Here is a 144,179-nt window from a genome sequence, read left to right as displayed (position 1 = left end):
CCTCTTTATCGACATCGGCGCGCAGGCCGACATTTAGCGCACTGCATACTCCTTCGAAGAGACTTAATAACAATAATAATTGGTTTTGGGGGAAAGGAAATGGCGCAGTATCTGTCTCATATATCGTTGGACACCTGAACCGCGCCGTAAGGGAATGGATAACGGAGGGAGTGAAAGAGGAAAGGAAGAAGGAGGTGCTGTAGTGGAGGGCTCCGGAATAATTTCGACCACCTGGGGATCTTTAACGCGCACTGACATCGCACAGCACACGGGCGCCTTAGCGTTTTTCCTCCATAAAAACGCAGCCGCCGCGGTCGGGTTCGAACCCGGGAACTCCGGATCAGTAGTCGAGCGCACTAACCACTGAGCCACCGCGGCGGGTCGAAGAGACTTAATAATAATAATAATAATTGGTTTTTGGTGGAATGGAAATGGCGCAGTATCTGTCTCATATATCGTTGGACACCTGAACCGCGCCGTAAGGGAAGGGATAAAGGAGGGAGTGAAAGAGGAAAGGAAGAAAGGGGTGCCGTAGTGGAGGGCTCCGGAATAATTTCGACCACCTGGGGATCTTTAACGTGCACTGACATCGCACAGCACACGGGCGCCTGAGCGTTTTTCCTCCATAAAAACGCCGCCGCCGCGGTCGGGTTCGAACCCGGGAACTCCGGATCAGTAGCCGAGCGCCCTAACCACTGAGCCACCGCGGCGGGTCGAAGAGACTTCCGTGTTCAGCTTTTACGGGCAAAACTTCGAGAACTGAAAATTTGTAAGAAACTGTTACGAAAATATTGAAGGTAATGATCTGTTATTCTGATATGTTTCAAAATATTTCTTTTAAAGTGTTTCCATCGATCGCATCGCACATTTAAGACTGCCATTGAAAACCAATGGGGAACGCTTTTGACGATACAGTAACGTGAACAGAAAAAAAATAAATACAAGAAAGCCGTCGGGTGATCTGCGGATATATTGATTCTTATAGTGAAGTCTTACATTATATGAAAAAAATTGCGTTTATAAAAGGTTTCCCGCTCAAAAATGCTTCTGTCCAGAATTGCTGGGTCTGCCCGCGCAAGGTAGTTTTACCAGTTTTAAGCTTGATGCTGAAGAAGCACTCTAAAGCGCCTGCATTATGAGCTCGTTGCATGAGATTGCTGTGCTTCTAGCATTATAGAAATCTTAGTTCGTATCTAGGCAGTAAAAAGCTAAAAGATGTTTGGATTTATTGATAAATCTAAAGTACTAAGTGATCAAAATGAGCTGATTAGAGTAATTTTAAGGACACTTGCATTAAATACTGCAATCTTCTCGTGACAACAAGCTTAATTAGCTGCACGCCGAGTGCCGTTTAAGTTGCATGACGCTAAAAAAGTACCGAGTAAATTGATTCAGAAATCGAAATGGTTATGTGATTAAAAATGAGCTCTATAATTTCATTTCTGGAGCAGCCCCCGTGGAGGCTCAGTGGTTGTGACGCTCGGCTGCTGACCCGAAAGACGCGGGTTCGATTCCGGCCGCGGAGGCCGCATTAATAATAATTGGTTTTTTGGGGAGAGGAAATGGCGCAGTATCTGTCTCATATATCTTTGGACACCTGAACCGCGCCGTAAGGGAAGGGATAAAGGAGGGAGTGAAAGAAGAAAGGAAGGAGGAGGGCCGTAGTGGAGGGCTCCGGAATAATTTCGACCACCTGGGGATCTTTAACGTGCACTGACATCGCACAGCACACGGGCGCCTTAGCGTTTTTCCTCCATAAAAACGCAGCCGCCGCGGTCGGGTTCGAACCCGGGAACTCCGGATCAGTAGTCGAGCGCCCTAACCACTGAGCCACCGCGGCGGGGCGCGGCCGCATTTCATAATGTCATTTCTGGAAGAGTCCCCGTGGAGGCTCAGCGGTTGTGATGCTCGGCTACTGACCCGGAAGACGCGGGTTCGATTCCGGCCGCGGCGGCCGCATTTCGATGGGGGTAAAATGCTAGAGGCCCATGTGCTGTGCGATGCCAGTGCCAGTTAAAGAATACCAGTTGGTCGAAATTTCCGGAGCCCTTCACTATGGCGTCCCTTATAGCCTGTGTCGCTTTGAGACGATAAACCCATACAAACGAAACCAAATAATTTTTGGAGGCCGTTTAAACACGAGGATCTTTTCGCATCATGCTGCTTTAACAGCACGACCGCTGGGAATGCGCTAAGATACGGCGCCACAGCGCCGAAGGTAATAATAATAATAATAATAATTATAATAATAATAATAATAATAATAATAATAATAATAATAATAATAATAATAATAATAATAATAATAATTGGTTTTTGGGGAAAGGAAATGGCGCAGTATCTGTCTCATATATCGTTGGACACCTGAACCGCGCCGTAAGGGAAAGGATAAGGGAGGGAGTGAAAGAAGAAAGGAAGAATGAGGTGCCGTAGTGGAGGGCTCCGGAATAATTTCGACCACCTGGAGATCTTTAACGTGCACTGACATCGCACAGCACACGGGCGCCTTAGCGTTTTTCCGAAGGTAACCGCATTTTCGAAATTCTAAAAACTGATATAGATATTACTTACGGTGGGCTACGCGCCTGTGTATAATTAAGGAGCCTAACGGTAGTAGTTAAAATGTTGACTACTCAATATTAGTTAACCAGCCTGCTAGTTCTCACGTTTTAGCTGTATTCTTATGTACTAAACTGCTGACAATGTTATACCTAAAGAAGCACTTTCTAGCTCAAAAAGCCTATTTTTAAAAATTGTGTAGTCTTAGGTGAAGCACCCTGTGTAATAACGTAATGGTGCTACCATGGCCTTGGCGGCAGTTTTCAGTCACAGTTATCCAGGATGAGGAATCCAGGTACCAATACCATGCTAATGCCGGAGCATGCTCTCGGTTACTCCAGAGGGTAAAATATAGAGTTTCTTAATATAACTAGAGGGAAGTCTGGCTTCGCTACACTTCACCCACCATGGAGGTGAGAAGGAATGCCGGGAAGACGAGGCTTGTTACTTGGCTTGTATATTGTTAATAATAATAATAATAATTGGTTTTTGGGGAAAGGAAATGGCGCAGTATCTGTCTCATATATCGTCGGACACCTGAACCGCGCCGTAAAGGAAGGGATAAGGGAGGGAGTGAAATACTAGAGGAAGAAGAGGTGCCGTAGTGGAGGGCTCCGGAATAATTTCGACCACCTGGGGATCTTTAACGTGCACTGACATCGCACAGCACACGGGCGCCTTAGCGTTTTTCCTCCATAAAAACGCAGCCGCCGCGGTCGGGTTCGAACGCGGGAACTCCGGATCAGCAGTCGAGCGCCCTAACCACTGAGCCACCGCGGCGGGTATATTGTTAGGCGCAAAACTTGGATTCAGCTGCAAAAATACGACTCTTCTCGAGGAAAACTTCGAAGAAATGCTGTGAAAGTTTCCATTCCAGCCTAACACGGAACTTGCGTGAAATGTCGCGCTTAACCCTCTTGCGTCTGCTAGTTACCTGCGACGTCATGACACGCTTTCCTCTGTAGCGACGGCCCCCATAATATTTTTTACGCGACAGCTTTAAGCTTTAGCTATTCAGCCGAAAAACCGCAGTTGTTGGCGTTGGGCTGTCGAGAAAATCACGAGTGCTTTAGAGGGCCGTGACGTCACACGTCAAGCTGTGGAATCAAGATGATTAAAACTTGAGTTAAATCGTCATTATGAGGTCATAGCACCACCGAAATGTTATTATGACATTAATTACTTTGAAAACGAAATTGGGATAATTAGTTGGCCGGGAGCAGAACCGATGACCCCTCGCCTGCGAGAAAGACACGCAACGCCTAGGCCATTTAGGCAAGCTTGTTAAACTTAAGGGAGACCTTGCTTGTCTTCGTGTCTTCTGGTACATCACTTAGTCTAGTATGCCTAGTGATGTATGCTAATGAGTGTTTGTAATTATAAAGATGTACAGTCATGGACAAAAGTTTTCGGGATGCGGATTCGCGGAAAAAAAATTATTTCTGCATTGCCTCGCTAGTCAGTCAGATGGTATTCTTCTAGCAGATGTAGACTGCCTGTCTCGTCACTCTTCTAAGCATTTCATTCTCCTGCTCTGCCTCTACCATTAGCGGCTGTCGCATCAAATCCTTATGGCCGAGCTTAAGTGTCCTCCTAATTTTTTTTTTATTCAGGTACATTCAAATTGTTGGGGGTAAACTAAATGTTCCCTTTAATGCTAGCGCTACCGGCACCTTGTGGCTATGCATCACCTGCATTCACTGACTTTTCCGCTAGGGGGGGGCGCCGTGGATGCAGCGTCTGCTGTTTTGTTTTCCACTTCCGCAGGCTCATCTGGCCACCTTTGCATTAACCCCGGCGCATTCAGTGTCAGGGACAACCACACGCACGAACCGCCACCCTCTACCCCCACAACCTCTTCCCCTCCATTACCCAGGCGTGATCTTCGGGAGGCCGCGCAGAAGGCCCCCCGCATCATTACTCACGCACACGAGTCCGTGGCTTCTGCCGCTGCAAAGCCGTCACGCTGAAAGGCGTCTAGGAAGAGGGGCGATGGGGGAGGGCAGAGAGCGAGGGAAGTTACTTGGATGCGGTCTGCGCCCCGTCTCGTTAAAAGCGTTCAGCGCCGTGAAACCCACGGAGCCCACGGCAGTTCGACAGCGGTTGCTGATTCCCGAAGCCGTTTTCGCTTAAGAACGGTTCATTATTCATGGCTCATATGATTCGCCAGCGAGCGTCTCTATTACCAATCACGACATCCAAAAAGAGGACAGTCAAAGTGGCACCGGCCTGAATCGGGAACCCTTCTCAAGTACGACAACACGTGACGAACTGACAGGGCTCAAAGTTGACGGAGGCATAGCGAGATGACACATACGACTATAGTCGGATACAAACAACTCAAGAGCGAAGCGGCTTTTTCCGTGCCAAAGGACCCCCTTCCAGCCGATGATGTGGGCTATTCTTACCAGTCTGCTAGTGCGGCAATGCCGGGATTGGCAGATGAAAAGGCATAGTTCCCTCCCTGCATTGTCACGCTAGGAGGTTCGTGAGAATCGGTCGACGCCATTGGCTGGAAGGCGGTCTTTTGTCGGGGAAAAGCCACTTCGTTCTTGAGTTGCATACGACAGTTGCATCCGACAGTTGCTCTTGTCATGACTGCATTTCATGAGGTAGGGCAATCCAGATGCAGCACGGTTTATCCGACAAGCTTTCACCAACTTGCTGAACAGTCCGCACTCATACCCAGCAATTCTGGACAAAACCATTTTTGAGCGGGAAACCTTTTATGAACGCAATTTTTTCATATAATGCAAGATTTCACTGTAACAATCAATATATCCGCAGATCACCCGACGGCAGCCTTCAATTTTTTCTATTAACGTTCTTGACATCGTCAAAAGCGTTCCACATTGGTTTTCTATGGCAATCTTAAACTTTTTTCAATGCCATCAATGGAAACACTTTAAAAGAAAGATTTCGCTACATATCAGAAGAATGGGCCATTACCTTCAGTATTTCTGTAAAATTATCTTGCACTTTTTCAATTTTTCAAAGTTTTTGTGCGAAATTTTTGAGAATGATACTCAAGTTCCACAACCGGCATCCGCTGATGAGCCGTAGCTCCATCTCCGGCTTCTCCAATGCTGCACACTTTTATGGCGGCCCTTCGAGTAAGCGCGGGAGGGTTAAGGCCGTGCCAACAGCAACACACGCGGTCGGCGAGCGCCGTCGAAAGCGGCTCAGAACGCCCCCTCGAATAGCCTAATTGGTGCGTGTTCGCTGGGCTTCTTCTATACCCCTCTTCTGCACCCAAACGCGTCGACGGGCTTGTCGTTTTCTTTTGGTTTTCACTTTTAGCTCTCTCTGTTTTTCTTGTTCTTGTTTTTACGAACCTTCGGCGCTCGCCGCGGCCTCTGGAAGGCCTGCCTGGCTCGCCTGCATACTCACAAAGGGCGCCTTTTGTTACGCGAAAGGCGTCACGGGGAGACGGCCAAGGTCGGGAAACGTGCGCTCGCCGCTGCGTCGGCTGCGTACACAGCAGACGGAATGCTCCGCCTGAGCAGACGTCGTCTGTAGTGCGAAGCTATCGATCTAATCGCAGCGCACCACCTGAACTGACGTTGCGGTCACTTCCTATTGCGGCCCGTGCTTCTAAAAACGTTGGTGCTGGAGTGGGCGTATGACGTCATAGCAGAGTTGGTAAGCATTTCGTACCACCTTGCCAGAGAAAACACGTGCTGCACAATAGGTCCAAACGGGGTGCGCAATGTGAGGTCCAAAACGCTGAAAGAACAAGCCATCGCCGATTAGCAAATAGAGTGGATTAGATTTCACGGGGCGCGGCTATATTGGGATATATAATGTAACATTTCAGCAGATATCTGCCTGTTTGGGAGGCGAATTACAGAGAAAAGAACTACAACCTACAGGGTCTCTTCAACTGAATACATTGTTTATAAAATTAAGGGGGTTATGCCGGGATCAGTTTTGTTTATAACGGAATCAGTATACTAAAGGGTCTTGAGGGTATGGGGTGCGGTATGTGAAGTTTAACAGCGCATGAAATATGAGAGAAGCTGTAATGGAGGGCTTGTCTGTCCCAGCACCCGCCGTGGTGACTTGGTGCACCATGATGATGATAATATGCTGTACTTCAGGTTTAGGTTTTCTGGTGTTTAACGTCCCAATTAAAGTTAGTTACGCTGTGAGGGACGCCGTAGTGGAGGGTTCCGGATAGTTTCGGCCGCCTGGGGTTCTTTAACGTGCACTGTACTGTTTTAGCGCTTTGTGTCTCAGTGCTTTGTGTTCTTTGCACAAGCATAGGTGTGCTCACTTTGCAATCACGTCTGTCGCCGCTGCAGAAAAGAAAATGATAGGTGTGACACTAAGAGACAGGAATAGGGCTGAGTGCGTTAGGAAACGAATGGGAGTTCGTGATATCCTAGCTGAAATCGAGAAGAATAATTGCGGATGTGCGGGACACTCAGTGCGAAGGAAAGATGGCACCTTAGGGTAGCGGAGTGTGAATTCCAAGGCAAAGCAAACGTGGCAGGGGAAGGCGTAGAGACACATAGGGTGTTGAGATTAGAAGGTTTGCGGGGATAAGGAGGCCGCAGCTAGCACAGTACGGAATTATTTGAAGCCTGGAGGTCAAAGAGCCTAAAGCGACAACTCCATGGATACACCCTCGCGTATGTGCGCAGTGCCTGCGCGCCCAGCGCCGCACCGCGACGGGCGTCGGAAAAAGGCAGCCACCTCCATGCTCCTGGGGCTGACTCGTTCTCCCTGCCGAGCCGACGGAAAGAATTTCAAGGCGTTAAGAAAAGGGGATTTTGGGGGGCGCTGAAAGGACAACTTAAACCGCGAAGAAAAGTGGGGGGAACGTGAAAGAGCCTCAAGACATGAAAAAAAAAAAGTCCCCCGGATCCCCGCGGTCCTCCTATTGTTGTAAACTGGACCCCGCTTTTAGACGCGGGCGCAAGCGCGGATATCTGACATGTACAGATATCTGCGCCCTGCTCGCGCCTGCGCGAGCGTCGCGCTTTGCGCATGCGCAGACAGGATCCAGCATACGCCCGTGCGCGTAGGCTCTCCGCCGGTACGCGTACGATGTGGCCATCGAGTTGGGGCTTAAGCCTATTTATAGGTCCTGCCGTGGACGTAGCTGGGATGATGGCGACGACAATGACGATAACGATGTATCGCACAAAGTAAGGCCCCTTGAATAAGCTTCAAAGCTAGACATAGTGCTTGGAACCACCGCAAATAATACACAGCCCCTTTCGGAGGAGGTTACGTGTGTCGTCTTGCGCAATGCTGACAGCAGACGACATCGGCTGGGAGAAAAGGTCCTTTCTGACAAACTCCATGAATGAGTAGCGAGAGACGCCATGGGAGTGTGAAAGGCGCCTACATGGCGTCATCGCTTGCGGCGTGAAGGGTACGCGCATAGAAGTACGCACGGAGGGATCTGACGCAATCGCAGTATCAGCGTCTTTCTCGCCGTCTGGCCGTCGACTGCGGCCCGATGCTCTTGGTCGGGAACCGGATGGAAGATACTACGGGGGCCACTTACAATAGCATGTCTCTCTCGCCAACTGAGCGTGATCTGCCGTCAATACATAACTCCGTTCGTCTTACACTTGCGTTGGGAACCGTGGTTGACGTGTGGTGTTGTACGTTTTGCGTCATCGCAGTTAATAGCATTCTGGCGTAATTTAGGCTTACGAAACAAACCGGTGATATTCGTGGGCGTAGCCTGTCTTCACCGTAACAACGCGTCTTTTCTCTGTAGGTGTAACAGCAAACACGCAAAGCGGATCGCAAAATTGTTATCAATCATTGGCCCGGAATCCCAGAAAAACACGGTCTTTTCGAAAACCGTGCACCGCTCACATGCCAAACATTGTGGGACAAAATTTTTGAAAATTGGAGGATTGTTAAGATACTGTTATGGAAATATTGAAGGTAATGGTCCATTCTTATGATATGTAGCAAAATCTTTCTTTTAAAGTATTTCCATCAATCGCATCGAGCAATTAAGACCGCCATACAAAACCAATGGGGAAAGCTATTCACGATAGCAAAAACATAAACTAGAAAAAAATGCAAAACTGCCTTCGGGTGACTGCCGGATATATTGATTGTTATAGTGAATATTCCATTACATGAGAAAATTGCGTTCATGAATGGTTTCCTGCTCAAAAGTCCTTTTGTCAAGAATTGCTGGGTATGACATGGAGTGACGCCGTCCTGGAGACAGGAATAGACATGACTACTTAACCGAATGTTTTAACTTAGCCTAATTTAGTCAGTGATTTCATTAAGCAAGAAGCTTGTCATAATATTGAGCATCTCGCCGCAGTTGCGTTTACGTGATCTGTCGAGTGTTGCTGAAGGCAACTGATCGCATTCGTCAGCTTGGCTTTTGTATGCATCTAATTAGGCCATTATGGTTAACGCGAGCTGTCGCTCAGCTTACGTCTGTCTAAAGTAATTTGAAATCAGCTACTGGTCAGTTGTTGATTTCAGCGAAAATCAACAACTGACCGGAATGTTGCGGTTGTAGGGTTGTTTTAAAAACTGTGCTACCGAATGTTTTCGTGTCAGGTAATCGCAGTGATCAGAAATTCATTCAGAGTTATCGCACATCGTGCACATGTAAATGTGCAGTTGCTGTAGAAGTACTTTTAACATGAGAAGAGCGCAGCTTGAGTCATATGCAGTCCAATTAAGCGTTGTGTTTTTGTACATAGCTATATGTAAAAAAAAACACGTTAACATTTGCGCCTAATTCCTATGCCGTTGCCGGCGCAATCTTAGTCGTCACCGGAACATCTTTTCCTTCCAATGTTATTCTTATTCTTATTAATGGATAGCCACTAGCAACATAAGAACAACATTCATAAGTAAATTCTGGCCTACACGAAAAATATATTCAGGACGGCAGTATTATCAATACACACCCATCATTAAATCAAGAACTATCTGCAAAAATGAGATGCAGAAGATATTGAGCCATAGATGTTCATTTGAGTATCCGCAGAGTAGTAGGGGCCCGACTCAAATATTCCATATGAGCCGTCGTATAGAATTATAGGGATACGAAGTCTATGTGACATGAAAAAAACGAATGGAAATCCACAGATTTCCTTATGTTTTCCGCATGGTTTCAATAATGATTAATCATAAGATGTGCATGACGTCAAACGCAGTAAGAGTGAATTTCGACTTTTCCTTATGCGTTGTCCGTATACAGTAGACATATGCCACGCTTGCGAAATCATGGGCACTGTCGTGCGGGGTGCTTCTCTAGGATGCCTGGTGGCAGCCACATCGGCGCAGCTGTGGGAGCAAAAAAAAAATGGCAGTGGCTTAACATGGCTAACCCTGGAATTCAGCTAAAAGAAAGCACGCTTGCTAAGCGTCTGAGGCCCATCAATGGCAGCTCCACTACACGCTAGCGACACCTGCTCTATATATACCTACACGATTACGTGGCTATGACGTGGTATCACGTGGTCTTGCGGCACCCCCATCGGATGTCATCACGTGGCTTCACACCACCCCGTCGGATGTTCGTAAGGTCAAAGGTCAACCCAAAGGTCACCCAATGTCAAAGGTCAACTAAAGATCATGGGTCAAGGTCAAAGGTCAACTAAAGGTTCGACACCATAACTGTACCACATATGGTCATGCACGGCTAACGTGGTTGGTCTGAAGGTCGTTCAAGGCCATTTTCCGGCCTACGCGACGACCGATGGCGTAGGCATTCCATAAACTCTTTATGTTATGGTGGCACCACCTCCCATCTTACCACTCTTCACTCTTTCCTTCTTACTTATCCCCCATGTAGGGTAGCGGGAAATCACCCGCCGCGGTGGCTCAGTGGTTAGGGCGCTCGGCTACTGATCCGGAGTTCCTGGGTTCGAACCCGGCTGCGACAGCCTCGTTTCGATGGAGGCGAAACGCAAAAGGCGGCCACGTGTTGTGCGATGGCAGGGCACATTAAAGATCCCCATGTGGTCGAAATTATTCCGGAGCCCTCCACTACGGCTCCTCTTTCTTCCTTTCTTCTTTCACTCCCTCCTTTATCCCTTCCCTTGCGGCGCGGTTCGGGTGTCCGCCGAGATACGTGAGACAGTTACTGCGTCATTTCCTTTCCCCAAAAACCAGCTTTCAATTCGCAACCAATTTTCAGGAAACAAACATGTTTCTCCGACAGGCTTGTTGCATGAGGATTGCGTCGTTCGCACTAAGTGATCTTATCACATAACCATCTCTAGTGACATCATCATCGGTCATATGTCAGTGCACTTTTTTCTTTTGCAGCTTCAGGTAACACACAAATAGCTGCAGGGTAAAAAATAAACACACTAAGGAAAATATTGGTCACACGACTTTTGATCACGTCATTGATCGGAGAGCGGGTCCGTTGGTCATTTGAGTAATCGGTCACACCACCGAGGGTCACATGACCTTCACGTCTCCTAATTTGCACTTTGACGTCTTTCTTGGTCACGTGCACAGTGGACTAAGGGCAGGATATGAACGCATCCACAAGTACCAATAAGCTTTCGCGGACAAAGCTGCTTAGGTACAATGCTAGCGATGACCTTGGCGCCAAGCTGTGCATTAATTCACTTTTCCATGAACGCCTGGAATACGTAGCGGTTTTTCATATGAGAACAGGCTTATAAGACCCGAATACCGCATTTGCGCCTGGATCGCTGATCAAACATCGAAGGGGATTTATGCGCGCAATAGCAAATACAACTCTCAGCCCTTTCTGAGAGGCGCATCGAAACAGTGGGTCATTATTTTCGAATTCTGCCACAGGCCGAAGATAGCTGATACACCACAGTACACTTGCGATGGGCAAAACGAAACAAATTTTGATTCCACCTTAACAAATGGATATCCAATTCTTCCTATAAGTTTTTTTTTTAAACAGAGATGCTGCGCTGAGTGGAAACAGGCCGTCCGCGGCGTTTAGAACACGACGACAAAATCGCACTTTCTTAAAATGTGCGGCACACTATGAATGTCAGCAATTACAGTCCGTTTGCTTTTCTCTGGTCCTTGAACCGTCCTTTGCAGTTGCTTTTATATCTAATTGGTTCAATTTTTCACAACTTCTAGAGAGATTAATTCTGTCAGAATAGCCAGTCTCTAATAAGCTCTCTCTTCGTGCGGCAGCACCAAGGCTTCCAACCGCGAGAAAATTCATCGTCTGTTTGTCTTAAGCCAGGTTTTGCTTTTGTAAAGAATTGTTGGGTATGTCTTATGAAAAAATTCTACTGCGAAGACTCCTAATAAGGGTGAACACTAGGCCATTTTCAAGGGCCTGAATGAATTCAGGACCAGAGGTGGGCAAATGCCCTCATTTTTACTTTTCCTCCCTCACCCTCACTTTTGAATCCATGGCCCTCCGTCACCCTCACCCTCTCTTCGAAAGATCTGCCACCCCTCTCTCACCCTAGCCCTCAAATCGTCGGCCCTCCCTCACCCTCACTACCAGTCGTGTTAAGACTCTTATTTTTTTTTTTTTTGCAGTCGGCAACTTCTGGCGATTTTACTGTGTAATACATTTAAAACAAGCCTTCAAGGCACTATTGTACGGGAGGCTAGATGCTTATGGTGTCTTCACTGGTCGCTTTAGATCGCTCTAGAGCGCTCTGAGAGGCGACCGCACATTCGGCTGGTCGAATCCGGCCGCTCTGACTACATTCGGCTGGTTCTTTCTGAGCGCTCGCCTCCAGCTCAGAGCGCTCTGAGGCGCTCCGAGAAAAAAGTCGGAGAGTATCCGAGATGAGTCCACGTGACAGAGCCACTTCCGCCATTTCGCGAAAGCGGTGCGAGGCCTCGGCGTCTCCTGCGCGTAGGAAGAAGCAAGTGTAGGCTTTTGACGCAGTAGTAGCGTCCTTGCTGTGTTGTGTTTTGCGGGTGCAGCGCTGTGTGAGGCAAAATGTCCAAAAGACGCCGGATAACTAGGCTAGGAACGCTGTCTGTGTTGCTGTCGCATGACAACCGCGATTCCAGCAGCAGCTCAGACGAAGACGACAGTGCTATCCACAAGGCGATGTGCGAAAAATGAGCGTCCCGTGGGACGGAAACCAAGGGTAGCCATCGGTACAGGCTACGCGGCGACCGCGATGCAAACTGTGTGCGACCACGTGCGGCTAAAGGTAATCAAGGGACCTTACGTCCGGCTACTGTTGACATCAGCAGCGATGCCGCGTCATGGTTCCGGAAGTTACGTCCCCCTTCTGCCTCCTGCGCTTCCGCTCTAAAAACTCGCTGACCATTCGGCTTGACTAGTCTCGGTATGCGCTCGGAGCGAGAGCGGCTCCCACTCTGCGAAATCCTAACCGGATCGTGGGAGCGACCAGCCGAAGACACCATTATATTGTTGTGTGTGAGCGTGTACGTGTGTATGTGTTGTTTGAGATAATTAATACGTGAAACAAAACGGAGACATTTACGAGTTGAGCCCCAGAATATCATTTTGCATTTACTTCTGGTAATAGTTTGTAAATATTACTTCTCCCCCTAACCTCTCTTCTTGTCCCCTCACCTCTTTCATTTCATTTCTCAATTCTGCCTGCTGTCCTTTATTTCCGCTGCCCCAGCTCAGGTGCTTCAGTATCGATGGCAGATGCCGGGCTAGCAAAAATCTTTTCCTTCCTTTTTACTATTATTTTTAATAAAACCACTACCACCACCACCACCACTTCTGGCACGTATTGCATGCATATATGTGCACTGCACTTGCAACATTTTATTGTTATCTATATGCACTGCTAAAATGCGTCAGCGCGTTGTTGTCTCTGCGTAAAACAAACTTATGTACGCCGAGATTATTTAGAAAACAGTGCAGTAGCGTTTACCACGACAATTACAATAAGTGATAAGCACAGAATAGACGCAGAACAAGAAATGTTTGTAGGTCACTTACTTACCATTACCCGATGACATTGCGGTAGCGCTGGGTCTTCTGAATTTCACTGCTTCTAATCTCCGGCCATTTCGCACGGTTTGCTGCTTGCTCGTCTGACGACGCTTCCACGCGCACGGATGGAAGATGATGAAGACCACATTTTCAAACAACAGCGTGAGAGTGGCAGTTTAACACGCCTGAACGCGGGTAGGTGCCGAAGACGACTACATTGTAAGCACAGCTCTAGAACTTGGCAGTTATTACAAGCAGGATGTTAAGATTTCTGCCAACTGACTGTTCATCTTTGGGAAGTGTATGAACCGACCGACATTAAATTGGAGTGGCAGTCCCTCTCGGTTATGTGCTCAGTCTTACCTCGCGTCTCTAGGTGCTTTAGCTCTGTCTTTTTTGCGATGTTTTGTGGCCTTTCCTAGAAGGTTTGTAAATAATTTAGTTAATGCAAATAGAATATATTTTCAATGTAATAAATACCATGCTTAAAACGAGCTGTGGTGATGACGTAGCAGTCCGATGCAGCGGCTAGCGGAACTGATTTTTTAGCGCCGCCGCGGGTTCGGATGCCTCTGCCCCAGCTGTCAATTTTCTTTATTTCTTTAGTGTCTTCCCTCAGCGCGATGCCGGCTTTTCGCTGCAATGAGGCGCTTATGCTGTCCATTAAAATAAATAATTTTCAGTGTCATCCATATGTTTCAAACCATTATCCAAAACATCACTTGCAGCAACAAGAAAACCAAACGGGTCGCTAAAATGCAGCATTTGGGCTCAATAATGGTAATCACTAACTACCGAGTCTAGAGTGAACGATTCCTGTGGCCGCCATTAAAGCCCCTCTATTGTCGCAGGCGCTTTTTTACGCCAAACTTTGAAGTGCACCGCTGCCTTTCTTTCCGTATCCGCATATGATTTTTCCGGCTTTGCGCCGGAAGTCGGCGACCATTTTTTTATCTGCTTCCATGGACATCGGGCCCCGTCAAGTCGTTATGCGTCGCACAGGTTAATCACGGTCGCACACATCGTTTTGACAAGACGTTGATCTACCGAATACAAGTCTGTGATGCAAGCACATAATTCTAGAGCGCCGGTGTTATCAACAAGCAGGCAGCAACAAGCACGGGCTCATATCCCTGTCCCTCGGCGCCGGTCAACTTCGTGGCTTGAAGGCTCAGAAATTTCGACGCTTTTCACACGGTGTAATCATCGCGTGTGGACACGAATCACTAGCGCGATATGCTTCTTTTTCCGACACTGTTTGAATAAAACCCGAACAGCAATACGACCCGCCGCGGTGGCTCAGTGGTCAGGGCGCTCGGCTACTGATCCGGAGTTCCCGGGTTCGAACCCGACCGCGGCGACTGCGTTTTTATGGAGGCAAAACGCTAAGGCGCACGTGTGCTGTGCGATGTCAGTGCACGTTAAAAGAACCCCAGGTGGTCGAAATTATCCCGGTGCCCTCCACTACGGCACCTATTTCTTCCTTTCTTCTTTCACTCCCTCCTTTATCCCTTCCCTTACGGCGCGGTTCAGGTGTCCAACGATATATGAGACAGATACTGCGACATTTCCTTTCCCCCAAAACCAATTATTATTATTCTATAAGGCGAAGGATGAAAACAACAGGATGCAACGCAGCCAGACTCGCCCCGAGAATCTAGAAACAAAATGGCAGCGCTTCCGGTCAAACCGGAAGTCTGAAAGGAAGAGCTGCTTGTAGGGGAGGTCACGGAGGGGCTTTAGTTGCCATTTTAGTGCCCTAGTGATTTCACTCCGCCGAAAAGCGGTTGTCTGTCTGTCCGAAGCCTGCTTCAGCACGTGGGCCACCTTGGTCACGTAACGTTGTGACGTCATTACAAGATGCCCACCTGATTGTGAGCAAAGAAAGGACCGACATAGGTTTCACAATTAAGCCCCATCGATGGCAGCACCTGGTATCGCAGGGCAGTGGCGCGTAGCTTAACCGCTGCACGCCTGTACGCCAGGAGCGGAATCAGTACTGTGAATGTAGAGAATGACCAAATATACCGCAGTACAAATATAAAGTGATGCAATATTACGCAATCTTACATCATATGAAAGATCAACCAAAGTAAGCCAGGTCAGGCCAAGCAAAAGCATAGAGAGTCAAGATAAACCATGTCAGGGCTAATTGTGCCATAGCATACGATAATTCGCGGTTAACCCCAAGCTAAACCGCCCGTAATTTTTTGCTTGCACTTTTACGCACGACCCAAATGATGGGTGCCAATTTCTTACCATGCCTGCAAGAAATCTAGCTCATAAAATCAGGCGCGCGATTAAGTGGCCACACGTCCCGCCAGCGACAGAAATAAACCAAGAGATGTTTCTGTTATTTGGAGAGCAGTACAACTATTTCTTTCTAAGCACATCGTACAATGCAAGGCGGAGCGAGCTATGATTGAAGGTTGTTAAGCTGCTGCTTTATTTCCATCGTAAGACTACAGCGGTTGGCTTTGCCCACCACATTGCTGCACCGCTTTCCTATACGGCAATTACAGGTAAAATAGAAAATAGAAAGAAGATAAGACTGTACTGAACTACTCACAGTGTGAATGAAAAAAACTCCACACCAACGCCGCCAACAGGCTTTGATTTGGCAGTGGAATTTCGCAGAAGCATTTTTTGCACAACAGCCAGCTCTTGGAAACCTCACTGACCTGAAATCAGACTTCGTTGTGGTACAGAAGGCTTAGAACTTTTGAATTCAACAGCTTTACTAGGTATAATTTCTACGTGTTTTACTATACACTCATCCGACAGACTCGGGGCTGATGATGAAAATGTCGACTGCAGTATACCACGGTTCCCGTTGGACCGGCGGCCACCCGCACAGCCCGACCAGTGTCCTCTTGTTAGCGCACTATATGCAGGTTGTTTCACCAAAGACTTTACACAATTTTTAAAAATAGGATTTTCCAGTTAGAACAGCGCTTTGTTGAGCATATCATTGTCAGCGGGTTAGTATATCCTGGTGACGGAGAAGGTGTGCGGCACCCGCGTTTCGTGTTCGCCTCGTGTACCTCCAGACTGCGTAAACTATATAACTACTTCTTACCCGGGAATCTTCACCTTAAGAAGTGACTATTTAAAACGGGAATTCATAACAGTCTGCACAGAAAAAAAAAAAAAAACGTTAGCACGGTGCATGGCTCGGGCCACTACCCTCGCCCTCAGACAGTGCATCTTGCCCTCCCTCAACCTCACCTCATCATGACTTTCCTCCCTCGCCCTCACCTCACCTTGTCTTTCCTCCCTCGCCCTCGTCCTCACGAATTTTCATGCGCCCATCCTCCCACACCCTCATCTGACCAAGCGAAATCCTCACGAGGTGAGGGTGAGGACGCCCTCATGAGGGCTCGCCCTCGTGAGGATGCCCATCTCTGTTCAGGACATTATGGATTTTATGCCAGACATTGCGCATATCGTTATGCAAGCCATAACTCAATGCAATACATTTCTCGTGGTGGGAACATCGGCTTTGTAACGAAGGACGACGTCTGAAATTAGTGAGATTAAAATGACAATTAAGCTGTAGTCAAAGGTCATGGGTCTAAATTCGGAATTATCGGCATGAAGAAGGAAAATACCCTTTGGGTCCGTCTCCTTCTGCCTGCTATACTTGGCGACAACTTTTCCTGGCAATGCTGCAGAGGCTGCACTCGAAATAGAAAGGAGTAAAGAAGGGTGTAAGCTGGCAGCTTTCTCCCTTTTTACTCCCATTAAGGTTTTTTTTAATTGGTTTTTTGGGGAAAGGAAATGGCGCAGTATCTGTCGCATATATCGTTGGACACCTGAACCGCGCCGTAAGGGAAGGGATAAGAGAGGGAGTGAAAGAAGAAAGGAAGAATTAGGTGCCGTAGTGGAGGACTCCGGAATAATTTCGACCACCTGGGGATCTTTAACGTGCACTGACATCGCACAGCACACGGGCGACTTAGCGTTTTGCGTTCATAAAGACGCAGCCGCCGCGGTCGGGTTCGAACCCGGGAACTCCGGATCAGCAGCCGAGCGCCCTAACCACTGAGCCACCGCGGCGGGGCCTGTCATTTACTGCAAATTATGCTTTAATTATGCCTGCGCAATTCAAAACGAAGCAAGCATTTTCATGAATGGGGTCATTGGTGATCGTCGCTATCTCCTAATTAGCTACCTTTGCATACTTTCAAGGGGCCTTTCAAGAGTGTAGGCAGGAAAGGGGAGGATACAGGCTTTTGTCCCGTCTAGTTCCCTCTCCTTCTTAGCCTCTACTGCATTGCCAAGAAAATTTGTCCCAGAGTATAGTTTAGTTGGACACGGCGATCTCAACAACCGAATAAATGAGCATCCCAGCGTCCTCTCATTTTGTTCTCGCACATTAATCATTCGCTTAATACCCTACAAACGAACCAAATCCCTATGACGCAAGCTGTCCGCAAGCTCACTTTCTAAGAAATAGCAAGGAGACGCCTGCTTCTTGCATTACTGCATTTTTAATGACGAGTTCTTGGCGTATGTGTCTCTTTTTTTTGCATTTGGATACAGTGACTGTTACCCAATTATACAAAAAATAATTGTTCAAGCACCTAATTATTGCCCGAATAGACTTTTGTTCACCCTTGGCGCATATTCCTTGACGTCATGCCTGTTATGAATGTGTGTTCATTGACATTTCTGAGGCGCGAATCATGCTTGCTTAATGATGACATTTTCCATCGTGGTGGATCAGTCTGATCTGTACGAGATTTAAAGCTGTGAGCGCAGTTGCCGCAGTTGGAGCTCTTTGTGGACGCGGCCAGAAAGTTTTGCATATGAAATTACTTTGCTTTTTCACTGTACTATGTTTGATTCTCGCCACCACAGAAGCGGTTGGCCCCAGGTAAGCACAGACCTCGGTAGAAACAGGATATCATGCGATTCTCGAAAGTAATTCGCCTGAGCTGCCGATACATTTTTTTCTAATTTTTAAATCATGATAGTTGCAGTTTGGTGGTCTCAGATAGTGCCGTATCTGTTATTACTTCTTTAACGTGTGTGCTTTGCTCTAACGGTGCTTGACCTTTATTTTATTATGTTTGATTTTCGAAGGAATGGTTGCCCTCAAAAAATTCCATTAAAATGAGGATAAACTTGTGTGCTCTGTACCAAGCTTGGTGAGGGGCAAAGATTTCGATGAGTTGACCTTTCGGAAGGCCTGTTCGGGACGGCGCTGCGATCAACGGCAATTGCTACGAGTACTATGACAGTTCAGTTTATGTATAATTCCGAACCCATCCTTATTTGGCCGGGCGTTTTGTTTGCCTGGGGGCTGTGGGAGAGCCTCTGAAGGAAATACCGGAAATTATTTATTCGCTTCAGTATCCTTAACGAAGACGGTATTAGGCCTGAATACCTGAAGACGTGTATTTTGATAGATAGCAAGATGCGAACAGTCACCGGCATCGTGTCGCAAAAGACACGAGTGCTCGGGTTATCGACCTAATTAAAAATAAGCAAGTTTGTATTGATTTGTTGTTGCAACAAGGCGCAATTGGTGAATAAAACTGACAAAGGTCATAGGCAAGGCTGTGCTGAACTTCAATGAACAGTTTCGTGGAATTTACTGACATATTTTTCATGCAGCATCTTAAACTGATTGTCCACCCGACCTTGAGCCTCTGAAACAAAGTAGAGCATTTTAAATTGTAATTATCGCTATGGGGACGCCGCTTTATGGTGGAGGTCGGCGTTTGCCGTGCTAACCGTCTGCTAACCTCTGCCCCAGCGTCTGCCACCCTGCCACGGCCCTCCGCCTTTTAAATGAGATGCACAGGTTTAATAAAAAGCATACATAAAAGCGCTAAGGGAGCCTTGGAGAGCTATCATTAAAGCAAGACTGGTGATATCCATCACAGATAACTGCAGATAACAGCAAGAGCGACGCTGCCTATAGCAGCGCCACTGTCACGTGTAGGGGCAGCCTGCATTTTCCACACATTTTGAGAGATAATGAAAAGGGAGAATTAAAGCGTACAAAAAACAGTGACTAGTTCCAAGTGAGAGAAAAAAAAATGGTTTCTCAAGTATTTTCAAGCAAAAATATCCGTCTGCATTTCACTTTTTACTATTCAAGAAAAAAAGTCTAGTGTAGCCACTTCAAACGACTTAGAGTTATGGGCGGCGAACACAGCATGGCACGACGGTCGGCTCTAGTCGGGTTTCCTTTGCCTATTAACAATATAAATTCCTGCCAGAACCAAAATTTATGCCCTCATTATTGTCATTGTTAGGAAAGGTGTACAAGAATAAGCAAATAATTTTATGCTGGTATCCGACATTAGGCTATCCCTTTAAAAGACACCGCCTCCAGCCTTTCTTCGTCCTGTGTTGTTTGGGCGTTATACCTGGGTTGTGCGCTAAAGAGTTAGTGGTCTTTGTGTTTTGTTCACTTCATTTCCGTTGCATGGGTCCATTTAGCTGTCTCTGGAAGCACCCATTTTTATTATTATTTCAATCATTTGTTCATTCACATACATTTCATCCTGAGATCATTATTTTTGAGAGGGGACGGGGTTTTGTAGTACATAAATAATGCATTAATACTTGGTAAAAAAACAGTTGCGCAAAACAGAGTATGAAGAAAATAAACACCAGCTTCACAAGACAGCAGAAACAATGATATAGGCGATCGGAAAGTAGCGAATCAATACTCGAGTCCTTCAAAGTCAACTCTGCTTTGTCCGTGCGCCCGTCCCTCTGCAAAGTACACCTATGCAAAGTTCAATCTCCTCCTGCTCTGCACCTGCTCTTAACACCTGCTCCCTTACACAGCTGTAGAGCTGCCATGCATGTACTTCAGGAGGAGCCAACATCCTCAGTACAAATACAACCTTCGGCTTCGGTTGTATTTGTACAGATGATAGCTACAGATGATATCTACGAAGAATTTATTGCCCTCTATGGAAGCTCCGTTAAGAGGACATTGAGGCCAAAGGCCAAATTAATCCAATTTTTGTTCTCAATGAAATTCTCTTTCGTGTCTCTTTCTTGGTATGTTGATGTTTGCCCGGCAAGAAAACACTTATTGCTAGGAAAATTAGATTTAAAATTTTTTTTTCCGTCATCTGATTCAAACTTATGACGCCTACAAAGAAAAGGATTTCGTGATCAGCGTTTTGAAGTGAATACCGGTGTAGCATAGGCCCGTAGATACACACAAAAAAAAAAACAGTGTCGAAGCACTGCTGTTTATTAGCAAAAAGCCATAAGGCATTTTCGCATGCATTGTATTACTGCTTCCATCCGGATGCGCTCGCGAATTATTTGTTCGTGAAAAGACGCCGAAACCTTGCCGATCAATCTGCAAGGGCACAACAAAAAGAACTTGCCTATCGTAGTCCTGTCTTAAAAAAAGAAGAAAACTTCAAAAGCCAGGTGAAAACTGTACACTGTCCAAGAAAAGCGTTAGGAAAGACGTCGGGGAGAACAGCATTGAGAAACAACATAACGGTAAATGGTATGTATGAAGCAGCTCCTAATGGCCTCAGGTTCAAACTCCTGTTCCAAAGACGCCGATACGAAGGCGTCGCAATTTCTGGAGTGGTTTGAACACCCGGCAGACCGTGCAATAAAATTTTTTCGTACCAAAAAATACATGTTTGTGTTCCGACGCAAGATGTTTTGAACTTGGCCTGACTTATTTGTATCCCTATCGTGTGGTTGCTTTTTTTTTTGCGCTCTTGATTTTACTGCAGAATGGGTCTTAAAGTACGTGGACGCATACCACCGTGGTAGTTTATTTGCAAAATTCATTTCGAATTCCTTGCAGGAAGTATCCTTGGCCCTTACCCGCCGAAATTCAAAAGCAAATAAATCAGTGTGCCTTGATGAGGGTAAGTTTTTCATAAATTGTTTAATTATACTTGAATATTATCCATGAAATGCTTTCAGCTCCTACCCTCGGTAGGCTCAGGTGAACATCGCTTCGAAACCGCAGTGAAGCCGGTGCCGAAAGTTGCGCCCTGTCTGTTATAGCGCTGTTCATTCGGTTTCCATCCATGGACCAACCAGCCCGACTAAGCCCTCTTCAGGAATGAGAATACAGGTCATACCCCAGCTGTCACACGGGCACTTCCAAGGGCTATCGAGTCGAAAGCCTTCGAGATTCTCAATCACTATCGAGAAATAGGGGAGTTGTTCCGTTGCTACACGGCTAACTCGATCACTGCAGAAAGCTCCCGTCATCTCACACCGCGGTGTTCCGGCGCCACCGTCGCCACCAATAAGTTTTCAGGCATGACAGCAATGGCTAGTAATCAGCTTACAACTCTGACTTGGAAAGGTTAAAAACAAAAAGTTTTAGAGTAATAATAATCACTCATGAAATGAATATCGTTGTCTTGGAGGACCTGTAGTAGCATGCATGCATTTGATAAAAAGCTGGCGTCATAGCCTCCTGAGGTTATTCTGGTGTTTGCTGTTTTTCTCTCACTGGCAACAATGGTATTAAGCTTGCTGCATAATACCGCCGCTACCATCACTACCACCATGATCAGTGTTCCTACCGACAGCCTTGGCCAAAATCATCTTGTACGCACAGTGGGGGTACAATACATCCAAAAGTACACAAGCTACGGCGGACGAAGCTGTGTGTGACCTGCGCTAGCATTAACCATGAGGACAGCTGGGCTTTCTGCGGGTTACCGTCTGCTTGGTGTAGCGCTTGCAAGCACGGCGCATTGGCTCTTTGGGTTCACAGGTAAAAATAAGGCGCCTTCAGCGCATGCGCGACAGCTTGGGCCTCGATCGCTGCTCGTGAATGCGGGCGGTTTCTGTGCGCAATAGTAAATCCGTTTTTCATATTATTCCGAGAGCAGTGTAAAAACAACCGTTCTTTGTTCTTTTTTTTCAGTGTGATCCAAAACGCGGGAATTATGCATGCCCGCATGACTGCCGATGCGCGACCCACCCGCACCGGAAGTCATTGCATTTCTGCGCTATTCGAGGAGTGCCGTTGCCCAGAGGCATGCTGGGGCAGTACAAGCACCTAATTATGTGACCAGATGGGCCTGCACTACTTACCGGGCATATAAGTTGTCATGAAGCGTTAAATAAACCGTTTAAAAATCGAGCATATCTGATTTAAAAAAAAATGGCTGATTAAAAAGAACTTTAGCGCAGCAAAAACGAGAGACAAAGTAACCGACACGAAAAGAACAAGGAAACAGAACTTAGAATTTTTTTCTCGAAACAGCTTGCTTTTCACATACCGCGTACCGCTACTGCTTACCGCGTACCGCGACCCACAGCTACGCACACGCTGATTGGTCCCGACGCTCAAGGCGCGTGCTGTTTATGGGAACGTGGCGCCATCTGGCGCCCGCATGGGCGATCTGCGCATGCGCCGTGGTGGCTCGCGGTACATGGTAAGCGGTAGCGGTACGCGCTATGCTAAATGTATCGGCAGTCCGGCAGTCAGGATGACAGCGAAATGCTTCCAAAATAAACTCTTTATTGGGCTCACTTCCAGCCACAAAAAATGAATAAGCCCGATGGCGGCAATAGCTGCAACCGTACTGGGCGCTCTTCAAAGAATATAAGCACCGCCGCTCTCGACAGCTCTGAGTTTAAAGATTTCGAGGTAAGGCTGGAATCGCCTTCGACAATTTCGAACAGCATAGAATTTGATGCGCATGGCTAAGATGATTGAAGATAAACGTGGACGCATAAATGTGGTCGAAATAAATGTAGTCGAGATGAATGTGGTCGCAGACAAACAATACAAAACTTAGCGGCTTTATCCCGCTCTTAAATAAGCATCGGCCGGACGGCTTACAGCGAAAGGGAAGATGGACAAAACTAAACAGAGTGAAGATGGACAAAGAGTACTTTAGAGCGCCATGCACCACTTCTGCTTCACCGCGGCCTTTCTGGGATGCAAGGCGGAAATTTGGGCGAGTTGGTAAGTGTTCATTTTCGCACTCAGCGCAACACGAACGGGACACAAGACGAAGGACTAGCACAAACAGCGCCTGTTTGTGCTAGTCCTTCGTCTTGTGTCCCGTTCGTGTTGCGCTGAGAGCGAAAACTATCTGGGATTCTCTCATTCCACCAGGAACGACTCCGTATTCTAGCCCACCTAATGAACGAAGGATCTTGTATGGGCCGAAATAGCGGCCCAAAAGTTTTTCGCTGACTCCACGGCAGCGAAAGGGCGCCCAACCCCGAACAAGTCCAGCTTTCTCGGGCAAAAAATTTTAAAATTGGAAAATTGTAAGACACTGGGATCGAGATATTGAAGGGAATGGTCCATTATTCTCACATGTAGCAAAATCTTCCTTGTAAAGTTTTTCCATCGATAGCATCGAGCAGTTAAGACTGCCATAGAAATAAAATGGGGAACGCTTTTTACGATAGTAAAAATGTGAATAAAAAATGCAAGACTGCCGACGGTTGATCTGCGGATATATTGATTGTTATAGTGAAATCTTACTTTATATGAAAAAAAAAACTGTGTCCATCAAGCGTTTCCCGGTCGAAAATGCTTTTGTCCACAATTGCTGAGTATGTCTTGCCGCATGGCTTGTATTCCACGCCGGCTCTTGGTAGGCTGCAGCGTCTGGAGTCAGTGCGCTGGCGGCCTTGATCCGTGGCCGGGCAAGCCATCGGGCTTCTGCGCACTGAGGGTAGGCGATGACGTCGACGTTGCGCTCGTTTTTGACATTAGGCAGCATGGCGTTTAGCATGGTTGAGGGCTCCCTTCCATGGACGAGATGAAGGGAGTCGTCTGGGTGGTCTCCTCAAAGTTCAAATGGCATTGCCTCGCACTCCAAGATACCATCTGGAGTGCTGAATGCGGTCTTCTATCGATCTTTTTCGTCGACTTCGATTTGTCAGTAGCCGTTCTTGATATCCATCGACGAGAAGTACTTTGCATTGCACAGTCGGTCCAGCGTATCGTCGATGCGTAGGAGCGGGTATATATATATATATATATATATATATATATATATATATATATATATATATATATATATATATATATATATATATATATATATATATATATATATATATATATATATATATATATATATATTGTTGCCTTCTGCAAACGACAATAATCAACGCAGAACTGAAGTGTGTTAAGGAGGTCGTGTCGCAGAAAATGCGGCGTTGTCGTCGTTATTGTTGACCGTGAGCGAAAAATCTACGTAAAATCCCCAGAGAAGCAACCTAGGAGAGGCAGGTGGGTCACCTAGGTCACGTGACCCTGCGGGGGCAACACAACCTGCCCATTGTATAGTGAGCAAACTACCCACCGTGCCAGGTGGCAGTTTAATGACTGGCCGCTCGGGGAGGAGCAACCTGGGCCGCACAAGGCCCACCGCTGGGAACACCTAGCTGCCATCGCAGGACATACTGGCGCATCGCTTAAACCGCTGCACCACTGTGCCAGGAGGGGTATGAGGACTCACAGGGACCTGTGAATGTTAAGTAGAGAATTACCAATTCCGCATATATGGGCACTAACGATTAAACACTAAAGGGCCATACTCTTAAGGCGAAGCTTAAGTGTCCCCTCTAATGTTTCTCCGCCCTTATTTGTCTAAAACTTGTATTGTATCCCTGGTTGAGTAGTCACACTTTCACTGCTCTGCTGCTCAGAGCGAAAGCGGTTATCTAGGGGGTGACCAAAGCGTATTTTTTAAGCGAAATTTATTGCCCCAGGGCATCAATGATGGGTGAAGGTGTGATGAGTGATGTAGTAGAGATTAAGTGGAAAAAGGTTAGCTGATTTGATGAAGTCCAGTAGAGAACGATGGTACGGTCCCTGCGTCCACACAATGTATGAAGCCGGGTTGCTTGGTGAAAGACCAAAGGGTACTTATTCGCTGCTCCGAGAAGTCAAGAAGCAGAGCGAACGGTTATAGGAAGTCGGGAGTCTGGTATTGTTCTGACGGCGCGTATAAATTTCCCAGCGAGGCCTTGGAGGTGCCTGGGTCTCCGAACCGCAGTGGCGCATGTCACTGCTTGAGTCGGAGTCGTCGGAGTCGTCGCCTGACGAAGGACCAGTGCCTGGTGAACTTCGTCACGTATGACGTCCGTTAGCGCCACTATACTTATCCTGCGCTGGTGATGGCAACACTCGGCGTAGTTCTTCGCGGACAACTTCACGTATAATCTACCTCAAGTTGTTGCTCCTCGCAGACATCGCGTCCGGCCCTTACGAAAATTTCTTTACACAGTCTATAGACTCTCCATAAACTTGTCTATAAAGTCTATAGGCTCTCCATAGACAAACCCTAGAGAATAGTCTATGGGAAATAAAATCCTATAGAGAGTCTATAGACAATCAATAGATTTATGGCCATACACTCTGAGTTGACTTTTGTCTATAGACAATCTACAGATTATGAATAGACAAAAAGAAATATCTATATGAAGACAATATAGTCTACAAGAAGTCTATAGACCATCTATAGACCATTTTTATAAGGGGGGCGGGTCATGGATACTTGCGCTGGACGGTTGTATTCGTGGGTTCAGGCTTGGAGGGTCTTTTTTATCATAGACGCCTCTTGTATGAATTAAGTGATGGTTTTGGGCGGGTTGCGTGCGAGGCTAGCAAACAAATGCTCCGTGAAGCCTCGTATCAAGAGCCTTATTATCTTATAAAAATGGTCTATGAACAGTCTATAGACCTCTTATAGACTCTATTGCCTACCTATAGATATTTATTTTAGTCTATTCCGTCTATAGGTTGTCTATAGGATTTGTGTCGCCTATACACTGCTCCCTAGGGTTAGAGTCTATATACTTGATAGACGAAAGTCTATGGACAGTCTCGGCAAGGCGCAAGTTTGGGCGAGTTGGTAAGTATTCATCATTTTGCTCACAGCGCAACAAGAACGGGACACGAGACGAAAGACTAACACGAACAAGCGCTGACTATATATATATGAACGGGTACGAAATGCGTATATATAACACATTGAAAGACTTATTGAGACAATAAAAGTTATCTGTAAGGCACGTGGGAGGTCAGATAACTCAATTCCCTCTCACCACACATGTTCACCACAAGGCTATGATGTGCATCAGCAGCCCTTCCATTGCATTATCTACAAATTGTATATAAACTGTCCATATAGTTTGTATTTCCTATAGACTTGTCTATAAGATGTGTCTATAGAAAGTCAATAGATTTAAAGAAGTCTATGGACAGTCTATAGACCATCTGAATAAAATTTGTAAGAGAAGGCAGAATCGTAACACATATATTCTTGTTCGACTTTGATGAAAACCGAGGAGGCGCCTAACAACGATCAGTCATTTTCAGGGAGCTGAATCCATTGAATATATATAATACTCACAGCGTATTTTTGTATTGTATGCCGGGACACAATGCAATACGCTTCTCATGGTCTGTACATCGGCTTTGTGGCATATTTTGAGATCTGAATTAAGAAGATGGCAGGCTCCAGTTAAAGGCTATCCCTCTTAATCCTTAATTAAAGCCAAGAAACGGCAAAAGCCCTCTGCTTGCGTTTCTTTCACCTTTTTTCGTTTGCTTACTTTTGTGAAGACGTAGCTTGACGCGCTTAACTCCCCTATAGAAAAAAAGTGCCATGAAGACAATTCCTAATAACGCGGCTTGACTAAGCGGAATAGTAAATGTTTCGAATAAATAGAGGCAATTGGGTGAGTGAGACCAATGTTTATATAAGAGATAAAGATTGTACGACAATGCCTATGTCGGCTCAAGACAGGAAAGCGGAAGTGGCCTAGAATGATCACATGTTCTCTTTGGAAAACTTCTGTTTATTACAAAATGTCTGGGCGGCGGCTCGAAATGCTGATTGCGCTAACAGTTTTCAAGGGTTTCACTTAATTAATGATATCCTAATCACAGTGTCTTTTTGCGCGTGCGTTTCATTGTTCATTATACCACGTATGCCTCAGTGTGATTATTCAGTTTGGCTTGGTTTATGGGGGCTTAACGTCCGAAAGTGACTCAGGCAATGAGGGACGCCGTAGTGGAGGGCTCTGGAATAACTTCGACCACCTGGGGTTCTTTAACGTGCACTGACATCGCACAGTAAATAATAATAATAATAATAATAATAATAATAATAATAATAATAATAATAATAATAATAATAATAATAATTGGTTTTTTGGGGAAGGAAATGGCGCAGTATCAGTACACGGGCCTCTAGAATTTCGCCTCCATTGAAATGGGCCGCCGCGGCCGGGACCCAACCCGAGTCTACAATATTGTCATCCTCATTCCTGTGCAAAGCAATTAAGTCGCTGAAAACACGTAATCGCTGCTTCTAGACAATAGTTCAGCCTTTGCGCAGCTTCCACGGCGTCACGGCTGTTGGCATTATATATTCATAACATTACTGCGCGGGTCAAATTTCTTCACGAAGTTTTCTAAGATGAGCAGGCTATTTTAGTGGCAGAGAAATTGTCCCCTGCTCAGTTTTTATGTCTTGTAATCATGTCATACCAACTATATACCCTTATCGTTCACTCGTGGCAGACATAACTGATACCAATGCTTCCATGTTTTTGCGTATTTTATAAGTAAAGAAAATGTCACACGAAGTCTAGAACTATATCTGTCCGGGACCAGCAAAGCAGTACATGCCGCTGATATGAAAAACGTAAAGGCCACGAAATTAGCAACTAGAGGACAAACATTCTAATGAATGTTGGTCGTTCAAGAACTTTTACATTTTTGTATACATATGCTACGGCCAGGGAAAACTCTCAATGACGCTGTCCTTCGTTCCAGTGTGCTGCATCGAAATTTTAGTCGCAACAGCGAGCCATCGAAAGGCCCTTGAAAGTTTGTGCTAGGATGGGGCCCCTTGCGTTACATGACTCCAGGTGCATAAGAGTTGCCACGAAATCCAAACCGAGTTAGCAATGTTCGCGCCAAAATGTCTTTTCTACTCTGAAAAAGACACTGTAGGTGACAAAATCCAGAATGACTTCCGCCGCCGGTGGTTGTTTTAGTCAGTGATGCTTGAGAGTTCGAAAAAATTTCGGGGGGGGGGGGGCTGAAGCCCCATAAGCCCCCCCCCCCCTGGCTACGCCCCTGGTGGTGGTGGTGGTGGTAGTAGTAGTGGTAGTAGTAGTAGTAGTAGTAGTAGTAGTAGTAGTAGTAGTAGTAGTAGTAGTAGTAGTAGACTATATTTGGGACAAAAATTTACAAAATTTGTCCTAGGTAAGTAGGCTAAAGGCGGTTTCAAGCCTGACGAGGCCACCCCTCCCTTGCAGCGGCAACTAGTTACAGGATTTGATTGAGGACAGTACTTGCAATACACCACTGCGTTGTGTCAAAGTACTAAGGCCGACGAAAAGCCGCGCGACAAAATGAGAAAGAATATGGCTGCGAATGCTGCACGTGGCCTTTGAGTATCCCTCTCAGGCTAAATGCGGGCCAGTTTTACGCCTCTAGCGATTAGAAGGCGAGGCAAGAGCAGGTGCGGAAGAGTTGATGAAAATTAGCACGGCCAGGCAGTGCCACTACGCTGAGAAGGGGGTCAGTTGGAAGCTAACTGCAGTACATATACTCTCGAGTCATATTCGGAATTCGGTCCCATCGACTACATTGTAATTTTACAACAGAAAAAAAAACAAATCATTTTGGCGTATTGTCACATCAGCAACCACGCGACAATGAGTTTGTCTGCGCAGATGACACCCAGTTTTTTTATTATTTTCAACTGTTCTTCGTAACACTCTTTTCTCCTGTACTAGAATTAAGGAGCTAGCGAATGTCAGCGTTGGAGTATGTATCTCTCGCTTAACTTACGTCATGAGGGCGCTCCGTTCTTTGAAGTCATGTAATATGGAACATATTTAAATTAAGATATTTTCTTTCGAGCATATCAAATATACGCTAAGGTTAGAGCCAGGAGAGTTTGGTGAATTGTTTAGCCCATTTCGATCGGTTGCGTCTTGTTCGCGACAAGCAAATCAGCCTGAATTTCAAGTCATGGTTTAGCATGCCGAGCCTGATTTCTATTTTAGAACTCGTCTGCGAAATTACGATTCGTTATGTGGCGATAAAAACTCGGCGCGGTTTTATATTCTTTTGAGCGGGCAAGCGTCGTACACATCTGCTCAGAGACAACACCGAGTCAAAAAACAACAAAAAAATTAGTCTTTACAACCAATTTTCTGTGTTGTTTGCGCCCCTTGAACTTGCAGTAACGACAGAAATTTTTGTAGTAACAACAGAATTTTGTGTAGTTAGTATAGAAAAGAACTTCACAACTGCGGACTACTGAAAGGTACTGCAGAATAAACTACAGTACTACACAAAAATAGCTCAAAGCAACAGAAAAAAAGAACTGTCGGTACCAGAAAACGACAAAACAGTTTTTCGTATTTTTGACACTCTTCTGCCGCGTTTTTTTCGACTGGGAAAGGTTAGGTCCGGAGTTACAACCATTCTCCAGGACCAGGCTCTTCTTATCGTTAAATTTCTAAGCCAGCGATATTTAGTCAACACCTACTCTTAATCTGACAGAATTCATTACAGCAAAAGGACACCTGAAAAAAAAACTAAAACAGCGCAATTTAATTGCTGTACCCATGCTAAGTAGTCCATGCTAAATAGGACAGCGCATGCTGACGCCATCACTGCACACCGTCAGTGTACATACGCTGATTGGTCCCGACGTGCATGTTGAATCTAGCACGTGGCGCCACCTGGTGCCCACAGAGTGAACTACGCATGCTCAATGACGGCACACGTCGGCGGTAAGCGGTAGCACGGTGGTGGTCCACGCTATGCTAGAAATCTCAAGTATCGTCTGAGAAGGACCGCTTTTTCGAAGAAGCGATCTGTCCGCGGTCTCCAGTTCTCTGAAAACCGGGTCACGCACGTCAAACACATTGACTAGCGCAAACACAGACAGGGAGGACCAAAGCAAGAGAAGAGACAGGACACACGCTAGACTTGCAACAGAGGGAAGGACAGGGCCCATTGTACGAGAAATAGTAAATGCTAAGGCTTTCATTTGGGCTGGTTGGTTGTAGCAGTTATTCCAAAAAGGTAGGATAGAGAGGCGAAAATAATAATAATAATAATAATTGGTTTTTGGTGGAATGGAAATGGCGCAGTATCTGTCTCATATATCGTTGGACACCTGAACCGCGCCGTAAGGGAAGGGATAAAGGAGGGAGTGAAAGAAGATCGGAACGAATAGGTCCGTAGTGGAGGGCTCCGGAATAATTTCGACCACCTGGGGATCTTTAACGTGCACTGACATCGCACAGCACACGGGCGCCTTAGCGTTTTTCCTCCATAAAAACGCAGCCGCCGCGGTCGGGTTCGAACCCGGGAACTCCGGATCAGTAGTCGAGCGCCCTAACCACTGAGCCACCGCGGCGGGGCCAGGCGAAAATTCAAAATCTGTATTTTCGCCTCTCTATCCTACCTTTTTGGAATAAATGTTTTCTACTACTGTCTCTTCTCTTACTTTGGTCCCTGTCTGTGTTTGCGCTAGTCAATATGTTTCACTGCTACAACCAACTAGCCCAAATGAATATCACGCAAGTCAGCTCCAAGAAAATCGAAAGGCTGTTCGCACGTTCCGTGCGAGAACAGCCCAAGTTTTCGCGGCGCCTGACGCGACGAGGGTGTGGTTGGGGGGGGGACCGGCGAATGATGATCGAGTGTGACCTCCACTCGTCTCGGCGCCGACAAGGGAACCCTGACGCAACGCCGGCGAAAAGAATACGCGAGGGAAAGGGAAAGAGACAGCCGTCCGCGGTCCCCGGTCGAAAACAAGCTCTCCCACCGCCATTGTGCGGCTATCGCGTGTTGGCGAGTCGGCGCTAGACGAGGCAACGCCGGTCTCCGGCGATGCACCCGGAAACGTGTGGGTGGGACCTTTGAGTCACAGCGTCCCGCTTTGTGGCGAAACGTCACTGCATGTGCCCGTACGCGACCGGCGCGTAGAGGCGGAAAGGGCACGAATCCAAGTGTTCATAACGTCAACCTTAGAAGCGTGCAGCGGAGCGTAATGATAACGAATTGGGGTTGCTTGAGCTTGTGTGCGTTTTTACTTGCACAACCTTGGTCAGAAGCCTTGACGCCTCGGGGCGCGAAGGATTCTTGAAGAAGTGGATAATTTTTTACGTTTTGGACCCATAACATACTCCCTGGCTACGGGACCCAATAGTGTCCATAAAGTTTTTGCTTTAATGAAATCAATAAAATACATTTGATTATATTGGAGGGTGAGAGACACTGCGCTAACCCTCTTCGGCACCATTATAGTACTGCCAGGAATACTTGCACATAAAGGAAAAAATCAGGAACGACATCTCAGAAGGCTGCAAACGGGGTCATTTCTAAGCCCCGCGATTCTAAAACACATAGACCCAACTTTTTTTGGGGTACTGTAAATTTTATGAGAAGTGGGCAGACGCATGTCATATGGTATGGGCCTGCCAGAAAAATCTGCAAATAAAGAGAGTAAATCAGACAACGAGAGACAGCTGAGAAGCGACCTTGTCCAGCTCCTTGTACCTAGAGTCCCAGAGGGCTCTGATTCATGGAGCGCGGGCAGCAGCTACCGCCAATGGTGTCCCGGAATGAGGACTACCACCCAGGCAAGGGAACGGTGAAACCTTCCACTCTGCTCTAAAACCGGCCCCAGTGCATCCAATAAAGTTTTACCACCACCATCAGTGACATCAGCGTTTAAACTTGTTTGAAGCCAGTATTTTTGTGCTTCCGTTTTCTCTTATCGTAAACAAATTGCAGATACGCTAGATGGCGCGGCCTTCACAATACCGGTTAGAATCACGTATTCTGAAGAGATCTCTATTGGCAGATTAGTAGAAACTGTATCCGGTCTGCACAAATAACGGCTGAACACCATGGAGGGTTTTCATTGGGCTGACACCGCAATTAGCAAGAATGTGGAGAGAGTGTGCATGGGTATAGGCTGCCATCGTTCGTATGCCCGCCGAGTAGTGAGACAATTTCTGCCCATTTCCTTTCCTTTCTACAAAAACCAATTTCCGCCTCGATTTCCTGAGCACGTAAGTTTATGTCACAGTTTATGTAAAGTCCATCCACAGTCGACGACGCAGTTGCATACGTCTGCGCACTTGGTGAGTATATACGTGAAGAGCAGAAGACAGCGTCGGAGGGTTCCTCACCGCCGATGCAGACGGTCCTTTTTCTTCTGCGACGGTCGCAATGATGGATGGTCCTTCCAGCCGTCTCCTGCGATCGGCGCCGACCCGGGACACGAGACTTACGCAGTGCCATCTGGGAACAATGTCTCCGCAGACAGGCTTGTTTCCCTTTCCTTCTTCTGCTTGTCGTTCATTTTATTTCATTTTTTTTAACCGCGGGCCTATAGCTGTGAGGCAGGCGCAGCCGGGTCTGTGTTTTCTTTTCTGTGACTTTGTCACTGTTAGCCCTTGCTTTCTTGAAATTTCCGTCAGGCCAATTGATTGGTTTTCCTCCCTTCTTGGAAGTACATGCGTTTCTTCTTTGGAAGTGTCACTCCGGGCCTTAGTGTTTGTTCTGTTATTGTTTCTTTTCAAACTCGGTACACACACTGCCTTGTCTCGAGAGAGGGGTGACGCTAATAATTTAACACGAACGTGAGTGCCAAAACTTGTCCCACATTCGGAAAGAAAATTGGGCTTCTCCTGGAAGAGGAAAAGCTTTTGCTGCGGTAATGAAATATTGACGCATGCCAAAATACGTATAACCTGGCACCGAAGGGAGTGTTCGTGTTGCGATTTCATTTCCGTTCTCTTTTTTTTTGTATTCACCGATATATATTTGTATAATGGTCAAATTGTTGTTCACTGCAGACATTAAGTAGCTTCGAATTCGTCACGTTGTCTGAGGCAGCGGTAATGAGTGGTTTAGCGGAATGCTTGTTTCTGTTCTGCCTGCAGGGGTCTTGGTATGACAGTTCAAGATATCTGCCCTATTTCCAAAATAAAGACTTGCGCGAACTAAAGCTGCGGACTCGTGACGAAGTTTGGGTAAGGCGGATATTGTCGCAACTAATGAGATACTTTACGGCATACATAGACATGGGGATCCGCTATAATGCCTCCCAGTTTCAACATTCTATAGCCACGGTTCTTGTACACTCATGTCATATATCTTTGATGAGCTTTCGATGGCACTGTGCGTCCTATTGTAGTATTATTACTAGATTTCATTTCTGCTGATGCGTTTCTCGAATGTTTTGTGTAGAACCCTTATTTGAAGTTTAAGATGTGTTGGCTGTCATTGGAAGCTGTTGAATGACTTCGAAATGTGTGGGGTCTAGGACCTACTAAGGAATAGAATTCATCATCTGTCGCAACGGCCTTAGGTTTGTAAGACGAGAACTGAGAGTGAAAATACTCGTGAAGTATTACTAAAGCTGACTCTCGATAACTGGAAATCCGTAGGGTCCGAAACCAGTGTGAACTATTCACAGCTGGAATTAAGCGGGGCTTTTTAATAAACTTGAATTCACGACTACTAAACAGTGACTCGGGAAAGTGGACACAGTTACGTTGCACCTCTAGTCCAGCCCTTGCACCCTACCGCAGAATCGGAGGTAATCATAAACACGAGGTGTGCGTTGCGCGAAGTCAAATGAGGCGCCGTCACGTCTCCAGCATTACAAACCTCCGGTGACGTACAGACACGAAACACGCCGCCGGACGAGTAGTGGCGCAGTCGACAGGACAGCGAGGGAGCGGCCGGACGCGGTCGTCTGCTCATCGTTCCAAAGTTGCGTGCAGTGCGCACAAAGGTACTTGCACTGAAATATGTACGACAAATTGGCAGCGCGAATAGAAAGAGCGAGATAAACCGGTTCCCGCAATCCCAAATAACATAAGAGGAGTTGTCGGAGGATGCGCATGTATGCAGGCGAAACGCAGGAATAAACAAGTTTCGAAGAAATTACAACTTGAACTGTGCCACTGCTGGCAAATAGGCAAAAATAGAATACGATGAGCGCTTTCAAGTTAATACCCCTTGTGCGAGCAAGTTTCAAAGCGTACGTCGACACCACCTCGTGAACATTGCGCAGGAGATCGAACGTTCTTGGAATCGAATCAATACGTACCCGGCAAAGCATATTTGTGGTTGCCCTTTCCTTGGCAAGGCATATCGAACCCAACCCGCAGCTACCGTGCTTTAGCGCTGAGGATCCCCAATAAAATAACAGATAAACCAAAGAAACAACGGATCGATGCAAGGGTGAGCTGTGTTTTCTTTGCGGATTCGAATATCAAGAAGATCTTCGGTGTTCCCCGCATAGGTAGGTCCCCAAGTTAAAAAAGAAGTAAAAGGGAAAGAATCGATATGCAATTACGCATCCTTCTACGACGCGCCATCACGGCTAGCTAGGACGTAGTAGTACACACTGTCAAGAGTAATCGACGGCTTCACGACCAACGCCGCTAATTGCGGGATCCTCGCGAGGGAATTGAACTACGAGGCCTTATACACGGCCTGACTCTCTCCAGAGACGCTTCCAAGGCATTCGAATAAATAAAAAAGAAAAATCAAATATAAGCGACGGATAACCGAGTAAGCAGCAAAGGCCGCCTCCACCTGGAATGCGGTATGCAGCAGTAGTACATACGCTAGCAGACGACGAGACGCAGAGCGGCCGTCTGCACGTCCAATGGTAGCAGACGACCGCACTGGCGCGCTTCTCGCCTGCCGCAGTGATTCACCGTACTGCGGCGCTTGCGCCGCGTATGCGGGGTGCATTACTCCTGGCGCCGGCTATGGGACACGTCTCCAAACAACTCCCCTCGCCCACTTACCTTCGATTTGTGTGTTCACTTGCTCGCGACGAAGCAGCGATTCTGAACTAGCCGTCTTTCTTTCTTTTTTTTTTTTATCTCTTTTCGTCTTGCTCGTGGTTGTTCATTTCGTGTTTCAAGGTCCTCGCACCGACTTCTCCCGTTTCCTCTGCAAACGCGCCGCCGTCGTCTGCTAGAAGCAGAAAAACAACGCGAATGGCTGGTGGGCGTTGTGAACTTCTCCCGTATACGCGCGCAAGCGTGTATAAACAGAGCGTGTTATATTATTCAAACACGTCTTTTTTTATATAAATATCCTATAATTCCTGCAAAGCACTGCTTTTCAGGTAGCACTACAAGCCAGGCGGTTACCTCATTAAAGAATGATTGATCAAGTTCTCTAGCATGCTCTAATTATTTGTAATTGATCTCTTTGAGTAACCTGCAAGGTGTCGGTGTTGTATCGCATCTTCTTTCGGTGATCAAACGTCAAGAGCGATGCACGTGAAATCAATTACTGCAGCAGAGCTGCAGGCCTCGGGCTTGCGGTCGATGACGTCGCGGCATCGCTTAGCCATCGGCTGCCATGCCAAAGCACATTTGGCGTGTTCCTCGGCCAGAGGCTGACATTTATTAATAAACATTTTCAGCATCGCGGCCATATGTTGCTGGGTAACGCATATGCATGTTCGCGACAAAGCCGGCAGGGTTGGCTTGGGGTGTGACGTCAGATCTGGTTGCATTAACAGAGTGAATATGCCTCTAGTCTTTGCATATGTTCGAATAAAGTGCGTGTCATTGCTATATCGGGTTGTGGTACGGTCAAATTGTTCAGTCCATTAGAAAAAGACTGAAGAAAGGTAACACAAGCGTTCCGGTGTTTTTGGTCCTGACGTCATCTCTGCATTCTACGACTGCAAAATCTCTGAGCCTGCTCTCATTCGAATGTGAAAAGCGAAGACTTGAAAAAGGAGCGAATGCATCAGCGATTACAAAATTGTGGTCTGACGCGGGGAGATATACCGCAGCGAGGAACCGGAAGCTACGTAATATCCGGACTGCAACACCTACACTGCGCAATCGTCTGCAAATTGTAAATCCACACATACTGCAACGTCTACTTGCAGCAGACGTCGAAAGTGTCAGAAACACGGCAAGACGCGCAAACACATCAGCAGATGTGGACAGTAGCCGCAAGGCACCACGAAGTAGCCTTTACAACGCTTTCGTGCAGGTGTTCTTCGGAGGTTCATTTTCCGAGCAAGCAAAACCGATACAAAGAGAGCTGTAAGCCGCCCTCAAGTGCGCAATTTAGCGTCGTCTGCTTCCCTGAAGAACCTCAGTGGAGAGGGAGAAAATGTTCACTGAGCTCGTCGATAGAGCAAAGGAAGGCCCACTGTATCGATTGCTCAGCCCGGGAAAGGACGTTGAGGGTAAACTTCCCTTTCTGAATGGTACCTTCGTCTGCAGGCTGGGAAAAAGGGAAAAAAAAGACGAGAGAGAGGGAGAGGGTGGGGGGTAAAAAAACAGACGAAGAAACGATAAGGCGCGCCAGTGGACAAAACACCGCATTGCGCGTCTACGCAGGAAGCAGATCTCCGGGGTGGGGGTGGGGTGCATCCGCGCAATGAACTTGAGCCCCCGGGGTCGGTCTCTCCTGCAGTCACGTGACGTGATGACGTCAGCGCCCGGCTCAGGGCTGCCGCCCGTGACGTAAGACGGCTGTCGCGGAAGTTTCCGTGCCCGCCTCTCTCGTCACTTCCATCACACCATTCCTCCGCCGGAAGGTTCTTGGGCGCGTCTATTTCGAACTTGCAGACGACGTCTATTTGAGGTTCGGTCGTCTGAACCGCAAAACCGAGCGCAATTAGTACGCAGCTGCATTAATTAATCAAGCTGCAGCGCAAGGCTCTAGAACTGCCGCTAGCGTAAAGTGTGTGGTAGAAAAATCAATGCATTATTGATGTCAAGCTTACGTTTTCATGTGGACCCGGAAATATTAATACGAACCTAGCAATTCTCAGGCATTGGTTTGGTTTGGTTTTATAGGGTTTAACGTCCCGAAGCGGCTTAGGCTATGAGGGACGCCGTAGTGAAGGGCTCCGGAAATATCGACCACATGGGGTTCCTTTACGTGCACTGACATCGCACAGTACACGGGCCTGTAGAATTTCGCCCCATCGAAATTCGACCGCCGCGGCCGGGATCGAACCCGCGTCCTTCGGGTCAGTAGCCGAGTGCCGTAATCACTTAGCCACCGCGGCGGTGGTTCCCAGGCATTGGGAACGTCGGACAAAAGTCATGAACTTGGGGGATTTCATTACTAATTGTCTTTTAATTGCAAAATATAGAGGCATATATTTCTAAAGATAACGATAATTAATAGCGCATAATTAAATTTAGATAAATTGAAAGACTTCTGAATCTCGAAGTTCAATAAGAATGCGTGCAACAGTACGAGCATAGAAATTGCAGTTTTTCCCTAAGGATAAGCTCTGACATGAATTTACCTTTCCGCGTAATTTCTGTATATTTGGCTGCTGACGTCTTGACATCTTATAGATGTGCTGAAAAAAGCCTTCCCAGTAATTACGTTAACAATACATGTAGTTGTGCGTGTCAATGAAAATCATTTACTTTGTTTGCAAGCTGTGTCACATGTGATAAACCAGGTAAGTTAATGAAATAAAATAACTTTCGCCCTGCAGTAGTGTTTCATGCTGTAGCAGAAAATTCGACTGAAAATTCCTAAAATTTGCCCCCTTTTCCTACTAACAGCTTGAAAAAGTGGTTTTGAGAGAAAAAAAACGAGAAAATCTCGGTTCTTAACCCTGTCAGAGTTCCCTTTTCTCAACTTCACACCTTAAATTCCCGGGAAGAAAAACCGCAGTCACCTTTTACACACCGCCACTATAGATACAGACTACCAATAAATAAACACCATAGGGCCACTGTGAAACGTACTACTGAACAGAACTACTTACGAGGGACTAGAAAAGCGAAGCCTGCAATCGCCTCCACAACGCTACATCCACCGAAAAATAAAAACAACATTAAAATCTGCGACATGAAATTAAAATTGTAAGGTATTTGAAAAACATTGAATCATATGATCTGGATATTCAGGATCGGGTCGAAGCTTGAGGACGACATTTTGCGTGCTAATATAAGGTCGAATATAACTAAAACAAGCTATGGGAAATAATGCTCGAAACGTGATTTTTCCTGTGTATATATATAGTGTGGTAAGGTGTTTCACCTAAGATTTTATACATTTGTTTAAAAATATATGCTTTTTGACTTAGAGAATTTTTTTTTGGCATAGCATTGACAGCGGTATATTACATCATTATACAGCTAAGACATGCAGACTAGCAGGCTGGTTAACTAATACTGAATAGTTAAATTTTAACTATTACAGTGTGTAGCCAACCGTAACTAACACCCATATCAGTTCTTAGAATTTTAAGAACGCAGTTACCCTCCGGGCAGTGGCCCAAAACATTTTGGCCACTACGACGATGTTACATGCTCTGGAGGGGCTGCTTTGCCTGCAAGCTTCTCGAAAGCGCACGTATTTTGGAGCGATGTATAGGCAAAATTTGTTGGCCCACAATGCAGATGGTAACCGGTTTTTCAAATTCCCCAAAACTGGTATGGATATTCTTTTATCGTGGGCGACAGCCTCAGAATAATTAAGGAGCCTAAGAGTAATAGTTAAAAAGTTAACTATTCAGTACTGGTTAACCAACCTGCTAGTTAGCACATCTTAGCTGTATTCTGATGTAGTACGTCGCTGACAATGATATGCCTAAAAAAGCGCTCTTCCGAAACAAAAAGCCTATTTTTAGAACATTGCGTAAAGTATTAGGTTCAACACCGGCTATATATGTACAAGCTAGGGGTTTCAGGGAAGCCGATCAGTAATTTTTAAAAGTAAGGTTCTAAAATACGGCAAAATACTATTTTGGCGGGAAGGATATTTTTAGATCCTGTCATTATCACCGGCACCACGGCGGGCCGCTATTGCCATGGAAATGAAGCTTATCGACGGTATTCCCCGCCTGCATTTTTATGATCAGACCGGCTCTGTAGCACAAAAATGTTCCCTTTAAACAGATTTCGGCGCTTGAGTGAGTAGTTAATTTTGCGCCTCTTCCCGTGGAAGCATTCCCTGCCACCGTACCGTGAAAGAGCCGTATAAAGAGGGTTAGTGCAACAGTCTTTCCGGCCATTAACCCCCCCCCCCCCCCCCCCCCCCCCCCCTGGAAGAAAGAAACGCTGGCGACGTAGATGGACAAATAAAGTGGCAGCTTATGTTTAGGGCGTGTGCCCGGTCATTTCCACCCAAACGCTTTCGCCCGTAAATAGGACAGCGTGCTTTTTTTTCTACTGCTTTTGAGGGGGTCCGCACTGTTTGAAAGCCGCATGGCTTGAAAGCAATGGCGCCACGAAGATTAAAGTGGACGTGCAGCACAGAAGAACTGGCGCACGATGAAAAAATAAAGTGTTTTCTCCTCAGCGTTTTGGTCATTGTTTATGGTTTTAGTTATCACATTCCCCTTTTATCTGTCGCTTCCTCTAGCATTTCAGTCTACAGAAAAAAAATTACAGGATGGCACTTACGTCTGCTTAAGAGGGAAAATTCGAAAGCCTTTTACTTTCCTCTCTCACTCCCCCTTATTTTTCATTGTTTTAAACTTTACTGAATTTTTGTTATGATTTTACTTTTATTTAGTTTATATTTTTATTTTTGTTTTTATTATTAATTCTCGTTTTATTTTTATTTTTTATCTTTGTTTTTTATTTCGTATACTTAGTAAGCCTTCTCACGCATTTGCATCGTCCTTGATCGAATCGGTCACACAAAACCTGCTTCAGACGCAGCATTTATTTTCATTAATTAAATTTAATTAGTTAACTAATTACAATGCATCAACCAAACTTTTTGCAATTTCAAGATCTACTCACGCACCTAACACAATCAAGCTTTTGCACATTTATCTGAAGAGAACGACATAATTGTGCGGACAAAATTCGCGGACACTTTTTGCTTACGCGACATAACCACACAATGCTTTCGCATTAAGAAAAAACACCAGCAATAAATAGTATGTGCATGAATCCCTTTGTTCTTCCCATACTCAAAAATTCCAGACAAAGCATTTTTGAACGGGGAAGAGTTTATGAATGAAACTTTTTTATACATTGTAAGAGTTCGCTATAACGATTAAAATATATCCACCGATCTTCCGTCAGCGGGCTTGCATTTTTCCATGCAAAGGATAGTGCACGGGCCTGTCTACTAGATCGAGCTGTATCACTGCCATGTGCGGATACAGGAGGGTTAAAAGAGATGCGATCGAGAGTAAATACTGAAAGAAGACACGCGCGTCTCCTAGGTACACCTAAGTAACGACGACGCCTTTACCTGCAGATACCCCTGTGGCAAGGAGTTCTCGCCAAAGTCGGCGAGAGCCCCTAGATCTTAGCCCCGAAGATGTCGGAGCTTCTACGCTATTACGGTGATTCGGAACGGTGGTGACCTGCGTCGTTTTCGAAGCGAAAAGCTTCGCTAAGCTAGGTAAAGCAGTCGTCGCGTAGGCCGGAGAATGACCTTGTACGACCTTCAGCCCAACCACGTTAGCCGTGTATGACCGTATGTGGTACAGTCGAACCCTTGACCCCAGAACTTGACCCATGACCTTTAGTTGACCTTTGACATTGGGTGACCTTTGGGCTGACCTTTGACCTTCAGAACATCCGACGGGGTAATGCGTTAGTGATCCGTAACATCTTTGCGCGTTGTCTACAGCAAGAGAAAGCACCTACGCAATTACGGTGATTCGGAACGGTGGTGACGTGCATCGTTTTCGAAGCGAAAAGCTTCGCTAAGCTAGGTTAAGCAGTCGTCGCGTAGGCCGGAGAATGACCTTGAACGACCTTCAGCCCAACCACGTTAGCCGTGTATGACCGTATGTGGTACAGTCGAACCCTTGACCCCAGAACTTGACCCATGACCTTTAGATGACCTTTGACATTGGGTGACCTTTGCGCTGACCTTTGACCTTCAGAACATCCGACGGGGTAATGCGTTAGTGATCCGTAACATCTTTGCGCGTTGTCTACAGCAAGAGAAAGCACCTACATTAAGCCACGCCCGTTTAGACATGCACATTTGGTGGACGCTTCCGAATATGTGGCCGGCCCTTGACCCCCCCCCTCCTTCAGTTACCTCTGGACACTTACTACTACTACAAAGGTGGCGCTTCTTCTTGTCACGTGGGTACGAGCGTAATCATTCGGAGATTAACGAGTGTGTAAAGCTTGGCTCCGCATATTTACGTATTTGCTTTGCGTATTTCCCGCCACACAATGAGAGAGAAATAGAGATAGGCATTGCAAATGCAAGAACAAAGCAGGTTGTGTCGTTTTGCCTATCGTTATGCCCAACGAGGAAAATTGACGCAAGCACGCCATATAGGCGCAGCGAAAGGTACGCATGAAAATGCGCGCCTCGAGGTCGAATCTGCTCGCTTCCTCCAACGCTTTTTTTCCCTTAATGAGACGGCCATCGAGCAGGATAAATTCTGCATATATACGCACGACGGGTGTTCAATGCGTTTCTCAGTCTGGACTGCAGCTAAATTATGGAATCACGATGATCATAAATTTTTATGACGCAAGGACATCTATGGTCAAAGAGTGTCATGACACAAGGCTTTTTCTTCTAGTGAAGGTGGGGTCAAAGACACGTTTACCAAGCATTTCACCCTAAAGAAGCCCAGCACCAGGCCAGGGGAAAGCTTGTACCCATTGTATCACCGGTGAGGGCAAGGCGGCACTGGGGATCGAACCCCGCACCTCCCGCATGCGAGGCGGATGCTCAAACGACTAAGCCGCCTCTGCGGTCCCGAAATTATGGAATAGCGAGATGTTAAATTCGAACGGAAATACTGAATGCCGTTTATCCCAGGAAGCAGCAGCTTGTACAGTATACAGTACTTATGAGCGGCAGTGTATTTTCGGTCCCGTTACACATTGAAAAACGAAGGCGGATGACGACAACACTAACGGTGCACTGCATTGGTGACATCTGAGAGAACTAAGCGCATTACCTTCAGACGTTATGAATGAATGAATGAGAAACTTTATTGTATAAGGGTTATTTCTCGCAGCGTAGGTGGAGCCCTCAGTCCAGGGCCCCAGCGGCCTTTGCAGTCTTGCGAGCCCTGTCGATCAGCTTGAGTTGCTCTTCAGGCTTCGAGCTGGACAGCGCAGCCTCCCACTGCTCCGGTGTAGGTGTGTTGTTTATCGGCGCTGCCTGCATTTTCTGACAGGCCCATGTAACGTGGTAAAGCGTTGCGTGTTCACCGCATAGCGGGCATTTGTTTTCATAAGTGGATGTATAGATTTTGCTGAGTAAACTCAGATTGGGGTATGTATTAGTCTGTAGTTGTCTCCAGGCGACCGACTGCTGTTTACTAAGGTCTTTGTGGGGAGGCGGGTAGGTCCTCCGGAGGGCTCGTTGGTGTTCTAAGATGGCTCCATACCGTCTAGTGACTGCGTCCAGTTCCCCTTCGGTGCGCGCCTCCCGGTTGGCGTATGCTCGGGCATTGGCGTCCGCACATTGGTTCCCTTTGACAGCCTCATGGCCTGGTGTCCACGTGATGAAGCATCTCGTAAAAGTGATTGTCCTCGCCTTGAGTATGTGAATGGCTGCAGTGGATATGCGTCCACTGCTGTATCTTCTGCACGCCTCTTGCGAGTCTGTAATGATGTGTGCATGGGGCTCGTCACTCTGCTGGGTGATGGCGAGTGCAATTGCTGCTTCCTCAGCCTCGAGTATGTTGTTGGTTTTTATCAAAGCGCAGTTGATTTCCCTGAGCTGGTGATCCACCACGCTGGCTACCGAGCCATATCGGTGTCTGTATGTTGTTGCGTCAACATATAATACGTCTTTTGCCCCGGCGAAGCTTCTTTCATGGAATTCAGATCTTGCCTTTCTTCTCGCCTTATGTATATCTGGATGCATGTTTTTTGGAATCGGACTGATCAGACGTTATATCACTCTCATTTAACTGGGAGGTAATGAAGTCCGCCATTTTTCAGGCTTCGCCGACGGGGTCGCCACCTGTCGCCTGACAGAGGAGCTTCCAAACTCTCATATCAGGGGAACAACTTTAAATTCTACCGGTTATTTCAAATATCGCATTTAATACATCGATTATTTGAAATGTTACAACCCAAAAACACGCGGGGCTTGTTGAAGCTTGTCGGGTTATAGTGTCATGTTCTAAACTTGTACGTCCGGGTTGGCAACTAAGAACTTGTGAAAAAGCGCTCGTTAAGGCTATGCGCATACGACTCATGCATAGCAGCTGTGGCCTGGGTGTACAGACTCATGGTCTTGCACAAAAAAAAAACAAAAAACCACCGCGGCACGCCGGGAAATCGCTCGACGTAGTCAAAATAGCTGACTCGCTGACTCATGCACCATCCGCGAGTTACCTCGCCTTGCTGCGCACAGCCATTTAGCGACTGCCCCTATAAGGCTGCCATCTTTTTGTGCGTGCGTGCATGTTTTGGACAAAACCTACCAGTAAAGGCCCCGAGTTCCTTAAAGAGCAGATGCCTGCTTGAAGGCCATTTGTGGAATCTTGAGTTGCATAGGCATCTTCACGGGGACAAGTTCTTGTGTCGAGGTGCCATGGGCTGCTATGGACCTCCTGCATGTTTGTAAACAAACGAGGTGGCGCTGCAGTCACTAGCGAGCTCGTGGTAGGCAAAAGGTCGGGGAGTGGCGTCGCGGATAGGTGTTGTGCGCGGGTTTTCAAGGCTTGTAGGCGCGTTTCCAGTTTCTGCGAATCACAGCAATGGTCGATGCTTCCAACTTAGTAATTTGTCGAAGTACACGAGCTCGCGTTGTCCACGTGCGGCCTATAAAGAGAAATAGTTTGCCACTGTGTATTGTATATATGGTTAGTAGTAAACATGTAGAAAGCGTTCCTGCCGTTTATTTACGCGCTAGGCATTGAATAAAACAAGTTTTGACACTCTGCACTAGCCGGAATGATTTTACTTCGGGACAGTAGTGAGGGGAAGTGCTGGCGTTGTTTCGCCGGAGCAGACATGCGCTCATCGTCTGCTGACATACGTACGTGTCGCGCTGCGCGAAAAGTGGGGACAGAGTCGTGTCCCCGATCTCCTGTCTCGCTTAGCGCTGTTTTTAGCCGCATGACCACGCACCAGCCAGGCCGACTTGTCCTCTTGTTAAGCTGGTCGATTTGGTGAAAATTTTTGATTTCTAGAATTATTTCCTTTCCTAGACCTGAAGTCTAGTTTCGTGACGAAAAATTATAGCAAAATATTGAGTACAAATTTATAGATTACGCTTTTTAGAAGTGTGGTCGTCAAAAATTGTGAGGTAATTTCTTTGATTTCAGTGCCGCATTTCTTTGACCAAAGCGAAAGCGAAGATGCCATAAACGAGGGAATAAACTTTAAGGTTCGTTTTCTGACCTCTCACATTTTCTGCGACTGGATCACTCACCTTCGTAATTCGCATGAAAATCAAATGATTCCATTTGTCGCAAACTATTCCTGAGACGTTGAGGAGCGTAATAAATCTCTCGATTTTTTCCCTACACGTGCAGTATTGTGTTAGTTATTTCTTGTAAGAAACGTTTTCATGTAACTATCCATGCATAAGTACTGATCATATAGAAAAACAACTAATCGCGTCATCATACAGAACAGGGCTTTATGCACATGCTGGCATAAAAAAAAACTGCGCACTATCTACTCAATTATTTGAGACCTAGCTTGGGGGGACTTGACGACGGTGTTAATTATAATTACCCAGAACTGCGCCAGGTATAGCTATAAATAAAAGGAATGACTGAAACTAGCGTAGGAATTTCATATTTGCACCAAGTTTAGTTACATATCGCATGCATGAATAACGAAAACACTTTTCATGCCGCGTCCCCTCTCAATCTCGCCACGTGTCTGTTAGTAGCACGCCTGCGGCTGCTTCTTTCCAAACAAGCTTCGCGATCATGTATTACCTCATGAAACATGACACATGCATGATGCAAGGAAAAAGCATATGGCGTTTAGCACACTTAAGGTACGCTATTCTAAGCACACCAACGCGACCGCGCAAGATTGACACAACTTACCAGACTTCTTTCTACTCGAATGAAATAATTACGTCGTCATATCAAGAAACAGTTTCAAGTAACTATTAAATGTCACAAAACGCGCCATTTAAACATGGTGTGCTATTAACAAAAAAACGCATTCCTTGGGGACGAGTGAACCTGTCGGCGCCCCGTGCACTCCGGCTCAAGGTGATAATTACGTGTGCAGCTACATATGTCTTTTTTTCCTTGAGCAATTATCAGCCTACTATCCTGAAGTTCAGGTGAATGAACGCAGTAACTTGCATGCATTAAGTGCATTGAGTGGCAGTGCCTATCGACTCCCAGACTTCGCGCTTTACTACCGTGGCCCAATGCCTGTTAGCCAGTTTCCGAATGCGGCATTTATGCGCGAGAAACCTATCGAGGCTAATTTAATATTTTTTATGCTACTACGCGGATCCAGCAGTGACACAGCTGGTCAGTACATGCTGCTTCTGCAGTGCACAGGCTTGAAGCAGCCGCCGGTAGCTGCGGCAGCTGCGGTCGGCACGGGCAAGCGGAACCTGTTTTGCCTACCATGCGAAAGTCGCTGCTAGCATCAGCGCCATCGCATTTTCGTGACGTCGCGGGGTGAAGGAGGTCCATAGATATTTTTCATGCGACATCACCAGCGCTAGCTTCCGCACCGTACGAGAGTAGCGATTAGGGATTAGAAAACGTCCAGACTGTCGCTGCAGTTTCTGGTCCCAAGATGGCGTCCACTATGACGTCGACGAAAACTATATTTAATATATATTTAACGATTATTTTCCTCCAATTCCTCTACATCGTGCATTATGAAGGAAACCACACTAGACTGATTACGCGAAACGACAAATATGTACAGCCATGAGTAATATAAAGGGGAACGAAGTTTGAGCATTCATTTATTGATTACGTCATAAATATGTGTGACAGGCACACTTCTTTCTGTTGCCTAACTAGTTTTCCTCTTGGCGTCTAACACCTTAAATTCATTCTCCCATTTAGTCTAGAAATAACCGGAAAATTCCAGATAATTCGCAATTTTGTGCAGGAAGCCCGTTTCCTTTCATATCAATACGACAGCACGCAAAGCAACGACTACACACCGACGACACGCGTTGCATTCCATCGTTATCGGCGTAGAGAATCCCGGCTATAAACAACAATTCTTTGATAAAAACGCGTAGCTGAGATTTGTCCAAAATTCGGAGGTCAGGAGGCTGCATGGAAGGCCACTTGTGGCACAGAGTTGAACTACTCGTGCTGCTCAAAACAAGGCTATGGTGGATGAAGAAAGGTTGCAGAACGCCACCGGTGGCTGGCTGCGTGAATCATAGGTGGCGCCTCGGTCTGGTAACTACGCGAAACTGCCCACAGGTCATCAACGGGCATTGATTAATAATATAATAATTGGGTTTTGGGGAAAGGAAATGGCGCAGTATCTGTCTCATATATCTTTGGACACCTGAACCGCGCCGTAAGGGAAGGGATAAAGGAGGGAGTGAAAGAAAAAAGGAAGAAAGAGGTGCCGTAGTGGAGGGCTCCGGAATAATTTCGACCACCTGGGCATCTTTAACGTGCACTGACATCGCACAGCACACGGGCGCCTAAGCGTTTTGCCTCCATAAAAACGCAGCCGCCGCGGTGGGGTTCGAACCCGGGAACTCCGCATCAGTAGCCTAGCGCCCTAACTACTGAGCCACCGCGGCGGGTGGGCATTGATTAAGAGATTCGTATTCGTTGGGATTAATGAGCTTTGGGTGATACTGGAGACGTCGTTTGAAGCAATAGATGAGAGTTAAAAATAATAGAAATCCCGCACCAGGACTCGTTTCACTTGAATTGACCAATCTTTGAAGGCAAAATTCCAATTTCATGCAATCTGTTACGTTTGAAACAAATCCAGTCCCTCATCATGTGAGATCGGTCCTCTCTCGGTACAGAGTCCATATTTGCTCACTGAGTATCCTGTGCTTCAGCATTTTGGTTTAACAGGACATTTGGCAAGGCCAATCGATGGCAACGTGTCCTAATTATTCCGTAACTTGGGTCATAATTGTACGAGATTTTTTCTTATGTAAGACATCACTGCGTTGGGAGCCACAGTTCTTACGCCTTTATAGTTTCTTGCGAGTATTTTCTTTTGTCGAGATGAACACTTCCACTGCGTGGGACAATATTTGTTGCACAAAAATTTTTGTATTTAAAAACTGAATATCTAGTCTCAGAAGGGGCGGTATTACATAGGCGCATGCGTGCTTTAAAAAGGCTTGCCGAGGCTCGAAAAATTTAATTGCCAAAACAAGACACAGAAAATCTAACCTTGCCTTCTGACTTGTGCCCCGCCGCGGTGGCTCAGTGGTTAGGGCGCTCGACTACTGATCCGGAGTTCCCGGGTTCGAACCCGACCGCGGCGGCTGCGTTTTTATGGAGGAAAAACGCTAAGGCGCCCGTGTGCTGTGCGATGTCAGTGCACGTTAAAGATCCCCAGGTGGTCGAAATTATTCCGGAGCCCTCCACTACGGCACCTATCTCTTCCTTTCTTCTTTCATTCCCTCCTTTACCTTTCCCTTACGGCGCGGTTCAGGTGTCCAACGAGATATGAGACAGATACTGCGCCATTTCCTTTCCCCTTAAAACCAATTATTATTATTATTCTGACTTGTGTAACTGACTGTAGCGACAACTTCAGCACTCCACATCAGTTTAGTTAGACTAAAGAAGGTCCGCATCCAAGCCAAGAATCAAAATAACGGGACAGAGACCCTGGACACGTAGGTTCTCGCAATGCCGTTAAATAAGGTTTTATTCTTTTTTCTTGAGCTACAAGACTGGAAAAAAAAGAATTCGAATTTAAAAGAACAGGATTAAAAAACATAGCTCCTGTTTGCACAGCAGAACCTACTTCGCCTCCAATACTTCTTCTACGCAAGCAAACCTTGTCCCTTTTTGCAGCCTATTTTCCTGCATTTGATTTTTTCTTCCAGCTTATAAAGGCAGCACAAATGTGCGGCGCATCGCTCAATGCACATTACTTGTACACAATTCTTTCCTCAGTTTTTACGTCACCTTAAAAAAAAAGTGATCCATGTGACGCAAAAGAAAGACCGACGGTTCTGGTACTCAGCTTGTGTACACTACTGCACAGAACTATATTCTACTCCAACGTTGCCGCCCACTCCTCATTCGTACTCTGCGCACGGAATCGCATTCCTCGCCCGTGCGTAGACGCGTGTTGTTCATAGAGACGTAAAAGGGTTGAGCAGAGCACGGAGGCTTGCGGTGTGGGAGGAAAAGAAGAGGGGAAGGGGGGGGAGGCGAGTGCATGACGTCATCGGCGCAGTCCGAGTCGCTTACGATTCACCGCCGAAGCGCGGAGCGAAGTGTGAGGGGACTACGAAATGGATTAAGGCGCTTCGCGAAGAGCATCAGACTGGGCTTGCGACTCGGCAAATGGACGTCTTGTCTCGGTCGCACGCAGAGGCTGAGGTCGAGGGTGAGGGGGGTGACGTGGATTTTGCGCGCTCCGAGCACGTCACGAGTGGAGGAGGTTGTAGCGACAACCTTTGAATGGTTTTTCCGTGTTCTTTTTCTTTTACATAGAGGCGCCCTCAGTAGAATGGTTCGTTTCATTTTTTTGTTTTCTTTTGGGCAAGATGCCGGTCAGTGACCTTGCAGACAGATCCGTATGCGAGTTTTGAAAATTGAAAATTGTTTTTTTTTGGGGGGGGGGGAACGAAATGGCGCCGTATATGTCTCACATCTGGGCGGACACCTGAACCGCACCGTAAGGGAAGGGATAAAGGAGGGAGTGAAAGAAGAAAGGAAGAGGTGCCGTAGTGGAGGGCTCCGGAATAATTTCGACCACCTGGGGTTCCTTAACGTCCACTAACATCGCACAGTAAACGGGCGCCTTTGCCTTCCGCCTCCATGGAAACGCGGCCGCCGCGGTCGGGTTCGAACCCGGGTTCTCCAGCTCAGTAGCCGAGCGCCCTAACCACTGATCCACCGCGGCGGGTGCGAGTTTTGCGTTGTTCGCTCTTGGCTAACAGCTGGCTTAATTACCTTGGACTGCGGTGGTAAACATGCATGTCTGTGATGGTTTAAAAACATGAAATAATAAAGAGTTCGTTGCACATGCACGACATGAGTAGGTTCTGCAAAGTATGTTGCAAGGAAATGGACTACGTTCTTGTGTTGACTTCAAATAGACTATCAACACAAGTCCTGCGAATTTCATTTCGTAATTTTTTCTTATTTTAGCCAGTTGTAATAAGGTTAGTCGTAGCAGACAGCAAGAAGGCTTAAGGGCCAGTTAGTTCGTTAGTCAGAGGCAATCATGGCGGTATGACAAACTGAACCTTTTTTTTGTTCGAAAAAAAAAAAGGCGAATGATTTAGCGTGCTGAGGCCATATCGAAATTAGCTGTGCTAGCATTTCGATTTTCACTTCGGTTTCGGCTTCGATTCCAGGCTCGGTTTTCAAGGGCAAGCAGGATTCAGACAAAGATCAGTGAAATCGGCGAGACAGAGGCCTTAGTTCCAGCGCACTAAAGCTGGAGAGGACACTCAAGCTCCGCCTTAATTAAGGGCGTGACTCGATAGCGTTAACCGGTTAATGCCAATATATGCGGAATTGACAATTCCCTACATTCATAGATCCCTGGGAGTCCTCATACCCCTCCTGGCGCAGTGGTGCAGCGGTTAGGCGATGCGAACCAACTGCTATTGTGCTTTCGGGGGGGGGGGGGGGGGGGGGGGGGGAAGACTACACCGGACAAAAGAGAAATGTAACAGTCCTGGAGGACGTATCTGTGCCTGACAACGTCATGCGGTTTCTTCAAAAAGGACCAAAATACAGTTTGGAGCCTGGTGCTCCGGCACACGAGCTCATCGCTGCAAACAGGAAAATGGCCCTTAAAGTAATAGATGGAGAGAACCAGGACCGCTGCCTTCTAGAGGGCGTGGACTGTGTGCAGAGGTGTGCAGAGCGAAAGAACGCTTCATGGTGTCGTTACCTTCCTTAGGCAGAACAGCCTTAAGCTTTTTCAAGCAGACAAAGAGACTGTATTTGTTGTTATACCTGAGGAAATGTACAATCACAGAAAGCATATGTGGCAGTCAATAAGAACTTTGATACTGCAGAAGCTTGGACAAGTTGGTGCGACATTGCTTTTCAGCAGCACAGGGGACAAAGGACGAGACAAGTGCACAGACACGGCGCCGTGTCTGTGCACTTGTCTCGTATTTGTCCCTTGCGCTGCTGAAAAATAATAAGAACTTTGTACAGGTCAAGAAAAGTTATGTTAGATTGCGCCTGTGTCTCGTCTTCGTTCTTTCTTTTGGTTTGCATTGTTTGGCGCTATTTTTTCACCAATTGAATTATGCGCCAACTAACCCAAAAAGAGGTGTTAGTACTCCGAAAAGATTCTTGGTCGGTGTTGGTGTGCGTATGAGTGCCTTCGCAATAACAGCACCGATTTCTCCTGTCTTTGCTTCCATTCCTTCAAGGGCGCTTCGTCTTTACGAAAACTTCAAAGAAACGCAAGCAACCATACTAAAAGCCATTAAATGTTTCGCCTTTATCAGCCTCCCACAGGTGTTGCCCATTACCAGCGCAGTGCGGTAAAATAGGCATAGTGACTGGCGCGTTTGCTTGCAGGGGCGCACATCTAGCATGCATGGCGCCAACATCATCAATGCAGAGTGCGCCTCGGAGATAAGTCCATGCCCTTATCGGTAGACGTTATCTTGGTTTTTCCCAGCTTGGCCGTGTAAACATGCGGCCAGTCATTTCCGAGTCAATGTCGACAAAGCTGATTTGGGCCCCTAGCTGAAGTGACCCTGTTCCGCAGCCGAGCTTAGCCTTCGGTACAGGATTCCGCGCTTAATTTGCAACGCTAAGGTTATTCCCAAACTGCTACGATTGTAACGTTGGCAAACGTTTCAGTAGGGTCACGCAATATCACCTTTTTAAATAGGTACGTTGGTTCGTCCAAAATTGAGAAGTTTAAAAATTTGTCTCGTACCCAGTAACCCGTAACTCAATTTGTCGGATAAGCACCACGAGTGACAGGGCGCCATAGATAGTTGACATCAGTGCTAATAGTATAAGGCATGCGCCTGAATGCTGCTCGAATGAATAAAACTTTATTCATGAGCAAAAAAAAAAATACTGAGTAGAGTCCATAGTCCAGGGCCCCCTTGGAGATGGCCGCCTGTTTCGCCCGTTGCACCAGTGCTTTCTGGTCCTCCAGGCGTGAGCTGGTCAGCATCCCCTCCCACTGCTCAATTGTGGGGTTTCTGTTGATCGCTAGCTCCTGTTTTTTTGGCATGTATACCCACAACATACGAAATATATTCGAGTATTCCTCACAAAATGGATATTTATCTGAATATCACTTCGGATGTATCCTATGCAGAAGGCTGAGGTGTGGGTATGTATTAGTTTGTAGTTTGCGTAACGCTACTTCTTCCTCCTTAGTGAGTTCTTTGTGAGCCTGTGGGTATGTGTCCTTTCCAGTCTGTAATGCTGTGATATCTCCCTGTATGTGGTTAGTCTGGAATCCCTGGAATGCTGGAATGCGCCTCGAAGATTCGCCGCAGCATACGGAGCGTTTAGCGAAGCCGAGTTCCGATCGCTAGGATTACATATCCTGATACGGAAAATTTGTGCAACATATGGGATGTATTTTGGACAACCAAATCGCAGACACGAAGACCACGTCAGGAGGTGTATACTGCCAAAAAAAGAAAGAAAACTTTCCGCCATCTTTTATGACTTGTGCTTCAGTCTAGTGAGTGCGGTCAAAGAGGTGTCGCTTCTTTCCTGTGCAGGTGCTCTAAAAAAGACGGGAGTCAGTGCGATTAGGTTTACCGATGGCCGTGAAAAAAAAAGATTGACGTGCATTCTAACAGGTGTTAAAATACGTTTAAGCACTTCATAGCATTCCCAACAGTGGGACATACACGCATAAGCCCACACTGAGGTGAAAAGGGGACTCTGATATTGCTCTGTTCTTGGGAATGTCCTGAGTTTCTCCATAAAGGTAATTTCCTAGCACACAGTCAAAGGCTCGAAACACAGAAAAATCTACTGCAATCGTATCTTGCACAAAAATTATCATATCTTAAGCGTTTGCACAAAAATCCGTGGCCCAAAAATAGGGAGCATATGTCACAAACAACCCCCCCCCCCCCCCCCCCCCCCCCCAAATGCCACAAGTAAGACACTTAAATTTCAGGCGCTGTGCATACACCATTGCGTACAGGCTTTGTCAAAGTTAGGGAGCTCAAGGGGTTCGCTTTCTACGCTGTATACTGGAGCCCTTGTTGCATGAACAAAATGGGAGTCAGAGCAAAAAAGCAGGAAAAAGTGAAAAACAAATAAAACAGCGACTTTAATTTACTAGGTGGAAGTGGTTATGGTGCTCGGCTGCTGACCCGGAAGACGCGGGTTCGATCCCGGCCGCGGCGGTAGAATTTAGATGGAGGCGAATCTCTAGAGGTCCGTGTACTGTGCGAAGTCAGTGCACGTTAATAAGGAACCTCAGGTGGTCGAAATGTCCAGAGACCAATCTGTTAGAATAATGACATTCAGCTCAAACACCCGCACCCTGTGCTCTTATTTACCGCGGGTTCAATATCTTACCTCTCTTTTGTTCACTCCAACTGAAACCAAGTTTGTTGATTTATCGCGCCCGTCACAATAGCACTACTATTCCCATCTTTAAAGCTTCCTGTTTGTCTAACGTCAAGAATACTAGATTCGCAGAACAACATAATTCCTTGCTTCCGAAAGTAAGAACAAATTATGGCAAACAGTCCGTTTTACCTTCAGCAATCAGTGTCTGGAACTCGCTACTCGCAAACATCAAATCATCCCGCACCGAAAGACATTTCCATAAAAACTTTTTTATGTAAAAAAATGCTTAATTACGTTCAATTACACCGCCAATGAACCCTGTAATTATTGTGTACGACTTCTAGTGCTTCAGTGCTTTTTGTATACTACTGAGTTCTCTTTTTGTGTTTGTAAAATGTGTTTGTAAAATTTAGCATGCTTAATCAAACTGTTTGCTGTCATTATTAATTCCCACTGCATCTGTTTTCCGCTGTGTAGTTGCTATCTTCCATATGTTTGTCTTGCTTCATATATACAATTAATAACAGGAGGTCCCTCTGACAGTCTTCACTTTGGGACCTCCTTCTGTAATAATTAGTTTATGTATCTCATACCTGTACTTCTTGTTCAATAAAACCGTTCAGGAACCTTCACTACGGCGTCTCTCATAGCCTGAGTCGCTTTGGGACGTTAAACCCATAACACAAACCAAACTAAACTAGCCATTGCACCGATTCAAATGGCATGCCAGTTGTATTAAGGCGGAAGCCTTTCTTGGCTCATGAGTGGCGTGGAAGGAAGTTGTTAGCACGAAATGTCAATCATAAGTTGTGTGGTAAATAAAACAAAAATGTACAATTTGATTAAGCAGCAGTTCTTAAGCAACATATATGTAATGGCGAAAAAAAAACCAGACATTAAGAAATCAAAAAGTAAAACTGAATAAATAAAAATTAGAAAAGAAAAAAATTACAAAGATAACAGAAAATGAGAAATAAAGGCAGAAAGAGGATAGGGAAAGGCTTTCGCATCTGCGCTCATAAGCAGACTTATTGCAATCCTGTAATTTTGTTATCCATACTCCTGCCGACCGACCGGCCGACACCTACCTATATCTACCTATAGCTACCTTTGCCCACCTGCATGCAATTTGGAGCGTTGGCGATGCATATCATCCATAGGGCCTGCAACCCAGGAGTGAAACTCTTGGTCTTCAAACTTTTGACAAAGGCTAATAATAATTAATGATTGGTTTTGGGGGAAAGGAAATGACGCAGTATCTGTCTCATATATCGTTGGACACCTGAACCGCGCCGTAAGGGAAGGGATAAAGGAGGGAGTGAAAGAAGAAAGGAAGAAATGGGTGCCGTAGTGGAGGGCTCCGGAATAATTTCGACCACCTGGGGATCTTTAACGTGCACTGACATCGCACAGCACACGGGCGCCTTAGCGTTTTTCCTCCATAAAAACGCAGCCGCCGCGGTCGGGTTCGAACCCGGGAACTCCGGATCAGTAGTCGAGCGCCCTAACCACTGAGCCACCGCGGCGGGTCACATGGCGAACTCCAGGCTTTCTCTGAAGGTACGCTAGAGCTAACCACAATTTCATTGTTCTGGGCTGACTCGGCGCTATTCACATTGTACCTACTATGTTTTCTTTCATATGCTAGCCAGCGAATATCGTAAACACTTCTGCAAACAGGGAGCTTAGCAGCGCATATTTCATCGTTATGATACAGACTGATTCTGTCACATCATTTCATTCTGGGTTTCTCGCGTTATCAGCTGCGAGGAAAACTGCTTGGTTGCGTTGTCTCTCGAGTGCCTATTTCTTGTTTTCCCTCTTAAGAAGCATGCTATAGTTTTGCAATCATCGCGGCAATTAAGACACAGTTGGGTACATACCTGCAGAGAATTAAAACTGGTTATCTAACTTTTCTAAATTCAAAAGAAATAATAATAATAATAATAATAATAATAATAATAATAATAATAATAATAATAATAATAATAATAATAATAATAATAATTGGTTCTGGGGGAAAGGAAATGGCGCAGTACCTGTCTCATATATCGTTGAACACCTGAACCGCGCCGTAAGGGAAGGGATAAAGGAGGGAGTGAAAGAAGAAAGGAAGAAAGAGGTGCCGTAGTGGAGGGCTCCGGAATAATTTCGACCACCTGGGGATCTTTAACGTGCACTGACATCGCAGTGCCCGTTAAAGATACTGTCTTTTTTGAGAACAGCGAATACTATTTTGGGCGGGATACTTTTCTTACTATACACTCATGGCCCTTTTGAGGCAATCGTATACACCCAGTTAGAAGATAAACGGTGTTTGTCTTGAGGTTCAAACCAAATTGACTTCCTTTCTTCAGTCCTACGCTGAGTTTTTAGCGGATTTCTGTTTAGAAGCATCGGCGAGAGGCATATATGTACGGAATCAATATCTATGTTTTCACAGACGAAACTAGCATAAGTCCACTTCCCGCAGAGCTACGTTACGCAGAGTGAGAAAGCAAACACCACGTCACCGCTTGCTTACGTGTAAACGCAAAGGACTACGCAATCGCATGACGTCACCGCTGCGACGCCGAAAGCGACCCCACCTCTGACTTTAGCGCGCGTACTCCTCGCTGGGCCTCTCACACCTTTCTTTATTTAGTTTTCTCCACACGTACTTCTTCCGCCTCTTCGCAAGGCCGTGACGCCATATGACGTCTTATCAACAGCAACGCTCTCTCTATGGCTGCCGATCCCTTTTAATGATACCTGTTGCAAGCCTTCCCTCAACATATTTAAAAATCTAACAAAATATTTGTACTCAAATGGCACATTTACGGATCGTTGCGTCACCTGCCGCAGCAAAGACAAACTATTATATGAGAGATTTATAGTGGTGGAGAGTTTCTAATCTTTGACGCTGCATTTAATAGACGGCGCCTCCATTTGCTATTTGCTGTACTTGTGAATGTACTCACTAGCATGAGGAGTGCTCTGCTCTGAGTAGGAATTTGATAACTGGATTGAATAATAATAATAATTGGTTTTGGGGGGAAAGGAAATGGCGCAGTATTTGTCTCATATATCGTTGGACACCTGAACCGCGCCGTAAAGGAAGGGATAAGGGAGGGAGTGAAAGAAAAAAGGAAGAAGAGGTGCCGTAGTGGAGGGCTCCGGAATAATTTAGACCACCTGGGGATCTTTAACGTGCACTGACATCGCACAGCACACCGGCGCCTTAGCGTTTTTCCTCCAAAAAACGCAGCCGCCGCGGTCGGGTTCGAACCCGGGAACTCCGGATCAGTAGTCGAGCGCCCTAACCACTGAGCCACCGCGGCGGGTATGGATTGAATGCAGAATTCTGAATGCGGATAACTTGCCACAATGGCCTCCAGTAAAAAAAAAAAAAACCCACGTGTCTTCCATCACCATTTTTCGAACTAGATTTGGTACTGGGAGGTACTCGCGTTTACGTTTTCCATCCTACCTCCGACTGTCAGCTAAAACGTTCGTCAGCTATGCTCCGCCATATTGAGAGCAACACGGCTGCGCGTTTGATATCACCCCTTGAGCGCGTGCCGAAAATAACATAAAAGCATACGCGCCAGGCAACTATCGTACGGCAGGTTGCTGATAAGGCGCCAACGGTCGCCCTGCACCTGTAGCCGGCACTCTGCGAGAACAATGGAAACATGGCAGCTGCATATCGTCTGCTCGCCGCGTTCGGTTTCGTCTGTTCGGTCGCGGCTGCAGCCATGGACGTCGAAATTTGTAAGTATGAAATCCATCCTCTAGTCTTGAGCATGCCTTTTGAACATGCAACGGTATGAAATAGTGCTTTTCTTGCTAAACATTGCACGCCTATTCGGCAAGGAGGTAGACATCATTTGAAAGCCTAACGGCACTTGACTCCATGATTGCCACTGATTATGCGCAGGCTCTAGGTGAGCAGCTTTTACGAAAACAGCCAAACGAACGAAGCATTTTCTGTCTGTTACACCAAACTAATCTACAGCAAAGTGGCCCAGAAAACTATTAAGGTTGAGAAACAAACATTTTGTGATTTGCCACCGACTCTGCTGATATACAAAGCTTTTCGGCAGATGTCAAGAGCTCGCTAAGAAGCTCGTTCTGAGTCACAGAGAACTCAACTTGAGCTTTTAAGACGATGACGCTTTTCATGGAGTTCGTATATAGCTCCGCAGATTGAGGACAGGTTGGCTGTTGATCTGACAGGTACACTGATGTCTCCAAGAACAAAAAAAAAAAATCAGCCGTATCGTTCCGCCGTTATCTGTTTCTGGTTTTTTGTTTGCCACTTCGTCGCCAGCCTTGGCGACACACGCCGACGTCAGGATGTTGTATACTGGGCTGCGGCAACTAAAACCGCCTTAAGCCGGTTTTTTTTTGCGCTAGAAACAAACAAACAAACAAACAAACAAAGGTGGGTGCATAATTTGGAATCAAGGAAGGCTCGTAATCAAATTTGGAATAAAATGAGAGAGTCGTGATGGCATGAATGAAGGAAAGAAGAAAGTATTTTCATTTATTTTCATTAATTTCATTTTATTTTCATTAATGATGATTTTGTACTTTTTGACTGTCCTGTTTTTGTGAAAATTGTAACCTGACTATTTGTTCGCTTTTTTATTTTGTGTATGTAAAGTTTTTTAACTGAATCTGCTCCTTTTTTTTCTGCGCATGTAACGATTTTGAACTGAGTCTGCCCCTGTTCCTTGTAACGGCTGCCTGGGCCTCGTCAAGCTGTATACCTAAAGCTTTTAGTCGAGGCAGCCAGCCAGAATTTTCTGAGAAATAAATTTAATTGAAATGAAATTGAATGGTGCTACTGAGCCACTGGAAAAGCGAATCCAGCTTGGACTGAACTGACCTGAATTGTTCTTTCAAAATATTTCTGAACTCTTTGAAAAGGTCTGACATGTACAAGGGCTACGCAGGCGTACCCGAGGAGGAATTCAGGACCACCGATCGTGTCATGTTTCCTGTCTTATTTTCCATCCGTCCATTGAGGGTCGCACTGCTTATCGTCACGACAATCGCTTCCTCGTGTATTCTAGAACAAACATGCATGTTGCCACAGTGGGGAAACAGTGGCTGCAAATCTTTGCTTGCTGCGCGCATGTGTCATCAGAACGTTGCTTTCGTGATTCAGGAAATCACAGTGCTCTCGTAACGGATTGGATTTCATGCCGGATAAACCAGAATACGCAACTACCAAAAGAATTGTTAATCCGCGCAGGATGACAAACCCTTTGGTACAGAACGGACAACAGGGGCTCGGGACAGATTTATGTGTTATTTTTGAAGGGGGCGATTTGGGCAGGAGAGAAGGGTGGTCTCATTTGAATTACGCACTTGTTGGAATTTTTATTGAACAAATGGGGTTCAACATGGTTTTACCATCTAAAATTTCTCGCTCGCCATTCCCCCCCCCCCCCCCCCCCTTCCCGGCCTTGCCCTTCCTATAACCCTTTCAGAAATCCTTTATATTCTATACTGTCGAGAAAAATCTGAAAATTTGTGTCAGTATATTACGAATCTCCTATTTTACAACAATAACATGAATAAGTAAAGAACTTTAGGAACTGACGTACGCCCCACACGTGTGCGGACACAGAATCACAGCCCTGTTTTTTTATAAAACACATTTATGCCGAATTAATTATCTTTACCATCCGACCCTGTTTCCGCAACGAAAGGTCAGCTACAGTGTACTCTGTTAAAACATTCGACCACATGAGAGAGACAGAAAATAAAAGGTGCGCTGTAGAACTCCGCGACGTCCAGCTTTATTTCTCGTTTTTGAAAAGTTATTCTTTTTTTAGACCCAAAATGGCCTTACCATTTTATCCAGCAGATTTTAAAATATAGCTGGCAACACTGACTTCGTGAACACGGCTCTATAGATGCTTCGAAAAAAAAAAAAGCTTGGAAAGTCGCATGCTCAATTGTAGACACCGTGCAGTAAAGCGATAAATCCGACCTTAACTACAGCCCTAACTACACCCCTAACTATAGGAGAGGATTGACTCTTGTCGTCACCAAGGCTCCCAAAAGTTAGGACTACTATGAACAGCGAGCTACCCCAACATCGCTTAGAAACAAAGCCGCTGAGTTTTTACTTCTGACGAAGACTCTACGTTCGTTATTTTTTTAACACTTGTTTCGTTTAAGACGATATACGCGTTCATGTAAACCCTTGATTACAGAAAAAGCAGACTGCAAAAGTAAACCCGCCCTTCACTGTTCTCGTTATAACAGTAGCCCCCATAGAGATAAGCGCTATTTTATAAACCTTTCCGATAATGTACCTTGAGTGCTAAAGTGATCCACGTGGCCTCAGCCCATCCGGTCGTTGTAGTGGAAGCCTACTCCGTAAAGAGGTACTACTGTGTCGGTCGGTTTTTTTGTCCTGTAAGAGGCCGAAGTGTCCGGGATGGGAAGCCTGTCATTACCAGCACCATCAACATAAGCCTCAGTCATACACACTGTAGAACAAACACCCATCGATTACCAATTAACCTTTTCCTGCGCCATCTGTGGCCATTATATCCCCATAAGCTTCCTAATCTCACCCCCCCCCCCCCCCCCCCCCCCGATGCTAAGCTTGGCCTATCTTGGAATCCACTCCGTTAACCTGAGGGATTACATGTCCTGACTATTATAACCATTTGTTCTTCTTGATTTCAGGTATAGTCGTATATAACTCAAGAACGCATAAGCGTTCATGGTTAATACCCTCGCATCTGGTAGCGTTACATCACAACGGACTGGCAGGTGCAAGAAGATTAAACACGAGTTAATATGGGAGTAATTACTCATTATAATCCACCCAAGCGCAGCCATACGGCTACAATTAAGGAAAACCTGTGCAGCTTTCACAGAAACTTTGTAGTTGAAGAAAAATCGCGCTGATCTCGGGTTTGAACCCGGGACGACCACCTGCACGGGGCAGTAGCTCTACCGACTATAGGCTAACCAAGACGGCTAGCATATTCTCTAAACATTGGACCAAGGTTCAATACCGTTCCCAATCTGCAAGCCGTCCTGGTCAGCTTAGAACAATGGAGAAAAAATTCCTGGTTGGCATAGTTGGTAGCGCGACTGCGCCAGAGAGGCGGTGGTGCCAGGTTCGAACCCCAGACCAGCACGAATTTTTCTTCAATTATAAAGTTTCTGTGAAAGCTGTATAGCTTTCCTCTGTAGCCGTATGCCTGCACTTGGGTGGATATGCTACTGAATAATTACTCCTTTATCAAATATTACCCCACCCTGAGGGATTTCCCTAAACATTAGTATTAGTAGAGCAACTTTATCGGAAGTGTGGGGAAGGGAATCACGGGATATTCGGATTAAAGTTCACGGTAGGCTATTTTCCAGACTGGACGCCAGATGGCTACGTATCACAACCTTGCAGCGACCTCTGCGGCCCTGCCCGTCAAACGGAGTTGTACCTCTTGGTCCGAGCTGGACAAAGCGGCGAAAATGCACGAGGGTTTGTTCGCGAGACATTCAAAAAGAATGTTATTGAGTTATCCGTGGCTGGTACAATGTTTAGGGATCCGAATTCGTCGGCCGGGCGGTGGGCGATTCGGATGCCAAAACATTGGACCGACCACGGATATAGCTCGCGATGTCGTGAGCATAGGTCAACGCCATTGGCTGGAGGGTCTTCTACGAGGGGCATTTCCTGCTGTGTTCCTGGGTTGTACCCGACTATACAGGTCCGGTCAGACCGAATTCCCTGTTGTGGGGCAAGATTATCCTTCAGTTGACATCATTGCCATACTCGCCAAGTTTCGCCTGAGTTTCGCCTTCCCGTACACTTGCAGTGTACATGAGCGACAACTGTCGGCCAGGCGAACCCACACAGAAAAAGTGGCGCCGGATCGAGCTCCAGACAACGGGCAAGCATTCGGCTGTGACGCTGAGGTCGCACAGGAAGGAGTTCTCCTCCAGCCAATGCAAGTCCCGGCTGCGAGTCACAAGCCCGAAGGGCTCGCGACTGACCATGTCCATCGAGGACCTGGACACGGAAACAGACCCCAAGGAGAACTACTGCTATGACTATATGGATGTAAGCAAAGCGCTTTTGATGCAGCATGGCTGCTACTGTCGCGGGTTCGAGTAAGGGCAGGGATAAAACGGCTTAAGACCCCCATCCTTTCTTACTATCCCTCCTCCCTTTCTATCTCTCTTTCTATCTTTTAATTCCCGCTAGTCGCAGCTCAGGTTTGGATGGCAGGTGCCGCGGCTAGCATCCTTCCATCAGCATTTTATTAATAAATCGCCGCTAACAACAACAAGAAAAAAAGCATAAAGGAAATAAATCAGTTGGAGTACATGGGTTCGAACCCGGCCGCGTCTCGATGAATGCTAAACGCAAAACGCGCCCGTGTGCTGTGAGATGTCCGGGCAGGTTAAAGATCCCCAGGTGGTCGAAATTATTCCGGAGCCCTCCACTACGGCACCTCTTCTTTCACCCCCTCCTTTATCCCTTTCCCTTACGGCGCGGTTCAGGTGTCCAACGATATATGAGACAGATACTGCGCCATTTCCTTTCCACCAAAAACCAATTTTCAAAAGGTAATGTTTATTCAAAAATAAAAATCAAAAGGTTAAGGAAAGAAAAAATTTTTGCTAGCCTCGGCATCTGCCGCCACTACGGAGGGACCTGAGCTGGGGCAGCGGAAATAAAGGATAGCAGGCAGAATGGAAAAAAGAAATAAAAAAGGTGAGGTGACAGTAAGAAAGGATAGAGCGAGCCAAAAGGATCAACTTAGTCGAAATCAGCAAATGACCAAACCGCCGACCCCTGACTGCACCGTTGATTTCTAACACACTGCTTAGGCCGGGGTTGAGAAGACAGATCATTGTTCTTGATCCACTGAAGCACATTACTTCGGGATTGCCAGCGCAAGCCAGCCAATCGCGCGTTAGTGTAAAGGACGAAAAATTTGCAGTCCAGCTCACTCTCGCTGAATCTGCATGCTGCAGAATGCATTTAAAGGCGATTTCAGGAAAACTCCGGTCAGTTTTTCTTCTTAAAACAAAGTGTCGAGTGTTTGCAATTTTGTGGTGGAATTTTGTAATTTTGTAGGGAAGAAAGATGCGGCATAGTGGAGGGCTCCGGAATAACTAGAAATTTTACCTTAACGTCCAGCAGAACATCAGTCAAGTCCTTGCTGCTGCTGTGTCAAGAAATTCCGGCGGACGGCTAGGGGCGACGGAGGAGATGAACTTCTCTCCCGGCTTTCATTGACCGACCCGCAGCGGTGGCTCAGTGGCTAGGGCGCTCGACTACTGATCCGGAGTTCCCGGGTTCGAACCCGACCGAGGCGGCTGCGTTTTTATGGAGGAAAAACGCTAAGGCGCCCGTGTGCTGTGCGATGTCAGTGCACGTTAAAGATCCCCAGGTGGTCGAAATTATTCCGGAACCCTCCACTACGGCACCTATTTCTCTCTTTCTTCTTTCACTCCCTCCTTTATCCCTTCCTTTACGGCGCGGTTCAGGTGTCCAACGATATATGAGACAGATACTGCGCCATTTCCTTTCCCCCAAAAACCAATTATTATTATTATTGACCGGTGTTTCAATAAAGTTGTTTCTCTTTAAGTGTTCCATCTCACGCTGCTTTTTCCAAGTTCTAGATTCTTCCGTTGATTAATGCAGTGCAGTCACGCAACGCTCAGTAGTAAACTCCTAATCGCTCTGTCTCCGATCCCGAAGGTTCTCAAGCTGGACTCTCTGGTCAGCCGGTTCTGCGGTCTCCTGGAAGAAACTGCTCCCACGACTTACGTGTCGCAAGACAATGACCTGTACTTCAAGTGGAACTTCTTTACCGGCAATACGCAGAGAAGAGGGTTCAGCGTGGTATTGACAGCGTTTACGGAACCAGGTAATCCACGTGGAAGCTTAATTCGGCTTAGAGCCAGATATTTTCGACCTCCTCATGAAAGAAAGCGAGTTTCTATCCGCCAGCACGTTTTTCAAGTAATTAAGCCTCTTGGGCGTTGTACAAGGCGTACGCTATTGTACAGAATTGCACTATGCACGGGGCTCAAAGCGTGCTTTGTATCATTCAGAAGCGTCACGTTTTGGACTAATTCTTTCTTGCTTTGGATATTTTTTGAGCGCATAACATACAGGACATCAAAGGGGACACGCACAATCGCAAACTTCAACTGGATTTCATTGTCACGTGTGGCATTTCGGTTTTATTTTTTCATGTCTGACTGATCACCCTAATTGTGTATAAGCATATATGTTTCTTGAAGTCACCATAAAATCTAGTTGTGTGTGTTCCCTCTCACGTCCTGTTTGTCGAGAGCGCAAGAAATTTCTAAAGCACCTGCAAGGTGCTTTGTACAAGGTGCGAGTACTCAAGGACCATATCATTTTGGTTGCTTTATTTCCGAAACAGTAGCACCGAGTAGAGACACTGTCTGCTCCTTTGCTTCAAAGGTTCACGTCATGCAGTACTTTTTCTAGCACCTATTCAATCTCATCACGTCGTTTGAATTTTGTGCGTTTTTATTAGAGTTTTAACAACCGGAGATGTACTGCAGAACACGTGCAGCTTCTTCCGCTAAGGCAAACACCAGAGCACGTGATTGAGTTTAATCACAGCTCGATCCGCAGAGCTTCACCCAACAGTGACGTCATACTACTGCGCACATGCACGTATACATTCGTAGCCCGATAATTGACACCCCCCCACCCGAGCAGCTTTCGCCCGCCGAGAAGCGAGCGGCTCCTTTTATTAGTGCGAAAGCATTAGATGGCTCACTGTCAAGGTAATATCCGCAAAAAACTGTCAGCAAGAAACTGTGCCATGCGACGTCACGAGCCGACGAGTCACGCGACGAAGATGATGACGGCACGTAATTAATGCTGATTAATATAATTAGGTAACGCCAAGACTAATATAATTAGTGATTACATCATGTGAGTGTGACATCATACCAGGTAACAGCGATGTAATGTGCCATCAAACCTATAGTCACGTGACGACGCTGTAATATGACATCACACCTGCTCACGTGACAACGATGTAATTTCTCGTCATACCAGGCCCTCATCCACCCCCATTTCAAGATCCATATGGATCCCACATTACTGCACATGCGCGCATGACGCACTACAAAGAGTGCCCACAACCCGGTTCACATTAATGACATTCGGATTGTCCAGCAGGTAAACGCGCCAGTTCTCATGTGTGACATACTGCAAAGATCATGCAACGACACATGCCTTTGACTCTCGAGATGATGATGATGATGCTAACAATGTATCCTTATGAGCCCGGGGAAGTCTGATATAACGCTACCAAATCAAAAGTTGCCAGAATATTGATTAAATATTGTACATTACCCAGCAACTGCAGACAATTATTGTGCTGGAAAATATAAATACGTGCAGCTAATAATTAAGTATGATGATGTTGATGTTCCTGGGAGGTCAAGACCCTCCTCCGTTTCCGCCACTTCCCTCCAGGTGGCGATGGCAATGGTATTCGAAATCCTGGGAATTCTCCGATGACTCGGTGAACCCGCGGCATTTTGAAAGAAAGGGCTAGATTACGTCTTCGAACACTGTGCCAACTATTAAAATCACACGGGTCAAAACGACTGGCCTAGAGTGGGCGGCGTGAACCGCTCTCTCTGTCAAGAGCACCATGGCTCTCCGCTCAAATTTCCCCGCAGCGAAATCTTTTTCCAAGCCCCCACCCCATCTCGGGGGAAAAAAAAAGTACTCATACTCCTCAACAGAATTCTGGGTGCCATTTCTTCAACCAGTCTTAGACAAGCTGCTTTAAGTCAATCACTTGTTTTCCTTCAAAACCGAACTAATCAATGGAACGCCAGCATCCTCGACGTTTTTTTACCCACGATCACAGCGCCAACATACTGCGAAGCCGTTTAAGGTGAACGACGGGTCACTGCAAAATAGTTAAAGATAACGTGTAGTTCCTGGTCGTCTGCAAGACAGGCTGCCAACCTAACTGATTACATAGGAGAAAATAAAAAAAGAGAATGATTAGAAACATAAAACAAAAATTGCACACTAAAAACAGAAGCGAACAACAGTGTGCCCCATTAAACGTCACGTTAGAAGGTTTGAAACAGCGACTCAGCAGCACAGCGCGAGCATGAAATCAGTTTCATTCACACATCTTCATTAAAAAAAAAAGGGGGGGGGGGGAGGAATCAGCTACCACATCAACATACATTCATTACAGTTTTGCATTTTTTCGCCGCTGTAGCTCTGCTATGTTGATACGTTCACTTCGTGCTGCGGTGTTTCGGCATAATCAGTGAATTTCCGAGAAGGAACAAGAAACCGGAGACAGAAAGAAAGGTTATTCGGAAGGATAAAAAAGTGAAATTATTTTTGCATCTGCTTGCATTACAGAACGGGAATGTACAGAATTAGTGTGAGATTCGAAAGGGGAAGTCACCGATCAAAAGCTTCGACGGTGTTATACAGGTTTTTCTGGCTTCGTGCTCTTTTTAATGAAATCAGCAGGTGTCCTTGTTAGGAACCACCTGAATCATATTCTCTCGCCTGGGCCAACTACTCCAGTTTCTGTTAAGTCAGCTTGTAATGTACAGCAGGAACTCCTTTATACGACTGCAAGGCAAGAGCCATGACGTCAGTGCCGGGAACGAGCATGAACACGAAGCAGTCTTGCTTGGGGCCATCCGCGCTGCGACGAATTTATTGCGTGCCTGTTGGACTGAACTTATTTGTTTGCGGCATCAAACAAAGCTACCGCGGGTCAGCGTGAGTTACGTACTTTGCGCGCTCCCGGGAGTTCGAGCCGACCGGCTGGCAGCCAGGTTTTGCGCCAGCGGGGCAAGGGGGAGGGATGTGGCGTGCTGTCACAGTAACACTCCTTCCGGGAAGACCAGAGGGGTGCGTCTTCCTGTAGGCTCGGACTGAACAGACATTATGGCGCAGCACCGGAAGCTAAGAGGGAACTGTGGCATCCGGCTGCCCAAACAGGGGAAACCGAACACCAAGCGTCGTTGCATGAACACTTCGGTGATGCGCTGCAACGCCGCTTCGGAAGCGGCACTCTTCGGAGTAAGACATGGCAACTGCAAAAAGTATCGACCTCAAAATTTGGATATCACTGAATGACGACCTCAGTCAACCTCAAACTCATACGTGAGGTCGAGGTCTGATTTGCTGACCTCACAAAATTTCGAGCCGTCGCCGACCTCACCTCACAACGTGAGGTTCAGGTCATTTTGAGGTTGAGGTCGAAACCTCATGAGGTTGCCCATATCTGTTTGTCAAACTTAGACCTACAGATGTATAATCCTCCACCATAAGGACAATGATCAGCTCATCGGCGAATGCCGACGACGGCAACCACACCTGACAGTGGGGAGGAGTGGGTCTACAGTAGGATACAACTTAAAAAAAAACAGCAGTTGTTAACAGTGGGTCACGACCCGCGGTGTACAGTATTACTCCGCTAGCCAGTCCCAAATGTAAACGAAATCAGCTTTTTAATGTTTTACTTTATTTAACAAGCCAGGTATAAACATTCTTGAGCCTATAACTTTTTTCTCGTGATAGCTTCTTGTTTAGGTGACAAGAGAAGTTTTAACGGACTACTTTTTTGTCGTGGAGGAATTCTGTGCGTTGGTCCTAGATGTGGGCGGAGCTTTACTACAGACTTAAGTTGCATCCGACTATAGCATTCTGTGCACCGTGTTACAAGAGTACCGGGAGCCCACGCGCCATCAGAGAGTAAATCGCCTTGAAGGCGCCAGATGGCGCCACGAACCCGGCAACTGCGTTAACGCCTATAGCACCTATCCTCTGGACCTATCAGCACGTGCAAACTGGTGGTGGGCGGGTTCCAGGTACTCCGGTAACGGTAAAACTGTACACGGTGTCTAATGAGGGGACTGTAGAGCTGACGTACAGGGGAAAAGGACGTGTTCCACATTTGAATAGGGAGTGGTACAGTTGGGACAGATGGGATCAGAGGTTTCCACATTTGAATAGGGAGTGGTACAGTTGGGACAGATGGGATCAGAGGTATGCACTGGAGTAGCGAGGATATTCAGCCGGATTGCCCTGAAGGCGTTTGTGCTGCAATTAGGCTTCGAAGGGCGGTGCACGGGAAATGTTTGTAGTGAGTGCTGAAGTTGCTGGTAGTTCCGTCTGACAGTAATACATAATAGGCGCCGATTGTTGCGAGTGCTAAAAAATAATTGTGGTCCAATACACTCCGTTCTAAATCCTCACAGCAAATGGCGTAAACTGCACGAGCGCCAGTCCAGGACAGGACAGTCTCTTCCTGTGCGACAACGGACGCTGCATCGACAGCAGATGGCGCTGCGACGACAGGAATAACTGCGGCGACGCGTCGGACGAGAAGGGGTGTCGAGGTGAGGCTCTCGTTTTTAAGCAGTGTCTGTTGTCGACTCGAAGACTCCAATAGCCATTTCTTGCTGTGGAGGTGCAGTGATATAACATGCTTACCAAAGCTATATCACTTATTTATGCATCTATTGTCATCTGGAAGAATGAGGTAATCATTTGGCAGGCATTCCCAGGTTATGAACAGCAGCTTACCAGCATCCCTCAAGAAGAAAGTATACGGCAACCTTACCAGTACTCATCTATGGCGCCGAAACTTGGAGGCTAACGAAAAGGATTGAAATTAAGCTGGGCTATGGAAAGCAGATGATACATAAAATGGTAAGGGACAGGAACAGAGCAGAATGGGGCAGAGAATAAACGCGAGTCAATGACATACTCAAGAAAAAGAAACAGGCATGGTCAGGGAATGTAATGCGAAGGTAAGATAAGCGATGGCCGTTAGAGGAAACAGGCTAGATTCCAAGAGAAAGCAAACTTAGCAGGATGCCGCAAAGTGTCAGGTGAGGGGATGAGATTAGGAAATTATAGTTGTGAAGAGGTGGTCGCACCTGGCACAGGACAGGGCTAATCGTAGGGATGTGGGAGAGCTAGAGGCCTCTGTCCAGCGCTGGACGTAGTAAGGCTGGTGATGATAGTGTCGTGTGGACTCTTACTTTGGAGCTTTTGTGGTTCCGGTTATGCCGAACAGGAACTCACGTGGTATATTGGCCATGGTAGAGAGTAAGTGGGCGGATGGTTCTTGATAATCACAATGTGAACAAAGGAGAGAAAGCCTCAGGGTGCTTGCCAACGTTTCGACAAGAGGACTTGTCTTCGTCGTGGCAAAGCGTTCATCATTGGCGGTGTTTAAATAGGGTCTTCGCTCCGAGGAGGAAGGCCCAATGAGAGGGAGGGGCGTGAAGTGGGAAGGGTGCTGGAATGGGTAGGGTGAATCAGTCCAGGCATGATGGCTGCTAAATAGGATGAACCGATTGACATGCAAGCCTGTAACAGAAAAACTCCAGTGGTCTTGGCCAATACCATGGCGCTTTTGGATGACGCAGAGGGGAAGACGAAATGATCAGTGCGCTATACAGTCAACAGAGAAATGGTGAAGAGTCTGCCACACCTGGTAGCAGTTGTGACAACAGTATGAAAGAAGCGGTACTCTAGCGCTCGATGGTATGATTCAACTGAATCTAAGTACTGTAACAACTGCTTCCAACGCAGAATCTGTAGCTCAGACCAAAATTCGGTCTTCCAATTACAACACAACCACGCGTCACTAATCAAATTGAACCTCTATTCAAGGTCTCCCTCTGCCTCGTTGTTTAACTTCAAGCAGGGATGCACACAAACTGACATTTGAGTGACTTCCATGCTGAAGAGCATGGCGGCTTGCGGGCGATGAGTACAACGAATAGCTGTAGCACAGTGTTGCTCGCTGCCGCTAGGCAACCCAATCGTCGCCGCTATTGCAGCGTCTTCTAACCACCTGCAGGTATTTACTCTGCACTGATATCGAACAGCACAGGGGCGCCTTTTGCGTTTTGCCACCATCGGAACGCGGCCTGGTTGGAACCTGGGTACTCCGGCTCAGCAGCCGGATTGAGGTAGATGAAGAGTCGACGACGTTGAATTAAGTTGCATTAGGGTGGATTGCGGTAGATTGAGTGGATTCTGTAGATTAAGAGTAGATAACGTGGGATTAGGGGGATTACGGTCAACACAGGCCGATTACAGTGGATTTGTGGGTTGACTAAAAAATGTCAATGCTTTCGCCTTCACAGCACGTAAGTAGTCTGAAGTGCCCTCCATAATATTTATTGCCATAGCATCAAGAGGGCCATGAAAGTGAAAATTGGCCGGCCGCGTCTGTGTGAAACCTCTACCTGCTAGGTGGTGTTTAGTGGGATTTACCTCTCCGCCTGCCGGCTATCAACCGTATCCTTATTCCCCAACCCTCTGCACTTGTAGATGAGAGGAGGGACACGCAGGACGAAGAATGACTCAGCAAAAGTGAGAATGACTGATAAGAAAATTGCTCAGAGAACAGCAAACCTATGTACAAAATATAGAGCCTTCCAAAGAACTATCAATGCAAAAGTGAAACTTGCAACAGCTATTCCTTCTCGCACTGCTCGGGAAGAGCAGTCTCACAAGCCTCATAGGTGGCATGCCTTTGAAACAGCCACCTGCCAGTGCAGTTTCGCATCGCTTAACCGCTGCGCCACTTCGCCGGTAGTTGTACGAGGACTCGTCGCGATATAACAATGTGGCATGTTTTGCGTAGTCGGAAATGGAATAGAAATAGACTGGGGAGTGAAAGACAATGCATTCAGAACAGAACTGAAACATAATGACGAGTGAAAGAATGCTATCGCAGTTTTTTCGCATCCATTAAATTGATTTCCCGATATATTTTTTTTTTCAGGAACGGACCAGTACAAGGTCATCCTAGCCATCTGTACATGCGTCGCGGTGGTCATCGTTGCGGCCACGGTGGCCATAGCGATGTGCTTGAAGTTGCGGCACTCTCCGCGCCGGGGCGCGACAGTCGGCAGTCGAGCGCCGGTGTTCATTGTACCGGTCGGCCAGCAGAGCTCGAAGTCATCCGCCATACAGTCGTAAAGCATCGTATGCTGTCACAGCAACGTCTAAATCTTCAGTACATCGTTACTCAGCTGTTGCAGCCATGACTTCTCACTCGTGGCTCACAACACGGGAAGGGTTATTCCATCGCCGCCATGCAGCGAGAGAAAAAAATCAGATATCGTCATGCGGCTGCCTTCAACCTATGGTGAATTCCAATCGCAGGCCCGGAGCGGTCTGCACGCTCTGTGACACTGCCTGATTCCGGCGGAGAGCGCGTGACCTGAAATTGCGATTGGAGTACACTTGCTCTGGCCAGAGGATGTAGGTGGCGCTCGCGAACTGCTGGGGGAAGTACCCGCCATTCCTTGCGCTCGCCCGCGCTCTTCGCGCGATTCACTTTGAGTCCATAGTGGCGGGCGAAGCTGATCGTCTGCTACGGAGCGCGGCACACGCGACAAGCCGCCGGAAATGGAGGGCGCTGCTGAAAAAGAACGTCACGCAAACTTCCGGTCGACTCCGCCGATTTAGGCGGAGCAGTCCCGACTGCTCCAAGGAGCAATCTCGGCTCGGCAACCGCTCCCTGTCTATGATCGGAAGACGCAATCCGTGGCTCAGATCTGCGTTTGGAATTAAGTTGCCCCGAAAAGAGCAGAAAACGTTGCTCCCGAAGTGCTCCAACTCTGCGATTGGAAGTCACCACTAGTCATAAAAGATGTATGGGAAGAGACTGCCCAGCACGGCACCTTTCAACTTGGGAGCCGACCGCGCACAGGGCGACTTCCCTCGTGGTTGTCATTTACAGACCTTCCCACAGAGTCGTTGAAGACCACAGTCATATTTGACAATGGGCCGTGGGAAGCGGCTGCCACACAGCCTTCCCCTGGAACTAGACAGAGTTGACGTGCGAACCACGCAGGGCCCACGTCCAAAAACCATCTGCCCCGAAGGTTAAGAAAGAGGCCCGTTTAACCTTCCTATTAAGAGGCGGGAGAAGCCCGTTACTGTTTCTGGTCTGCTCTGCAGACAAGGTGGCGGCATCCTGGAAACGGTGAACTTATACAGATAGTATTAAAATTCAATCAACATTGAAATCGAAACAGTGTACACTGGTATAAAGCACTCGATTGTCAAGACACAAAGATGGAATTCGCGGTATAGAGAAAATGCATGAAAGAAACTACAGGAGGAAAATAAAATTTCACGGCAAGTCAGTTCTGTTGTTTTTTAAGTGCACCAGCAAAATTGTGCATTTCAGAAAAAGGGGTGGCGCGTTCCAGATTTTACCCCAGCAGACTGCATTAAACGTTCAGCGTATGCGTTGCGGATGGGCACGAGATTAAAATTGCCCAAGGGAAGGTTTCTAGTGGAGCGAAGTGGGGGTGAAGTATTGCTACAAAATTTGTGCAACTACTTGAAGCAGCGCCTCCTCCATTGAGAAGACAAAGACATCTCGGATATATCAAACCCGGATAAATCGAATTACTGTTTACCTTGAACAGTAAGAACATCCCCTTGAGAATATCATGCAAAAGCATAGTCCTCTTGCTCGCGTTTATCGAACGCACGTTCAGCCAAACACTCGATAAATCGAACGGAGCGCCGCGCCCTTGCAAGCGCGCAGAGGGGGGTCGGCAGTGCTAACGGTGTGGAACCACGTGACAAAGTAGACTTGAGTGTGGCCTTCGTTCTTTCGTACTCATTTTTGATGCCAGATCGCTGTCATGCGGTAAACCCAACTCACCTGGATCCAGGATATAGAGCGGAGGCTCTGTTAAACATGGTTAGACACGGTTTAGCTTTGGTTCATCTTTGTTTTTTCGAGACTTAAGCGAGAGCAAATCACGTGATGCATCATGTGCCACAAGTGCAAGCGTCCAGAGCGGCGGACACGACTGCCAAGCGCAAGAGTGAATCACGTGACACATCACATGCCACGACTGGTGAGGAGCGGCCGAGCAGCAGCCCGCGCAGTGGCAGACATGACTGCCAAGAGCGCAGGTAGGGCGTGAATGAAGATCGAGGCGCCTGCCACGCAAACTTGCACATGCGGCGCACCTCCCATTAGAGGTCAAATCCAAGAGCCAGATGACCTTCTGGCTCGGCAGAAGTAGATAGAGTCTTTCCGTCTGAAACCGAGCTGAACCCACGAGGCTCCGCGTATGTCCCTCACGGTCCTCGCCCTGCGTGCTTCTTTGGCAGAGGCATTGGGGAAACGAACTGCACATTGATATCAATTAGATTATTCTATTTGTAGTTTAATGGTAACGAGATTATACATCTTATGATAGGCAGTGGCTATGAGGTCAGGGTTAATTGGAGAGACATGGGAGGGGCCATTGCCCTGCAGTGGGCGTAGTCAGGCTGATGATTATGATGGTTCCAAGGCACCATCCGCTGCGGCTTCGATGCGAAGCAAGTTAGGTCTAGCAATAGCAAGCGATGTGCTACTGGCACGCCAACGGGCAGCCTACAATAATTAAGTAAATAATAGCCCACACACTGTGCTAAATCGTCACCAGACGTCCTGAAAACAAGACTAAAAGGGACCCTCAGAGGAAATTTGAGGATGTGCTGAGGACATACCGAGTCTGGACAACAGGACAAATTGGACTTGTCAAGGATCAGTAGAGGAAGTCCTCTGGATAACACAATGTCCACGAATGTCCACAAGAAATAATCCTCAGGATGTCTTGAGGGTGTAGTGTTGTCTGGGATGTTATGGACTGACATTTGAAATGATTCAGTCAAGGTTTTAGAAACATTTAGTGCTGTTCCTGTAGTTACCGGGCTTAAACACACCTTGTGCATCGATCACACGTTTGTGATCCAGAACTGATGAGCACAAAGATTGAATCACCAGCTCGCTTACTTAATGCTTTTAGGAGATCCCAAAAGCTCTGAACAAGAGAAGGCGTCAAAAAACCATCGCGAACAACAACTTTTGTATATTCTTTTATTTCGGCGCAATGTGCCCCTTCAAGATCAATAAATAAAATCGTCAACTCAATCACTGCTCGAACTGGCCACTATACAAAACGCGCCACGTATGCAACACGCAAACAATAATAAAAAAGGAGCTCGCAACTAATTTCGCATTGCACTGCGTGTTGAGTTCGAAAACAAAACATGAATCGTGACAAAGCATGAAGCAAACTAGAGCAACCGGGCATCGCCGGCGAGAACAGCGCCCCCTCGCCAAAAGCTCGTGCGAAAATTAACTTCGCTCCATTTCGCACTTGTCCATACTCCTCTCAAGACTTCTCACACCACCTTTCTGCCTCTAATACACGTATAAACGTGACTCTCCCTGTCTGGAACTCCAGCACCCAGTGGCATTCTTCGGAGCTATCACTATCTGGTGTTGCGCTGAACTGCATCATAACATCTAAGTTTATCACAAGGCAATACGAACCGGACCAGTGTTGTCCTGCGTTCTGTAGGTCTGGCTTCGAGAGCAAGGGGCATAGCAGTAGCACCCTACCATTCATGGTCATGTGAAAAAGTGCCGCTTAATTAAGATCTGGTTGTGTGAACGACTCTAGACTAGAGCCATGGTAGGCATATTGATATGAGGAAAAAAAAAATCTCACAGGATTTGTCTGCTTTTAAGTCTTTGCATGCCCAAGAGGTTGTGACAAACATCCAAAACCTTCAGTTTAAGCAGAGATGACCGCCCATAACAAAACACACATTCAGCAAATTCCGCTAAGAGGCTACGTGCCAGCCACCAGTCATTGTTTACAAATCGAACAGCAGACGCGGCCTTTCCTCTCACACCAAACCGTTGCTGACGCAGATGAACCTCTGTCTGGCAGTATTTCTCAAGCCCGCAATGACCCACACGTCCGGAGATGGGCTGCAGTGACGTAGTTTGCAGCTTCCGAATACAAAGCCTGTGTTGCAAGGCACGTGGTTGGTAGGAGTCTCCAAGCAGTGCTCCAAAGCCTAGATTCTACGTCGCTCGACATAACCACACCAGAAAACCGGTCTTAACTCAAACATGCAAATGCAGAGCATTCAACATACTCAAAACACCCACAGGACTGTAGGAAAGTTCAAACAATGCACTTGCAGGAAGATGGATCTGTCACCGCCAAAATGGCTGCTAGCCGTCCCCACAAAAAGAGCTCACCTAAGCTATTTCATCTCTCTTGCACAGCTTTCCCTCCAGGCTAGTCTAGTTAAGTAATCACCAGCTTAGGTGGAACTTTGTTTCCCTTTGTTGTAACTATTTGTCTAGGCCATAATAGAGCGGTTTTATCAGCAATCTTGCTTCTCTCCGCACCCTACTAAGATAATGAGTCTGAAGCAGCCCAGGGTTGCAAACATGCCAGAGTTCACTAAGGCTGCACACAGCACACACATGCACTGAAACAGACTCCAATACCTCACTTGCCTCCAACGCCTCAATGGACTTGCATTTGGCATCAACTCAACCGCCTCCTAGGACAATGGTCTGAGCAAAACGGAACCACCATGTCTACCAACAACCACATGGCTGATAGGCCCACGTTATTTCTAATACAACAGCAAGTCTGAACTGCATCTGTGAAAAAAAGAAAAATCTTAACCATCCTGGTCTTTTAAGTGTGTTGACTAACACATTGCTAGCAGCAGTAAAAAAATCATCCCCCAGTGGCTGGCTGACGAGCAATAACTCCCTCAAAAGAACCATTCCCCGCACCCCCTTAGCAATTACACCCGTAACAAATGGTAATTATCCTCTAAAGTGTTTGACAACCCTATGGCAAAGTGGACAGTCTGCGTCAGTAATCTAGCTTTCGGGTGCTAGCAGAGAAAAGGCACATGCCAGCTTCCTCGCATTAATTACCTGAATGCGAATGAGGCGGAGGCTGAAGATGAGATGCAAGACTTGTGTGATATGGTGACAGGAGACCGGAGAACGACCGGCAAATCGGCACAATCGAGGCCATTTCTTGACAAGCAGCCATTTTGTGGTAATCGAGCCGACAGACTATGCCCCAAGAAAGCAACACTGAGTGAAAACCTCTGCATTCATCACACTGCAACAAAATCCCTCTAGTGATGTTAAGGCTTGTCCCATGTTCGACCGCCTGGAAGAAGACTGGGCACGAAGAATAACTGTGCAAGAAGCTTTTGGTAAATCATTTTGTGAACACACAGTCAACAGAAACCACACGGATACAAAACAATTTACATGTGCCGATTTAAGGTTTGGCAGGCTTTAATGTATATCCACAGGCTGACATGTGAACTTGCAACAGTTTTCTTTATGTCTGGGCAGTGGCACTAACCATACCAAAGGCTGACAACCGGAAATGAACTTAATACTCTCTGGCCTAGTCAGGCCTGCCAAGCACACACTGATGTGCAAATGATGCAGTAATACACCACAAAAATCTCACAAGTGACGATGCAATTGGCTTCCAGGTAATTTAATTTAGGTTGGACCAAACTATAGTTCACGTATATTTAGTACGTATACAATACTAGAAAAAATAACGACGGAATTTGCAAAGCTATTGAAATAAAGATTTTAAAGTCCTAGAGTTGTGGTCCTATCTATGCTTCTGAAGAGAAATAAACTACAAATGATAAATTCTATCAGACTAGCCTGAACTGAACCAAGCCATTATTTTGCAGTGGCAAGGCATTTTTTTGACATCCAAACAATCAAACGGTAGCCTCAAGATCTTGGCTTAGAAAATGCCGATGAGATGTTTAAACTTGCTGCTAATTACCTGCAGGACACAACGGCACTGATAACAGGGCACAATGCTTCCTGCAAACACTGCAATTAAAAAAAGCCCAATTAAAGCACTGCGTTGATCTCAAATGACAACTGTGAAACTCTGAACAATTTCTTCTGTGGCCGGTTTAAACATTCTCCAACTGAACACAACATAAGGCAACCATACATAACAGTGGACTCTTTTCCACCAAGTAGCAATGAACAACAATAAGTAAAACTTGCGTATTCACTAGAAACTGAACAGAACGATTAATAAAGCAACTTCCCCTAGGAAGGGCTTGGTTCAATAAAAGCATTTATATCACCCACAGGCCTTAAATAGTTACCTGTGTAAAAATACTAAAACCGTCAGGAGATGGTGTCAGGATGTTTTACCCTTCCTTTTCAGGTTGAAAGCAATGTAATCCTAACGAAATCCCAAAATTCTGGACATAGCAGTGATTGGTCACCTCCATTACCTGCAAGCCATGCTGCCACTTGACACCATAGACCCTTACAATTCTTGAAATTGTATTGAAAAGAAACTAACTATTGTTCTCGATAACTTTATCAGAATTTAGCAGTAAAAAGATCCCTGTAAATGTACAGTCACTTTCAAGTGTCTTCAGACCGCAGGGTTTGCTTTAGAGTCAGTTCGGCAGTTACAGCAAACCTGAAGCTTGAAATCTTATGACTGTGCTAAAAAGGCTTGTTCTCGGCCCTCTGGACTTTTCTGGTTGCAGGGGTGCATTCCAGTGGCCCACCTCAACTTAAAAGCAATTCCTTTGGCCCGAAAATTTGATGACGGCTGTATTGTCAAGGCAATTTAATTACTGCGCACATCGACAAATTATGACTGCATGCAGCACACTGGTGAATACCTGCTGTTGAGATCTCGTAAAACTTCTTGCGATTCTTGAGAAGGACAGTGTTTTCTGCTGAATAACACTATCCATGCAGCCTCACTCGGGATGCCAGAGCGAAAAGGCGCTCAAAGTTTTAAAAAGAGGAAAAAAAATGTATGTGTTGATAGTGGGGGAACTAACCGTTGAATAACACAAAACGCAAAAGAACAAAACAACATGCCAGAAAGCAAGGCATAGCAAGGCAAAGACATATGGGCACATAAAAGACATGGACGCGTTTCATGTGCGCAGCTCAAGGTTTCTTTGACACAAAGAGAGACTGTGACGACAGTTTGCACCGGGATCCGCAGCAGGCTTCTTTGCGCTTGAGGGGAGAGCTCGCCAAGTTCACACAGGAGACCTTAGAGTGGCCTGATGTCACCGTCACCATGACGCCAGCGCTGAAAGCTTCTCGAGCTCACCCTCGCATGTTGTTGCCTCACAGTCACTGGGGTTCTTTCACTGGTGTCCTTCTTTGAAAAAAATACCACTAGGCAGCAGCAATGTCATGATCCTGGATGGCCTAGAATAGAAACAAAAGTGGATGAATCTCGGTATACCTGAATGTTCTCAATTACGATCCTGATAATTAAAAAAAATTACAGGATTGCACTTAAGTCTGCTTAAGAGCGGAAATGTGAAAGCCTTCCCCCTCTTTCTCCCTACATTTTTCATTTTTAGTTTTATTTTCATTGTTTTTATTTATTTGTTTCATTTTTATTTTACTTTCTATTTGTTTTATTTTTGTTATTTCATTATTATATGTTGCTTAACTGTTGCTTAATCAACTTCTGAATTTTATTTTTACCATACAACTTATGAACGATAGTTCATGTGGACAAGCTTGCGTTCACGCCCCTCATGAGCCAAGAAAGGCTTACGCCTTAAAAACTAACGTTCCCTGCTACCAGCTTGCCGAACCCATTATGTTTGCGATGTACCACATTTACACGATTGTAAGCCGACTCGAATTTAAGTCGACCACCCTCACATCACATTTCTGAAAAAAAACAAAAAAACTTGGAGGTTGCACTATCTTGCGATAGCACTATCTTGCGGCCTCCACTTATCACCAGCCGCTATCCGCACATTCGCTATCGGCCCGTGGGCACATTCCAAAACGAAAATGTATTAGTCATTGGACTACTCGTCCACACCTGCACCATCATCCTCACTCGCTGATGCGGTCCCATAGCATGTCATTCTAACATCGTCGTGCAGCGAAATCCCACAATTTGCAAACAGCCGCATCACGGCATCGCGTAGAACAGCTGAAAATTTTGCCTCGCTGCAGCTACCACACCTGTATCACTCGTTGCGAACGTCGAACTTGCAGTCCGGCCCACTGTTTGTTTCTTGGGCTTGAAGAATGACAGCCACCTTGAATGTAACTGAACGAGCGCTGGTTGCTTACCGGACCCGGAGCACAAATGAAGCACTACATTAAAAACTAGTGAAACGTGGCGGGCAGCAGTCAAATGCGTCAGAAATTAAGAGAAACTACGCGTGAATGGCATCGGCTCTTCCATCGACAATTGACACTGCCCGGCGCCGCTGTGGTTCCGAGTGGGGGTGCCGCCGCGACAGGAACAGCGGCCCTTCCATCAACTAGATGCCCCCTTGAGCACCGAGTGCACGGTTGAAAGTAAAAAAAAAAAAAAAAATTGACAATGCCTATTAAAAGTAGAACACGAATGCGTTATCGGGCCACCACCGCTTATCACCAGACACAATCTGCGGCCACGTGTGGGGAGTGGGCTGGTGCCAGTTTGCTGCTTATCAACAGCCGCCATCAGCGGCCTCGCACGGGGTGGGGATGCGGGTTCTGCGTGTTGACCTAGCAGCTGCTCAAGGCCAACACCAAGAGCGATGCGATGGAGCCGCGCAGCAAAAATGCAACCACACTCTAGCATACCTGATATCTCGTTTGTTTCGCCTTTATTTATAGAGCGATGCTTTGGTTTCGATTTTAAGTCGCCATTGCCGCAGGTGGTAAGTCAACTGAATGCCGCTGTCAAAGGTAAACACCTTACTGCACGCATGACCAAAGCCAGTTAGAAACGGGCAATATGATGGCTCCCCCATAGAGCTGCAAACATCTGAAGACTAAAAGCAACTTCTGTGCAACAACAACAACCGTTCACTATTTCTTAAAGCACACTCACTCTGCTGACTCGCTCAGTCCAGGTCGATAGGCACAGAGTGAAGGCTGGGCTTGGTGTCTGACGACAGCGCACTGGTGTCGTTGGGCGGGCTCCCTGTGTAGATCTTGAGGGCACGTTCTTTCCTTGGGGATGGGACGGCCTTGACACCCTTGGGGGACCTGCTGCAGTGAGGAATGCTGTTTATATAATGGTGCAACCACGACCGATTAAACAGGGTGGTAAAATACAGAAGCTGCACTCTGTTTCACCCTTGGCGTGCATCGCTGCCAAAGCTAGGAAGCATATCAGAGTCCTTAAGAAGGGAGGCAGGTTTGAAACTACACAAAATAGCCAGAAAAACTGATTTTTTTATTGTTGTATCAGCTTATAAGCCTAGTTTTTTATGCCATTTTTTATAAAGTAAGAGTTAATACTATCTCATCTGTAAAAAAAATTCAAAAATTCTACGGGATCAAACACAAGCAGGACCAGTTATTCATCCTTGACAAACCAATCGCCTCGAACAGCTAAGCACTCTACGTTCATCGTCAAGTTTTGTAGTTTACTTTATGCTCAGCTTTGTCCCATTTGCCACCTAAGACCAGGTGCACCATCTAATATACTCATGCACAAGGATGCAACAAAAATCTTAAATCAAAAAAATATTGCGCAATTTCTTGCAGTACTAATTCGCATCCAAGGGGTCCTATGATTTACGCTTCATGCATCCATTCTTTCTATCGGCAATTTTTTTGCCACTCTAAGGGGAGGTCACACACCTACCGCCTTTCACCACACAAGAAAAACGCCATAGCACTGCAGTGAAGCAAAAAAAGGTCAGGAGAAGAAAGAAAGAAAAAAACTAGCCTGAAGTTTTCTCGACTCGAAATCTCCTGCTTCTCTTCCTCGGTCAGTTCCTTCAGGGGCTCCGTTCGGTCACTGCGCGCAAGCAAGTACGGTTGAACCTCAACCCAACCAAGTCTGGTGGCATCGCAATCTCACCGGTAGAGCACCACCAAGCCATCATCGCTTATGTACAGCGGCCAGGAGGTGAGGGAGGGTGCATTCGAGTGCCACTCCATCTCGGAGTGCACCGTCAACGACGACACCGGGCACGGGAACTGGCCAGGGCACTGGGTGGTCCAGAACAGGTTGCACACAAGGCAGTCAGCATGCTCTTCATGGAAGCGCCAGACACTTGTTAACCTTGCATTTCTTTTCTAAGTCACATGCAGGGACTCAGTGGCGATGGTGTCTAGCTAGAGAGCACAAGGTTTGCAAGACTGAATCCCGGTCACAGCCATACTTCCCCTTTGGGGCGAACTGCATGAAGACCTGTGTGCTGAGCTACGTATATAGATATCAAAGAACCCCAGGTGGTTGAAATTATTCCGAAACCCTTCACTAAGCCACCACTCATAGCTCATCAGCTGCCTCTGGATATCTGACCTCATATACAGGAACTTGCTGTACCATATCCTAACATGCCGTACCGTACCATACCACACTGTACTGCAACACAATGTACTGGCCCACACCATATACCATAGAACAGATGCATTTATGAAGAGTACTGTGCCTAGCAGGGGGTCGCAGAGAGGCAAGTGGCTCTATGGTAATAAAAAGGATGGGATGGCCGCGGGTGGCACAGGACCGGAACTAATTTGAGGGACATGGGAGAGGACTTTGTCCTGCAGTGGCATAGCTGGGCTTCTGGTGATGACTGTATCGAAAGTTTATACACTAAGCCTGCTTTGCCGACGAGCTGAAAGCAGTTCCTTTCCTGAATTAAAGGGGTACAATTGAACCCCGTTATAAGGAGTATGCTATAATGGAAAATCAGGAAAAAAAAAAAAGATTTTTCACACACCTGTGCAGTTACCATAACTCATCAAGTAGACCTCTTTTGTAACAGACAAAAACACAAGGTTCTCTTTGAATCTGGTCAATAGCCTCACTTATAACGGACATTTAAATGAGATTCCAGGTGTTTTCTTCCACTTTGCAGATGTGGCACCATCAGTAGGCATAAATTGTTGCAAACATCCCAATCACAGTATATTATACACTTAATACGTTTTCCCCAGAAACCATACTAAATCTGGCCAGATAGAAACAAATCTGATTTCAATGCATAATGCTGGAGAAATAAGCATAAAAAAAAGAAAGATGTATTTCTACAAGGCCAACTAAAAAGAATTGCTGATGGCCTAGCTCTGTTAGGCCAGGATATATGTACCGAAAGCGCGGCGACTTCTGGATCGGAAGAGTTTATATGAAACCCGTGCATTCACTACATGTGCCTTTAATCATGATTAAACCTTGAGCCATCATGGCGGAGTGGTAGCTTCTACGCCTCAAACGCCAAAGGCTCTGGTTCTGTTGCCAGCCTCGACAGAGGTTTTTTTTCTTATTCAGTGAGTATGCGGCGGCTTCAGCGGCTCCCATAGATGCTGCCACCGAATACGTTGGTTAACGGTTAAGCGTATAAGGGCAGTGAGGCGCGCGGTGTGACGTCATGCCAGATGACGCGGCGAGCGCGCGGTGTCCGCCCAGCAGCGGCGGTTACTAGGCAACGGCTCAAGGTCTGTCTCTGTGCCTCCTCGGAGCACCGCCACAGCAAAATCGCAAGTTGGTGGCCAGTGTAGCTTTCGGTACAAAAAAAAAAAAAAAAGAGCGAGACTATTGCAATTTCAATGCTCACCTTGGAGACTTCAATGACGTCTGGCTGCAAGCCACTCAGTTCGGACAACTGCAAGTTTCATACAAATAAACTAATCAAAACCGACAGGAAAGGGGCAAGAATTTTTTTTTCCAATTTTACAGAACGTGAATGACAAAAATCTGTTTGGCAAAATCTGAAGTACATGTGTGCATACAATGTGCTATTAACATTTCCCAATGCGCAGCAAGCTATGTGCAATGTATTACACATGTACAAATGAAGGTTACGGTTACATTCGGTTTCATGCTGCACAAGCAACTGAGGTCACCATGTACCAAAGAGAGGGTTAACTCTCTCGTTACCACAATGCATCGATCACCGGTGATCGATGGGTAGGAGGCGTGATTTCAATTCTACCGGGGCAGCCAGGGATTTGTTACACTATCTAGTTTGTTGATTAGGCACTCTACCTTAGTCTCTTATGCAGATTGCATTTTTCCCATAAGGCAGCAATTTTTGACACGCACATCTGGCGAGATAAATGTCACTGAGTATGGGAGCGATACAGGAGCCTATGCATATGCCGTTTTTTTGAATGAAGATGGAAGAGTTCCACTCAGTGAAAGTTGATTGCAGGTACAAGGAAAGCAGATGCAGAAATCTTGCTACGAAATCTTGATTTCTGCATCTGCTTTCCTTGTACCTGCAATCAACTTTCACTGAGTGGAACTCTTCCATCTTCATTCAAAAAAACGGCATATGCATAGGCTCCTGTATTGCTCCCATACTCAGTGACATTTATCTCGCCAGATGTGACCGTGCTCTCAACGGACGCCTTGGGAAAACCAAGGTCGTAAAAACATTTAGATTTGTCGACGACTACCTTGTTATTGTCAAGTGCTCTGGACTGGAGTTTGAAACGGAGGTGTCTCGTAGTCTGTCCATTTTTTCTGACACTCTCTCCCCCCTTGAGATCACTTATGAAACCCCTGTTCACAACCACATCAAGTTTCTAGACCTTGGCCTGTACTTCACTCCTAGCCACGTTTGCTGGGCTTTCGAACCCCGAGGTAACAAGCCCCTTCTTCCCTATGGTTCTTGCCATTCCAAGCTCATTAAGAGGGGTATCATAGGATCCTGTTTGAACAGCTCATTAACAAAATCCTGCCACCACAGAATGCATTCCAGCGTATCACACCAGGTAAAAAGATTGCTTTCGGCAGGGTACCCACTAGAACTTATCACGTCAGTAGCTGAGTCGGCCCTAAAGAAGAGCAAGTCAGAACCAGCTACACAAGACGGCCAGGGATCGGACAACAACCGCAAACGTGTCGCTGTGATTCCATATCTACATGGAATTTCACACTCCCTGAAAAAAGTGGGGAAAAAAGCAGGTGTTGATGTTGTGTTTTCCACGCCTGATCGTCTGGCCGGTTTGTGCCGATCTGTTAATGAGTTCAAAGGAAAAGTGGCGAAGTGCACAACTAAGCACCAGTCACGCTTCGTTCCTTGTGATAAGGGGGTTGTTTATAACATCCCTCTGCCTTGTGGAGGGCAGTACGTTGGACAGACGGGACGTTGCATTAATAAAAAGGCTGAGCGAACACAGCTATAAAGTGTCAAAAGTAGTTTCAGGTCATCTCGGCATTCATTGCCGGGATTGTGAATGGGCAAAGAAAGAGAAAAAACAATGCGTACCGCTATATCATGAAACCAAGGTCATTGCCAAAAATCGGGAAAAAACTGCGAGGGAAATTATCGAGGCATACAACATATTCAAGCAGGGAAATGCATGTATAAGTACCCCTTCGCTAACACTTCTGCAAAAAGAGCTGTCACTCCTGGGGGTTGATAATCTCTGCTGATTTCTAGCGTGCTTATGTTGCTGTTGTCACATTTACGTTTTGTTTTTGGTTTTTGCACTTTGTAAACCTTTCCCTCATTGCCGTCATCCATGTATTTATACTTGTGTGATCAGCAATAAACCCTCAGTTGTTAGTCAGCGCCGTGTCGTTCGCTTTCTTGTCTTTTGTGCTCGTCTTTGTTCGCGCTGTTTGTTCAAGATGCTTAACCAACTAGCCCGCCAAAACGTGTTAACGCATCTTTATAACAAACACGGATATTATGAATTGCTGGCTATATCAAACTGTTCCTAAATATTTTCAACAAACATATACATTTCTTCCTTTCAGGCAGGCAGCATGGTGACATTTCCATTCTTTTTCCCCTTCTGGTGAATCTGGGCACTATCCTAGTACAAGCACCCCTGTGTAAATGACAGTGGCGTCTCTAGGCGGAGTCTTAACAGAACGACGCTCTGCCAGCATGTTCGTACACCACATGTCACAAAACTTCTATGAATAATCTGCGCATCCGTATTTCTTGGACGTTGTCTAAAACATAATTTAGAGGTGAGTGTAACCCCTATTCAACGCGCAGCGACGCAAGTGCACACACGCCTAGTCTGTGCCAAAATACCTCCAGGCAGTGAGGTCTCAGTACAGATTCTCGTGGGACAAAAGCAGCGGCGAGTTTATAAAATGCGCGGAACAATATATGCGTCCCGATAGCAAATGTAGCAGCTGCGTATATTATAGATATGTCTGCACTGTTTCTGGAGTACCACGAAACTCTCGCTACGGTGCTTACTTCAAAATGGTGAAAGACCAAAGGTGACCGAATTTCGGAAAATAAAGGTTGTTCCTGAACTATACGTTCCAATCCACTAATGTTCTGGCCAGATTTCACGACAACGAAGCGCCCATTTGAGTGAAATTTTTAGCGAGTCGCGTGAATTTCATTGTAGTGGGATTCGACTGCATTTCGCCAAGAATGCACCAAGTGGTTTGGCACAGTGTTCCACTCACCGCTTCCTTGAGGGCTCCAAAGGTGCGCTCGGTGAGTACAACCTCATCCAGCGGGTCAAAGGTGAAGGTCGAGGGCCGCCAGCGGCGTACGAACAGCGCCAGGCTGCTCGATGCGAGGACCTTCTCCGGCCCTGCACAACCAGGGTGGGAGAATATCTCCGCTGGCCTGACTCAAGTTGCCAGCCTGGGGATCAAGCAATCGCCACCAGAGTGTCTGTGCCAGCTAGGCACTGTTGCGTAAGAAGAATATTAACACGTACGCGAGAGAAATATCATGAGCCAGTGCAAGCAAGCCAACAAATCTGCCTCTTCCAAATTTTCATGGGCATCTGTTGCATACTGAATTGAAATATACTAAAGCTACTCAACTAACGTGCATGTTTATTAAAAAAAAAAAAACAGTATAGTATCGAGAGTAAACTACACTGAAGCGATGTGAATACTACTGTTTTCCTTTATGTTACACATATCGTAGCTCATGTACAGGGTCGTCGTCCAAACATTGGGTGAACACGCTAGCACGTCGTCGTGCACTCTGAACCAACAGTGCATGCAAAGTGGCCGCGCATTTAAGCGAAGTGGCCGATGACCTGAAGCACCACCTCCAGGTCCCTCTTCACCTATGCTACTTTGATTCAATACGCAACTGCGTTGCATGCACTCGCGCATAAAAAGCACGGCCACACGCTCACATGTTTACCTAAAGTATGGACAACTCTGTACATGCTGCAGCTGGGCTTTAACAGAACAAGAGTGAGAGTCAAGATCCTCGCATACACCATTACCAAAGCACAGATGCGCTGTGGCTACTACGATAATGTCTAGGCAAAGCAAAGGTGTACCGCAGGACTTACAACACAAGCGCAGATGCTTGCAGCAAAAAAAAAAAAAAGAAGCCATGAAACTTGGGTATGTTCCATACTGGTATGGCAGGGGTTCTCAAACTGGGTCCCCGGAACCCATGGGCTCTTGGAGTGCAATCTTTTGGCTCCCTGAGAACCTGAACCGATGAAGTGCGACTCTGTTCTGAAACTAACCGTACAGTAATGTCTACCACCATGCTTGCATGTGTCCTAGCTTTACATGTTTCTCAATTTGCCTTCCTCCAGTCCTGCGAATATACTATGCCGAAGCGGTGAGGACACAGCCATCCTGAATTGGCGCACAAATCTTCCTGCCTATTAAATCCTGTTCTACTGCTACTGCTACTTTACAAGTACCTAGTTCTTACCGGGCAGCACCTCCAGGAATACTTTGTGAGAAAGGAACATGGAGGCATCGGTATCAAAGCGGTCCCAGTCGAGGTAGATAGAGCCTGGATTGCCAGAGGACTTTTTCCTGAGTCGACACCTGCGGGCGGAGAGCATGGCAGTCAACCATCATGGTGTCCACACTCACGCGACCATAGATAGGATGACAGTACTAGCAAAACAAAAATGGAACAAAAAGTTAAGGTATACTTGGCAAGGCTACTTTCTGGCCTGCATATGCTACTAGGGACAAAAGTTGCAACCCCCCTCCCCCCCCTTCTTCCAAGTTCCAAACCATGCTGCACTGCATGCGGGCACCACCTGACAATGCACTCCTGGTGTCGAGACCGATGCATTATGCAGTGTGGCATGGCTCGGAACTGGAACTTGAAGGGGGAGGGAGGGAGCCAGTTACTTGAACATGGTAATGGGCAACCTAAGCACTCAATAATGGGAGGCAATTTGTAATGATGCAAGGGCAAGCACGGCCTAACAGTGCCACGGCTAATGCATTTTATGGCCTACAAAGGTGCCAAAACAAAGGTCACGTGCAGACACCGTGGTATCAACTTCTTGCTCTCACCTGTTGAGAGGAATGTCCTGACCACAGCGCTCGCGGATCTCGTGCAGGATATCCTTCTTAATCTGAAGCACCGTCGTGCCTTGCATGAAGATCCAGTCCAGCAGGAACTTGCTCGGCTGTTGATAATAGGGGAAAAAAAAGTAAAAAAAACCACAGCACGGGAGAAGCGTCAGGAAAAACAAAGAATTCAGATGTGTCCAACTTTGGGCTCCCCGGACATGTTCAGGTTCAGTGACGGCAATTTCATTTTTGGCCCCAAAAACCAGACTGCTCACAATTTCCCATTTGTAATGCTCAGTGGTTATCTTAGAAGCCTCGTGAGCAATGTTTATAATGTGCTGTAAATGTTTTAACGAGCCGATGGTTTTCCCACAGGTGAACATGAGGGTTTCAGAAACCGTATTTCATGATGCCGACACTGACACTGTGTAAACAAGAGTTTTATCTATCACCGTCATGCAACCAAGGCATGCTTAAAGGGTCAGGTCAGAAGAACTAACACCGCAAGGCACCTTTGAAAAAAGTGAGAAAGACTGCGTTCAACCAGACATGCACTCGAACTCACCTCGGGAGAGTTTGGTGACAGCAGGAATACTTCCATGCGGTGCTCGCCAGACTTGAGCGCCCTTCCCAGCTTGATCAGGAGCTGCACGCGATAAGACAAGCAGGCTGTGAGGACAACTTCACCCTGGCACACTGATGCTGCACGCAACCACAGCCGTCACTGAAACTATGCTGTTCAAAAACAGGTGATGAGTAAGAATAAACTGAACAAAAAAAAAAAAAAACAAGGCGGTAACATTCTTTCAAAATTGTTTATGCAACTTATTATACGGGTCATGGAAAGAATAAGGTGACTATTGTCAACTAACAATTAGTCACGACAAAAGTTGACTCAATGACAGTGTTGATAGCCAGTTCCACACGCGGGGGCACACACAACAGACAACAAAATAAGCTGGCACCAGCAACTATTCGAGGCCCTTCCAGTTACCTGTCTTACAGGCATCTTTAGTGCAGGTCTCTGGTTTATTCCCAAAGTGACTCAGGCTACGAGGGATGCCGTAGTGAAGGGCTCCGGAAATTTCGACCACCTGAGGTTCTTTATGTGCTTTGACATCGCACAGTACACGGGCATCTAGAATTCCGCCTCCATCGAAATTCGACTGCCACAGCCGGGATCGAACCTGCGTCTTTTGGGTCAGCAGTCGAGCACCATAACCACTGAGCCACGGCGGCGGGCTTTGTTCGGGTCTCTGTTGTGCGAGACCACTCAACAGCCCACTAGAAAGCCTGCCTTATTGACCGAATGCTCCTTAAAAGCACCTCTGGTGGAGATGCGACATGACAGAGCACAGGGCTCGAATAATGCAATGATTACAATGATGGAGGAAAAAAAAAAGCAATGACAGAAAAACTACAGTGGCTTAGCTCTGGCGAGTTTTAGTGGAAATTACATGACCACACTGTCTGCCGACAACTGAGGCAGAGAAAGCACTAACAGTCCTAACAACCAGCACAGGTTCACATGTGCACCACGGCAGATCATGGCACTTTCCACAGAAACCAAATGATTATGCTGCAGGCACCGAGTGCTTCATACGTTTTCTTTTTTTTTTTTTGCTGCTGCTGATGGTGCACTTGTGCAGTGGCACAGTGAGCCAGCACATCGCCAAGGCTGGCTGTTGTTACACCACCCTTGTTGCCTTTTCTGTTTGTCTCATGGTTTGCGGACTACTGAAATTGCGGACTACATAAATGGTGCGATGCAGTAAATAAAACTGCACCGCACCAAAGAGTGTAATGTTTGATATGCAGAACAAGCAGCCTTCAATGCAGTATGGACAAAGCCTGTCAAGTGCAGCGAGTCAGCATGCTGTATGGGCTGCTTTTACAACACCTTCATTGTTTTTTATTTTACTTTAGTCCATGTCACATGGCATGCAAACCATTAAAACAAAGCGCCATAAACAAAACTGCACCACATCGCCACTGGCCAGTGCACGCACTGTGTTCGAGGTACGCACAAGGCAAGATTTCGGTGGTTTGGGTACAGCTAAATGCCTGTACTGTGGCGAGTGAGTCACCTTATTGCTAGTGCCATTTTTACAGCAACTACTTTTCAAACACTGTGATGCCACTGAGTCGTTCATTAATCAACATGTTGGTGAGATCACTACAAAAGGGTCACAATGCACTAGTACTGCGCATCCGGAATTTCTCAACCAACACAGCCGAGGTAAGTTCTCACCCTCGTGTCCTCCGTGTATGATACGAGGTTGTCGGAGAGCTTGGTGCATTCAAACTCCTGGTTGTTGGAGTACACCCTGAACACCTGCGCGCGAGAATGGAGTCGTGGCTCAGAACAAGTTGCTTTTCACTGCACTAAGGTGATCCCAGACTTTTTCTTGCCTTCTCACCTTGAAGTGGCTCGAGTCGATGCCCACAAATGGTTCCAGCTCCTTCTTTAGAGAGCCGAAGGTGATGCGCTTGTCAACGTACACACGAAGCCCTGTGCAAGCAAAGTGCTTCAGTTAGCATCAGTATTGAGCAAAAAAATAATAAAAAGCCGTCAATAACCTTCTAATTAGTAGAGTTTGCGTAATGAGTCTGTGAAAGATGACGCCATGATTTGGAGAGAAACGGTTTTCGTTTACTTCTCCTAACACATTTGTTAAAAAGATTAATTAAATATTGGCCCAAATTCTGAAGTAGAGAGTTAAGGGAAAGCCTTAATGATTCAGAGTTCTGAAGGGATGCAAAAAAAAAAAACAATCTTTGGGTTTAATGTCCCGAAGGGACATACGGGCTACGTGAGACGTCATAGCGCAGTATTATGGATTAATTTTGACCACCTGGGGTTCCGAGAGCTGACGTCACACAACACACTGTCATTTTTGTAGTTCAACTCCATCGAAGCACTGCCTCCACAGTCAGGATTGAACACGCGGCCATGGCATCAGCAACCGATGCCACTGAGTCACCGTGATGAGTTTGAAGGGATGCTTCAACGGACAACGTAAAAATAAAGGTGGTTAACTGGTCATAAATATCAGGGTCATGCTGAAGCCTGTCTTCAATTGCGCATGGTTGAGTCTCAATATTCCAAAATGAAATATTGAGATATGATATGAGCAAGAGAATCTATTTTAATACATATGGTGGTGACAGCATCCAATAAATGGAACAGCAGCTCTAATAAACTGGATGTTCTAATTAACGAGAGTCCACTGCAATGTACTCGAATTTCCTCTCATCTGTGGCAACGTATTTTTTGCCACAGTAAACACACCAGAATATCGATGCACAGTGAGGTTGACTGCAGCCCCTAACATCATCTCAGTGCCATTTTAATGACAGCAAGGTGTTAAAAGGCACCTTAAAAAGCGTACACCAGCACTATATGCTGCTGTGTGTAGAGTGAATTTCAAAAATTTCACACATTAAGCAAACAAATTCACCACAAATGGTGTGGTCGTAATAGTACATCGGTTTTCTGCACAACACAATGTCGCAGGGCTTTCAGATATAGAAGGACATTTTGTACGCCAACTTATCGCACAAGGTACCGCATGCTGAAACTATCGAAAACAGCTCTGAAAACCTTTACTCGCAACAAACTCTTAAGAAAGCTCGAATGTGCAAGTGGATGCCTTACTGCGGCCGCCGTCTTCGCCGTCCTTGTAAGGCCATGCACGGAAGTAACGCCGCGGCTCCTCTTTGGCAACAGTTGCGCCGACTTGAGATGGCTGCAACAAAACACAATCGGCCAACCTAAGCCACATCAGCAAATGGCCAAAAGTGACAGAGCTCTTCAGCAATGCTTGGCCACAGCTCCATGACAGCACTGATGATTTCAGCAGTGCTTACAGCACAGTCATTCTTGGAGACAATTTTAATTTTATTTTTCTCAGTAAAAATCATTTTTTATGGTTCTTCCTGGCCGCAATGATGTATGTCCTGCAGCAAATGAAGCGCTTACTGTTGAGAAATTTGTATTTAAAAATTTTCCTACTATTTGGCTCCCCCCAGATGTGCAAACCGCTTTTCAAACCAGACTTGCAAACTTCTGATGTCCACACAAAAAAAGGAAGCTGATCACCATTCTGAAGTGAATGGCAGAGTAGCCTAGCTTCTGGGACCCGTGCTAAAAAAACTGCCGATGCACACAGTTTACTCGCAATATCCGACTGTAATGGTGACCTTTACGCTTCATCTTTATGGCCTTCTCTAGCCTATAAAAGTTCCATTTTTGGTTAAAATAGCGTGCTTCTCATTGGAATGCCATGAACTATCGATGCAAGTCATACCTTCGACACAGACAGTGTCGCTTTAATCCGCCATTGCGACCACCACCTGGCATCACCAGATGGCGCTTAGGAGAGGAAGTTCCCGTAACGTAAATATAACTACTCTGTATTGAAAGCAAAGCAAGTTCTGAGCTGTGCCGTAGAACAAATAGTAAAACAAAACAAAAAATAGCATCATTTACACATATTCACTGAGTACGCTCAAAGCGCTGCACTCTACAAATGCTGCTGAACCCATAATAGGAAAAATCATACATAACGTAGTTAAAATCACAAAGCAAAAACATAACATCATATTCTGCTGGGTCCCTAGCCATGTTGGAATTTTAGGTAATGAGAGAGCAGATGCTTGCGCAGCACAAGCTAGAATTGGCCATATAAAACAAGTTAACATACCACAGAGGGATTTTTCTAAATTACTGCACAGTAAACTCAGGAATAAGTGGCAGATTGCATGGGATGAACAAACAAACAACAAACTACATTCTATAAAGCCTGTTTTGGGAGAATGGAGATCATGTACACATCAGGAGCGTTTCATAGAAGTTATTTTGTGTCGACTACGCATTGGACACACACACCTTACTCACAACTTCTTACTGACAAAAAAAGGCAAACCTCTCTGCGAAATGTGTGGCGATGAACTCACGGTAAACCACATTTTAATTGTATGCAAAGAACTGGAACAACTGAGGAAAAAATATTTCACAACATTGTACAATGAATACATCCCACTACACCCCATGTTACTTGTGGGTGATCAAGCATTGATTGACTTTTCAAGCATTTTGAAGTTTCTCAGAGAAACCAATGTTTTAAACAAACTTTAGATATAAAAAGCGTAACCTTTAACTAAAGCTCTAACCGTGTGTTTGGCGCATCATAGCCTCAGTAGCTTATGCGCCATTAAAATCAATGTAACTAACATTCCCTTTCCTTTCCCTGCTCTACTGCTGCAAAAGCCAAGGCAGACCCTTGCTAAATTACGCCGAGGACGAGAAAGAATTGCGCCAGCAGCAGCCGCTTACCGCAGCATCCCCACAGGCGTAGCCGGCCGCCTCTTCAGAGAAAGCGGCGCCGTCGCCAGCGGGCGTCACGCTGACGGCGGCAGATGTGCTCCCACACGAATCCAGCATGCTCCGCTTTATCTGGTCCGTCATCTCTGCAGAGTGAAAAAGAAAAAAAAAAGAGAGGGTGAAACTAAGGGGAAAGTTGTGCCCATTCTTAAAGCAGCACATAGAAGCTAATGCAAAGTGAAATTTCACAGAGGTAAAGTGCCAAGTTTTTTAACAGCCATAAAATTACGGTTGTGCTAGGAGCAAGATAAAGTCACGACAATGTAAAATATGCACTAATAACAGAAGCAAGTCCCACAACTTCTTTCCTTTTCCTTGTGCCTCAACGTTGGGCGAGGAACAAGCTTTTCTTTCTTGAAGTGACAGTCAAGAAAGCTCGTACACAGAAAAGAGCCTAATGACATTCATGCTGCCACAAAATCTAGCGCTTAAGTTCACGCACTGCACCCTACGCTCTCGCATTTTGCTCAGCGACGTTAGTTTCAATCTAATTGAACCCCTAAAGCAAATATAACAGAGCTGGGCGAAATAATGGCATAATAAAGGAGCGTGCTTGCACTGGGCGTTTCAGCTAACGCTTCCGAAAATTCCCAAACATAGGGAGTTCAAAATGGAAAGAAAAATCTTCTCAGAACCAAACTGTTAGCCGCAGCAGAGGGTGAATTACTATAAAAGTCACCCTAATTAGGTAGCTACTTAACTATAATTAAGCAACTTAAAAATTACACATATCCTGGTTGTTAGTGCCAATGGGGAGTTCGAAGTCATGGACAAGACAAATTCCACTTCAGCTTTTGGAACAAAGAAGTTGTTCTATAGAGCTCTGCAGCAAGAGGCGACCTGGCACTTTTTTTCAGCACAGAACAATAACTAAGTGCGCGAGGCATGTAGGAAGCTTGATGCAAATGCAACGTTCGCTGGTGACATGGTGCAACTGCATCAGAGCCAAATCTGAACGGCCTGTTCTATCGTACCACGACAAGTACCTCCTTTTGTTCTATCGCTCTAAAAAATAATGACCACACAGTAGATAATCACTATCGTCGTATTTTCACCAAATGGCGAACACCAAATAATGTGGATGACTTCATACAATAATGCAAGCAGTTCGAACTGGTCGCTATAGGCACTGCAACATGTCATCAGCGGACGTTGTGTTTGCACCAAGCTCCCTACACGCCTCATGCTCTCATTTCCGGCTTTGTGAAGAAAAAGGCGCCATATTTCCTCAAGCTGCAGAGCTTTAGAGAATGACTTCATCTTAAAAACTGATGCAGCGTCATCTTGACTGTGGCTTCATACTTTCCACTGGCCCTAACCACCAGACTTTGTTCAAAACTTATTCTCTGAATTTTAATTAATACACTACGAACTATGATTTTTTTTAACGTAACTGACGTCTACTGTAGCTAACAGTTCGTTTCTCCAGAAATTTCGAACTCCATATATTTAGGAATTTTTCGATGTATTCGCTGAAGCACCCGATATAATACGGATGTAATAACCAATGTAAATGAGAGTTTATGGGATTTACAATCCACAAGTTAATCCTTTCACAGCATTCACAGCTTTTGTCCATACGTCAGAATGTGTACACCGAAAACTTTGTACACATCGGTAATCATATGCATAGACACAGACAACCAGCTTCAGGTTACCGTATTTACTCGCGTAATGAACACACTTTTTTCTCGGAAAAGTTGACATAAATTTGGGGGAAGGGCTTATTACGAGAGAAAAAAAAAAGTTGAGAATTTTTTGTAGGTCTAAATTTCATATACATCCACCTGCCCAACCGTAGACTGACAGACGTGCATTTTTTACGCCAGGCTAAAAAAAATAAAATTCTCAATGAAAAAATCTGAGGGTCGGTTCATTACATGAGTGGGTCACTACGCAAGCACAATGAAAGCCATACATGTCAGTGACATTCATCAACTCAGGCAGCTGAAAATGCGCAAGAAGCGAGCACACCGCAAAATTTAAGCAGCAATTTCAGCAAATCAATCTGACACACCACTAGACGAAGGCACAATCTTTGGATCATATTAAAATATTTTAATTTGCTGCTGAAGTCAGGCTCCTAGAACTGTCAGTCGTCCTTCAGCCACATTTGAATCCAAATATGAGGTATCCCTCATGCAAGCAACGGCTCACAGGTTTTTTCTATGTCAGAATTAAGTTCCGAGCTTTTCAATATGTATTTGTAGATGTCCAGAATCAACTTTGAGTATGCAAAGTGCAAAAAGAAACATTTCAGAACAACATGGCTGTGAGGCAAAGCAGTGCTCTTACTGGAAACTCACTCTGGATTCCACACTAACCGACGCATCTCCACACCTAAGCTGTACAGCAAATAATCTCAAGCAACGTTAAAAACGCGCAGCTTGTGTTCATTTCGTACCCATTTGACATTTTTGCTTCAATTTCACATTTTTCGGGCCTCGGGTGAGTCCGAACTTCGCGTGTTTCGGAGCGCGAGCACAAAAGCGTCGTCGCTTTTCAGCAATGTGAGTGCCAGACACCGCCGCAAACCAACGCCCATGCCTCACTGCCCGAGCAGTCCGCTGCGGATGACGTGGACCTAGACCACTGCGAGGCCTAGGACGTCGGTGCAACAGACGGCGGCTAGCACCCAATCGCTGATCTGCGCAACAATGCGATGGACAGTGGTGCTGCCACCAATAAGAGGCTGCAGGCGCCATCTATGTTGCTAAAGACCAACTATTTGTGCTGACTTGCTCGTATGCCAGTGTTGCTGACTGCAAATGGCTGCTAGCATTGCCAGAGCCATCAGTGTTTTTGAAGAGGAACTATTGCTCTCTGTCACCACAGTCACACAATGAAAACTATCTACTGGTACTTTGTACAAGGCCGATACAACGGATATACCGGCAGTCAACAAACCTAACTACAGTCGAACCTCGTTATAATGAAACAGTAGCACTGCCAACACAGGCTACATTGAAGCTACAGCTATAACAAAGTAATCACCGGGCCCCTCATTTTCATTATAACGAGGTTCAGCTGTACATGCTAATTGACATCAACCACTTTCTTCAAGCACAACACTGCTCCAAGGACCAGTCTGAGGTTATAGTGCCAAGGAACTACCATTAAGATCAGTGCCATAAGAGACATTTACAGCACTAAAACTGAGACCTGGGATGGCAAATTTTAGTGCTGCCGTGACGACAACTAAGCATCAACTAGGCCGATGAACCAACCTCATGGCATTAGAAGTTATGGCAGGAACTGTACACTTGATGGCTTAAAATATGTGTAGACGCATGTCAAACCTTGCCTAGCAACCACCCCTGTCAAAAACAACAAATAAAAAGTCCAATAAAAAGGCGAATGAGTAATAATGCAAAGCTCGAGTTTCATGCCAATGTATGTGCGCCGGAGAAAGTGATCCAGGCAGAAGGGAGACAGTTCAACGCCAGCAAATAAATTAACCGGGTGTGGTGCAAACCTGCGAGAGTGCTCCAGTCGATGAAGCCAACAAAAAAGGCAGACTGCGGAAAGAAGGCACTCTGGCAAAAGCTCGAACATTGTCCGTGCACGGCAGCTGCCGCAAGCATACACCTCTGACTAAGGGATCATCAGCGCTTCTAAAAGAGTGCTCACCGAGCGAGCAGGGACGTCTTATCCATCGGTGTGACTTATGACTTTTTTTTTAAAAACCTGCCATCTGCAGGAAGGTGAGACATACAATGGAAAATATGGTAATCCATGCTTGATATTCAATGAGCTGGCAGTTCGGGCTGGAGAACCATTCGCGCACAGATACCTGCCGTGGAGTAGACCACGAGTATATTTGATTCCATTCACTCGCACAATAGTTGACCTCGTGGGAAGTTTCCGGGCGACCTACCGACAGAAGGCACAAACTTGGGGAGACGCTCCTCCCCAGAGCAGCAGGCATCGTCTTCGGCAGTGAGGTCGGGCGAGTTGTTGTGCGGCGAGATGTCGTCCCCGACAAGGGTTCGCTCGCTGTCCGTGAGACTAGAGTCCTCCGACTGGTCGCCGCCCGTGCCGTGACAACCGGACGAAGAGGAATCGCAGAGATCGCTGTCGTAGCCATCTGACAAGGCCGTGTTGGACGTCTGCGTCTGCTGCGTAGTCCTTGCAGCTGCACGTTCAACAAAAATTTGTGCTCAGGTCTGCAAATGCTGAACGAGACTACTCCTAACTTCATTAACTCAAGGCATTAAAGAACCCCAGTGTCAAAGAACCCCAGCGGGTTTCAAATGGTGCTGAGGAACTTCACTACTTGGCTTCCATATGTTTCTGCCCCACAGGCTCACAAAAAGAAGCATGCAGATACACAAACCCTAAAAAAAAAAAGCGTCCAAATTCAATGAAAAATAGCGAACTTTACAATGAAGCACTTTGCTACAACACAGGAATTTAGCATGGCGTGATCCGCGGCTGCTACCACAACCAGCTCCGGTGCACTGCCAGTACGCACATGCTGATTGGTGGTCCTGGTGCCATCTGGCGGCCTCAGGGTGATTTAAGCATGCTCGGTGGCTCCCTGTGGAAGCATACCACGGTATCGGCTGTGAACCACACTATGCTGAATTCCTCTATTGTGGTCAGTTCCAAAATAACTGGGTGAAAGATATTTGGAGGCCGATGCATGCATGGATTCAGGTGTTTGGGGAACCCAGGAACCCCAGGGTTCCACTGAACATCCATGCATTAACTACATAAATGTGCAGCTCCTAATTACAACACTAACAGAACGAACATCTCAAAAATAAAAATAACCGCTATTCAAAGCCATGATTTGCGAGAATAGCACTGTTCACTGAACGCTGCTTTGCACAGGAAGATATGCATATAAGGTTGAGCAACAGAGTGAGCAGAGTTGCCGTGGCCTGAATCTTACCCGTGCCTCCCTCGTCCTCTACGCTGCAGTACCTCTGAGCTGCTTCAACGCTGGCTGACATACACTGCTTCTCCAACAGCACTGCACATAGAAAAGGCAGGGTCAGCTGTCTCATACTTCTGCATGGCACTGAACTCACTGGTACAGGGCCTGCCAAGCACCCTTGCAAGGCAACTAAATTAAAGCATGCATAAAAAGCCCGTCTTGATAAAAATCTAGTTCTGTTGAGAGCAACTGCTTGTTTGTCTCCCTTCTTCTGACACTCTCCTGCTTTAGTTCCAAGGGTACAGTGCATACAACAACAGGAAGCAGCAGATTAGACTAAGAAAAATGTCCCCGACTAAAACTTGCATGTTAGTTATGCTGTTAACAGCATAACTGTGGCACATGCCCACCGATGGAGAAAGGCAGGAAAGCCCATTGCTGCTTCCAACTTCCAATGGCACTTCACTCGACAAATTTACTGATTCTTGCCATCTAGCGATCAGGCTAGCCCCTAAATACAAACTAAGTGCCAAATATCAATAACAGCTTTGCCACTGCAGGGGAAAAGTGCTTGCTGCTCAGAAATTGAAGTTGGGGGGTTCTCATGCTTCTGTAAACAGATGCACATGAAGCTAGGTCATGACTGGGGGAGCACTCTTGATGTTTGCGCAGTTACGAAAGGTAGTCTTCAAACAGTACTATGTAACGCAGCTTATGAGAGGCCTTTGCGATATCTAGCTCCCACACACTACAATGCATCTCAACACATACACACCACTAAAAATGGCACATTTGAGCACCAAAGAGAATACTTCTGGAAAGTGTTCAAACCGCTGTACACACACAAAAAAAAAAACCGTAAATAGCAACGGCGTCAGCATTCAAGGTGTGAACAAGGGTACAGACCTTCATCTTCCCGAGGCAGGACGACTGTGATGACGATGGTGTTGATGTGACGGTCGAGAATCTCGAAGAAACGGGAGTCTCGGAATGGCAGGCAAGCGTCCTCCTCATTGAGAAATTCTATGTACACCTGCAGCCGCAGAGAGCATCGACAACACACTGAGCATGTAGCCTCCTTAAAGGGGCTGTGAAACGGGATCTCAACAAAGATGCAATGTGCCTAGGATGCTAAAGGACGCCGCTTCACAAATGTCCTCCAGCAAGAATTTTTTTGATGCGTTTTGTGGAAGCTGAGTTAATCGGTAGTCAAAATTTGAATTTCCGCGTCTTCGCGCCTTTCCCTCTCCTCTCATCACTTTTTGCACGCTGAAATATCGGCGCTCCTCCACCGGCCCCTCGCACTCGACCCTTCTGCCGGCTGCCGACACGCGCGAACAAATGCTAGCAGTCTGCTGCTGACGTAACAAGTGCTACGTGATGTAACGAGCACGGATGCTGATGTAACGAGCGCGGATTCGGGCGAAAGCCCAGCACCGCAGGTCGCCGCTAGGCGTGGAAGCGGGAGTTTTAAAATTGTACTGTAAATGATCGGCTCGCTTCCGTGGTCTTGTACGTAGCATGAACGCTCATTGGCCTCTACAGTACATAATGCGAACATTTTATAGACAACCTCAAACACGCTTTTCAGGGACCCTTTAAGAAGCCCAGTAGCTGCTTTTGGGTTGGCAATGCAAAAAGGAACGCAAGACATTTAACAGCTGAGTTACATGCTTGCCATATCACACGTTCAGCACACCTTGCAAGATTAAACACTGAAGTACAAACGGCGCTCTTACTTTTACCTTGCACACATGCTTCAATAATTACACCTCCTCGCTCAAATATTCTAAGACGGGGTGAAAAAGTATAAAATGCCTGGTGGCAGTCTCCAAACTACGTACCAGAAGTCAGCCACTGAGCTCAATGGAAGCTCTGGTAATTCTGTAAGTATTATATAACATTCAACAGTACTACTATATACCGTATTTTCTTGAATGTAACAAGCTTAGTGAAAAGTAATTCGTTGCACAATAGCTAAATGTTATGCAGAGACAAAGGAGCACCGCACCCTATTTACTCTCATATTCCGTTAATAGTCAGCCTCCAACTAATGGAAAGTGAAAGAGATCAAAAAAAAAAAACTTGGACTGTTGTATACGTCAACCAAAGGAAGCACCGGGCCACAATCCTACTAAGACGACCAGCACAGCTAGAAACTCATCAGCGGAGACAGTGCAGCGAGTGTGAATTAGAAGTCCTGAGGAAAGTGTGATAGAACACGGTGGAAATAAATGCCTTCATTTCATTCCTTAAGCTTGACGGACACCGTCAATGTCCACAGGAACGTCGTAATCAGTATAGTACCATGCTTTACGTGCACGGAAAGCTTGGAATTGCCATTGCAGGGGAAAAAAAAACTATTTTCCTTGGTATCAGTATCTGATGAACTTTTCAGCGACAAACTTGCGCACTGCAGCATAATTTTTTTTATTGCTCGCTTAAATGCTGCTGAGAATAGTCATCAACATTCGGGAGGAATCACTCCTCATACTTGAGTGCAATTGGGAGAAGCTTTTAATGCCATCAAAGGTTATGCGCAAACAAGATGACACAAGACAGAAGACACGACAGGACAAGCGTCATGTCATGTCCTGTTGTGTCTTCTGTAGTCTTTTTGCGCATAACCTTTGCTCGCATTACAAGTATCAAGCCAACTAGCCCGACAACTCTTGCTGGAGAAGCTTCATTTCAACAATGAGGTCTCCAAAGCACACAGTGAATGCAGTGACGGAATGGTGGGGCTCAGAGTTTATCTTCATGTCAGTCTGATGCGAGAATCGTTTGCGCGGCTCTGTTGAACAAGAGGCGCATGATGCCTTCGTAAGATAACGGTGACTGCGATTAACTTCAATACTTTGGAAAGGCTTGAAGGCGGTGTTCACAAGGCACAAGTGTGTTTTAAGGTACTTTTAATCAAGTTTCTACATAACTTTCCACATACTGCGGCCTCATTTCTTGTGTTACATCTGTGAGCTTTTCCTGTTCCCCCCCCCCCCCGAAAGCAACCCTCACATTACATTCGTGGTCACCTTATATTCAGGCAAATACAGTAATAATGCACACAAAAAAAAATATAAGAATCCTGTTCTTAGCATTCCTTTGCCTTGAATCATTGAACTGAGAAATTTTGAACCAGTAGCATCGAATCTGCACAGCTTTAGTGGACTACTCAAGGCGAACTCACAGTATTACTCTTCCCAAAGCCTTCAGCCTTGAGCGAACGGCCCGGTGTCGACAACAACTCCAGTTGGTTGTGGTAGTTCTCCAAGACCATCCGCATGTTGTTTGAGGGAAGGCAGAGTTTCTGCAGGCAGAAAAGAGCTAAAGTCAAGCGACTAGGCCTTCAAGTATGGAGAATGTGTCTGCCGCACTCCGTTTGCACAGTGAAGAGCAAATTAAGCAGTGAAGAGCACAGTGAAGAGCAGTGAAGAGCAAAACCTGACGGCACACAGGGATGGGTGAGAGGTCACATGAAACTTGAAGTGGGCGTGTTCTATTTCACTACAAATGGTTGACCCACACTTTAGCAATACGTATTTCGCTGCAAAACAGCAACACAGTATGCAGATTAAGTGTAGCCGCAGGAGCTTTTGTAAATAAAGGAGTGACAGAAGTTTGAAGAGAATGTAAACAAACGAACACAGCAGACACGTGAATAAGAGCTGAAAGCCAGTCAGTGACGGGTCAAAACTCACCTGAGCTACCTGTGCCTTGAACTCTTCGACCGTATGGGACTTGAGGCCTCGCACGACGACTGCCCGCCCAATCTCGTTCGTCTCCAGGTTCACCACGTGCACCTTCACCGTCGTCCCTGACAGCCCAAGAACACGACGGTGGCAATGTCAAGTCAATGTGCCGCACCTCAAGCATGTTACAATTTTTTTAAAACCATATAGGTAAATTAGCCGCAAAATGTTTGACACCTCTCCCTTCAGTTGAGCAAATTACAGTCGACGACCGAAAATTCGGACGCCTGATTTTTCGGACATGCTTGATCCGGGCTTTTTCGTGGCACCACGACATGGCCCATAGAGCCAATGTATAAGAGTGCCTGAAATTTAGGACGCAACGCAACTGACCGCTCGATTTTTTGGACCCCGTTCGCACTCACCGCCAATACCCAAGCCGCCATATAATTAACCTCATTAATTCAAGCTGCAGGAGGGATCGGAAACTTGATCAAACAAAACGAAATTCAAGCTTAAAGGGAGCCTCCTAAACTGCGGTGCTGAAATTCTGCGCCAGTCACAAAAGCACCTGTGTGCTGTGCAATGTCAGTGCACATTAACCATCTCCAGGTGGTCCAAATTATTCCAGAACCCTCCACTACGGCACCTCTTTCTTCCATTCTCTCCATCACTCCTTTATCCCTTCCCTTACAGCGCGGTTCAGGTGTCCACTGAGATGCGAGACAGATACTGCGCCATTTCCGTTCCCCAACAACTAATTTTCATTTCGTTTCACATTGCGCCCACGTGGTTTCAAATTCGTACTGTTCTTGAACGTCATCCGTTGCACGAACTTGAACAGTAGTCAGAGTTCGCTGGACTCATCTCTGCAGAGTCTTTTGTCCCGGATATGGGAAGAGGTAGCAGCGAAGCACGTGTGAGACGTACAGCTTCACAGAGACGGCGAGCACGGAAGGAAGTGGGTATAAAAGCAAGGTGAACAAACCCGCGGAAAAACGCACCGCAACTCTGACTTTTCTATCATAAAACCGTAAACAACTGACGTTTCGATGACAGGCAAGATGCCTCATTACACGCAAGCCACCGCAGAGCGCATATCGCCGGATACGGTGCCGATGTTGGCTCTAGTCGCTAGGCCTAATGACGAAGGCCAATGCCGACGGAGCGCTTGCTTCAGCCATTTTGCGGTTCTTAATGTTTCTCCATCTTTGCGTTCTCGTTCTGGGCCCATAGTATTGCGGGAACAGCGCAGTTCCTGCAGCGGTGCGTTCGCTTTCCCGTCTCGACTTCGTCCCACCCCATGCGTTCATCGGCGACATTCCAAGAGCAGCACAGCCAGCCTGAAGTCGTGAAAGTGGTCGCTGGTCGTCGTCTGTGCACATGACGAGCGACGAAATTTAGTCATGAGGAGCTTCAGACTGTGCGCAATACAATTGACCCCTTCCTCCGGCATACTAACAATAAGTTCGTGATTTTTTTGTGAAATCCGGTTTTACGGACTGCCCTATTTTTCGCGGTGCCCAGAGAGTCTGAAAAATCGGTCACTGACTGTACTACCACAAAAAAAAGACAAGTCTCTCAACATTCTAAAATCGTGGGGAACTGCCGTGAATTACTGAGCGGTTAAATCATAGTCAGTAATTAATTTCCCTTCTGTGCTTTTCTTTCAATTCACTTTGAGAACATGCCAATTAATTTAGCACTTTGCTTTCCTGGTACGGAAACAGCTAAAAGCTGCAAACAGTAGAGCGCCAGTTGTGAACAGAGGTTCAGTGAGTTTGGGCATGCAGCAGATCTTTATGCAACACGATTAATACTAGAAACATCAACACTGCTTTTGTACTTTGCATTTCCATACATGTTATCGATGTGGTTATATGATGGTTTTAGTATGAATCATGTTACATAAAGATCTGATGCATGCCAAAACTCTCATGTCAATATGTCATTTGACATGCTAATGCTCCAGCAGACCTGAGCTGATGCTTCATACGTCCCCATTAGCCATCAACCCTCAACGAACAAATGCAGAACTGCGGTAAGCACGAGAAAAATGTTCACCCTTGTAGCTAGCTCCCCTTCCAATCTTGTTTGCCATGCGTCTAGAAAGTGGTTTACAAATGACTTAAGCACACTGCAGGTTGTGAAGAATTTCAGTACACGCTGATGATGGCTACACATTTACGCTTACTGCCATCGCAAATGGTACTGCAAAACTGCCAAAAAATCTTGCAGGTTTCTTGAGACAGACGAGCTTTCCATAATGTTCCTGCACAGCGGACGCAATTGGAGCCATTTCATATTTTTAAGTAACATGTACTACTAAATACTACACACTTTGCAAGCCCTACATGGCCTTTCGGGCTGACCAGGTACCTGTCAAAGCTTCCTGTCTAAGAAACAAAGCTTTTGCAGATGCTGACGTCTACACCATCAAGTCTGATCAAAAGACAGACCGATTCTTCATCTATCATACGGTATTCCCTGGCCCTTGCAAATCCGTTTCTCAAACGTGGAAACTTGGCTCGCACACTTGCAATTCCCTAGCTAGTAGGAATGTCACCAGTGTCGTTTATACACAACTACAACACAACAATGTCATCTGCTCTCCGAGGAGTGACCTCAAACAAGATTCAGGTGCAGAAGTAGAAAGGTAAAAGCAAATTTTCCAGCTTGCACAGCATTATCTAAGCATAAGCCAAGAAGCAAAATCGAGGACAGCACGAGAGACGCAACAATAGGAAGAGTTCACGTGAGTGTGGTAAACACTCCAAACATGCCATCACAGTACTCACCGCCGATCTTGTACGGTTGGAACGTCTCGTGGGGCTTGCGTATCTCGAGCAGCAGGTCAAATGGGTAGGTGGCCTTGACTCCGCCCAGAATCTGGCCCATCGTCTGTTGTGCCACCTCCTCGAGCGAGCATTCCAGGGACTCGGCGCAGTCGTCGTACATCACCAGCCGGCAGTGGTCCAGCGGAACGATCCCTTCCAGCCCCATGATCTGGTGCGCAGTCTGCGTCGCCTCGGCCAGCGTCGCGTCCTTGTGCACCTTGAGGCGCATCTCCTGCATCGTGTGCTTGCCCGGGTGCAGGCAGAACAGCTTGATCTTGCACATGGACCGATCAAGCTCCCGCTGCTGCCGCTCCCTTTCTTCAGCCTGCCGCATGTCCTCCAGCAGAGTCTTGAGATGCTCGGGGAACTGCTCGGGCGTCATGGGCTCTGCATTCAGCTCCCGGTCGATGCGCCGGTACATGAGCATGTACGCGTTGGTTGAACTCGAGTAGGCGCTGATGTAGTAGCCACCGCTCCGACTGGGCCCGCCACCGTAGGTCTTTCGGATCTCGTCGTACGTCACCCGGGACACCTGAGCGTCATTGAAGCAGTACCACTGGCCCTCGGTGAAGGACCTGGTTGTAAGTGAGAGGAACGACGTGCCGAGGTTGAGCCCAGACATTCTCAAAACACTACACTTCGAGCTCTCTAAGGAGCTCAATATTCTACAACACTCAAGCATTTCTCGCACCTTAGAAATCGAATTCTAAAGATTAGACAATTCACTTTGTTCTGCATTGTTTCTAGAACATTACCAACAGCCATACTAAAATGTCAACATTACTGTTTGTCCGTTCCAAATGTTTATTTCGACCCCCGCTGCTGTGCATTGCCATTAACAAGTCCATTCCTACGACTGACTTCTTTTGTGCCAGGTCAATTTTTAATGAAGTATTAGTAACTCAATTTTGAAATAATGAGTGAATTATTTGGGAAGACATTTCTCTACTAGCTATATGGAAAGCTTGTTTCGCAGACATCGCAGACTACCTTGTAACTAGGCATTTTCTTTCCACCGAACGACCTAACAGCCACTCACTTGACGTAAGCATAGTAGTGGCCACCATTGGCACTGCCCGCGTGTACCATGATGGAGAACAGCTCGTACACATAGGGACCCTGCAAAAAGAACAGACATGAACTTCGCAATGTGTTCATAAAGCATAATACCCATTTCCCATAAACAGTACTACATCAGTCCTTTAACAGGGCACGTGTTGCTGCATATATACCGTATAAACGCGTGTAAGGGCCGCACCTTTTTTTTCCCAGATTCGGGGGGGCAAATTTCGGGGTGCGGCCCATACACGCGATTTTCGAAAAAAAAATTTTTTTTTTTCAAGTGAAAGCAAACCAATCTGGAATGCACGGCACTTTATTTACCGTTCAGGCATCACTCACGGAGTCTTCAGACTCCGACCTGGTGCTGTGTTCAGGTAAATGTTCAGCCCACAGAAAGTCGTCTTCGGTCCCGTCTAAACTGTTTGAAATTCCGGGTTACAATGTCGGTCGACACAGAATTCCATGCGGACAAAATCCATCCAAGCACAGTCGCGAGCGGTGCCCTCTTAAGCCGCCCTGTCGACGTCTCGTCGTGATTGCCATTGGCCATCCATTCCGAATACTGCCTTCGAAATTCAACCTAAAAAAGGCTGATTGATGCTTACATCCAGGGGTTGCAGCATGCCGGTGAGGCCGCCCGGTATCACGGCCACGTCTGTGCGGATACCGCGCAGGCGTTCCTTAACCCTACCCGTCAAGTGACCGCAGAAGCTGTCCAAGACGAGGAGCGATCGTCGGGCCAGCATGGCGCCTGGGCGCTTCTCTTAAACGCTTTTTACCCAGTCGAGCACAAGCTCATCGTCCATCCAGCCCTTTTCTTGGGCGCGAACTACAATTCCCTTGGGGAAAACGCCTTTAGGAATCGTTTTTCTTTTCAGGATGACATAGGGGGCCAGCTTCCGCCCATCCGCGGTGACGCACAGCATAACGGTACACCGTTGGCGCTCCGCGCCGGTTGTTCGCACGAAAACACTCTTCTTTCCTTTCAGTTCAACTGTGCAGCTCTCGGGACAGTCGAACCACACGGGGATCTGGTCGGCGTTCGCTATCTGCAAAAATATATAGTTGTGCTCACGACGCAGACCGATGACATACTTCTGAAAGCTGAGCACCTTGTCGGTGTAGTCGGGGGGCAGCCGCTGGCACAGCGTGGTCCTTCGCTGAAATGATAGGCCCTTCCTCTTCAGAAATCTTCGTACCCAGCCGGCACTAGCCTTGAAGTCCTCGTGCGGTATGCTTTTAGCACGCGCCAAGGCTTGTGCCCTCACGCGCAGCATGTCCGTTGTCAACGCGTAGCCGTTGTTCCGCACTTCCATTGAATAGCATAGCAGCTCTTCTTCTAGCTCCGGAAATTTGCATGGCTTGCCTCGGAAAGCGCGCTTTTTGGAGCTGGTATTCTTCAACGCATCCCTTTGTCCGCACCACCGTCGGACACACTGCTCGTCCACGTCAAATTTTCTGCCCACGGCACGCTTGCCGTGTTCGAGAACGAACTCCACTACTTTCAGTTTAAAGCTCGCCTTGTAGCTGTTGAGGTGCTTGCCCATCGTGCAACAGTGACAATGCTCGGAGGCAGTTCATGAAAAAGTGAAGCCGAGCGACCACGCTAACACAACCACCAAAAAACGCATGCTTTGACAGCCAGAACAGAACAAAGTTAGACCTGGCGATACCGATGCTGATACGGATAGCGGAAGTACAGTAGCAGAAGCTCGCGGCAGAAGAAAAGATGATGATGATGACCCGCGGCCTTGGGCGCCATCCATGGGCGGCACCTCGAAGCTCCTGTGAGCATGTATTTCGAAGGCTATTCTTGCGTGTTTCCTGGAAAGTTTGGGTGCGGCCCTTACACGGATTTTTTTTTCAATTATTTCCTTACACGGGTGCGGCCCTTACACGCGTTTATACGGTAATGCACCTGTTGTCAGTACGTAAAAGCTGGTTGGTAAGAATAATAGTAATGTGGTGCTGATGAAAGTGTTACAACATTCTAGTGCCCATGGTGTAGACAATTTATATGCTCCTTCTCAGTTTATTCAGGCCCACGATTAACAATGCTATCTTACCAATGATAAACACAACAACCGGGACTACACATTTCAAGCTGGTGCACAACACCACAACATGTCAAACATGCCAGTGAACAAACTAGCTGAACTAGCTGAACATGAACTAGCTGAAATGAAGGTCCCCTGAAAAAAGGTATACAGTACCTGACCGATCTTTCAGGCTTCACTGAGGAGCCATGCAGCAGCTCAAAGAAAAGTGCACATATATTCACAACCAATATTCAGGGACCTGTGGAGTCTAAAAGTTTTGTATTTTCGGACTAAAGTAAATGCCAGCAAGCACAAGGAGCTCGAAGACCCATAAGAGCAGATTTTTTTTTTTTTTACGAAACACAGACAGAGCGAGCACATTGCTGCCCCAACCAGCCAACTCTTTTGCACCATGGAAGCCACCATCTTTGAACACAAGCGAATATCATCGCCCGCAAACAGAAAACTGGAAGTTTTTTTTTTTTTAAGTTTACGTATGTTTGAGGCGGTGTTGGGTTAAGATTGGTCGGCAATGTCCAGTGTGGAAACAGATGCAGAGGCATTGCAATGCAACTGCAAGAATAAGAGGTCTTCAGGCCTTCACAGATAACTCCCCAGTCAGCGTAGACCCGGCCACGGTTAAATCATGAATTCAAAGAGGGAACAATAAATGGTAAACTTACATTCTCAATGTGTTCTGCAAAACACACTCACCACACCTGCGAGTATATTTTGCAGAAGACGTCAATAATCACAGCATTTGCATCCCCTAAAGTATGCCAAGAGATTTCAGCACAGGAAGTGAAACAATTTCTGTGCCTACGTTTTATAAAAGAGATGACTGAGTCCCAAATAGCATAGCAGACCTTAAAGGCGCACTAAAAAGCAATCTGAACTCTTATTTTTACCCGGGGAACTCTATCTACACGTTCCGGGCATTCTTATGAACTTTGAATTATTGTCCTGTGCGGCCGACTGCCCTAATTAAATCGGATTAAATGTCCCGGCTCCCGCCTTTTATTTAACGCAACGCAGTAGGTAGGCGGAGTCAACCAACGCGTGGAGTGCCTTCCAGCCAGTCCAGTGACGGCTTCGCTTTTATTTTGTTTACGTTTCTGTGAATAAACATTTTCAGTCACAGACAATATAGCCGCAAATTAGGCCCACGGAAATAAAAATACATGTGCACTCTTTGATTTACGTATCACTCCGCCGATGGCAGAGCAGCAAGCCGCCACGGGACTGGCTGACGCGCTGGTTGACTCCTCGTACCTACGGCGTTGAGTTAAAAAAAAAAGCAGGAGCCAGGACATTTAATCCGATATTAGGGCAATCGGCCACACAGGGCAACAATTTGAAGTTTCTAAGAATGCCCGGAACGTGTAGATAGAGTTCCCCAGGTAAAAAGACGAGTTCAGATTACTTTTTAGTGCATCGTTAGGTAATGCCCCACAATGCCTAGCATTGAAGATATTCATGCTCGTAATGTAGTAAAACCAACTGCAATAAATTCCAAAGAATGAGAAAAAACAGATCTGCAAATGCAACCTTCATGAATGCCAGGCAACAGAAAACTCACTGTTTCACTGGGCCGTTTGAGGTTGCGAGCATTAACCACGGCATCTGTGCTGCAGACATCGATGCCCTCATCGTCGCTGGCCATGTCATCGCAAGGACCATTCATCTGCCGGCTGCTACTCGGAGCAGATGACGTTGACGTGACCGCCGCCTCTTCCTCAAGCGCAGAACCACTGTCCGTCGTGTCAGCGTCGTCACCGGGGCTCTCAGTCTCGCTTTCTGACCGCACAAACTGGTTGAGGTCGAGGATCTCGGGGAAGGTCACCCTGTTTGATGGCACCGAACGAATTGAGGAGAGAACAAAGGTTGTAGTGACGCATTCATGCCTCAGCAGAAGTTTCTTAATTGTGTGCACCTTCCAAATACAATTCCTCATCACCAGCAGCCTGCATCCACTACAAGTCTAAGGCCTCTTTACTTTCCCCTGCGTCAGCTATAATGCACACTTTTAACACTGTTCAACCTAATGCACAGACAATCAGCATCATAACTATTAGCACTGAGGTAATTACGAACCCGACAATCTTTTCCAGACATCGTAACAACAAAAGCACTAGTCTGAATACCGCTGATGGACACATATTCCTCGATGCATGGCGAGTTGTTTATTCATCCGGTACTGTTTGAATCCACTTTCTTTGGACTCTCAAACTGCACTGGCTTTCTCTCAACTCCTTCACTTTAAAATTCAACAGGCATTAGGCTCACCTGACACATACGACAAATGAAGGAGACAGACTCACTTGTCGTTGAGCTTGATGCGGTGCATGGTGGTCGGGTCGAAGTCGAACCGCTTCAGCTGCAGCGTCAGCAGGTAGGGGAAGCGCACAAACTTGAGCCCCTTGTGGGCATCACACTTGCGGGCACACTTCTCGCAGTGGTACTGGTTTGAGCCGTCCAGGGTTTCAGGGGTGACAAACGCCCGCAGTGCCTCCTCCACACTGCCATAAGACTGGCTCGACCCAAACGGACGGACCACCAGTGGGATGTCCAGGAACGTGTCCTCCCGGGCACTTTCCGAGCCACACTGCAGCAGGGAACAAAGACCATGATCCACACTGTACGAAAACCTTCTACACCCAATTTGCATGAAACATTCCACTTGAGGAGTAAAATTTGGTTTACGGGGGTTTAATGTCCCAAAGCGACTCAGGCTATGAGAGACGCCGTAGTGAAGGGCTCCGGGAATTTCGACCACCTGGGGTTCTTTAACGTGCACTGACATCGCACAGTACACGGGCCTCTAGAATTTCGCCTCCATCGAAATTCGACCACCGCGGCCGGGATCGAACCCGCGTCTTTCGGGCCAGCAGCCGAGCGCCATAACCATTCAGCCACCGCGGCGGCCCTGATGGAAGCATTTGATGTGCTCCACAGATTTATTGGTGCTCACGATGACGACGTTGCGATGCAACTGCTCACCGACTGCGAAAGTCGCGCCACGGCACTCGTGGCAAAAAAAAAAAAGAAGCAGAAGCTGACCGACTTCTTTCGAAATAAATGATATTTTGGGGCTATGTTGTCCAACTTGACAGTGCTTTTGGGCTGTTTTCGCCTCAACGAAATTTTCCTTCAATGAAATTTTTCCCGCGCCCCGTCAGTTTCGTTATAGCGAGGTTCAAGTGTACCGCAAAGCACAAGGAGCAAATGAAGGCAACTTCTTGGCGTAACGAAAGGCTCACTTCAATAAGTGCTGCCATATTCCTCACTGCCAAAAATGGGAAGCCTGCGGATGGTTAGGGAGAAACATGACTCATTTTGCTCACTGAATAAATTTACTAATGAGCAAGATGAGAAAACACCGGACTGCCGCCTAGTCAGTGTCGGCAAAACAAGACAATAAAGGCCCGACACATTCTCGTCTTGTCATTAGCCCAGGACACAGTGAGTGAAGAGGCAGATTCTTTGTGAAGCAAAGGGCAGCTTGGGAATGGATAGGAAGAATTCTGAATTTGTACTCAGTTTACTCACATGGTAAATTTACTCTTTGTAGGTAAAACTTAAATGCCAGTGGGCCCAGGATCCCCTTGAAAGAACATGCTGCCTTCGCAAAGGTGGGCCTAATGGCACTTCGCTCGAGGTCCTAACAAAGTCCTAACTACTGGGCAAAATGTTCTGCCACAAGACAAAGAACTGTTAAAAATAAATATAAACAGGACAACATGTCCACTCACACATGCCAATTTGGGTTCAAGCCTGCACGTTAGTCCCCTTTAGAGCCACGCTCAAAATAAATTGAACCAAAGCACATGTACTTCCAACACGTGAATTCATTTGGAACAATGCTTTCTTTATATTTAGTGCTCAAAAGATAATTCAGTACTTTGTGACATACGTGTTTGTTTATTTCTTTTGAACATTTATGTGCTTTCAATATTTTTTTTTTTTTTCGTTTTTGTGCAAGGCTTAAATTTGTCCCGATGCTGTCATGATGTACTGCCCAGCCACGCTCACAAGCATCAATGCTTAAGCGGGCTGGTTACTATCATGTACAATTGCCTGGAAATAAACTATTATTATTATTATTATCTGTGCATTTCTCCTTCCACTCAGGAGCTTCAGTGACTGCACATCAATCTCAGCAAAGTCACATTTAAACCTGACTTGAAATAAGCTTAAAACGAGAATGCCCTGCATAAAAGAACTATAAGAACACCCAAGTGCCAAAGTTTGCGAAGTCCTGACCTGGAGGCACTTGACGTAGTCCTTGAGCTTGCCCTCGTACAGCTGGCAGATGAGCTTGGCCTGGTCTGTGTGCTTGAACTTGTGCTCCAGAGCGTCAAACATCACCCGGCAAAGCTCCTGGACATCATGCTGCTGCCATGCTGCAGGCGGCACAAAACAGGAAAACAGGAAGTTAAAAAAAAAATGCAGAGGTGCGAGATGTGCTGGTCAAGCTAAAGGCATTCACAGTTATCTGATCTGTTAAGGTGTATTCAAGAGGGAAGGAATGAGAGGGCACAACCAATGTTAATGGCCGCCATCTTGTATTCGAGAAACCGAAACTATGCCCCCATTTCGGCCCCTGACGTCATACTCATAGTTCCACCTCTATCCACCATATCGGAGCGTGATGTTATCATTGGCACACAGCAGGTGGTTTTTTCTACAATGCGAATGCAGATGGTGCTACAAGTCTCAATGTGATATGCGCTGTTTTCTAGTTGCAACCACAGATGGCGCTGTGATGTCAGGATGGTAGGAGACCTCGCGAAACCTCGAAACGTGATGAGTAGTTGCTGCCACAGATGGTGCTGTGATCAAGGGTGGTAGCAGACCCCACGAAATCTCGAAACATGACGAGTAAGAGCTAACGCTCTTAAAAGTAACATGCTGCAGTGATTAACATGCACTACTATTGCAATAACAGCTTAACTAAAACCCGGATCCAGGGTCTTATCTTTATGTATGCTGTAACTGCACTGTCGGCAACTAATGAACCATGGATGGTACAAATCAAATATGAGCAGCAAAAGGAAGAGACTTAAGTTTACATAGGTTTAACACTTGTGTGTTTAGCTGCCACTTCAAATGTGCGATAGCCAGCCTCTGGAAGTGTTAATGGATCCTATTTGTATTCCTTATTCAGTTTGTTTTACACTCATGTTTGAAACTTTGCCACCTGTCATTTTTCGCAGTTAGTACACAAAAAGTGCATGGTAAAGATGTTCTTGACACATCAATTCTGCAGGCTGGGCAAATTTTAACCCGCCGCGGTGGCTCAGTGGTTAGGGCGCTCGACTACTGATCCGGAGTTCCCGGGTTCGAACCCGACCGCGGCGGCTGCGTTTTTATGGAGGAAAAACGCTAAGGCGCCTTAAAGATCCCCAGGTGGTCGAAATTATTCCGGAGCCCTCCACTACGGCACCTCCTTCCTTTCTTTTTTCACTCCCTCCCTTCTCCCTTCCCTTACGGCGCCGCAGTTCAGGTGTCCAACAGATACTGCGCCATTTCCTTTCCCCAAAAAACCAATTATTATTATTATTATTAAATTGAAGGGTGCTTACCTTCGCTGCTGTCCCACCCAAAGCTGGTTGTCAGATCTGTTGTAACTATTGCGGGCCTTGATGACGTCTAAGAAAGAAGAAGCAAAAAAAAAAGCACACATGAATCTTCGCTCATAAGAAGCGTTGGATGAAAGCGTGGGCCAACCTTAACCATGGTGATTCCTCACCTGTAGTAAAAGAAAAAGCTTCTGAAGTTGAAAGGGTATACTTTTGGCTGCGTCCTGCTCGGTACCGTCGAATTCCCACCTGCGTGCACAACACACAGCCAAATGAACAACCACAATCAGGAAGGAAAACCTATTATTTTTTCTTGAGGTCCCCATTTTTTTCAGGAATAAGTATTTCTTCTACTAAACAGTAGATGATGTCTCCTGAATGTTACACTACGATGAAAGAAATACTCGCCTCAACGAATGCTTTCACCGTCATTGCAAGAGTGCCGAAAATGTGATGTTAAAAAGAAGAACAAAAAACACTGTGATCCATTTTGAAAATAATTATTCAAAATAACTTTCCTGGCCATGAACTCGTGAGACAATTAATCAGTGCCACTGACACAACAAAGGGGCTCAACACCAACTGAAATAACCAAAGCTGCCAACATTTGAATCCTTAATACGCACCCCTAAAGCCTGCTTTGCCGCTTCTGAAATGTACACTAGAACAAAACTGTCAGTGCAAGCAAAGAGCCCTCAAACAAGAAAAAAACTCAAATACTCAAACGCATTTGTTATTGCAAAGTACCGCAAAGAAACAATGCGGCGTGGGGAGTGCGCTCAAGCTCATAAACTACAACATAGCAACTTAAAACTAGACTGTACAAGGAAACAACCGCATGCTGTACTAATAAAGCAGGTGTGAGAAAAAAAACCAGAGAAATGCAGCCTGGAAGACTACTTCACTGGACAAGAGAACAATACAGCAAGCATTTACACCTTCACGTGGATCTAGTACATTCAGGAAGGCTTATGTCGCAAGTGCTCCACTCTACTGAGTTTATGCCCAAAATTCCCCCAGCTCCCGTGACACTACTGGTGACCGCCATCATTGAAATTCTATTTTCCTTTCATCCCGGCATTTGCACTTCTTAAAATGGAGCTTGGTTGATTCCACCTCACCTATACAAAGCGTTCCTAAACTCTGGTGTCATGTACAGAGTTTGTAACAGGCTGTTCAGGTAGCAGGTCATGGCTTGGTTTACGAGGCCCACATAACCTGGAGAGATGAGAAAACAGAAAAGCGCTCAGTGAAGTACAAGCAGCTCACTGCAGCAGAAAGAACAGCACGGAGACACTGAGCCATGGTGCACGGACAAATACCTGGCTGCGATATTCGACAACTAAAGAAGAATAAATTGCCCCCCGCCCCCAGTTTAGGATTAAAAAGTGCTATCAAAAGGTCACAAACCATATTCACAAATCTTTCTGTACATGACTGGTTCATCACTGTTCCATGATTAAGCTTCGTCTAATCACACTAACTACAGTAGCAGATCAATTTGGACTCCAATAATTCGGACTTATGCGATATTTAGGACCTCGCCGAGGAACCATCATTTTTCAATCGAAAATTCGTTGTTTAGGCTTAACATAAAAGCGAGCAAGCATGACTGTTGCAACCAACCAGTTCTGGATGACGTAACCCGCAGTGAGGTGGTGGTGGTGGGTGGGGGGGGTGGTGGTGGGGTGGGGGGGGGGGGGGGGGGCATTTGTAGGCGCTCATGTTTCCCTGTGGGCTACCTCTGTCTTTAGAGTCATTGCACATAGAAACTGGCTACTTTTTCTTCACTGCATTCGTTCGCGGCATGACCTGCGGTCGCATCATGCATCAAGGTAGTGCAGACATGACAAAAGCATGCTTGTTGCTCAGATAAAGTCTAATATTACCGCCTGTAAGCGGGAAATGGGGAATGGTGAAGTTAACGATTTTTAAAGCCGGTTTCTCGCAGAAAGTATTTTCTTGAAGTTCACGGATTTTCTGGACAATTCGATGCCGGGTCCGAAAAATCGATCAGCAGCTGTATACAAGATGACTGCCATGGCAGGTACAGTGATTGGTCCATGCTCCGTCCAATCATAACAGCCAGCGAGACAATGTTCAAGGTTCCGGCCAATCGAGGGACAAACTCTACATATGGTTTGTGCTCCATCCAATCACAATAGGAGTAGACGACATTTCACATGTCTTCGTGTGGAGGGCTGGTCTACGATTGTACTACGTTCAGGTGCTGGCCAGTCACACTAGCTAGAAAGAGTACCATGACTGAGTAAGTGATTGGTTTATGCTCTATCCAATCTTGACAGCCACTGAGATGATAGTGCAGGTACCAGCCGATCACAGACTAATCCTGCATGTCAGAGTACACACCCTGCTTTATGCAACGCTAGTGGTGGCCTCAGTATGGCTGCCGCCGATAGCATGCATTACCCAGTTTCCGATGGGATGGCATCGTAGCCAATCACATTACCCAAACTAAAGGTGAAGGAGAGAAAACACCCACCGGTGGCTTCTCTCGTGTCTGCTGCGGCTGGGTAGTATTTGCTCTCCCCGGCGGCTCCCCTGGTGTTGCGGACCCAGTCGGCAGCTGCTGCTGTTGAGGATGAATCCTCCGACTCGGGACCCTAGGACCAGACAGGACAGAGCAGCATTCAGGACACCAGAAACATGAAGCTCGTCCAGCACATTCACCTCGGTAAGCAATGGTAAACAAGTCTGATTTTACGCCACATAAGCAACTGAGGCCATCACGCAAAAATGGTAAGAGATTTATTTTTGAATGCTGCAATCTCCAGTGGGACTTCAGAGGGCTGAATTACAACTGCCCCATCTCTCTTGACCGGCAAAAGAGAAACAAGGGAATGTACACATCATTTGAAATGCAAAAAGGGGGTTGCTGTCAAGACTGATAACTGCTGGCCCTTCAGGGTAACGGAGTGGATTCTAAGAGAAGGCAAGTGCAGCAAGGGGCGGCAGAAAGTTAGGTGGGCGGATGAGATTAATACCGCTGTCACACGGGCATTTCAAAGGCCCTCGAACCGATAGCCTATCGGCTCAAAGGCAATCGAGCGCTGCTACACGGGCAGTTTCAATGGCTATTGAGTCAATAGTTCGAGTCAACGGAGCAGCGTGAAACTTCACCGAGATTTCGAGGGCCTTCGAGCACTGCCCAAGGTTGCTAGCGTTGCTTAGAGCGACGCCAAGCGCACTTTCGTACACGACACATTCACGGTACAAAAGCATGAACATACATTATTCGCCTAAAATTTAATGCAAGCAGTCTGTACAATAATTTTAAAATTGTATTAGACTGGTTTTAAGTGCATTAATTTTCCATTGCGGTCTTTGTGTTGCTTGCATACTTAGCGTTGACAACATGGCGGCGCCCTGCCCGCCCGCCTCGCATCAATAACAGCTTCGTCGCTAATCCCTCAAAGCAATATCGTGTTCTAAGCTGTTGTATTCGCCTTCGATTTGCCCATTCTTACCCTCGCATAATGTTTCAAGAGACAAATAGCTCTTGTTTTTCAGATATCAAGGCGATTTCCCAGGTCTTAAGCCTGACGAAGCAGCGGTCTGACGCAGTTGGACTGGCTTGGTTTTGGCTCGTCTTGTATTAGAGTTGCTACAGCAGTGTCTGCATCTGCCCGCCGCGCAAGTGAAATTAAAAGGGTTTTAAACGACATACGCGTATGCATGTATTTCAGGAGTTAGTATACATTTATCAAATATTTTTGTTATTTTGCAAAATCCAAAGTAGCGATTGTGACGCCACACAAGCTTGGCGCAAGACACGAGAACCATTTCAACAGCCATTGAGATTTCCCGTGTAACAGCGACACAACTCCTTCGAGTTCGATTGCGATTGAGAATTTCAAAGACCCTCGACTCGATGGCCATTGAAACTCGCTGTGCGACAGGGGTATTAAACGTTTGTGGGGATACGCTGGCTGCAGCTGGCAAAGGACCGGGTCAATTGGAGACACATGGGAGAGGCCTTTGCCCTGCAGTGGGCGCAGTCAGGCTTACGATTACGATGATGATGTCAAGACCATGGCGTTGTCAAGTGGCATACGCAGGACAACAATCAGATAAATGTGAAGTCCACCTTCCAATATTCGTTAATCACCTGACAAAAATATGACTCACAATTCCGCACAATATATGACGCTCTATCTAGGCAGTATTCACTTGACCTGATGGGCACCATTGTGGTGTTCAGCTCGCAGCTCCAGCAGTGCATGCCAGAGCACGTAGTGATAAGCTGATTATACATGGCACGCTGCCTTTCGCCGTTTTTCCATTTACCCCAACATGGCGGCCACCAAAACGGCAGTCACTGAGGCTCAAGAGAACGCTCCCTGTATATAGAATATTCTTCTGAACAAGTCCGACATGCACGTGCCATACTGCTCTACTTTTGCAAAGAATTTTTGAAGATAGATTTTGAGTGTTCAACATAGACAGCAATTCTATATTTCTAGGTTTTATATATTCGATATCGACTAAGTTCGTAAGAACAGCCCCCGGACAATGGGAGCGTTCATCTGATATAGGAAGAACACCCGGCTTATATGCAAGTAAACAAATACAGTAAAACCTCGTTAATTCGAACTCTGTTTATTCGAAATCCCGCGTAATTCGAAGGTTTTCGGCGGCCCCAACAGTTTGTATGCAAATTTTGCCGGATAATTTGAACAGCCAGCGCGCCCTCATCCGGATAATACGTCAATTTAAGCCATGGCCTCCGTGATTTTTCCATTGTGCCAGTCTCTGAGGCCAGTATAGTTGCCGGAGTGAAAGCCAGGCGGCACTTTAAATCAACTTCCTGTTTCCGGTGCTTTGTTGTGCCTCAGTGATCTGCACCGGTTTTGGAGGCTAGCTTTAGTTGACAAAGCAACAAGCAGGTGCCACTAGGTCAAAATTTTTCTGGTTCCGTTTCCGTTTTTGTTGTTTGTCTCGCTTGTGGCAGGCACTGCTCGTTCTTTATTGTTCGGTGCCGCGACCAGGCGAGTACTGTGCTCTGCTAGTTCTTGACCACGTGCGCGGTGTTGGTGTTAAGAAAATGCCGAAGTACAAAACTCTGACTCTCTGCCAGAAAGTGTGCCTAATTGAGGAGGCTGAAAAATGGACGAGCTCCAAAACGCAGTTGGCGGAAAAGCACAAGGTGCCTTTATCGACCCTTTCGACTATATTGAAAAATAAGACGAAGATCCTCGAGGCCTACGGGAAGACGCATTCGACGAAGCGGACAAGGATTCGTTTTCCTACGTATCCGGACGTTGAAGACGCCTTGATAAAGTGGCTTCAGCATGCAAATGCAGCACACCTGCCTGTGAACGGCACGCTGCTGCGCGAAAAGGCCGATGAGCTTGCACTGCGGCTGGGCCATGAAGCATTTAAGTGCAGCAACGGCTGGTTGTCCAGATTTAAAGACCGCAATAACCTCAAATTCGTGACAGTGTGCGGCGAAAGCGGGAGCGTCGACCCAAATGTTGTCGAGAATTGGAAAAGGCATACATTGGCTCCGCTGCTTCAGCAGTACGCGGAGGACGATGTTTACAACATGGACGAGGCCGCATTGTTTTACAAAATGCTGCCTACGAAGACGTTTGCCCCAAAGGATGCGGTAGTCACGGGAAAAAAACAACCCAAGGACAGAATAACCATTCTGTTTGGTGCGAATATGTCCGGCAGTCACAAACTGCCGCTGCTGATCATAGGAAAAGTGGAGAAGCCTCGGTGCTTCAAGAACGCACGACTTCCTCCTAAAGATGACGTGCTGTACAGAAGCAACAAAAAGGCTTGGATGACGGCAGCGCTGTTCGAGGAGTACGTGAGGCACCTTGACCGTAAGTTTGCTGCCGCGGGACGAAAAGTTGTTTTTGTTGTTGACAACTGCCCAGCCCACGCCGACATCCAGAACTTGACAGCAGTTAGGCTTGTCTTCCTGCCGCCGAATGTTACAGCTGTATCGCAGCCTATGGACCAAGGCGTTATCCTGCAAGCGAGGAAGATTTATCGCTGCCATTTACTTAAAAGGATCTTGTTGTGCTACGACAACGGTAAGCAATATTCCGTGGACCTACTGGGTGCCATTTGCCTAATCGTGTACGCCTGGAAGCAGGTGGAGGGAGATATGATCAGGCGTTGCTTTATGCACGCCGGTTTTTCCAAGCAACAAGATGTCAGTCCCGAGGATGCATCTGATGCCAGCTGCACACTGGATGATGAAGGAGAGTTATTGTGTGCGCGCATGACCGACTTCGACGAAGAAAGCGGCGACGGGAGCAACGGATTGACCTTTGCGGACTATTTGAGCGCCGAACTTGATGCCCAAACGTCGTATGCCGACTTGGAAGGAGAAATATGTGACAACGGGCCTTCCAGCGAAGTTGAAGGCGATGTTGAGCCCGCCCGAGCACCAGCTTTAGCTGCAGTCGTCGAGTCGCTGAACGTTGTGCGCAGTTTTGTGGAGTGTAGCGGCGGTAACAGCGAATTGCTGCGCACTGTAAGCAGACTGGAGGACGCAGCCTACGGTGCGGCTAACTACCGCGCCAAGCAGTCGCGCATCGATGACTACTTCAAGTGACCGTTTTTCAGGCGAAATAAAGGCGCAGTATTGATACAGCCACGTTTTGTACGTTTATTTCTCGTTTTTCGTCCATTTTTGATAATTCGAAAACCCGGTTAATTCGTTGATTTTTCGCGGTCCGACGGACTTCGAATTAACGAGGTTCCACTGTACTCTCCAGATGATCTGATGAGTACGCCCATGATTCAGGAGCACATCCTTCAGATGGAGATGGCAACTGAGATGGCTTTGCGCTAAATAAAAAAATTGCCATGTCCCTCAGCAGGCAGTGCAAGGGGCTATACCGAGCGGCAGAACAACAGTACGAAGAGGGAAGTGCGGAACAGGAAAAGGCACCCACCATGAGTCGCTTGGGGGGCTCACGGTTCCGGTCGTACATGACTAGCATGTTGCGGCTCATGCCATCCGTGTAGAAGCCCAGCTCCTGCAGGGTCTGCTCCTCGCACGTGTGCACCGGCACCTGGTGGCAGGGAAAACAATAACAAACGCTAAGCGACCACAAGTTAACAGGATTAGTGGTAACAGTAGTCGCCAAGCTGGCATCCTAAGGTAAACACATTGCTGAATCATGCACTGAAGACTGTATAACTCAATTTTTATATATCCCCTTCAGGCATGAATTGTCATCCAGAGGAAAGAAAATTTTCGCAATTTTAAACTTTTTTTCAGGAGCATGGCAGAACTGCACAGAACAATCCCAAACTTTCTCGGCGACTACTCATGCACAGAAAAACTTCAAACTTCCTTGACAACTGAGTACACAATATCCATAACGAGTCTGAGCACTGTTTTCAAAAATTACACTTATGACCAACCCCCAGTGTAACAACGGTTCGTAAACAAATCAGCACATGTTAGGCCCTTTAAAAAGTTTATGGTTGCAAAACAAAGCAAACGAAAACACACTCACTGGAGCCATACCAGAGCTACCACACAAAAAAAGGAGGCATCTATTTAAACAAAACAAAAACGGATACCTGAGTTTATTTTGCATGCCTGGCCTGACATGTTTCTCTATAATACTGTTCAGACTTCAGCGAATTTTCCTGCCTTCAGCGAATTTTCCTGCATCCATATTTGTGGAAACTGCGCCTTGTACAGGTGAGACTTGATGCTGTTCAGGTCATGTCCACACGACACGGCGCCTGAAGGGGATATCCTTGTCAGATCCCGCATGCATTACAATGCACCTCAGTCTTTTATCGTATTCTTTAAATATGCATTAGTTCCGCAGCCTGAGCAGCGACGATGGGAAATAAGTGCTCACTGTGCTATCACGTAGACAGCTTTGCAATAACTGTGCAGCAGTAGAGGCACTCTGAGCACCCTTTCAAGTTAATTGCCTCACCTAAATCAGCTTACCAATCCCAATGAACAACAACTCAACTTACTCTTGTTTCAACACGATATCTACAATTTCAATTTAAACATACGCTCTGCACCCAACACCGAATACTACAGCCAACAACAGGTATCGCAGGACTGCTGTCCAACAGCCAGTGTGCTTTACTGTGAATCATCTTTTTCAATCTCCACCATTGCACAGAAAGCATTACCTCGAAAGGATCATTTTCAATGCAAAACCTCCTGACAGCCACTGCATTCAGCTAGAAAAGGTACAGCAAGTTTGTTTTTTTTGTTTTTTGGGGTGGGGGGCGGGGGGTGCAAGCGTCGCAATACGGGCCATTACAGTTCACTCACGCAGTCGCCATCTGTGAGCCTCTGCAAGAGCAACTCGAACGAGTCCGGGGTGTATTGGAAGTGGCTTCCGACAGTCTGCATCAGCTCCGCAGCAGTTGTTGACGCTGGCAACGTCAGCGTAACCTTCAGCATGTTTGACTGCCCCGTGGGTGAAGGCGGTACTTTGGAGCTGTGCGTCTGTGAAAAAGAAAAAAAAAGAACAGGTCAAACTGCTGTAACTACCCCTTTAACCCCTTCATCAGTTTACCTGCCCCTGCCAACTGAACTAGGAATACTGGTTACATTGCGGCTTAACAATACTGCTACTTGCTGGGGGTCCCTCAGTTTTTAGTAATAACGCATTTAGAAGGCCTTACAGCTTACCTTCCTCAATAAAAAGACATCCACTAACTGCCACACTTAATTTAAATTAATCGATATGGAGCTTCAATTAAGTGCAAGTTTTCTGTGATCAGTATTACCTATTCCCCACCACCGTATGGAAAATCTGCACAAAAACCTGTCATCATCATCATCATCATCATCAGCCCTACTACACCCACTGCAGGGCAAAGGCCTCTCCCATGTCTCCCCAATTAACCCTATCCTTTGCCAGCTGCATCCACCCTTTGCCTGCAAACTTCTTAATCTCATCCGCCCATCTAACCTTCTGCCGCCCCCTGCTACGCTTACTTTCTCTTGGAACCCACTCCGTTACCCTTAAAGACCAGCGGTTATCTTGCCTTCGCATTACATGCCCTGCCCAAGCCCATTTCTTTCTCTTGATTTCGACCTGTCAGTTACAGGCAAAATGGAATTTAAGTGCTCATCAGCTGAAAATTTCACCAATGCAATACAACATGAATAGATAAAGGTTAGCAACCTGGTGAGAAATTTGATGAAACAAAGGTGCCTGGATGGGCTATGCTGAAAATGTGTAGCTTCACTGTCAAGATAATCGCTTGAAAGTTTTTTTATATTCACCTGGCTTAATGCCAATCTACAAGACTTGCAGAGATGCATAGTGATAGTAAAGACACTTAGTAACACTTAATCATAAAGTTAAACCTGACAAATGGCAGTATTAGGTGAGGCTGTCGGTCACACGACAAATGCCAAGTACGGGTAAAAACGGTCCACCTTACCAGTGCCGTCGTCATGTCCCGTATGATGCATAATGCCTGCGGTTCAGCTGGAACAGGAACCTGGGTGGGAAATTAGAACGTGCAACATTGAAGCTGGCAGCGTGAAGCCACATGAAGGTGCATTTTTCTGCCTCCCCTCCCCTACTATGTATACGGAACACCCGATGCAATGCAAGCGAAGGGTTCAAGAAACTATGTTCAGCTAAAATAAAAGCAGTTATATTCGTACTACACAGCAACCAAGCTGACTAAAACTAGAAGCAATGTCTTAAACAGCTGAACATACGCCAACTATTTCATTTAAAAAGTTGCAAAGCATAAGAAGAGACCGCGAACAACGTAGTTTTAAAAAAAGATACTGTAATAAGTTTTTTTTTTTTAGGCACTCAAAGTATACCGTGCCAAAGCAGCAAAAGTGCTCAGCTATTCATGACCATTGTGATGACTGGCTATATACACAAGCACAACATGTCAAAACCCAACACAAGAAGCACTGCCAAGAATGAAATGACATTGAAAACTAGGGCTCCAGGTGCACACACCAGCCGAACTTCTCAAGCTAGGTTCACAAAATGCAAAACATCTTCATCCACGGCTTTCTTTTGAACCTGTACTGTTCGAGCTCCTTCAATGGCTCAAATATTTAATAATTAAAATGAGCTAATGCCGGCGTAAAGCAAGCTTGTCATCACGGTCTATGCGACTTTCAAAAACATTGCTTCTGTTTTAAACCTGCAACACGTGTGACGCTATTAAATCCTCATCTCTCGTATTAGGCAAAACACCCTGTAAATTAGCAATTAATTCAGGGCTCTAGCAAGAGTGAACACGAAACAAAAGAGCAAATAACAATGACAAAGCAACACAACACAGACTGCAATGAAATATTCAAAATGATGCAACCACAAAAAGCAAACATAGAAAAAAACATCCTGTGAAGCATCTAGCAAAGTAACCAGCATGTAGTAACTAACAGAAAACAGGAACTTATACAGAAACTTGTTCGAAAACATCACACAAAACTAAAATCCAGGCCCAAAAGTGGCATGGACAGGGCACAGCGCACTGCATTATAATTCGTTTCAGAAGAGAAAAGATTTCCAGATCAGATCACATATGCCTTAAAGCAAGGGCTAGGTTCATTACTTCTAAGGCAGTGGCAAACAGAGAATAATAAAACCACATATTGCCACCTGCTTCCGGCTGCTGCCATAAGTAGGAATAAGTTTGCAATCAGTCAAAATAACCATCTTTCTTGCCACTTACGAAAATGTAAGAAAATGCCATGTCAGCATTATTTGAATGTTACAGCTGTGCAATGGCGCAGCGGATAGTACATTTCCTAGTAAAATATGAGAACATCTCGGAAGCCCTGTTAGTCATGAGTCTATCCTAAATGAGAACCCAAGCAGCCCAAGCATGAAGGCCTACCAGTGTACCACCACGGTATTACGACAGGTGAGTAAAAATTAATGCGTCACAGGCTCCAACATATACGCCACTTCCCTGCTCTTTCTACATGCCTCATGGAGTGCTTCTGCACTCCTCTCGAAAGGAGCAAATAATTTTTCCACAACGGCAAGTTAGTCCTCTGCATTTCATAACAAAGTCAAATCTCAAATCTCGAAAAGGCACAAAAATCTTTTCAAATTAAAGGATGCCTTCCTAAAAACAAAAATACACCAGGGCCAATAAACCAGCAGTTCTAATTAACGAGATTCCTATATAAGCACAAAAAAAAAGCACCAAGCAAACAATTTCCCAATGGAACAGTTGTTTCTTTGTGCACCTGACACCTGTTTCATAAAAGCCATGCCCAAGCATCACAGTTATCCTGTTCTTGCACATCCCATAACCGTTCAACTAACGTCGAGCCCTAGTATCCACAGGGAAAACTACCAACAGAACGAGCCGAGGTGAAAGCAAAGATCTCCGACAGGAAACCAGGCACCCGTCTGACGAAGTCCAGCAATGAAAAAGGCACCACAAACAAAGTAACGGCGTCAAAACAAAAGCGTATGCACCGCAGGGCTCAGTTTCGCAGCGGTCGATTTAAAGGCCAGTCCCAGTCTCGCTGCCCAGGACTGGCAGTTTGCCAGAGAAACCAAAGCGCTCCCAACGGCACAAGGAACGCTTGACCCATTCAGAAATAGTCAGCCAGGGGACGGCCGACACAAGCGCACGAGCTCGTGGTGGCGTGGGGCGGAGTAAGAAAGAATGCAAGCCAAAGAAAAAGCGAAAGGTGTGGGAGGTGAAACTTGGCACCGCCTGCCAGACCGGAGCACCTGGCTCACCTACATCACGGATGCGTCAACGAACTCCCCCTTAACAACCACACTGTCAACGACACCACCAACACCTCCCTCACACTGTCGTGGCGATTCCAAGCACCGCTCTAACAAACGCTGGACTTCAGCCAGTGCAGCGGCGGGATGCACGAGATCTAACCTTTCGCCACTCTGCTGTCTTGAATTATAAACAGGGCGTAGGAGGCGTACTTTCCACACATGATACAGGTATAGTTTCATGCAGGGCAAGGCAGTCGCTGCACACAATGCTGCCTAAACGTGGAAGGACTCAACTGCATGCAAGATCAGGCATTGTGTCCTGTGCAGCACGCCACTTTCTGTGTTGCAAGTTTCCTTTCCACAAACTATGCCGAGGTCGAAAGATTGAGGACGTTGCAAGCAACAGGTGGGACTAGCCTTGTGTAATTCTGCCAGCAACCGCTTTACTGCAGCAGCGTTTGGATAAGTTGGCCGTTACAGTTCTGGCAGGCCTGAATATATGTACCATTTTCATTAGTGATAATAAAAAGATAATCAACAGATTACCATGCCCTGCTGATACAAAGCCTACTTTCACTGAAAATGGAGCTCTTGTAAGCTAAAAAAAAAGCAAGAAAACGAAATACAGGCATTTCAGCAAATAAAAATTGCAATGACATCAATGCAGCGTTCTGCTGTAGATCCCTGAGGCTGCACCACACAACTATTCACTTCCCATCAGTGATCACGGAGTCATTTTCATCACTGACACGAGTTTGAATCATGTGGTGGGGAAAAAAAAACCGCTCCATTTTTTAACTTTTCACGGCAGTAAACTCATCCTGTGCTGAGCTTTGACACAGCCTTGTAAATTGCCAAATAATAGGTATTTATTATGAGCAATAAATTATGAAGCTGTCCACTGTCCCTTTAGGATCACTCATTGGTAACATCCTGTCACCTATCTAGACTGTACAACTCAATTGTTTCGATTAAGAAGACAGAAGAAACTGGTTGATCTAGATTGATGGATAAACCACTTTATAATGACAAGAACACAGAGCCCTTATGAGCTAGAAAATAGCATAAATATAGGTGTCGACACATCCGTTCAGTTCCACAAGTATACGTAGTGATAACATTGGGACAGATTTATTGAATGGAACTGGAAATGAAGGAGTGTGCACACAAATGTTAAGGAAGTTTTTTTGTCACTAGTGCCTCCACAGTTTGGTAAAAAAAAAACAGCTGAGAAGGAACCTAAATCCGACAGATTAAACGAAGTAAGCCCCTGAAACTTGACGTCAACTCCAATGGCACACATCTGAATTGGAGTGGTGTGAAAATGTATTCCAACTTACACTTTCACATTCCTTAGCAAAAAAAAGCATCTCTTGCTGCCAAACAAATGCCAAAACAGTCAAGAGCGGACAAACAATTGTATTTAACAGAGGACGGAAGCTTGACAGTTGTTCTCACTGTTCATTTTAATGAGCACTCAACTGCTGTAAGCTATCATGTCTTCCATAGATGGTATGCATAGCTTGTACAATGAGCCCCCTAGTTAAGTAGCCAATTAAAAGCCACTACTGCATATTCCATGAGCCTGGAACCTTTACCAGCATTCTTGCTCAACAAGGACCAGCCCATAGCTGTACTAGCCTTTTGTTAGCTAGCTAGCTGTGTTATAGGCACAAAACTGAACACTTGAATTCAGCTAGCTAGATTTACTTAGATACAACTCAAGAGCAGATAGGCAAATGCCCCACCCCCAAAGGAGGCCTGATTACAAACAGGGGTCTTGACATCATGGTCAACCACATTGCACCTGCGCTAGCTGCTAGCAGGTGCACGCTAGCAGGTGTGAGGTGGATGGCCACAATGTAAAGAGCTAACCCCTTTTGTAAGACAACTTTTGCCCCGGGGGCATTAGCCGCTTTAATCATGAATTTTTATCTGACTCTAGCGTGCTTCAAGGTTTGATTACCTTGTAAGGTTTAACATCTCAAAGCTGTGCACTAGCTAAGTGAAGTGCCACTGTGGAGGGCTTCCAATTAATTTCGTACTTCAAGAATCATGTTAACAGCTTCAATTGGTGATAATGATGAATTTTTATGGCAAAGGGTAGCTTTGACCAAAGACCGCCATGGCACAAGGTGTGGTCGAAGACCCATTTCCCAAGCATTTCACCCGAAGAAGCCGAGCACCAGGCTGGGTTTAGAAAGCTTGTACCCATTGTGGTTACCGGTGGTAACCGGCGGCACTGAGGATCGAACCCCACACCTCCCGCATGCACAGCTTCACTTGAAATAAAGTAGCTATAACTAATTGCAAGTATATAAGTATAGTTTCGAATAGCATTAAGGTGAACGCAAGGCCCTGTGGGAAACATGTCAGTGAGAGACAACCCACACAAAAAATTTGTGCGAAACCAACTGCTCTAAAAAACAAGCGTGTTTCCTGGTCTGAGCTATGCAAACCGAGCCGCACTAAGCCAGCTGACACAAGTGTCACTGATCACCTTACTGACACCACTTTTCCAAAGATCTAGTCTGGCTAACTTGCTTTTTCCCACACTTATGTGGACAATTTGCTCGACAATCAAACTAGCACCACCCCCAAAGAAAGAGAGCATTTTTTTTTTGTTTGCGAGCAACTGTTGTACACATGACACCCAAATTATCCGCGCATGCCATTACCCGGGGAGGGGGCACGTAGTTGCGAGATACTCCGAATCGCGAGCCTGCCGTACGTTATCTCGTCAACAGAGCACAAGGCGCACGCCGGGCGGTGACGCACGTAGTAACGAGATAACCTGAATTTCGTGACATCACATCTTCCATCTCGTCGTGGACCGGCAAAGCGCACAATTTAATTGCGCAGGTCGCTCCCCCCAGGAAACGCGCTTCAATCGCCCAAAAAACCAGGTAGACGCTGTAGGGGGAGCGAAGAGATTTCAACACGCGGTGGTGCGTAGCTGCCACACTTGCCCGGCAGATACCTCTTTCTCACTTTAAGAACTCCGCGACGTCGGTGCGTTGCCTGTAAGCGGCTAAAAATACCCGGCGCACTGGCCCATTTTTGGCGACTGGCTCCGCTAAAAGACGACCCCTCTGCAGCCCGCGAACCGCACGGCACGCCGCTCTCCCTCTCTGTGTTGCAAGTTTTCCCTTCCGCCGACAGTCGACTAACCGGCAGCTCTCCCAGCTTGTGATTCGGTTTCACTTTTCAGGCCTTCACAGCAAACGTCTGGCGAAAGCATTGCTTCGAAGGGCCCACTCACGAAACTCCGTTAAGGGTCGACGGAGCGGCCTGCATTGCCGCGCCGCTCATTCATTGAATCCGAACGCGGCTAGCCGCTGATTGGCACGTAGGTCAAGCAGTGCTCTCGCTCCTACAAGACAATGGACAAGAGAGCAGCCAGGGCGCAAGGGAAAAAAATTAAAAAACAAAAGAACGCTGACGTCCTCGTTGTCTATGACGTCGGCGCGGAAGGCAGGGCGTCATTTTTTTTTTTGTTCGGCGTCGCAGAAAAAATTAAGACGAAACAATTGCGCACATAACGTGCGCGGCGTGGACCACGATGCAGCGACAAGCGACGCCACGGATGCCCACGACGCAAGCAGCTGAGCAGCTGCGTGTTGGGGGCGCGGGGGTTGTGTAACAGCTGACGAGAAGACACCGACGCCGAACGAACAACATGCGGCTAAGAAAATGAGACCGCTGTCAGCTTCGCCGGCCTCTACTGTCACGGGTTTTAGCGGCGGGGTCTGCTTTGGTTTCTTTTTTTTTTCCTCACGGCCAGCAACCCGGGTCCGGCGGACCAACAGCGCAGAAACGGGTCCCTTTGAGCCGGCGCGAGTAACGGGCACGAGCTTAGGGAGCACGGGACGAAACCGCGTCGAAAAATAGCGGTCCACTTGCCTCGTCCGAGACGGGCTGTGCCGTCTCTCCCGGCGTCATGTCGAGGTGCAGCGGTGCCGGCTTCGGGGGCAGTTCCTTTAGACGTGGGGGAGGCCAATGAGCACGTCGGGGGAATAAAAAGTCCGGGTAATCCACACGCTTCTCACGGCATGATGTTCATCACGCCGCAGCAGCAGTCGCAGCCATGACCGAGCCACCAGCCTGTTTAGGAAAGAAAATAACGTGTCACGTGATTGGCAGAGCTACGTGCGTGACGTCAGTGAATGACAGCACTGGGCCAATCGCAGCGCACGAAACGCACAGCGCTGGCGTCGTATAGTTAGCGTCACTGCGTTTAGTCCCGTAACAAAGAAAAATTATTGTAGGTTAGAAATGCCTGCTTAACTTTGAAAAACAAATCTATGTAACTCTCCGGTAAATATATTTAGATTTTGTGGCGCTTCCCACAAAAATTACTTCATGTAATTTTCTTCCACCAGGGTGCCTAGGGTGTTTTAAATCACGTGGTCAACTCAGGCACATCGTCATCGCATCATCAGCATCATCTACTCGGGCTACACTGATATTCGTCCTTTCTCACGTTTGTCGTGGCAGAGTGCGGGTCGACGGTCTCAGCATGAGGTATGTAATCCTTTCAATCCTTGTCAGAAAATTAGCTACCAAGTTGCATTTGTGCTCTTATTGATAGTGTAGTTCTTGCTGATCATGCAGCTAACTTTATTTTTTCGATTTGCCAACTTTATTACTTATTTGCGAAGGTTTTTAATCATCGCTCTTGAAATGGTGGCCGCCTCTTGCTAGCGCGTGATCTTCACTTCCACGTATGCTGTTGCGAAGTGATTGAATTGAAGCGGTCTAATACTTTTTCTGTTTTTCTTGCGCAGCTCGAAAGTGAGCAGGGACACGCTGTACGACTGCGTCAACGCGGTCCTGCAGGAGTCGGCGCGCAAGCACCGCAAGTTCCTCGAGACCGTGGAACTCCAGATCGCCCTCAAGAACTATGACCCTCAGAAGGACAAGCGTTTCTCGGGCACCGTCAAGTATGCCTGCTCTTCGACCAGCATCGCACGAAAAGTTTACCTGAAACGCGCAGCCTTTGGCGTCCCCATCGGGCTAGCGCCCGCTTAACGTTAAGCCTAGAATGCCATTCGAACCGGCTTCGCAATATTGCCATTGTGCTTGGTTGAAATTTTAGGGCAGATTTTCGAGACGTTGGGCTTAGCGACTGTTCTCGTATGTCTGACGCCACAGCCTGTAGCGGTACAGGGAGCTCGGTTCTCTGAATGAAGCCGGGCGGACTCTAACCCAGGGTCTTAAAACAATGGGGAGGTGTTCCGCTTCGGCGGCACCAATAACTTGTCGACTGCTGGCGACGCCCGGAGACTGCCGACAGTCGTATGTATGACTGCTGCGCATGTTGCGTTACGTAGGCGGCGGCTTTTATATCCCCTTCAGTTCAGTCGTGCATCATTGCAGTGACGACTTTAGCACTGGGCAATGAACTGTATCGCTGATTAAGCCTGTGCCATCTCCGAGCATGGTGCATGCACGAATGGGGTGTTCTTATCTTAACGCGTTCGGGCATTGCTCGAGATCCATTGACTTGTAGCCAAAGTGCCAATTTGGCGCTTTGGATTGCTTTCCAGCGAGTTGGTAGCATTTTTTTTTCATTAAGGGAGGGATGAGTCTTTGTCAAAATTTCTAAGAAATTGCTTTTTTATGTAGTGCAAATGTTCTTCAATGGCTCAGTTTGAATTATTAGTGGTTTTGTGGTTCACATTTGGTTCTTTGTTACAGGCTGTTAGACAAAAAATGCTTGCATTATTTGAGACATTTACAGAACTGCATCATCAGTCTCAGTTTGTGTGGTGATGCTGTCTTGGCTCAGTAAAAATATATTTAAAAAAAATTGAATAGAACATACAAAATGGTTTGACTGGTAATTAACTAAAGCAACAAATTCATTTAGTGTATAATGTGACAGCCAGTAAACATATAGCATCACTGCCCTACTCCCAAGTTGATACTAAGCTAATTTCGATTGCCCAAAGCAAAATCGGAGATAGACATAGCCTGTGTGCCCTTAGAGTCATGAGAAAACTCCTGTATCGTTAGCTGCACTGCTCCATGTCCTTCTAGGAGGGTATCGAACAAAACTTCTAACGGTGCTGGTTGGGGAGCAGTTTTGGCACAGCAATCACATGAAGTGGAACATCATATATTTGTTCTGTACTTTGGGATTGTTTTGAGCATGGTTATTCTGCAGAGAGTCTTTATGCAAACAAACTGTTTGGAGAAGGACTTGTCCCCAGTTCTTCGTGGTCTCTAAGACCCACATCCCATTTTAAGGCGGAAAGAGGTGTAGGTTGTGCTTGTTATCTATTATTGGCTTGGCAATACTGGTAGTGCCCTGTTGAATGCGTATATGCTGCTGCTGGTTAATTGTTCATGTGTTGCTCATGAAAATTTTTTCCTTATCGACAGGCTGAAGCACATCCCCAGGCCCAAGTTCCAGGTGTGCATTCTTGGTGACCAGCAGCACTGTGACGAAGCCAAGGCCAACAACCTGGCCTGCATGGACACAGAGGCTCTGAAGAAGCTGAACAAGAGCAAGAAACTAGTCAAAAAGCTTGGTGCGTTCACCCCGCTTTCTAGTGTCCGGGGCCTGCCTTTGTATCTTGAGCTAGGAGATTGCCGCATTTTCGGGAAAGCGCTTCCAGCCACATGTTAGTAGCAGTAACTTTTTTTTTGCTTTTATAATTGGGATGTGGGGCTGGGATATGGAGGTGGTGTGTCTTGGGAAAGCTTTTTTTTGTCTGGTTTTCTGATGTAGGCAGCTGTCTAGGACCAACATCTGATTCTCTACTTCGTTTTGTTGCTGTCCTAAATGAGGCATAGGCCTTGTTCGGTGTTTTCGGCAGCCGTGCTACCAGAGTGATGACTTGAAATGCATGTATTACCTGAAATGCTGGTGATAAGACACACTTGGTCTGATCTGGTAAGCCTTTACAGAAGCCAGGGGCATAATCAATGGATTCTATTTTACTCACTGTAAGGGATGTGCAAGGGCTGCAACGACCCCACATTGGCTTCTGTTTAGTCGGCTGTCTTCTTTCTGTGCTGCTAATATCTATGCAAGTCTGCCTCGGTCTTGGCTGACTTGTGCCTTTCCCTTCCCAATTGCAGCCAAGAAGTACGATGCTTTCATGGCGTCCGAGTCGCTCATCAAGCAGATTCCCCGTCTCCTGGGTCCTGGTCTGAACAAGGCGGGCAAGTTCCCCACGCTGCTGACACACAACGAATCTATGATGGCCAAGCTTGACGAAGTCAAAGCCACCATCAAGTTCCAGATGAAGAAGGTATGTTGCCTTTCGATTGCTTTAGTCTTGTAGTGAGTTGGTGGACCCACATACCTTGTTTAGCGCCAAGCATGCACATGCATGAAGAAGCAGCAAGGTTTACGAGATGACGCAAATATATGCATACCACACTTCCCTCCTGGCGATCGCATTGCTACCAGGCATTGTATTGGGTTTAGAGCTTGGCTGCAAGCTTAGTTAATGCCCTCCCTTGCGTGGATTCAAGGAACATTTTTACATATATCTGACAGTCTCAAAACAGTATCTAAACGTTAAAACCATAGTATCACAACTATGATGTTTTTGCACATTGATTAGCTTGTAGGTTTGTGGCATTGTGTTGGACTAGCAGTCCTAACAGTTGTATTGCCTATGATGAGTTTAGCACTGGGCAATGAATAGTTTCATTGATTACTTGTGCACCCTCTGAGTGAACTGGACATCCTATTGCACTTCTTGGTGTGGTTTGTGGTGTACACTGTGGAATACTTTTTTTTTTCTGTTCAGGTCCTGTGTCTCGCAGTTGCTGTGGGCAATGTCAAGATGAGCCCTGATGAGCTGGCCCAGAACATCAACCTGGCCATCAACTACTTGGTGTCCCTGTTGAAAAAGAACTGGCAGAACATCAGGTCTCTGCACATCAAGTCTACGATGGGGCCCCCACAGCGTCTATATTAAGTTTTGGCTTTTTTTTTCCGGCACCTCCAGCCAGCTAGTTTTGCGGCTGGATGGTTGTGAATAAAAAGGCTCTTGTCATATTTATTACTCCGCTGTGTCCTTTCCTTATTGTATTAATCTGTCAGAATTGCTCAGAGAAGCAGGCTTGGCAATTGTCAGAATGAATTGGTAATGCTTTGAGTGTGTAGTGCCCTTGTATTAATGTCAGCTTGGGTTGCTTGTGGTAATGTTTTGTGAACCATAACCGAGGTGCAGTGGCCAGTCTCATTTGCTGTTCATACTGTAGTAGTTTCAACAAAAATTTACACTGTATAGATAATACTCGCGCCATCTTGCTTAGTCATTTAGTGATCCAGTGACTGCTGCACCAGGTAAGTTTGTAAGATAAACTGCACATCTTCAACCAAAACCGAACGTGCGCGAAATTCTTAGGTCTGGGCATCGGCATTATTAGGCGTTTGAAAGATGTCAGAATCGGCGAACGTCCCTAAAGTCTGAAACGTAACTTCGAAGCAGGCTTCTCCGCTCTTAGATAACCTTGGTACGGGATGAGTTCATTACTGAATGGCAATTTCAGTCAGGCTGCTTCTGGTTAGCGTTGATCGCGTCGCACATGTGTCTGTTCTGATTTAACAACGCTACAAAGCCGACTGCTCCATCATGGGTAACAGGGCGGGCAGTAGCCGTGATCTTTTGGAACGAAGGGGGGGGGGGTGGGGTAATACTGTGAGACACGTTGCACTGTGGAGCGGCGGTCAATGGCGACTTTTTTTTTTTCTCTTCTGTTGAGCGCAGTCGGGGGCTGGTTTCCTTTTGTGCGGTTGATGTTCGGAGGGTGGTTTGGATGTGCCAGGATTCGAGAAGGAATCTTTTGTGGCAATTTGTTTCGGTTCCCAGGATACTGGTTTCTTCCTAGTTTATTCTGTGATCTGAGTTCTCGGAATGTTCGGCTACAGGATTGCGCGCTCCGGCGAAGTTGCCGACGTTTTTTTTCTTTTTGTTGCCGAATTCTTTGAGATTTTTGGTTTCGCCGATGTAGCTCGCGTCGCAGTCGGCGTAAGGAATTTCGTAGACAAATGCCTTCGGCTCTTTCTCTCCGCGACCCGTCTTTGAGAACAGGTGGGCAAGGCCCAAAGTGTTTGTTGCTTTGTGCGCAACGTGGACACCCCCTTTTTTCAGGATTCAGGCGATGGTTTCGCTGACACCTCGTACATAAGGTAGAGTGACGTATTTTGGTGGTGGCGTTGGTCTTTGGCCCCACCATTCTACGGCCTGCCCAAAGTCAACAAACCTGGGATCCCTTTGCTCCCGATTGTGGACTTTCCGGTGTTCCCACTTCGCTCGTTGTCGGAATACCTTTTTTCGCCCGAATCCTGGAAAAATCCAGGATGCGCACACGCGCACAAACACTGTTGCTCTTAGCCCACCTGTTCCCAAAGACCGGCCGCGGAGAGAAAGAGCCCAAGGCATTGTCTACAAAATTCCTTGCGCCGTCTGCGAGCAAGCTACACCGGCGAAAGCAAAAATCTCAAAGAATTCGGAAACAAAAAAAAACGACGTCCGCAACTTTGCAAGAGAGCGCAATCCTGTAGCCGAACATTCCGAGGACTCAGACCACAGAATAAACTACAAAGAAACCAGCATCCTCGGAACCGAAACAAATTACCACAAAACGCTCCTTCTGGAATCCTGGCACATCCAAACCAGCCCGTACAACATGAACCACACAAAAGGAAACCTGCCCCCAGTGTATTCCCATGGACTTCGCTCTGCAACTCAACGAAAAAATGTCGCCATTGACCGCCTCCCCGCAGTGCGACAACATGACTCACAGCCTTAACCGCCCCACTCCTCCCCCACGCCTTTCGGATCACAGCTTGCGTTCCTTTGAACCCACCTGCCCTCCATACTTAGAGGCTGGCTACTGCCCTGCTACCCCTGATGAAGGAGCCGAGCCGGCTTCGAATCGTTGGGTTAAAATTGAAGTTTTTGATTGGAGATGTGCAGTTTATTCTTTAAAAAATACTACGTGCATGATGTGGCGTGTAGCTTGAATTCGTTTGTGGTTCAGCTTCCGTTCCATGTCGCTATGGGCTCCGTGCGCTGGTATGGTGGCGCCAGCAGCGACCACATCGCCAGCGCCGCCTCGTGGCATTCGCCGCGTTAACCGGACGCTCAGTCACGGCCGGTCTCTCGAAGGGAGAGCGCGGGCCCCCTCGAGACTGGCCGTGGTGAAGGCGTGCTGACGCAATTGTCACCGGCTTTCCTAATAAAAAAACGTGTAAAAAAGTGTACATTGGCCAAACAGGGCGTTATTGCTTTAACGAAAGAGCGCTAGAACACTTCAATCTTGTAAAAGATGGTATCAGCGGCCATCTTGCCGTACACTGCCGGTCGTGCAAATGCAAACCTATGTTTCAGAAGGCGCAGTTTCTGGGTCACGCCAAGGAAAAGCTTCAGCGTGAAATTATCGAAGCCTTTTTTATTAGGAAAGCCGGTGACAATTTCGTCAGCACGCCTTCACTGTCATTGCTGGAGAATGAAATGGCTTTTTTGGATGATTGTGATTAGGTTTCACCTCATGATAACTGAATGTATTTAAACGTCGAGCGTTTTCAAATAAAATCAGTTGGAAGTGCAGCACAGTCCTGTCTTGTTTGTTCCTTGTCTTCTGTGTGCGTTTTATTGATGTTGCGAAACTTGTCTCCATTATGAACTGCAACCAACTAGCCCAAACCACTGTGTTACTTCGACACTATTGTGCGCTGATAACCCAAGCAAAATGCGATAATTCTACTGGTCAATTTCCTCGATTCTGAAACGTGCCAGTCGACAGTGAACGCCTCTTTGCGTTCAGTGTTTACTGGCACGCGTCTTATTCTATACGCGCTGCTTTTTGTAATATATGCGCTTTTCCTTATTTTCACTCCGTTTAAAGTGGTCCAGTGAGCCACAGCCGCTGCAACACATAGCGACCGAAAAAAAACATGACTCGCAGGTCATCTCGCGCGATTTCTGAATTTTTACAAGCCGAAATGCATGCTATGACTTGCAAGCAGATCTTCAGCCACTCTTGCATCCTCACTGAAGAGCTGACAGACACCGATAAAGAACGCCCATGTCTTTAGATTAGTTTGGTTTATGAGGTTTAATGCCCCTGGGCGACTCAGGCTATGAGGGACGCCGTAGTGGAGGGCTCCAGTGATCTGGACCAACTGGGGATCTTTAACGTGCACGGGCCTCTAGCATTTCGCCTCCATCGAAATGCGACCGCCGCGACCGGGGTCGAAACCGCGTCCTTCGAGCACCGTAACCACTGAACCACCGCGGAAGCTCCATGACTTTAGAATCACACACTGTATGCATAGCTACGTGTAGCGCACAGTGTATGCATGGTCGCGTAGTTAGACTGAGACTATACGTATAGCATACAGCGTATGCATGGTCGTCACGGCATAGTGAAAATTGTCACAAAATGGTCGGGAAAAACGCCGGATTTGTGTCAAATTAGATGGAAAAATGTGTAATTAGGCGTAATTAACACTTAAGATCTCCTAAAGATGTATAATTTGGGTATCGACATAGTCACGGGAACGGTGTGACGTGTGACAAGCAGTGCAACTTTCTGGAAATCTGGCACTGATTGACAGGTGCTGCGGCAAAGACCGTCTATGACCACGCGTCGTGCTATGCAAAAAACGTGAGCAGTCGCCCTTGGGCAGACGGTGTGTCAATTAAGATGCCCCCTCGCCGGGCTGTGTCAGCAGTGGAACTTCCTGGAAGCAGCTTTCGCCTCTCAACACTTTAGTCGTCAAAGTGTCTCCTAAATTTTTTCCTCTAAACTGGTTTTGCACGTGACGAGCACCTGCTGCCCATCGTGGTCACAAGGCACACACTTTGCGAGCCAGACCATAGAGACACGTGCGCCGGTGAGGTATGCAGACAGGGGTTACGTTTCCCAGTACACGGAGGCGGCTCTGGAGGCATCTAAGAAATTTAGGAAAGAATGCTGGGTATTGTAGGGCGCAATTGTTGCGCGGTGCGGGGGTTACCGGTTGCGGGGGGGCGGGTGGGGGGGGGGGGAGGAAAGAGGCTCTTGAAGGAGCCTGGCGATGTGCTGTCGTGCATTTACTTATCTACATTTTCGTTTCTTGAAGTACAGCAGGGCAGAGAAAAAGAACAGTGAGGCAGGCTTGACAAGTATTTCTCGGAATTTCGCTCAGTGCGTGTGTTTTGAGAAAGTTGATAAGTGGATTGCAAAAGTGTGAAACGCGGAGCTAGCGCGTGAAAGAAGAAACCGTGCCGTCCCGCATGCAGACGTCGCTTCCTCTCCACGAAGGCGTTCTTCGAACTTGCCCGTCTAATCTTCCTGCCACTGCCTCCCACCAGGAAACTACAAGATGAGCGAACATGCCGAGGTGAGCCCAACACTTACGGGGTACGCATGGGGGTATACTTAGGGGTGTACGCATGACCTGTACCGATGTCATCGTGGCCGCCATCTTTGGAGCCATGAAACACGCCGCTTTTTCTAGCCTGCTTATTGCCACCTGCTCCGAACTGCCCTGTGGAAGCTATGCCCGGCGTTCCTTCACTGCACCCGCGACTATACTTGCGAGCCGTCTGCAAGGGACAATTTCTAGTGAAACCCAGGACGCCGTCGGTTCCGTAACAACCTAGACACAATCGCGCCGTGAGGGAAGGGATGAAGGCGGGAGTGAGAAAAAAAGGGGGAGAGAAAGAAAAATTACGTCACGTAATTTTCTTCCACCAGGGTGCCTAGGGTGTTTTAAATCACGTGGTCAACTCAGGCACATCGTCAGCGCATCATCAGCATCATCTACTCGGGCTACACAGATATTCTTCATTTCTCACGTTTGTCGTGGCAGAGTGCGCGTCGACGGTCTCAGCATGAGGTATGTAATCATTTCAATCCTTGTCGGAAAATTAGCTACCAAGTTGCATTTGTGCTCTTATTGATAGTGTAGTTCTTGCTGTTCATGCAGCTAACTTTATTTTTTCGATTTACCAAATTTATTTCTTATTTGCGAAGGTTTTTAATCTAAGCTCTTGAAATGGTGGCCGCCTCTTGCTAGCGCGTGATCTTCACTTCCACGCATGCTGTTGCGAAGTGATTGAATTGAAGCGGTCTAATAATTTTTCTGCTTTTCTTGTGCAGCTCGAAAGTGAGCAGGGACACGCTGTACGACTGCGTCAACGCGGTCCTGCAGGAGTCGGCGCGCAAGCACCGCAAGTTCCTCGAGACCGTGGAACTCCAGATCGCCCTCAAGAACTCTCAGAAGGACCCTCAGAAGGACAAGCGTTTCTCGGGCACCGTCGAGTATGCCTGCTCTTCGACCAGCATCGCACGAAAAATTGACCTGAAACGCGCAGCCTTTGGCGTCCCCATCGGGCTAGAGCCCGCTTAACGTTAAGCCTAGAATGCCATTCGAACCGGCTTCGCAATATTGCCATTGTGCTTGGTTGAAATTTTAGGGCAGATTTTCGAGACGTTGGGCTTAGCGACCGTTCTCGTATGTCTGACGCCACAGCCTGTAGCGGTACAGGGAGCTCGGTTCTCTGAATGAAACCGGGCGGACAAAAACCCAGGGTCTTAAAGCAATGGGGAGGTGTTCCGCTTCGGCGGCACCAATAACTTGTCGACTGCTGGCGACGCAAGGAGACTGCCGACAGTCGTATGTATGGCTGGTGCGCATGTTGCGTTACGAAGGCGGCGGCTTTTATATCCCCTCCCGTTCAGGCGTGCATCATTGCAGTGACGACTTTAGCACTGGGCAATGAACTGTATCGCTGATTAAGCCTGTGCCATCTCCGAGCATGGTGCATGCACGAAAGGGGTGTTCTTATCTTAACGCGTTCGGGCATTGCTCGAGATCCATTGACTTGTAGCCAAAGTGCCAATTTGGCGCTTTGGGTTGCTTTCCAACGAGTTGGTAGCATTTTTTTTTCATTAAGGGAGGGATGAGTCTTTGTCAAAATTTCTAAGAAATTGCTTTTTTATGTAGTGCAAATGTTCTTCAATAGCTCAGTTAGTTTGAATTATTAGTGGATTTGTGGTTCACGTTTGGTTCTTTGTTACAGGCTGTTAGACAAAAAATGCTTGCATTATTTGAGACATTTACAGAACTGCATCATCAGAGTCTCAGTTTGTGTGGTGATGCTGTCTTGGCTCAGTAAAAATATATTTAAAAAAATTTGAATAGAACATACAAAATGGTTTGACTGGTAATTTACTAAAGCAACAAATTCATTTAGTGTATAATGTGAAAGCCAGTAAACATATAGCATCACTGCCCTACTCCCAAATTGATACTAAGCTAATTTCGATTGCCCAAAGCAAAATCGGAGATAGACATAGCCTGTGTGCCCTTAGAGTCATGAGAAAACTCCTGTAGCGTTAGCTGCACTGCTCCATGTCCTTCTAGGAAGGTATCGAACAAAACTTCTAACGGTGGTGGTTGGGGAGCAGTTTTGGCACAGCAATCACATGAAGTGGAACATCATCTATTTGTTCTGTACTTTGGGATTGTTTTGAGCATGGATATTCTGCAGAGACGGTCTTTATGCAAACAAACTGTTTGGAGAAGGACTTGTCCCCAGTTCTTCGTGGTCTCTTAAGACCCACATCCCTTTTTATGGCGGAAAGAGGTGTAGGTTGTACTTGTTATCTATTATTGGCTTGGCAATACTGGTAGTGCCCCGTTGAATGCATATATGCTGCTGCTGGTTAACTGTTCATGTGTTGCTCATGAAAGTTTTTTCCTTATCGACAGGCTGAAGCACATCCCCAGGCCCAAGTTCCAGGTGTGCATTCTTGGTGACCAGCAGCACTGTGACGAAGCCAAGGCCAACAACCTGGCCTGCATGGACACAGAGGCTCTCAAGAAGCTGAACAAGAGCAAGAAACTAGTCAAAAGGCTTGGTGCGTTTTCCCCGCTTGCTTTTCTAGTGTCAGGGGGGCCTGTCTGTGTGTATCTTGAGCTAGGAGATTGCCGCTACAGCATTATCAGGAAAGCGCTTCCAGCCACATGTTAGTAGCAGTAACTTTTTTTTTGCTTTTATAATTACGATGTGGTGCTGGGATATGGAGGTGGTGTCTTGGGAAAGCTTTTTTTTCTGTCTGGCTTTCTGATGTAGGCAGCTGTCTAGGACCAACATCTGATTCTCTACTTCGTTTTGTCGCTGTCCTAAATGAGGCATAGGCCTTGTTCGGTGTTTTCGGCAGCCATGCTACCAGAGTGTTGACTTGAAATGCATGTATTACCTGAAATGCTGGTGATATGACACACTTGGTCTGATCTGGTAAGCCTTTACAGAAGCCAGGGGCGTAATCAATGGATTCTATTTTACTCACTGTAAGGGATGTGCAAGGGCTGCAACGACCCCACATTGGCTTCTGTTTAGTCGGCTGTCTTCTTTCTGTGCTGCTAGTATCTATGCAAGTCTGCCTCGGTCTTGGCTGACTTGTGCCTTTCCCTTCCCAATTGCAGCCAAGAAGTACGATGCTTTCATGGCGTCCAAGTCGCTCATCAAGCAGATTCCCCGTCTCCTGGGTCCTGGTCTGAACAAGGCGGGCAAGTTCCCCACGCTGCTGACACACAACGAATCTATGATGGCCAAGCTTGACGAGGTCAAAGCCACCATCAAGTTCCAGATGAAGAAGGTATGTTGCCTTTCGATTGATTTAGTCTTGTAGTGAGTTGGTGGACCGACATGCCTTGTTTAGCACCAAGCATGCACATGCATGAAGTAGCAAGGTTTACAAGATGACGCAAATATATGCATACCACACTAGGGCGATCGCTTTGCTACCAGGCATTGTATTAGGTTTAGAGCTTGGCTGCAAGCTAGGTTAATGCCCTCCCTTGTGTGGATTCAAGGAAAAATTTTTACATATATCTGACAGTCTCAAAACAGTATCTAAATGTTACAACCATAGTATCACAACTATGATGTTTTTGCACATTGATTAGCTTGTAGGTTTGTGGCATTGTGTTGGACTAGCAGTCCTAACAGTTGTATTGCCTATGATGAGTTTAGTACTGGGCAATGAATAGTTTCATTGATTACTTGTGCACCCTCTGAGTGAACTGGACATCCTATTGCACTTCTTGGTGTGGTTTGTGGTGTACACTGTGGAATACTTTTTTTTTCTGTTCAGGTCCTGTGTCTCGCAGTTGCTGTGGGCAATGTCAAGATGAGCCCTGATGAGCTGGCCCAGAACATCAACCTGGCCATCAACCACTTGGTGTTCCTGTTGAAAAAGAACTGGCAGAACGTCAGGTCTCTGCACATCAAGTCTACGATGGGGCCCCCACAGCGTCTTTATTAAGTTTTGGCTTTTTTTTTCGGCACCTCCAGCCAGCTAGTTTTGCGGCTGGGTGGTTGTGAATAAAAAGGCTCTTGTCATATTTATTACTCTGCTGTGTCCTTTCCATGTTGTATTAATCTGTCAGAATTGCTCAGAGAAGCAGGCTTGGCAATTGTCAGAGCTGAATTGGTAATGCTTTGAGTGTGTAGTGCCCTTGTATTAATGTCGGCTTGGGTTGCTTGTGGCAATGTTTTGTGAACCATAACCGAGGTGCAGTGGCCAGTCTCATTTGCTGTTCATACTGTAGTAGGTTCAACAAAAATTTACACGGTATAGATAATACTCGCGCCATCTTGCTTAGCCATTTAGTGATAGTGACTGCTGCACCAGGTAAGTTGGCAAGATAAACTGCCCATCTCCAACCAAAACCGGACGTGCGCGAAATTCTTAGGTCTGGAAATCGGCATTATTAGGCGTTGAAAAGATGTCAGAATCGGCGAACGTCCCTAAAATCTGAAACGTAACTTCGAAGCAGGCTTCTCCGCTCTTAGATCAACTTTGGTACGGGATGAGTTTAATACTGAAAGACAATTTCAGTCGGGCTCCTTCTGGTTAGTGATGAGCGCGTCGCACATGTGTCTGTTCTGATTTAACACAACGCTACAAAGCCGACTGCTCCATCATGGGTAACAGGGCGGGCAGTAGCTGTGATCTTTAGGAACGAAGGGGGGGTTGGGGTAATGCTGTGAGACACGTTGCACTGTGGAGAGGCGGTCAATGGCGACTTTTTTTTTCTGTTCCGTTGAGCGCAGTCGGGGGCTGGTTTCCGTTTGTGCCGTTGATGTTCGGGGGGGTGGTTTGGATGTGCCAGGATTCGAAAATGTATCTTTTGTGGCAATTTGTTTCGGTTCCCAGGATGCTGGTTTCTTCGAAGTTGATTCTGTGATCTGAGTTCTCGGAATGTTCGGCTACAGGATTGCGCGCTCCGGCGAAGTTGCCGACGTTTTTTTTCTTTTTGTTGCCGAATTCTTTGAGATTTTTGGTTTCGCCGATGTACCTCGCATCGCAGTCGGCGTAAGGAATTTCGTAGACAAATGCCTTCGGCTCTTTCTCTCCGCGACCCGTCTTTGAGAACAGGTGGGCAAAGCGCAAAAGTGTTTGTCGCTTTGTGCGCCACCTGGAGACCCCCTTTTTTCAGGATTCAGGCGATGGTTTCGCTGACACCTCCGACATAAAGTAGAGTGAGGTATTTTGGTGGTGGCTTTGGTCTTTGGCCCCACCATTCTACGGCCTGCCCAAAGTCCACAAACCTGGGATCCCATTGCGCCCGATTGTGGACTTTCCGGTGTTCCCACTTCGCTCGTTGTCGGAATACCTTTTTTCGCCCGAATCCTGGAAAAATCCAGTTTGCGCACAAGCCCACAAACACTGTTGCTCTTAGCCCACCTGTTCCCAAAGACCGGCCGCGGTGAGAAAGAGCCCAAGGCATTGTCTACAAAATTCCTTGCGTCGTCTCCGACGCAAGCTACACGGGCGAAAGCAAAAATCTCAAAGAATGTGGAAACAAAAAAAAAACGACGTCCGCAACTTTGCAAGAGAGCGCAATCCTGTAGCCGAACATTCCGAGGACTCAGACCACAGAATAAACTACAAAGAAACCAGCATCCTCGGGACCGAAACAAATTACCACAAAAGGCTCCTTCTGGAATCCTGGCACATCCAAACCAGCCCGAACAACATGAACCGCACAAAAAAAAACCTGCCCCCAGTGTATGCCCAGGAACTTCGCTCTGCAACTCAACGAAAAAATGTCGCCATTGACCGCCTCCCCACAGTGCGACAACATGACTCACAGCCTTAACCGCCCCCCTCCTCCCCCACGCTTTTCGGATCACAGCTTTTGTTCCTTTGAACCCCCCTGCTACTGCCCTGTCACCCCTGATGAAGGAGCCGAGCCGGCTTCGAATCGTTGGGTTAAAATTAAAGTTCTTGATTGGAGATGTGCAGTTTATTCTAAAGAAAAAATACTACGTGCATGATGAGGCGTGAAGCTTGAATTCGTTTGTGGTTCACAGGCGCGCCGCTATAGTGTGGGAAGCTTCCGTTTCATGTCGCCATAGTGTCTGCTTCTCGTGCTACCCTGGGTTTCGGCAGCGTGCTACAACCGGTAATTCGCGACGAGGCGAGTCGTGCAGCAAGGAAAACTGGAGAGGCAGTTACGTCACAATTTTTGATGCCGTTTACTCCAGCGTTCTTCCTACTCTGATAGCCTCGGCGCGCATGCGCAGCAGACGACGCCGCTACGCCTGCGCAAGCGGCCAAATACTTTCAGTAGTCCTTGCGAAAGCGCCTAACTTCCGGCACACTTTCCGGCGTTCAGCTCGGATAGGGAGGGAGGAAGGAAAATGTATCATGCAGCAGACGACGCCGCTGCGACAGCGTCTAACTTCCGGCACACTTTCCGGCGTTCAGGTTGAATAGGGAGGGAAGAAGGAAAATGTATCATGTATCATTCCTCCATGAGGAGCACCGAATCGCGGCGGCTGCGTTTTCATGGAGGCAGAACGCTAATAAGGCGCCCGTGTGCTGTGCGATGCCAGTGCACGGTAAAGATCCCCAGGTTATCGAAATGATTCCGGAGGCCTCCACTACGGGCACCACTTTCTTCTTTTATTCTTTCACCACCTCCTTTATCCCTTCCCTCATGGCGCGGTTCAGGTGCCCGCCGATATATGAGACAGATACTGTGCCATTTCCTTTCCCCAAAAAACAATTATTATTATTATTCCATGAGGCACGTTCACACTGGCCACCCGTGAAAGGCGCGCGACGTACGCACATTCGGCACGGAAGGGGAGCCCCCAACAAGTCTCCAACGGGCCTTTTGGCAAGGCAGTCGCTCGCTCGCCGATTTCTTGCGACGCGCGACAAAATGTCGCAGAACTCGAGCAATCCGCGGGGCAAGACAGCCCTGTCACGCGGCGCTAATATCCGCGCTCTTGCTTCGGCGGGAAATTCAAGCCACTTAGCACGCCCGTTCTATATCCTCTGCAGACCCGAGCAAAAGTTCTGCCTGTCCGCTTTAATTCAGACGGATATATAAACATTAAGAGGGTTTCAAATTGGGCTAGTTGGTAGTTAACATGGTCATACATAATCGGAAACTAAACATTTTGACAGATTTGCCTGTCTGGTTGGGTTTGAAGACTTATGATGGGTCGGATGAACGAACTGGGGTACCCATTTTTTTTTGGCGGGGGGGGGGGGGGGGGGGGGGGGAGATCGGGGACTACTCGGTTCTTTTCGTTTCTTTTTTCTTCATGTGAAGAACATATATGGCGTCGGCTCTCTTCAATAAAGATGTAATGACAGATGCCTTGTGGGGAGGCCCGATGTGCAAAATCGCCAACTTTTTCTTCGAAACTGGCTTTGCACGTGACGAGCACCTGCTGCCCATCCCGGTCACAAGGCACAGCCAAAAACAAAAAGAAAAACAGCTCTATTCCTTCCCCAAGCACAAGCCAGAAGCAGAAATGCGTGTGCATTCCATACATGAAAGGCGTGAGCGAGACACTGGTTCGCATTCTCGGTAAAGAAGGTGTGCTAACAATGCACAAACCGACTACCACCATCGGACGCCTTCTCCCCCGCATCCTCGGAACCGAAGCAATTACCACAAAAGGCTCCTTCTGGAATCCGGCCACATCCAAACCACCCCGAACAACATCAACCGCACAAAAAAAAACCTGCCCTCAGTATATGCCCAGGAACTTCGCTCTTCAACTCAACGAAAAAAAGTCGCCATTGACCGCCTCCCCACAGTGCGACAACGTGACTCACAGACTTAACCACCCCACCTCCTCCTCCCCCCCCCCCCCCCCCCCCCCCCCCCCCACGCCTTCCGCATCACAACTTTCGTCCCTCTGACCCCCTTGACCTCGCTAGCTACTGCCCTCAGCCACCCCTGATGAAGGAGCCGAGTCGGCTTCGAAACGTTGGGTTAAAATTAAAGTTTTTGGTTGGAGATGTGAAGTTTATTATAAGTCACACATAATTTCGCTTTTGAAATGACTTGGGACAACAACACATGGGCGACACAAGCCCTGGTGGTATATCATGCCTCGGCGGTCCAATGGAAACACACAAAAATTTACCAATCCTAGGTCCAATAATTCTTCGTTTACAAGTTCTCTCTATACTCTCTGCTACGGGCCTCTGAGTGTACATAAACATACAACATTGTTTTATGGCGTATATTTAGTTAAATACATGCATGACTGAATCCGCTTGTAACAGAAATCCGGTTACGACAAACTCACCAACTAGCGAGGCCCCTCGAACCACGCCTATAATTTCACACTTGTTGAAAAGTTGGCTGCCTCCAACGGCACATGGGTGCGTTAGTGATGCGTTTGTTAAAGAATTCCTCAAAAGACAAACGTGCATTATAATATACGCGGGGTCTGACGAGGCTATGAAAAAAAAGCGTTCGTGTACAAACATCTCGCTACAGCGGCCGCATTGCTCCTTCTGCTGCATGCGCT

The 144,179-nt window shown here is 46.7% G+C and overlaps 4 protein-coding genes across 7 annotated transcripts; 3 read left to right on the top strand and 1 right to left on the bottom strand.

Moving 5' to 3' along the window:
- The first annotated feature begins 56,668 nt into the window (after nt 1-56,668).
- LOC144104588 (uncharacterized) lies at nt 56,669-73,058 on the top strand. Its single transcript, XM_077637691.1, has 5 exons — nt 56,669-56,820; nt 60,903-61,147; nt 62,801-62,969; nt 67,342-67,482; nt 69,891-73,058. Exons 1-5 carry the CDS (start codon nt 56,742-56,744, stop codon nt 70,085-70,087), a joined length of 831 nt encoding a protein of 276 aa, XP_077493817.1. The 5' UTR covers nt 56,669-56,741; the 3' UTR covers nt 70,088-73,058.
- Nucleotides 72,988-127,602, bottom strand: LOC144104587 (ubiquitin carboxyl-terminal hydrolase 47-like). Of its 2 annotated transcripts, none has more exons than XM_077637690.1 (31): nt 127,267-127,602; nt 121,076-121,135; nt 119,952-120,128; nt 118,591-118,710; nt 114,159-114,279; nt 112,777-112,873; nt 111,826-111,904; nt 111,659-111,725; nt 110,337-110,476; nt 108,395-108,678; nt 107,653-107,917; nt 104,012-104,091; nt 102,934-103,547; nt 100,145-100,260; nt 99,634-99,753; nt 97,353-97,479; nt 96,462-96,542; nt 95,442-95,699; nt 91,517-91,650; nt 89,837-89,927; nt 88,599-88,690; nt 88,430-88,513; nt 86,744-86,824; nt 86,179-86,294; nt 85,577-85,695; nt 84,346-84,476; nt 81,518-81,565; nt 79,816-79,946; nt 79,681-79,752; nt 78,835-78,992; nt 72,988-77,192 (listed from the first exon to the last, which is right to left on the bottom strand). In XM_077637690.1, the coding sequence occupies exons 1-30, from the start codon at nt 127,303-127,305 to the stop codon at nt 78,848-78,850; spliced, it is 4,089 nt and encodes a 1,362-aa protein (XP_077493816.1). In that variant the 5' UTR covers nt 127,306-127,602; the 3' UTR covers nt 72,988-77,192; nt 78,835-78,847. The 2 variants fall into 2 exon arrangements, with proteins under 2 accessions (XP_077493816.1, XP_077493815.1); XM_077637689.1 differs by having other exon boundaries at nt 78,835-78,995; nt 127,267-127,480.
- Nucleotides 127,603-127,740: 138 nt separating this feature from the next.
- On the top strand, nt 127,741-131,387 carry LOC144104585 (large ribosomal subunit protein uL1-like). 2 transcript variants are annotated; one of them, XM_077637686.1, is made up of 5 exons: nt 127,741-127,887; nt 128,151-128,306; nt 129,751-129,899; nt 130,453-130,625; nt 131,133-131,387. In XM_077637686.1, the coding sequence occupies exons 1-5, from the start codon at nt 127,883-127,885 to the stop codon at nt 131,301-131,303; spliced, it is 654 nt and encodes a 217-aa protein (XP_077493812.1). In that variant the 5' UTR covers nt 127,741-127,882; the 3' UTR covers nt 131,304-131,387. The 2 variants fall into 2 exon arrangements, with proteins under 2 accessions (XP_077493812.1, XP_077493813.1); XM_077637687.1 differs by lacking the exons at nt 127,741-127,887; nt 128,151-128,306 and adding an exon at nt 128,323-128,661.
- Nucleotides 131,388-136,120: 4,733 nt separating this feature from the next.
- LOC144104584 (large ribosomal subunit protein uL1-like) lies at nt 136,121-139,739 on the top strand. 2 transcript variants are annotated; one of them, XM_077637684.1, is made up of 5 exons: nt 136,121-136,219; nt 136,483-136,644; nt 138,098-138,246; nt 138,815-138,987; nt 139,486-139,739. In XM_077637684.1, exons 1-5 carry the CDS (start codon nt 136,215-136,217, stop codon nt 139,654-139,656), a joined length of 660 nt encoding a protein of 219 aa, XP_077493810.1. In that variant the 5' UTR covers nt 136,121-136,214; the 3' UTR covers nt 139,657-139,739. The 2 variants fall into 2 exon arrangements, with proteins under 2 accessions (XP_077493810.1, XP_077493811.1); XM_077637685.1 differs by lacking the exons at nt 136,121-136,219; nt 136,483-136,644 and adding an exon at nt 136,911-136,999.
- Nucleotides 139,740-144,179: the final 4,440 nt, after the last annotated feature.

Source organism: Amblyomma americanum, chromosome 9 (assembly GCF_052857255.1).
Source record: "Amblyomma americanum isolate KBUSLIRL-KWMA chromosome 9, ASM5285725v1, whole genome shotgun sequence".
NCBI classification, from domain to species: Eukaryota; Metazoa; Arthropoda; class Arachnida; order Ixodida; family Ixodidae; genus Amblyomma; species Amblyomma americanum.
This window is presented reverse-complemented; position numbering and strand designations above follow the sequence as displayed.

What these genes read in the sequence shown, in the direction of transcription:
- LOC144104587 (XM_077637689.1), bottom strand. Translation starts at nt 127,305, where the DNA reads ATGACGCCGGGAGAGACGGCACAGCCCGTCTCGGACGAG. An exon ending in AGACACGAGAGAAGCCACCG is followed by an intron (nt 112,874 to 114,158) that starts GTGGGTGTTTTC and finishes TCATCTCTCCAG; the next exon opens with GTTATGTGGGCCTCGTAAAC. An exon ending in TGTCACCAAACTCTCCCGAG is followed by an intron (nt 86,295 to 86,743) that starts GTGAGTTCGAGT and finishes TATTATCAACAG; the next exon opens with CCGAGCAAGTTCCTGCTGGA.
- LOC144104585 (XM_077637686.1), top strand. An exon ending in GAAACTAGTCAAAAAGCTTG is followed by an intron (nt 129,900 to 130,452) that starts GTGCGTTCACCC and finishes TCCCAATTGCAG; the next exon opens with CCAAGAAGTACGATGCTTTC. An exon ending in TCAAGTTCCAGATGAAGAAG is followed by an intron (nt 130,626 to 131,132) that starts GTATGTTGCCTT and finishes TTTTCTGTTCAG; the next exon opens with GTCCTGTGTCTCGCAGTTGC.
- LOC144104584 (XM_077637684.1), top strand. An exon ending in CGTTTCTCGGGCACCGTCGA is followed by an intron (nt 136,645 to 138,097) that starts GTATGCCTGCTC and finishes CCTTATCGACAG; the next exon opens with GCTGAAGCACATCCCCAGGC. An exon ending in GAAACTAGTCAAAAGGCTTG is followed by an intron (nt 138,247 to 138,814) that starts GTGCGTTTTCCC and finishes TCCCAATTGCAG; the next exon opens with CCAAGAAGTACGATGCTTTC.
- LOC144104588 (XM_077637691.1), top strand. Translation starts at nt 56,742, where the DNA reads ATGGCAGCTGCATATCGTCTGCTCGCCGCGTTCGGTTTCGTCTGTTCG. An exon ending in ACTGCTATGACTATATGGAT is followed by an intron (nt 61,148 to 62,800) that starts GTAAGCAAAGCG and finishes CCGATCCCGAAG; the next exon opens with GTTCTCAAGCTGGACTCTCT. An exon ending in GACAGCGTTTACGGAACCAG is followed by an intron (nt 62,970 to 67,341) that starts GTAATCCACGTG and finishes AAATCCTCACAG; the next exon opens with CAAATGGCGTAAACTGCACG.